The 141,983-nt window shown below is 39.5% G+C and overlaps 2 protein-coding genes across 2 annotated transcripts; both read left to right on the forward strand.

Annotated features, from left to right (window-relative positions):
- The first annotated feature begins 480 nt into the window (after positions 1-480).
- On the forward strand, positions 481-57,706 carry bcl10 (BCL10 immune signaling adaptor). The gene is made up of 3 exons (XM_028811524.2): positions 481-854; positions 50,168-50,456; positions 54,049-57,706. Exons 1-3 carry the CDS (start codon positions 804-806, stop codon positions 54,426-54,428), a joined length of 720 nt encoding a protein of 239 aa, XP_028667357.1. The 5' UTR covers positions 481-803; the 3' UTR covers positions 54,429-57,706.
- Positions 57,707-91,725: 34,019 nt separating this feature from the next.
- On the forward strand, positions 91,726-97,109 carry c10h1orf52 (chromosome 10 C1orf52 homolog). The gene is made up of 3 exons (XM_028811525.2): positions 91,726-92,166; positions 96,289-96,493; positions 96,888-97,109. The coding sequence occupies exons 1-3, from the start codon at positions 91,894-91,896 to the stop codon at positions 96,974-96,976; spliced, it is 567 nt and encodes a 188-aa protein (XP_028667358.1). The 5' UTR covers positions 91,726-91,893; the 3' UTR covers positions 96,977-97,109.
- Positions 97,110-141,983: the final 44,874 nt, after the last annotated feature.

A 141,983-nucleotide genomic window follows, 5' to 3' on the forward strand; every position in this document is an offset into this window, starting at 1 on the left:
CTGCTGGAGCCAATCCCAGCCAGCACAGGGCACAAGGCAGGACCCAATCCCGGGCAGGGTGCCATAAATCAATAGAGTTAAATCTTACAGTATTTTTGTACTGATTTCAAATATTTATAATCATACAAGAACTTTACGTCACACGTTATTAAAGGTCACGGTCTAGGCTGGGTTTGCATGCTCTCCCCGTGTCTTTCTCCCGCTTGTGTTGCTTCGCTGTGGACTCTAAACTGAAATGGCGAAGGTATACGAGCCGCTAAATCCATCAATCCATCCACCTTCTAAACTAGCTTGAGCAGGGTCACGTGGAAAAGTTTAAACTTTTTTTTTAATAACTCTTTAAGGTCACTGAAATCATTGAACGTGTTTTGTTATTCAAATGTCAATTAGCAGTAAGACAACGTGTGCTAACGTTAAATAAAATGAAACACCATTAGAAAAGAAGCAGAATGACGCGCCAGGTGAGCACAGAAAGGGGAAACCGTTTGCGCGGTTCTGTCACTTCTCTTTTCACGTCATTCTTTGGAAACAGGAAGCCTTTTGTGATTTTCTCGTCGGGCACAACGCCGAGTGTACTAACTTGTGGCGCTTCTCGGGCTACGGCTGGCCGGCATTTGAGCATGTTCAGGAGCTGGCGACCCTTGGGCCTCGCGACGTCTAACATTTGTGGTCTACCCTACGTGGACAGCGGCCTGTAGGAAAAGGCGACTTTGGTGCTCTCGGGGCGAGTCGAGTTTTATAAACGGGGACGGTGCTGGCGTCCTGTTTGAACCCGGAAGACTCGTAAACACGAAGCAGCCACAATGGATCTCCCCCAGCTAACCGAAGATGAAATGGCTGATATTAAAAAAGAAGTAAGTGTCTGGACTTTTGATCGTGTCTCGGGACACGCGCGTAGTCTCGTTCGGCTAAGCCGCTCGGTTATTCTGCTGTGGGCCGCCGTGTACAGACAGCCGCGAAGAGGAGCGGCGCAGCGCGGGCGCACGAGGAAGTCGCCAGAGCGGCGCGCTCTTTCTAATCGACTGCTTGCGGGCTGCTGCAGGGTTTTGTCACCAAGGTGGCGCGCACCTCCTACGGGGGTGGAGAGCAGGTGCAGCAGGGGATACGCGTGGGCAGTTTCGCGTTTCGCTTGGCTGGTCGCTTCAGTCGGGCATCAGTTTAAAAAGCCGTACGAGTCATTGCAGGAAGTTTCTAATTTGGTAAGATCGAAAGCTAAGTATTTCATGCAGTGTGAGCTGGAGCGACGAAAACGTCTGTTTGAATTTTTAACCGAGAAGCTTCAGTTTTTTCGCTGACCAGTTTCACGAACACCGAGAGTCGTTCGTGTGGCGTAGCGCCGTTGGTTGCCGTCCAGAAATGCGACACAGAGGCGACCACCGTGAACTACAAGGGATAACTGGTTCTGCATGCCTGATCGTTTTAACAGTTTCTTCAGATACTGAAAACACAGTTTTGTCAAGGTGGCAACTAATCGTCTTTAAAGCTTGCATCGTTAAGTACCATCTGAAGCTCCCTCATCCCCTGAAGCTTTGCCCTGGAAACAAGAACTTGATTATCTATCCATGTTCATTTAATCCTTTACATTTTATTTTAATTAGCTGAAAATATGCTCAAGTGATTTTCATTTTATGCAATTAAAACATCTAGAGGAAAAAACAATCTGTGCATAAATGTTTGAGCATTCGTCCATTTTCTGATTCTGCTTGATCAAGATTTCAGGGAGCTGGAATAAGTTCCTACAGAATGGGGTGTAAAGCAGGTACTAACCGTAGAGGAGGCATCAGTCCATTGTAATGCACACTCATCACCCACATTGTGCCAGTTTAGTGTTGCCATTTAATCAAAAATATTTTTGAACTATTAGTGGAAACTAGAAAAACCATACAGGTATGTTGAGAATAAGTAGATTTCATATGTACCAGGACTTAATCCCAGCATCTTGGATTTATAAGGCAGCCCTGCTGACCACTGTGAGGTCCTGCAAGACTGGTTCTTGCTACCAATTTCTCAGTGTCAATAATTCCAGCTTTGAGGCAGTTTGGTTTGTTGTGGCCCCTTTCCCCACATACTGTCCGCGCACTGACCAAAAAAAGTAATTCAGATCCCTGTGTTCAACACAGAATAAAGTAATATTCTGCATGGAGAAAAGCAGGTTCGTAAAATTGGTGAAGGGTAATATTTATGAAAGCAAGGAATAGTTTAACCAAGTGAAGTTAGAGAGTTTTTTTTTTTTTTCTCTTAAAAAGTTCTCTTTGGTGGATTGCAATTGTTAGACTTACTGAATTAAAACATTACAACATAAAATTCTCACATCCATTTAATCCAGGGGTGGGCAAAGTCGTTCCTGGAGGGCTGCAGGGATTGCAGGTTTTTGTTCCAAAAGCACTTATTGCTCATGTAACACTTCTGCTTCATTTTACTTGTCTCGCTTGTTAAGATTTTGAACCCTTACTGTTTAATTTAGTATTAAACAACTATATTCTTGGTTTTTAATTGCTCCTTATTAGCAATAAGATGCAAATGACAACAGAAACCAACATTTCTCCATTTAACTTGTTTCCATTTACACCAGTGTGTATTTATCGTGTACTGTTTGGTTTAATTAAACACTTGGAAATAAAGTGAAGAAAAAAGTAAGGGGCTGAGAAGTATTCATCCGTTTTAGACTTCAAACTAGGGGGCTCCGCCCCCTGCTCGCTTCGCTCGCCAACCCCTGGTGTTGGGAATGACAAAGAGCGTGATGTATGAATAAGATATAGAATAGTGTGACGGTGTAGATGATGCAAATAGAAAGCAAACAATAAAGTGTGTGGCACAGTGTAAAGGTTTATTTGAAAATTTCTTTATACACGCCGTTTAAGTGTAAAAGGTAATTCCAGCTCAGAACTTGTAAGGTCATTTAAGATGGTTATTGTTGTGATCAGAGTCAAGTTTGTCAGAGCTTAGAAAGAGTTGTGTCTCTCCAGGAAGTAATGGAATGACTTGAGTATTAATGTTTTCCACATTAATATTTTTTGGACATAATATAGTGCGTTGTGTTAAAAGGGGCATTTGGTCTAATGAGATTGCTGTTCCAAATGTCTCTGTAACTAAGTCGTCGCAGATAAAGGCTTGAGGAACTGTAATAATATGTGGCTGAAGTCCATCTGTATTGGTGAGTGTACCATCTCTCAGTTGTAATAAGCAATTGTTATGATCTGGTTCTGGACATCGTATCTTTTTTACTAACTGTATCTTTTGAAAGCAATGCCAATTGTCTGCGTATTTTAAGGTGCACTGAACAATAGCTGAGTGCATGGCATCTGGAAGAATAGCTAATCACTGTCTAAAATCTCCTCCTCATAAAAGTACCTTTCCTCCAAATCGAATATTATTATTCATAAACGTTTGTAGAAGTTTATGAATGGTGTTGAGTAAGTGACTTCATGCCATTGAACATTCATCAATAAACAACATTTTTTCAAGACGGATGTCACGTGCAGTGCCACCGTTAATGTTCATAGTGGATACCGATTTGTAGGATCTAATGTAGTTGATAAAGATTTCACTTTCAGGTACATCGTCAGTTATAAGCTTCTGTAGATATTCAGTATATGAATGTAAAGAAGGCAGTCTAATTTGACCCTTTTGACAACAACGTGTAAATGTATTACTTGTATTGCCAGTTGTTTCTTCAGGGAAGTGAACTGAATGACAATGATTGCAAATGACATTCATTAATCCGAATGAATTTTCCTGGTGTATGTTTTCCTTGTGCCGTTTGAGAGGCGCGTTGTTGCATGTGTAGTATTTGGGACGTGTTGTTTTGGAGCTTTAATCGATTTGCCTGTGCTGTGTGAGAAGCCCGTTGTAGCCTTCGCTGCCATTAACGTATGTCTGAGACGGGAGGTGTTTCGTTTTGAATCCGTGCCTGTTGCGATGCAGCACTTTGATTGATAGATTGCGTCATCTGGATCTAGGATGTAGATTTGTACATATTTGCGTTGTTGATTTGTTTCAGGGTGCACTGTTCCAATGCGATGCAGTATTTGTGCACATATGCGAAAGCAGTATGGGCCATTGCCTTTTGGTGGCCTAATATTTACTCCGGTATATGCAAAAGCAAATGAACTATTGTAGGATCTAATGCAGTTCATAAAGTTTTTACTTTTAGGTACATCGTTAGTTAGAAGCTTTAGTTGAGCTTTGCGTTTTTGGAGTCGAGACATTTTTTCTTTTAGAAATATGGATAAGTAATAAGGAGTATTGCACTCACTGTTAATATGGAGCCTTTTCTGCGGTTGAACGGTTAATAGTGCCTTATTGTAATGAGATCCACCTATGCCGCATAGCCGTCTATTTTGTTGTTTCTTTCGTGTTCGTGTGTTTGTTCCTGTTATCATTTCCTTTTCGTTTTTGTACCCGTGACCGTGTATTCATGACTTGTTTCTTTCTCAGCATGCGAAATATGGATAAGTAATAAGGAGGATCGCAGTCACTGTTAATATGTTTCCTTTTCTGCAGTTGAACGGTTAATAGTGCTTTATTGTAAGGAGATCCACCAATGCTGACACCTATGCTGTCTAGTGTGAAGGTGTTGATGTTCACTTTAGAATATGTGGCTTTGGGTGTCACTTCTTATGGATGTGTGTGTGTGGGGGGGGGGGTTTGGGGGGGTTGAGGATTGTTGTCGCGCGAGCGTCTTCTTTCTTTTTGTGTTCCTGTGTCTTGTTGAATCACCCTCTTTGTGTGTGTCCCGTCCCTTGCTTGTAGGGTCTGTGGGGTGGTTTTGTGTTCTTTTTTTTGTGTTCCATGGGCTTGTTGAATCCCCCTCTTGGTGTGTGTCCCGTCCGGTGCCTGTAGGGGGGGGGGGGGGTGGGGGGGGGTGCCTTGCTGTTGTGCGCGAGCCTCTTTTTTTTTTTTTTTTTTTTTTTGTTTTTTTTTTTTTTTTTGGGTCTAGTTTCGTGTGCAATGTGTTTCGTGCTTTGCTTGCGTTTGAATACTTTTTTATGTGCCTTTTCCTTTTTTCGGTGCTCTTTGCGCCTCATTTCTCCATTTTTCCTGTGCTCACTCCATTTTTCTGTGGTCTTGTCCGCCTCTCGCGGCCCCTCATCCGCCTCTCTCGCCCTCTTTTGTCCGCCTTTCTCGGCTCCTCAGCCGACTCTCGCGGACTCTTTTTGCGCCTGCGCAGTACGTCTTTTTGCAGCTACGGCCCATTGCCGGATGTGCCTGCGTCCATCATCCGGTTTAGCATTCTCGGTTAGTAATATGGATCATTTGGATGACATCCTTAGAAAGGAACAAAAATCTAGGATACGAGTATGACTTGATATGGTAGAGTTAAAGCACTAACATGCCATGAAATTAAATTATTGGCAGGGATTGATTTCTGATTAAGCAACTTGTTGGAACAAAACTTGCAGCCCTCCAGGAATGACTTTGCCCACCCCTGATTTAATCCAATTTTTGGTTGTGGGAAGACTATCCTGGCAGCACTTGACAGGGCACCAATGTCATCAAAGGGGCCTAATTACGCATGCATTGGCACTCACACAGGGCTGATTCAGTTTCACCAGTCATCCTAACCAGCACCAGCAGAAATTCCTGTAGAAGTGGCAGTACTACCCACTAAGGCACAGTGCAACCCCACTTTATTAAAACAATGCAATTTTCAATTGTGGCTTACTCAGATGGATGTTGGTTAAAGGTAAATTTCACAATATTTCCTCACAAAGAAAACTATAAATGCATGAAATAAATTTCTACATGGCACAGTTTAAAGCAGTACCTGGAAGACCCTCTTATCTCTCCATAACAACTTAAGGGACCCAAGGCTATGTCCACACTACTACATTTTCATTTAAAAATTTCATTTAATTTTTAAATGAAAAAGACGTCCATCCTTTCTAGTCACGTTGTTTCTGAAAGTATCTCTGTCCACACTAAAATGACCAGAAACACGTATGATGTAGCCATTCACCTACACTGGGCATGCCGCATCAGCATAAAAATACTTGGAGGGATGTTAATGCTGCCGGCCACAGGATTTAATGCAAAGATGTAGCAACCTGTAAATTGTTTGCCTTTTGCACATGTATGCAACAGATAAGCAACAAAACAGTGCCATGGAAGGCAACTCTTCTGTGTCCGCTATGTTAGAATGTGTTCTTCTTTTGTGAAGGGTGGTCGATTAGGGAATGAGAGTTTGTAATGAACAGAATCCAGTCAAGGAATGGCAATGTAATAAAGCACAAACAAATAAGCTCTGTTAGAGTCTGTGTTTTCACCCATCCACATTACAATGCTGAGGCTGTGTTTTCAGAAGTATGCAGTTCTGGAGAGCGTTTTCAAAAGTCTCCATTTTTAGCAGTTTAAAATGCCTGGTCTGTGTGGACAAATGTCAAAAAATGGAGATTAAAATCTACATTTATAAATGAAAATGTAGTAGTATGGGCAGAGCGTAAGCTTGATTTGTGGTCAGGTCAGTGTTAATTAATGCTGATTTTCAACATTCTTCTCTAAATTGGAGTGGTGTGTATGGTTGGAAGACTGGCTTCTCATCCTAAATGGCCCATTGCCTTGTGACCAGTGCTTACATTAGTGTCTCCGGGTTTTTTTTACTCTCCTTTGATGCAAAAAGTGGGATGAAACAACTGATGTTGTTTTCAAGAAAATACCAAATTGCTGAGTATAATAAAAATAGAAAATCTAAATTTGTGATATAAAAATAAGATGATTATCATAAAAGTATTGTAACTTATTCAGTTGTGTTACTGCTGTCAAATGCAAGACAGGAGCCAAGAAAGCACATCAGCCCATTCTACAGTCTCCCACTACTTTCATGAGTACTTTATATAAAACAAGTAAGCCCGCGATTTGCTAGCGAATCGGAAATCCAAGAATGGCAATCAGTTTCTGTTCCATCAGATATTTGGATGGATGACATATCATGGAGGGTGGGCGCGTCTGGGGAAATGTCATTTAATTCAATAAGCATATCTGTACTAAAGCGGTTTTGTTTTGTGGAGACGTGATTCTGTTGCCTTTGGTGACACCGATTGCTGGCAGAGTGGAGCACAGCAAGTTTAGTTTACAGGTTGTGGTGTTCGTGTGCCAGCCACTGAGTCGGGGAAGCCGCTGGGTTTGAGTCTGTAACCGTTATGTGATCTATATTACTGGCACAGTGGATTAGAGCAAGTGCAGTGTACAGGTTGTGTTGTTTGGGCGTCACCTACTGACTCTGGGAAGCCACTGCGTTTGACTCTGGGGCGTGCGCCACGGCGCAATATGCGCCTCGGTGGGAAGCCGCTGCGTGATGAAATATCATGGAGGGTATATGCGGTGGTGTGGGCGGTCGCATCCGGGCGGCTGTACTACCTGGCGTGCACGCTTTACCTCAGGTGTAGTTCACAGGTCGTAGGCATGGTAAAGTTTCCATTTAATTCAATAACCCTATTTGAACTAAAGCGGTTTCTTTGTGTGGGCGCCTTCGTTCATTGATTGTATCCATGACTGTACAGGTTGTGCTGTTTGGGCGCTCACGGGTTGTGTTGTCTGAGCAACACCTACTGACTCTGGGAAGCCACCGCGTTTTGGGAAGCCGCTGCGTTTGACTCTGGGGCGGGTGCCGCCGCGTTTTGGGAAGCCGTTGCGTTTGACTCTGGGGCGGGCGCCAAGGCCGCAGTGCGCATGCGTGCGTTTGACTCTGGACTCTGGGGCGGGCGCCAAGGCCGCAGTGCGCATGCGCCTTGGTGCGTCCGCCGTGCATAAATTAACTGGTTTAGTAAGATAGATTGTTGCATTAGCCCCTTGTGTCAGCTCAAGAAATGGTTGGCAGAACATATTTGGTCAGTGCACATATGTGCTTCTTTTTTCTTTTTCTTTTTTTTTTTGAATAAACAAACTTCACATGTAGAGCACTTCAGTAATGCAGGGATAGGCAGTTGCAATTCATTCGAGGAACACAAGAAGGAAAACTGCAAACCTGAAAAAGTTAATAAAAATACAAAACATATACAATATGTATTACACATAGGCTTGATATATTTCTTTAAATCATTGTTTTTTTAATAATTGTATCTTACATTTATTTACCTCAAAATCTTGTGTTTAAATCTTGTGTTTTAATGAAGCATTATTTATAAAGTAGAAAAAGCCTCTTCCAAAATTGTTAATTTGGCGAGCTGTGGGGTACCAGAATAAAAGTGAAATAACAGTCACAAATCTTGCTGAATATTGTAACAAAATTGACTCCAGACAGTCACAAAGGTTTGGGGCAGCCACCCATATAATATGATCCTGGCCGCAAAATGTTGAGTTGTTTACAAGACAGAGTCCAAAATATAACTGATCAAGTGGAGGTAAGATGGTGGTTTTTAAAGGTTGGGAGAGGAAATGAGGTCATCCAAGCCAGAACCAGAAGTGTCATCATCCGTGCCACCGGAAGTGACGTCAAAAGTGGCACCGGGACCCGATGGGATTTCCCGAGAATGGTCTGCAAGAGACTGAGAGAGACAGTCAGCACACTGCCACCCCCTGGTCTGGCATAGTATTACCATTACTTAAGCCCTTTCGCTGCCTCCTAATCGCACGTGTGTGACAATATGTTCACCTAGGAGCAAATAATCTTCCCATGTATTGAACTACATCTTGAGATGCCACACATACTGAAAAAGTGCAAGTCTACAGTATATAGTTTTTTGCAAAAATATTTTTTTCTGGAATTATACCATATTTGAAGAAGTCCAACTGTCCTATTCATTTCTTATCCTGTCTATCTACATGACAACCTTTCTCCTCCAGTGGCATGGATACCGATTACTTGCTTTATGAATGCTGCAGGTACAATTGTATTTTAATAGAAATTCAATCACACAGGTAGTACTATTTGGTGAAATTGTACATTTTTATAAGGATTTGGGCAAATAAGCTGTCATTTTTTATCAACAATATATCCAGTTATAAAGATGAGGAGACATTTATCCCTAATTGCTGAACCTATTCAGCATAAGCTAGAATACACAGATGAGAGCCTGCTGTTGAGCAAAGAAGATGGAAAAACAACAGGAAAATATACTGCCTGAGGCTAGTAGTGTGGTGATGGAAATTGTAAAATAATGCTTACTGAGGATGAATGTCTTTGCTGAAGAGAGTGGTACTTGATGCTACCACCTCTGGAAAACATAAATAGGTCCAGGGATGAGCCCACTTTATTTGGTTAGGCTGCTCTTTGTGTTACTGATGGATAATGACAATTTTTCAACCATCGTCAATATAGTGATCTAGAGAAATGTTTTTATTTTCTGAATCTAAAGAACAAGAGGCAATCAAAGGAGAAATGGGCAGCTTTTGTGAGAGTAAATTTATTGATCTTTTTAGCTGCAGCACCACATTGCTTAGTGCTAATGCCCCAAAGTTCCAGGTGACAATGTGGGGTTTCTGGATAGTTGTTTCAGTTTTCCAGAAGTATAAATTTTGGGCGTATAAATCTAATCTAACGCATACAGCATGAGGATTGTTGGACACAAGGTCTTGGGTTTGTGTATTTTCAAATCATTTAGGTGAAAGGCAATATCACTTGCTTTACTTTGTTGTGTTCTACTCCAGCACTTCTGATTTGAACTATGGCTTCTGTCATACCGTCTGTTGTTTACACAAAAACAACCTCAACAAAAGTCTTTGTGAACTAAGAAGCGAGTGTGTACATTTTGTCCTGTTTCGGGCAGAGTGTGCCCATGGCTTATATTTATATTCCTTTTCTGACATCTTCTTTGTTTGTTATAAAGTATGCATTTTTGTTACTATTATTCTGTTTATGTATTGTTTACTATCTATGAATCACAAGTTCTTCTGTTTATCATTATTTTGTGGGTAGATCTCTAAAAGAAGAGACTACACTCAGCCTATAAATTTGGAGGCTGAAGAGGAGGTTCTTCAATGATTCACTGTTATTGGAATAGTGCATAATTCTGAGTACAGTAATCCCTCCTCCATCGTGGGGGTTGCGTTCCAGAGCCACCCGCGAAATAAGAAATTCCGCGAAGTAGAAACTATATGTTTATATGGTTATTTTTATATATTTTAAGCCCTTATAAACTCTCCCACACTATTATAAACATTTCACGCACAATTATACAGCATAAACCCTTTGTATTCTCTTAGATATTAGGTAAGATTCGTTGAAATTATGTATGTAAACACAGTTTACATACAGTAAAACCTAAATATTATTTTAAAGACATCGAGCGTCTCCGATATCACATATGTTACAGCCATTACGACAGACAGGCCACCAGCAATAAATACGTACAATGCAAGAAAAATTGTATACAGTAAAATGTGTGTACAGTGACACTAAACTATGTACATGTAATAAGTACTGTACGTAGATAATTAATTATGGTTACTCACCAACAATGACACGACGACTTGTCTGATAATGATAAGTTTAATATTACTGCACAACAAAGGATAGCGTTACAGCTCTTCTAAAGGAGCCTCTTCAGGCGACTGTTTAGCACCATCGTTGTTCTTCTTCCAGCACTCTTCAATCCAAATCCCTAAAGCAGATTCCATCCAGACTACTGCCTTATCACGTCCACTTGCAACTCGTTTTGCGCCCTGGTTAAAGGACACTGCGGCCGTAGATCTTATATGCTTTTCCTCCTTTTTAAATAAAAAGAATCGTGGACTCATTGATGCTGTAATGGTGTCCTGCAGCGGCGTAGCTGTTTCCTTCCTTCAACATATCCAAAACTTTTACCTTTTCTGCAATCATTTGCATCTTCTGTTGGCGCTTGGACACGGCTCCTGAAGCAGTAGCAGGGGCACGTTAATGCTGAATGAGTGAGATTAGACTTCCTGGTTAATGCAGCACTCCGTCGCTGAGCCAATCAGCAGCACACAGGAACTTAACTGCGTGCTCTGATTGGGTAGCTTCTCAGCCATCCGCCAATAGCATCTCTTGTATGAAATCAACAGGGCAAACCAACTGAGGAAGCAAGTACCAGAAGTAAAAAGACCCATTGTCTGGAGAAATCCGCGAAGCAGCGAAAAATCCGCATTATATATTTAGATATGCTTACATATAAAATCCGCGATAGAGTGAAGCCGCGAAAGACGAAGTGCGATATAGCGAGGGATTACTGTATCTAGTTTCTGTATTTTCCTTGCTTCTGTATTTGGTTCTCAAGTACTGAATTTCATTTAAAATTTGTTTGTTTTGGGCAGCTTCTTAGGGATCCCTTTTTGCCATTTCTATTTTTTCTTATTTAAAATACATTTATTTAAAGATTCCTTTTTGGATTTGTCTCTCTAGCCACATTTTTGGTATCCAATCCCTAAACAGGCTTTTCTTTATTTATATATATATATATATATATATATATATAATAATAAAAGGCAAAGCCCTCACTGACTGACTCACTCATCACTAATTCTCCAACTTCCCGTGTAGGTGGAAGGCTGAAATTTGGCAGGCTCATTCCTTACAGCTTACTTACAAAAGTTAGGCAGGTTTCATTTCGAAATTCAAAGCGTAATGGTCATAACTGGAACATATTTTTTGTCCATACACTGTAATGGAGGAGGCGGAGTCACGTATCGCGTCATCACGCCTCCTACGTAATCACGTGAACTAAAAACAAGGAAGAGATTTACAGCACGAGTCGCACGCGGGAACAAAGGTAAATGACGTTAATTTTTGACTGTCTTTTAATACTGTGTAAGCATACATATTAACACATGTGCAATTAAACGTGTGCATTTACGGGGTGATTTGTGAGGCTTAAAAGCTGACCTTTTATCAAACGCGGGAACAAAGGTAACTGACGTTGTTCACTGTCTTTTAATACTGTGTAACCATACATATTAACACATGTCCAATTAAACGTGTGCATTTACGGGGTGATTTCTCAGGCTTAAAAGCTCGCCTTTTACTAAAAAGGTAAATGCAAAACTATTTTCAATCAGTTTATTGAAACGCTCCCGTTAAGGATTGCAATAACATATTCGCGAGATAAAAGAACGAAGTAGGGGGAAATGGAGGAACAGCCGCAAACAGCGAAGAGCAAAAAATTAATTAAACAATTGAGAACGGAGCGAGTTAAGCATACAAGCATGTTCATAAGGGAAACAAACCACGGTGTAAAACGTAAGTTTAAATAAAGTTTATAGAAACGCTCCCGCTGCGGATTGCAATAACATATTCGCGAGATAAAAGTTTAATGAGAAGACACGAGGTATAAACGAACCACACGCCGTGGCGCAACGTTAGGGGCAACAGTTTCAAGCATTCTATGATCTGCTTCTCGCAACTGAAAGACGGCACATGGCGGATGTTAGCCGACTTGCTGACCGCAACGTTAGGGGCTTCAAGTATGGCGCTGATGCCACATCTCAGTGCCAACACTTTGCAGACTGTACTTAAAAGACACGCCCTCCTCACTGGACAGTTAAAAACACCAATCAAACTAACGATGACATCAAGTATTACCCAATCAAAAGTAGGAAAGGAGGCATCTTCATAAAATGCGTGTGGGATGATTTGCATGAGACGCTGCTTTAAAAAAAAAATGATTACAAAAATACGGGATAAATCCCGTCCACTATTGATTCAAAACGGGACGCGCAATTTCATTGTCAAACGCGGCACGATTCCGTATTTTAAAGGACGGGTGGCAACCCTACAGTGCCAGGTAACCACCCATACAATCAGATTGTGATTCACACTAGGAATGCAATGAATGTAATTACCCCGATCTACATACAAGGCGAAAGTCTTGCAACATTCAAAGATGATGGATTGGGATAATTAGTACTTATTAAGTACACCATGGAACATAAAAGAGCTTATGAAGCCTTGAACCGAAAAAAGCAACATCTCAGAGATCGTACAAAAAAAAAAGGAGGTAATGTCGTTTTACTCGCTGTACATTTTAGTGAAACATTACCAGTTATTCCACGAGGGAGACCAGCAGATGAACTCAACGCTTCTTTAAAATCCATGCTTCTCCCACGGTCGGCTATATGTCGCGTGTTCTCGGGTAGGTACACCAAAAAATGTATACATTTAAGCATGTAATGGGCAAAGAAAAAATGAGGTATACCCGAAGGCACTGCAGTAGTACTCAATGTAACTTTACTTCTTAAATGTTAATGTTTTACTGTTTAATAATTTATACGCTTCTTATATATTGTTCAAATTCTTTTATCAAAATACCAGTGACAGCGCAATGCACGATAACATGGAGTGAATACACCATACGCATCTGCCCACGGCCGCCCTGGTGTGCGCAGATAGGAGTTGATTCTAAAATAAAATAAACATAAAAAGAGTAATACAATCATCACCCATAAAGCGGATAGCAGACGTGACGTATTATATGTGTACCACATTTCAAGTCAATAGGTGAAACAGTTTGCAAGCTACAGGTGATTTAAATATCCTGGACAGACCAACGAAAAGCCACGGTAGCAAATTATACAAGAAGATTTTACTGTTTATTTATATTTATATGAAATGTGCTTTTTATATATTACTTCATATTCTCATATGATAATTATGTTAATGTTGTTTATATTGATTTCTATGTTATTGTGAGTGCATCTATGTGTGTATATGTATGTATGTATGTATGTATGTGTATGTGTGTGTGTATATATATATATATATATATATATATATATATATATATATATATATATATATATATATATATATATATATATATATATATATATATATTATATAAAAAATATATGTGTATATGTATATATAATATATCTGTGTATGTGTGTATATGTGTGTGTATGTGTGTATATGTATATATATATGACAGCAACACTCATAACAATGACAACACAATTACATTGACAATCATGTTACGTTATTTTTAAAATGTTTCCTTTACTTTTTCATAACCTCTTTAACACACTACTTCTCCGCTGCGAAGCGCGGGTATTTTGCTAGTATATATATATATATATATATATATATATATATGGGGGCATTTAATAAGTTTTTGAGCCTTTGAAGCCAAACGCCTGTTTGAGCCTCTTTCAGCACAAGCCTATTGGGGTGTTTGGGGTAAGGCTACCTGGGGTGAGGCATGGTTTATGGGTCTTTCGCCAGGCCTCACACCCTTTTGCTATTTTTTGTGCACATAGAGACAAGAATCTTATGATTAAAATGGATTATTTCCATCTTTGTTTCATTATCATTAAATAGCTCAAAATGGTGGAAGGCATATTTTATGAAATAAGAGCCTTTGGTTGTTCAAATAAGACATACAGTATTTAAGTTTTAAGGCTTTTGTTTCACGTTTCCCAAAAGACAGCCAATGTCAGGTAACGTGGGAGATACTTTTTTATTTTTTATTTTATAAACAATGTTTCAATTAGCATTACAGGTTTGTAGGGTACATTAGAATTTGACACAATTGGGATAAATAAATTTATCTTCCAAAATACCAAACTAATCTTTTAAATGTTTCATTAGCAGGAGCTATTTTAGTACTGCAAGCAAGTGAGCTCCACGTTTATCAGCCAATCAGGATTGTAAATGCTCAGTCTATGCAAATCAAGATCAATGTGTAGCCACGATTTGAAATTGAATTTGCTGTGGAAACAGATTTATAATATTGGTATCTTTTCTTTTTAACTAGCTAAGATAAAAGTAGAATGACAACATTCTTTGTAAAAATTAAGTAAGTACTGAGTCCAGTTGCTGGTATCTTAAGTAAATATGTCATAATGTGTTTTGTGCTGGTGATACACAGCAAGTCTTATGTAATGATGAGTGGCTGAGGTTAAATATTTGCCCTTTGTACTTTCTTAAAATAAAATCCCTTTATAGGATAAGTTTATAATTTGTTGAAGGGCTGTGAGCAGCAGCAATTTTATAGCCACTTTGAATGGTCAGATATGCAATTCCTCAACAGGAAGCATTCTAGTAGAGACCTACACTGAACTGGTTTCATCTTACATCCTTGTTTACAAAACTAAATGTTTCTCTATCAGCAACATAAGTGATTACACTTTGGAATATGGGCTTATGGCCAGAAGTGTTCTTTTCTACTTCTGCTTAGTTTTCCCGATTGTGTGTTGTGCCGCATTGTATTTAGGAAATGAAAGGTGAAGGCTTAATTAAATTACATCAACAGACATTTCCCTTCCCTTTATTGTCAGAGGAGCTTATTTTTTTGTAGTGTTTATACCTAGAAAGTGCTATCAAATTGGCTTTCATGTTTTTAATAATTATTACATTTTCATGCTCCCTTTTTTTGAAGGATAGCATTAGTATTTTTCAAGTAAAGTTATTTCTATACAATTATTAACCCCATCGTCTCAATTTTAAAATACAGTAACGAGCTAGGTATTTTTTTTTTTATTAAAAAAAATGCTTCACTTAAGAACACCATTTTCATGGCAAATTAATACAGTATATACATTGTAAAGAAAAAAAATTGAGTTGAAAAATACCAAACTAATCCTTTAACACTGGACTAAATACAGAGCTGCACAGAGCCACTGTGTTAGCTTTTGGAGCCAGTCAGTTCTTTTTAACCTGGCATCACTGGTTGCAGGTAGTAAACAAACAGAAGACAGATCTGAATGGTCATCCGCAGATGAAATACCATTGTGACTTCCATGGAAGAAATAAGAATAAAGTAAAAGCAAAGAGCATTGACAGTTTGGCGGATAGAGTTTTTCAGTTTTGCATCACACACACACACACACACAACTAGAGGATCGGGGCAAGACATGCCTTGCAGGTTGGAGAGTTACAGGTGATACAGAAAGATTAAGCATCAAGTACAATAAGTAATACCCCATTTCATGTGAAATTCAGCTTCACCTCTATCTCCAAACTATCTGGAGAGCCGAGAAATTGAATAGCTGAATATGTATTTGTTACTCGGAGATATTGAAGAATCTGAAAGATTAACAAAGGACAACATTAGTCAATTCTTGCCAAGTTCTAAGGAAGTGTTAGAATTTTTTTCAAATTAAAAAAAAAAAAAACATTTCTGCAAGATAGTAAAGTGACTGCTACTGATATTGTAGGAGATTAGAGGAGCCTGGCCAGTATCTGTTTAATTTTATTTCTGACTTCCACACAATGGAAGAAATGGGTTGCTGGAAGATTAAGTTTGAGACATGAACAACTGAAGAATTCTGATTTTCTATATTATCATTATAGAAATCTTTAAAGGTTAAAAAATTAAGCAGTGTTGATAATAGCATCTGAGTCTTAAAGGTCGTATATGCTGGTACCTTATTCTGGGCAAGTCCTGAACCACTTAATTCCTTCTAAACCTATTATTCAAAGTGATTTTTCAGATCAGTTGTTGGCATGTCTTAGCAATTGGCATCATCCCAGCTGACTGGAAATTGGAACTTGTTGGGGCATGACACTACTCTCAGTGCCAGGTAAGGTCCTTGCTAGGGTGGTCCTCAATAGGATCCGTGATCACTTGCTTACCTACCAGCGACCAGAACAGTCTGGTTTACGCCTATGAAGTCTACCATCGACTGCATCCTGGCACTGAGGGTTCTCATGGAACGCAAACGCAAATAATTGGCAGAATTTCTTTGCAGCCTTTGTCAGTTTTCATAAAGCATTCAACTCAGTTGATTGAGCTGCCCTGTGGGACATCTTGAGGGTTCGTGAGATTCCCTCGAGGTTGCTGGATATCATAAGCAGCCTGTACACTGGTACTGTGAGTGCTGTGCAGAGTGGGGGCAGAACCTCTGTGTTTTTCCCAGTTGATTCTGGGGTTCTTCAGGGGTGTGTTTCTGCTCCTACTCTGTTCAGTGCTTGTATGGACTGGGTGTTGGGCAAGGTCGTGGGGTCCAGCGGCTGTGGGGCATCTGTTGATGAAGAAAGATTCACGGATCTTGACTTTGCTGACGATGCTGTGATCTTCGCGGAGTCAATGGAGGCTCTGATTGGGTCGCTCGAGAGATTAAGAGAGGAGTCTGAGTGTCTGGGCTTGCGAGTGCCCTGGATAAAAACTAAGGTCCAGGCCTTTAATGACCTCTTGGGCACAGCCATCAGCAGTGTGTCTGTCTGAGGACAGAGTGTCAACCTTGTCGAGAGGTTTACTTACCTTGGCAGTGACATTCATGTCTCTGGTGACTCTTCCTATGAAGTCGGTAGACGGATTGGGAGAACATGGGGGGTCATGAGGTCGCTGGAAAGGAGTGTGTGGTGCTCCCGATATCTATGCAAAAGGACGAAGGTCCAAGTCTTTAGAGTCCTGGTGCTTCCTGTCTTGCTATATGGTTGCGAGACATGGACGCTATCCAGTGACCTGAGATGAAGATTGGACTCCTTTGGTACTGTGTCTCTCCAGAAAATCCTTGGGTACCATTGGTTTGACTTTGTGTTGAAAGAGCGGTTGCTCATGGAGTCCCAAATGAGGCACATTACCTGCACCATGAGGGAGCGTCAGTTACGGCACTATGGGTATGTGACGCGTTTCCCAGAGGGTGAACCAGCTCGTAACATCCTCATTGTTGGGGACCCGTGTGGCTGGACCAGACCAAGGGTTTGCCCACATAACACCTGGCTGCGGCAGATAGAGGGTCATTTCCGGACGGTGGGACTGGTCCATGTGTCTGCCTGGGGGGTTGCCAACTGGGATCCCAAACTGTTTCATCATGTAGTGGGTGCGGCAACACACTGTACCAGTGCATGCTCCCCAACTTGACGTGACTTGATGGTCCATCGCGTTGTGCCTTTCATTATGTCTTGATCAAAAGGGGACTCCAGAATGTATCCCCACTGAGACCCAGGTGTCTGTGGGGAGGGTGTTCCACTTTGACATAATGAAGGGAAAGGAACACGCATACCTCTTTATTGAAACACAAACATATTATAAAATTATACCCCTTTACAACAGAGTGTTGTACCGTGTTAGCCATAGATTGATACAGGAAAAAGTAGGGTGAAATGACACTTTTTATTGGCTAACTAAATAGATTACAAATGCAAGCTTTCGAGGCAGCTAAGGCCCCTTCATTGGGCAAGGTGCATTTGTAATCTATTTAGTTAGCCAATAAAATGTGTCATTTCACCCTACTTTTTCCTGTACCCCTTTACAACAGAATTGTTAATCCAGACTTTTTTGTGTGAACAATGTATATGTGTATATACAGTAGTTACTGATGAATGTCCCCTCTGGTTAATCGAGAAGAATAATGAGGTCTTTAATTTGGATTAGGATGCAGCTAGAAATATTGTGAAACTGTCCTCAAGGAAGGATACAGGAGGTCCTTCACTGAACTACCAACCATATAATATAAATGCAAGCTCATGAAAGTTTGAAAATATAGTTTTGCATGGGCCTCTTTTGGGAAGAGAAATGCAGATGGAAACAGATGTCCCTGGATAGAGACAGAGTTCTAAAAGGGGACTAGAAAGTTATTCTCTAAAAATACAAAACATGCTCTACCAGTGCAGTTATTAGTAGATCTCTAGGGTGTGATAGTGTTTGCTAATATTAGTAGTACCCTAGAAGGCTTTTAAACAGGAGTACTATTGAGGAAAGAATGATGCTGTTTAATGTCAACACATCATTCTACTATGGGTGGGAAACAAGGGTAAAGGAGGCGATACTAAATGTAGTAAGATTTCTAGGTGTGTACGATTACATGAACCTATCCCTTAGATACAGTAATATAAGCAGTTGCAGAATTGCCTTGGACACATAACTCTTTAAGAGCTAAGGGTGCAGGGAAGTTCAGATTGATTATTTTTATTTTTTATGTTGAGCTCATAGAAAAGTCTTCATGTATTTTGATGTTGTGGTAGGTTGTTTCATAAGCTATGCAAGAAATAAATCGTTGATGTTGTTGCTGTATAGTAAAGACAGCAATAGGAACAAATAAATTAAATAGTGTGGAAAATGGATGGCTGCAGTGGTAGCTTGCAGCTAACAAACACAGACAACCCAAAAATAACTTTTAAATCAAGTGAAAGGCAAACTATCTTAGATTTTCCATATAAGCAGCAATAGAAAGTACAGTAGATGGGATATTATTATGGATGTCCTCTAATATTAACAAGAAAAACGTGACAGCATTTCCAGAAAAGTGTAGGAGCACAAAGTAGCAAATTTAACCACCAGTTCCAAATGTGGTTGCATTTCTACATTGATTGAAGTATAAATCAATGAAAAAAATAAAAACAAAACTATGTGTTTTATCAGATGGTTAATTAATGTACAACTTTAATCCTTTTTCAGGATAAAACTATTTAATGTGTTTAGCTTATTTAAAGTCAGTTCAACCTAAAAATTATATGAAGGTTTAATAAGTACCTTAAGGGTGATAACGGCTTCATATTGCTATTTCATCTGAAGTTGTATTAAAATATCCATCCATCCATCCATTTTTCAACCTGCTGAATCCAAACATAGGGTCACAGGGGTCTGCTGGAGCCAATCCCAGCCAACACAGGGTTCAAGGCAGGAAACAAACACCAGGCAGGGCGCCAATCCACCGCAGGTATTAAAATATGTTGAATATTAAATAATTAAAGGAAAGTGGCGTCAAAAATCAGAAAATCATATGCACAATTACATTGAAACATACATATTTTTTATTTATTTACAAAGTGCATTTCACAAACAGAGTCACAAAGTGCTGTACACCATAGAAAACAATTAACATACACAGTTACAAACAATAAAAAATAAAATGAAACTAACATTTCAACAAATGTACATAAAACAGAAAAGCCAAAAACAGCTGCCCATAAGCTAGCCTGAAAAGGCAGCTCCTCAACTGTTTTTTAAATATATCTGTTGTATCAGCAGCCCGTAAAACACAGTCTTTAGCGGAGGACATGGAAAAATAAGAAGGCCCTGGTTAAATAACCTAAGTGGGTGACTGGTAGTATAATATAGTAAAAATTCTGAAATGTATTGTGCTGTTTGATCATATAAAGCTGTATAGTTGATTATTAAACTTTTAATGCAGATTCTATATTCCACTGGAAGCCAGTAAAGTGAAGATAAAATCGGAATACAGTGATCCCTCGCTATATCGCGCTTCGCCTTTCGCGGCTTCACTCTATCGCGGATTTTATATGTAAGCATATTTAAATATATATCGCGGACTTTTTGCTGGTTTGCGGATTTCTGAGGACAATGGGTCTTTTAAGTTCTGGTACATGCTTCCTCAGTTGGTTTGCCCAGTTGATTTCATACAAGGGACGCTATTGGCAGATGGCTGAGAAGCTACCCAACTTACTTTTCTCTCTTTCTTTCTCTTACGCTGACTTTCTCTGATCCTGACGTAGGGGGTGTGAGCAGGGGGGCTGTTCGCACACCTAGACAATACGGACGCTCGTCTAAAAATGCTGAAAGATTATCTTCACGTTGCTACCTTCTGTGTGCAGCTGCTTCCTGAAACGACATGCTGCACGGTGCTTCGCATACTTAAAAGCTCAAAGGGCACGTATTGATTTTTCACTGTTTGTTTTTCTCTGTCTCTCTCTCTCTCTCCCTGCTCCTGACGGAGGGGGTGTGAGCTGCCGCCTTCAACAGCTTTGTACCGGCGGTGCTTCGCATACTTAAAAGCCAAACAGCCCTATTGATTTGTTTGCTTTCCTCTCTGTTTCTGACAGTCTGTGCTCCTGACGTGCACTCCTTTGAAGAGGAAGATATGTTTGCATTCTTTTAATTGTGAGACAGAACTGTCATCTCTGTCTTGTCATGGAGCACAGTTTAAACTTTTGAATAAGAGACAAATGTTTGTTTGCAGTGTTTGAATACGTTCCTGTCTCTCTACAACCTCCTGTGTTTCTGCGCAAATCTGTGACCCAAGCATGACAATATAAAAATAACCATATAAACATATGGTTTCTACTTCGCAGATTTTCTTATTTCGCGGGTGGCTCTGGAACGCAACCCCCGCAATGGAGGAGGGATTACTGTAATGTGAGACAACTTACTGGAGCTGGTTAACAATCTAGCAGCAGCATTCTGAATAGTCTGAAGACACAGCAGTGACATCTTGGTGAAACATGTAAATAAAGAATTAAAATAATCCAGACGTGAAAAAATAAAAGCAAGTATTAGCGTCTCCATTTGAGCCTTTGTTACTGTTGTTCCTAGCTTAAATATAATCCACAAATGATAAAAACAAGAGTGAGATAAGGACCTAGCATGAGCATCAAGGTTTAAAGACTCCGATTTAAAGATCGGTGAAAGAACCGATAACCTAAAACTGATCTCAAAAAAATTTAATGGGGCAATAATTAAAACCTTAGTTTTTTTTAGAATTGAGCTATAAAATATTAACAGCCATTTATTTATTTCGCTCAGGCATTTAACAAGGGCAGATAAGTTATGGAGGTGTTATGGTTTAAAAGAGCATGAAAGCTGAATATCATCAGCATAAATGTGATATGAAATATCTTTAAAAGAACTTAAAATTCAAGCTAAAGGAAGACTGCACAAGGAAAATAACCTCTGTAATAGGTACATTATAAAATATGCAATATTGATATATTTCTACCTTCTTATTAAAAACGTTCAAATAAACTCCAGGATTACAATTTGTAAACAAAGTGGCTTTCATTTTTGATGGGCCACTTTGTTTCATTGCAACTAGTCTCTTAAAAAGAGAGTGTAGTTAAGTAAAATGTACATAATAAATGTATTTTATATCTAAATGCAACGTGTAAAAAAATAGGTAAGGTAAAGAGGGTTTCAATAAAAGACTAAAACTTATTTGTATTTAGAGATTACTTGCAGGTTAATTCTAACCACAGCTTTCCAATGAAAGTGTGTGTTATTAGCTCCATGGTCAAGGCTGAAAAGCAGTATATTACTTATTGCCTCAGTGTGCCACCTTAAGTAATTAAATCAGACAGTGGCTCATTTCTGCATTATTAAAACCATATACTGTATGTGTGAGTATGGGTAGAAAGACAGAGAGACCAATAAATACATTAAACCCCAGTGACTGAATTAATTCATATTCATTTTAATAAAGTAAATTGAATATGCTATATTAACGTTTATTCAATGAGCAGGAAGGACTTTAATTTATTTTGTTTTTAAAAGGGGGACATCGTAGAATGATTGATAGTGAAAGTACCTTGTAAGAGACATTTGAATAATATGATTTTATAAACAGACAGTGAATTAGTTATCTCTGTGACAGTATGTTGTAACTGTAATATAATTTCGAAATAAATATCCTATCTGCGATCTGTGCACTTAGTGTTCACAACTTTTTTTTTAGTGTGTTTTTGAGGTATGTTTGTTAACATACAGACATGCATATGCAACCAAGGGCTAGGTGCTTGGGTGAGTTAGTGTAAATGCTGATGCTGAAAAGTGTCTTTTTTTTTTGTGCCATACTAGTTTAAATTAAGTGAACAAATGAACCAAAAATATTACATATATCTGACCAATCTGTAAAGATCATATGGGAGTACTTAACATAGATGTCCCTTACTGAAGCAGCCCCATTTGCTGTCTGAAACAAAAAGATGCAATTGACAGAATTGCTGTCCTGAAATAAAGTTAATCTTTTAAGATTTTATGCCAAGGTTTCATAGACAAACTACTAAATGGATAGATTCATTGTTAATTTATATCATAATTCAGTAGTTTTTAATGTGTAGAGATGGCCATAAATTGTGATACTTTCTATCAACATTTACAAAATATTCATATTCTACATAACTGTAGTGTTTTTTTGAATAATCCGTCTCAATAAACATAGTGTGGTGGAGAAGGTAGCACAGATAGATAGATATTACTTTATTTTTCCCAAGGTTGACTTTTTTCTTTTACTTAAGTTCAATCTTGTTCTTCTTTCGGCTGCTCCCGTTAGGGGTTGCTACAGCGGATCCTCTTTTTCTATATTTTTTTGTCCTCTCCATCTTGCTCTTTTAACACCCACCACCTGCATGTCCTCTCTCACCACATCCATTATAATAATGTTATAACAAATAACAACAAGCCCCCTCATATACACAGAATTACAAAGAAGAAAGCAAAACTTCAAACTTGGCTAATAATAAGACAGGAATCATAGTGGTGGGTGTTGGCTGTTAGTATGTCCAGTTAATCTACCTCCAGAACAGGGATATTGGGTGACTACCTGGTGGTTGCACTCAGTCAACCATGTTGATCTTCTGGAGTACTGTTATGGAGACTAGGGCTTACAAACGAACATCATATTCAGTAGAAGTAATATGGACTTTGTGCTAGCTATGGACCAGCTTTTTGTTCTTGAATATTTGCATGGTTGTGGAAGTTTGACAAGCCTAACTAAATTTTTTGTGGAGATGCAAAAGTGCAGGATCCCAGGCCTATTACTGGCCATTCACTCATTATATTTACACCAGAAGGAACGTTTTTACCTGCTTGGCATTAAGCCATGATAACAATTAATAATAATAATACGAGTACATTGGGCTTAGAATTTCATTAAGGGTGTTTTTGTCTTCTTTCCTGTTAGTCAATTTCATGGATAGGATCTTGAGAAGTTGCTGAGACTCAAGAGTATACATGTTGTGTCCATGTGGGATTCATCTAACTAAATTGGCCCTGATGTGTGTTTCTGTGTGCACGTGTGTGTTCACATTTACCCTGCAATTGACTAGCACTCTATCCAGGTGTTGTTCCTGCCTTGCGTCTAATGCTTGCTGGGATAGGCTTCAGCAACCCGTGACCCTGTCCTGGATATACAGGTTAGAATGATGGTTGGATGAATGGATGGGAACAGAGGGTTGCATTTCTGCTGTTTAACAATGATGTTGTTTTTCTGGCTTCGCTTGACTGAACTCAGGCATAAAGGACTTGTTCACAACCAAGTATGGCATACGTGGGATGTAAATCATTACCTCCAAATCTTAACTTGTAGTACACTACCACTTTCTTCAGAAGAAGGATGAACTGCTGCCTTCAGTGAAGTTTAAGTACATCAGGGTCATGTTCAAAAGTGAGGATAAAGGTGATCATCCATCCATCCATTTTCCAACCCGCTGAATCCGAACACAGGGTCACGGGGGTCTGCCGGAGCCAATCCCAGCCAACACAGGGCACAAGGCAGGAACCAATCCCGGGCAGGGTGCCAACCCACCGCAGAAAGGTGATCATGAGATTGAATAACACATTGGTTCAGTAGGGCAGTACTGAAAACATTAAACATTGATATCACACTGGGAGCTCAGTCACCAAATAAAGCAAAGTTTTCAGTTAACTTCAGTTATGCCCTCATGCACATCTGCAGTCACAAGCTTAGGGTAATGAGATTCCTGTGTAGGTTCATGGCCTGCTGTTTCTAACTGTATGGGAAGCACAGAAATCCTGGAGAACCTCATAGTAAGGCCACTTTTCTTCTAAAAATCAAAACAGTAAGCTAAGGTGATTTGCCATTTAGTTAAAGCAACTCCAATAAATTTATATGATGGAGGTATCAGGCATGGCTGATTGGGAAAAGACCCCGGGGGTAAAATTAGGGCACATTGAATAGTTATTTGTTAATAGGTCTAAAAAGAATTGTCACTTTCCCCAAAGGAGCTGGAGAAAATTACTAGGGACAGAGTGGTCTTGTTGGTCAAACTCAAGTCATTTGTCACCACATCCCACTACCAGGAAAACCTAACAGAAAATGAGATCACAATACCATTTAATTTCAATAATGTCTGTTTACCATGTTGTTTTTCAGAGCATAAGGTGTAATAAAGAATTACACACTACATAGGTTAAGGAATTAGAGAATTCATAAGACAAGTTAAATTTGTTTACATACATACTAGGGGGGTGTGCCCCCCTCAATAGTTCACTTTGCTCACTATCAGTCCATGGGTATATTTCAACTCAGTCAAAACTGTGGCCCTGAGATTTACTTATATTTATAGCAAATGCCAAAACTATTGGAAATTATCGTCTATGCAAGATTAATGGTAATCTACTTGCTGAAATATACCCAGTATCCAACTTAATTCGTGAAAGAAATACAACTTCTCCTACATGATCACCAGTCATGATTTTATTGGCAATTGAATGTTTATGCAGTTTTACAATTTGTAATCTTTTGCCATTACTTAAGCTTTATTTGCCAACTGGTAACACACAACTGAACTACTGTATTATCTTTCTTAGTGGAGTAGGTGTATATAAAGTATTTTTGTTTGATGTGTATGCGTTAAATAGTGTAAGAAAAGGCGCTATATTGCGCCCGACCTGACACAGACTGGACCCGGAGGCACGTATAAAAACAAAGAAACTTTTATTTTTCTTCAGCTGGAGGGCACGTCTTCCCTGTAATCCTTCCAGCCACAACACAGTCCCAAGTACAGTAAGCACCACACTAACACTCCTTTTCTGTCTCTTCCACCACCACTCCTCCACAAGCTTTGTCCTCCAACTCTGGACGCTGAGTGGTGGTCGCTGGCTCCCTTTTATTGGGTACCCGGAAGTGCTCCAGGTGTTTGATTGCCGACATCCGGTGCACTTCCAGGTAAGGCGAAACCAGTGTCCAAAAGGGGCCAGCAGCGCCTGAGAAACCCCATAGAGCTACACAAAACTCCAACCCCCAAGAAGCCCTCGGGGAGTCCGAGGCTCAGCTGCAACCCAGGGAGGCTGCCATCTAGCGTCCAGGGGGTGATACTGGGCTTCCCACCCTTGTCCCCTTGGCAGCTGTGGTGAAGGGGTGTCCCGGCCAGGAAAGCAGCCCCGGCCATCCGTCACAATAGATTATACTATATGACACTGCATGATAACATTGCACAAGTTCAGTTATCTTTTTATTTTATATATGTGTATGTGTATGTATATATATACAGGAGGCTGGGGGTTGTACAAAGCCGGGACGCCCAGGAGGACCGGAGGAGTGCTTACGCCTCCCCCAGACCACGTGGGAGCGACCGCCCTGATGGCTTTTGGGACCATGGGAACAGAGTTTGGAAGCTCAACCCTATAGGGGCCCGTGGTCACCGCCAGGGGGCGCCCCAATGCCTATGGAGCCCTGGCCCTCAGTACTTCCGCCACACCCGGAAGTGCTGGGGGGAAAAAGACCAGGGACACCCGGAGTGCTTCTGGGTGCGCAGCCGGTACTTCCGCCACACAGGGGAGTGCTGGCAGAAGCTAATCGGGAGGTACCTGGAGCACATCCAGGTGTGTATAAAAGGGGCCACCTCCTTCCGTTCGATGGCTGAAGTCGGGAGAACGAGAGACAGTCTTGGAGGAGAGGAGTAGAAGCAGACCTGAGAGAGAAGGGCATCATTGAGAAGGCCTGGACTTTGGAGGAGTTTTGGGGTTGTGTGCACCTGTGTAAATATTAATTTGTATAATAAACGTGTTGTGGGTGATTATACGATGTCTGCCTGTCTGTGTCCAGGCCAGTCTCCACTATATATATATATATATATATATATATATATATATATATATATATATATATATATATATATATATATATATATATATATATATAATATATTGTAGCAGATAGAGGCTTTGTCCACCTCTTGAACCCTCAGGTACCACTCTGAACACGAGGTAAAAGTATAAATACTCTTTATTTTATAATTATACTGTGCACAAAGCACCCTCCACTCCACACTCATATAAACAATAATTCTCACAATAATAAACCAATCCTCCTCGCCCAGACACTTCGCCACCCTACCTCCCAGCTCAGCTCAGTGTCTGGGCTTTCCCATAGTCCTTTTATATCCCCTGACCCAGACGTGGTTCCTGGCCAAACCCACAAGTCCATTTCCTTCCGGGTCGGGGTAAACAGTCCTTTTCTTCACCCCGGGAGCACGTTGTTCCTTCTGGTCACGTGATGATGACGCACTCCCAGGTTATAGTGCACACAAGAGCCCACTAGCCCCCCTACAGCGACTCCCTGTGGCCCCCAAGGTATCCAGCAGGGCTGTGTGTATAAACTACAAAGTCCATGAGGCCCTGCTGGAACTCGGGGCACCATCATGCTGTCCGGAGGGCTCCTCCTAGCGGCCTGGGGGTGGCGACCGGAGTCTGTAGCCAGTCGTCCATCACAATATATATATATATGGAAGAGAAGGTCTGTGATACGGTTTGCATATTTGCAGCTGGAGATCCACAAAGGGAGAAAAAATGAATCACGTATCATAAAGTAGTTTTTATTCCTGAGCTCGGTTCCTTGGAACACATCTTAGTAACCGAAAAAATACCGACAGAACATGCACAAGAAATAAGATGCAACGTCGCCAGCCAGCTACACACAGGACAACCGACCACACATATTCTGCAAGTGAACAGAAAGCGCTAAGATCGTTACGGAATGACAACAACATCATTATTACAGCAGCCGACAAAGGAGGCGCAACTGTCATCCTAGACAAAGAATAATACACCACAGCTATGGAAGAAATGCTTTCCGACACTAACACTTATCAACAGCTGAATAATGACCCAACAAAAACTACACAGAATAAAATAAACTATACTCTGACCAAACTCCGAAATTGTAACCGCCTGGATGCACACAACTTTCACAAAATGAAATCCAACGATGCTAACTGCCCTGAATTTTATGGACTCCCAAAAATACATAAAACACCACTAAAATACAGACCAGTTGTTAGCCTAATAGGCGGACCATCATACAACTTATCAAATAAACTTTTCCAACTACTCAAACATTTAACTTACGACTCGGATTATTCTGTTAACAGCGCGGAGTCGGCATTACAGCGCTTGAAAGACGTATCCATCGCCGAGGACGAGATCATGGTCTCGTTTGACGTTGTATCGCTATATACCATGATTCCAATTCACCTGGCCACAGAAACACTATTAATGAGACTGGATAGCGACCCCACCATAGAGACAAGAACCAAACTGTCCATCAAAGACATAATGCACCTAATATCACTTTGCCAAAAAACTCACTTTCATTTCAACGGCAAGTATTACACTCAGAAAGAAGGCATGCCAATGGGATCACCGTTATCAGGACTCCTAGCGGAACTGGTAATTCAGCGATTTGAAAACATGGCTTTATCCCAGATCACACCCAAAATTTGGATACGCTATGTAGACGACACATTTGTCATACTAAAAAAGGACCAGCTGAACGAGTTCTACAATCATATCAACACAATATTCCCCGCAATCCAGTTCACAATGGAAAAAGAAATGAACCGACACATCAGCTTCCTGGACATCTACATCAAAAGAAATAATGATGCGACCCTGACCGCAAGTGTTTACCGCATAGAATGCTACGCAGACAACATTTTACACTTCACCAGCAACCACCCGGTATCTCATAAACGGAGCTGTGTGAAAACCCTATTCAGACAAGTCCACACTCATTGTAATACTAAGGAAACAAAAATTAATGAGAGACGCTATCTCTTCCACCTTTTCACCTCAAACGGATACTCAAAAACATTCATTAATCGGAGCTTACACAGGAGACGCCAAATAACTCGGCAAACAATCGACTTAAATCAGAACCCCCACCCCACCTGGCACTCACTCCCTTATCACCACAAGGCACAGTCCTCTTTAATGCCAAAAACAAGAAATCGACAGCAGAAACATGAAACACAGTTTATAGTATCCCATGCAATTCTTGCTCAGCGGTATACATAGGACAAACTTCAAAAAGAATCTCAACACGTGTACAGGAACATCGCAACGCCGTCAGAAGAAAGGACGCACTATCATTGATCTATGCACATACGAAATCAACAGGACATACATTCAACTGGGACAATGTAAAAGTAAAATTTAAGGCCAGTACTAAAAGTGCCAGAGAGTTGGCCGAGTCTTGGCTATCAAATGAAAACGCCATCAACAGACACTTGGACATAAATCCAGCATATGCTAACTTAAGAACATCCATCCATCCATTTTCCAACCCACTGAATCCGAACACAGGGTCACGGGGGTCAGCTGGAGCCAATCCCAGCCAACACAGGGCACAAGGCAGGGAACCAATCCCGGGCAGGGTGCCAACCCACCGCAGGACACACACAAACACACCAAGCACTCACTAGGGACAATTTAGAATCGCCAATCCACCTAACCTGCATGTCTTTGGACTGTGGGAGGAAACCGGAGCACCCGGAGGAAACCCACGCAGACACGGGGGGAACATGCAAACTCCACGCAGGGAGGACCTGGGAAGCGAACCCAGGTCTCCCAACTGCGAGGCAGCAGCGCTACCCACTGCGCCACCGTGCCGCCCAACTTAAGAACATGTACAAAATAAACTATACAACCCCCCCCCCCCTTGATCATACTGACTTAGTCACCTCCCCCCACTTAATGTGTTGCTATATATTGCCTTTGATTAAAAAAAAACTACTTTATGATACGTGATTCATTTTTTCTCCCTTTGTGGATCTCCAGCTGCAAATATACTGTGTATGTATATATGTGTATATATATATATATATATATATATATATATATATATATATATATATATATATATATACTAAGTCAGTATGATCAAGTGGGGGGGGTTGTATAGTTTAATTATTGTGTACTTTTTATGTATATATATATATATATATATATATATATATGTATATATATATATATATATATATATGAGAGAGAGTAGATAAGCCATTGAAATATGCAGTAAAAGCTATCCTAACATATATTAAATATAAATTACAGATTTCTCAAGATTTCAGATTTACTCAAACAAACACATAAAAACATGCTTTGTTAAAAATCACATTGTGCTGCTTATTATTATATTGTATGACCCTAAGGCAGGACTTAAATAAATGCAGTGCATGTTTATAAATAAAGAAGAAGGAGTAACATTAGGAACAAGCTGCAATCTTGCACTTTCATCTTAAAAGATGTGCTAACAGCATTCAGTTCTTTATTATTAGTAATAACTCTACCACTTCGCAGACATTGCATGATTCAGGCTAAACGTATGCAGGATTGGACAGGTCATTGCTAGCAGCATTACAGTAAACATCACAATGTACAATATTTAACTTGATCTTCAGACATAATTCAAAACCTTGCAGACATCATATTCGTGAGAAAAGTGTTTGATAATTTGGTAGTGTTTTAGTTTGACTTGATACAGTAAAGTTGTATAGTAAGTATAGATTTCCATGCTGCAGCATGTGACTCAGTGACTGTTAATTAAAGTGTGAACTTTGCGCTAGTTCTATTGTATTTCTGTATGTTGTAGTGTGCTGCTCATTTCAAGCGTGATGATTACAGTACTGGGTCTGTAGTGCTTTCTGTATATGTAAATCTGTGCTACAAGTGAGGCAATACTTCATTTATGTGAACTAATGCAATGCTTTTAACTTTTTGTACACATTTGTAGTGTTAAGGTGTGGAAATTGTTGTGTAGAACACTTTTTCCTTTGGAAGTTTAAGAGTGGAGCAGAGATACGTGGCAATTTAGCCAACTGAAAGAAAAAGAATTGTTCATGCAGCAAATGTAAAGCACTTTTGATTATCATTTTTAAGAAGAATTTGGTCCCTGGGTTCAAGTTTCCAGGATGTGGGGTTAAATAGCTGACAAGGCACTTCTAGGACTAATAAAGGCAAAGGTGAATTGACATTGGAGACATAAGCGATTAAGGAGAAAAAAAAACACCCCACTAAACACAGATCATTTGTACAGTATATGCCGGTGATTATTGGAAGATACCAGAGTGAAAGAAGACATTAGATCAAATACAGGAAGACAGCACAACTCCAGCAGGCCTAAAGATCCAGGATAGTCTACCTGAGCAGGAAGTCTGGAAGTTGTTTTCAAGTTCAAGCCTTTTAAAGGCCACTATGCACTATACAGTACTATGTTTCCTTTTCATACTTCTAGACATCATTGTGAGCTGGCAGCCCGTGATTTGTACGTAGTATCTCTGACTCAACAGTTGGTTATGCTACTTGGCTCATTGGTTCATGGGATATGACTTGGGGTTTGAGGTTTACCTTCAGCCAGTATATATCGGCAAGTCTGAAGTTTTGGAGAAGAGGTGAGTCAAGTCTCATTGCTAAGGTGAAAGACAGAGAAGACAGATGTAGGCGGAGAAGGAGAGAGACTGGAAGTTAGGTAGTTTTTAATTTAATAATACCCTCAGAAGTGGGAAAGTGAAGAAGCCACACCACCAGACTGCCAAGAATAAAATGGTTATATCCTTTTGTTACTCTGTGTTCTCCTTATAGCCATCCATCCATCCATTTTCCAACCCACTGAATCAGAACACAGGGTCACGGGGGGGTCTGCTGGAGCCAATCCCAGCCAACACAGGGCACAAGGCAGGAACCAATCCTGGGCAGGGTGCCAACCCACCGCAGCTTATAGCCATCATTCCTTATATTTTTTAAGGTAAATAAACACCAAACATGGGGTAAATGATTACCTTTCACTGGAATTGTTATGAGTGGGGAGAAAAATCTAGGCAGATTTCACTGAGTCAGTATGTTTAAGATCAAGCATAGCTTCCATATTGAAACACATCTGACTGATTATTTTTAGGTTGAATATCTTGTTGATTTTCAAATTGAAACCTTATAGCTGCACTGTTTGAATAGATAGGTGAATAAACACCAAAAACATGGGGTAAATGAACTAAGTTCAGGTTGATTTCAACCTGAAAATCAATAAGGGTTGCTGATTAACCCTTGGGTTGTTTTGTGTGGTTTTCTCTCTTTGCATTTCTATTTTTTTTTACTTTGTTTTCTCTATTGATTTTGAAGTAAACTGCTGTATCTGTTATGGTATTATTTGTTAGAATGGTATTGTAATGTTATGCTATTTGAAAACAATGAATTAATTAATAAAAATAACTTTCATGCGACTGTGTTGCATGCTGTGAAGAGAATGCTTTTTGTGAAAGACCAGCTAACAATATCAGACTGCTGAAGCTGAACAGTTTCTCCAACAGTGTTCTTTGCTTAGGGGAGCAGTCCAACACAATTAAGTTAAATGAAGCTTCAGTGTCTGTGTAAGTAGTGATTCTTTATTACATGCATCTTGGTGAGACAGACACACAGGGTATTGTCTATGCCTATGCTGGCCCAAGAGCAGTTTTTTATACCATTCTAATGCAATTTAATAAGCTAAAAGAAAAAAAAGACTTATATGTGCTCAACTAATTGGGTACAGGAATACAGAACCAAGCAAAATTAAAAAGAAAATGATTGTATATGCATATTCATATGGTCCAACAGGGTTTTTTTATTTTGCAAAAACAATAAATTCTGTTCAGTTTCATTTCATGGTCACTGTTACACACTAACAACCAGTTTAAAAGATAATTTATTGTATGAGGAAATTATATGTTTTTCAGTAATTTCATTAACACTCATAGTTGGAACCATTCCTACAGTTCCAGAGTCTGGGGTTTGAATCGTGGTTCAGACATTGTTAGAATGGAGTTCACACCACCTACACGTCTCTGTGGCTTTTCTCTGAGTACAGTTTTGCCTTCCTACATGCAGACATGCCTTCAGTGTAAATTGTCAGCTATCAATCGGCCTTGTGTAAGAGGTAGTGAGGGTGTGTGTCTGTGTGTGTGTGTGTAAAGAAATCCAGAAATGGGATGGTACCTTATGTAGTGTTTATTTTTTGCCATAGTCACATTATTGCCAAGAAAAAAAACAAGCTCTAATCCCCTAAATGGTGACACTTTTGCCATGTCTCATCTGACCAATTATATGAATATTCATCACATATAATATTTTTTACCCAGATATATAAAACATGCGTAACTAGACTATGATTGGAAAAAACAGATATCCACATTCATGTATAGGACGCTTGATGAAGTCTTCAGGATTATAGCATTAACTTTTGTCCTCCAGGTGACAGCATGCATACCCTGAACACTTTATATGCAGATGTGGTTTTCAGTGTCACTTAGTCATAGTTTACTTTCATTTGTGGGATATTCCTTCCCTTCTTTAGGCAAAAGCAGGCAGTCTGATACTTCATTGCTAAACTTTGTTATTTTCCAATTCCTTATTAAACAGATAGATCTAACTATGCAATAATTAAAGAAATTTTTTGACAGATAATAGACCTGTCCAAAAAATAGTAATAATAATATTTGGGGCTTGCATTTGCAGTGTGTGAAGATGCATTACTACAGTACTTTTTCTTTTAAGTATTGGACTTACTAATGTCAAAAAAGACATATATATATATATAATGCCCACATGCATAAGGGTATATTGTATAAGGTAAACTATATGTGTTTAGTATTTTATAATGTGCATTGTAGGCTGCTGAAGCTTGAATGTTTGAGTGTGGTTATGGTAACTTTCAGTCAGGTTAGTTGAAAGACATACAGTACATGGTTATCGGCTGCATATAATTTACCAGTCGATTTGTTAAAGAGGTAGAATTCACATAACAACATTCCCAGACTAGGATAATTTAGTTCAAGATCATAGGGGACAGGAGCACATTTTACAAGATTGGAAACAGCCCTTTAAATAGTGGCTGTCCATAGTATAAGGTGGAAATGGAAATCACAATATAATTTATATATTACTATCTCTACAAGACATTAATATTTTATACAGTATGTGTGAGTGGGTGATTGTACCCTAAGGTGGATTGACGTTGTGGTGAGTAGTTTTTACTATTGATCCCCAAATTTCAAACATAAATGCACAGAGACAGTCCCGGGCTCACAACGTATTCTTTTACAGGCTTCTCTTCTGTGAACACAATATATAATTGAATTCTTGCTCCTTACACACTTCACCTCTCCCATGCAGCCTTGTCCACCTCATTCCGACTCTGATTGACTTCCTGGTGGAGCGAATTTTTTTATGGTGAATCCGAAAGTACTTCTGGTGCCACAGTGTTAGATGACAGAAGGACTTCTGGTTCAGGAGTAAGTGCCACAAAACTGGGAGATTGTCCTCTGGCACCACCATCTGATGGCACCCATGGACCCCAAATGGGCTGTCCTTCTAGACTACAGTACCCAGCATGTCCTGCAGGTGTCCATATTGGGATTATGCCAGAGGAACACTGTTATCCATCATATTGGGGGAGGAACTGCTCTTGCCAGACTCTCCTCCACTGACCATCCATTTTTCTTTTACCCTGATTGGAATAGTAACCAAGGACCAATCTGGCAAGGTTATACCACCATGTATAATGTTCATCCATTATGGCCTCCCAGCCAGGCCAGGATTCATCCATCCCAGTTGAGGTGCCAGTCAATCCAACACAGCATCTACAATGTATTTTTAAAGGCCGGTTCCTGCTTTGCACACAGTGTTGTCAGGACAGGTTCTAACTCCCTATGATCCTGACATGGAATTAGTAGGACAGTAAAATTGGTGGATGAGTAGAAAGCCAGAACTTTTTAAATGCGCAGCGAGTTGCACATAAATTATCTTTAGTATTGTTGAAACTATATATTTAGGCCTTGTCCTTATTAAATTGCTTCTTGCCTTTGTGTGTGCTACAGAATTGAGTTGACTCATTTCTAACTAAGATGGGACTCTCATTTTTATTGATCAAAGACTAAGTGTTGGATCATATTTTTTTTTATTTCCTTCCTATGACTCAAGGCAGTCTTTGAAATGAACAGAAATGTAGTTCTGATTCTTTGTATGTCATTGTTTTTTTAACTTGAATCGCTCCTGGAGAAACTTGCAATTTTTAGTTCTGTATGGTCCAGTCTCATATTTGGTCTTGTCCACTTAATTATATTTTGCTTTACTGTGCTGCCTGAATATATGCATTTCTTGATATTTAACATATAATCAGTTTCAGCATTGTTTTTTGATTTGTAGTATGTACTTAAGTAATTTGCTATGTAAAATAAAGTTAGAAGGCATATTTAACATTCACTTTATTATATTCACTTCATTGTCTAGCTCCAGGTAGAACTCCCTTCTTTTTTCTTCAGAATAGCCAACATTCTTTGTAGCATGTGCTCCAATTAGAGTGGTGCTAGAAACAGTCCAGATTTTGGTGTCATTCTGACTTGATAGCATCACATACTGAGCAAACCTCCCATGCCTCCCCATCCCAAGTGTGTGCTGTAGGATCTGGTAATGGTATGGGACAATAGAGTAAACAAAAGTCCTTTTCATCTCTATGGGGATGAGATGAGATGAGGCATGTTTTGTAACATGGTGTGTTATCCTGCTGCAGGCATCCATTTGAAGATGGGTAGACTATGACCATAATGAGATGCACATAGTCAGCAACTGGGCTAGGTATGCAGTGCTATTAAAAGGCCTAAGGCAGGACTATTCAATTACAAATTGATTTGGGCCAGATTTACAAACCAAGAAATTTAGCTGGGCCAGACATTTCAGCAGGTAATGACAAATTTTAAATTGACACAAATGAATGTATTGAAAAGCAAGTAATGTTTAGTCATTGTTTCCATTTTAAATTTGGTCACGTCTGACACAGGCACATCAACAACTGTATAAAAAACAGTAAAAAGCTATAACTGAACAGAATCTGAGGTAGTAGCAATACTTTTTTCCACTTTGGAAATAAGAAAAATAAACAATGTTCACATCTGACCCCAGCACAACTCAAAGTGCATAAAAATCAAAAAAGTGCACAGTATTAGCAGTAACATTTGTTTCCCTTTTGAAACAGGAGATCCTCCCCCAATTTAAAGAAGTGGTCGTGACAGGGAAGGGATTTTTTTTTTCATAAAACTTGAAACTATTTTATTCACACAGTTTTTAATCACTCATATTACAGAGATTAAATTTGAGTTCCTCAACAATGCCTTTCCCGTGGATTTTTTTTTTCTTCAGAAAAACACTACTCGAGTAAATGTTTAAGAGCAAGGCTGCACGTATGGCATGAAAGTGGGTTAGTACATTTATTATAAAATGTCTTTGTACATAGTCCTTGTGTGTCAAGTAGAGAATTATTAATTATAAGTATTACTATTATTATTTTTTACTAAATCTTATTTTTCATGTTTCTTTATTGATGAGCTATCATTGAAGAATTATTGGTAACAGAACATATTGTGCGCACGCCAAAACGACTGGAGTAACAACTAACCAAGTGGCAATTTTCAATACCATTTTAACAAAGTTTACTGTCTGCTGTCAATCACAAAGCAGCCCAGTAAAGCGACAGTAATACACCTGCAGCCTTAAAACACAGACTTCTTCACATCGCTGTGACTGCTCGTACATGTTTACTGACGGAGAGGCCGGCATTTTGCATGGAGTATACGTTAAATCAAAAGAGAAATGGTATGCAGAGATGCAAGGACAGACAGAGATTGGTGACAATCACACCTTAGTGTGCCTGCGTGAAATCAGAAGGGACAACTGAATTCATAACAGGGGACCTATATGATGGGCAGAGGAATTTCAAATGTTTTGCATGCCTACCTTTTGTTTTGATGACTGGTTGCATCATATTCAACCCCTCGTTCATTATTCTGGCACAAACGTAACCAGCCTCTCGTTGAAATTCACAGCTGTCCCCTCAGCAGCGCCGTGTGCTTAGAAATATTTTCCTGTGCGTGTCTCCAAGTCTGACATCACACCCAGCATAGTATATAAACCGGCCTTTATGCGGCTCAGTGATATGCAAGAGGTAGCCCATACCGACACATATGTTAATGGCACATACGCTCAACAATAAAAAAATGGCTTTTTGCATTTGTTACAATATAATGGTTTAAAGTTTCAATGATTTCATTCGCCACTAGCGAACTATGTAGGAATGATAACTGCCAAACCTATTTTTGGTCACATTTCCAATAATTTTAGTTGCAGTCTGGAGCCCTGGTCCAGGACCATGGGCTGGGCCATTTGGAGGTTGCTTTTGGGCTGCATGTGGCCTGCGGGCCACAATTTGAATAGGCCAAGCCTAAGGTGTGTCAAGAAAACATTCCCAGCATCATGACATGACCACCACAAGCCTGTACCATTGACATAGGATAGGTTCATGAATTCATGTCATTTATACCAAATTGCGCATGTTGCAGCAGAAGCTGAGATTTGTTAGACTAGTTGATATTTTTTCAAATATTCAGTTGTCTATTTTTTGTGATCATATGCCTACTGCATCTTCCTTTTCATAGCTAGCAGGAGTGAAACCTGTCAAGGTCTTGTGCTGCTGTAGACTAACTGACCCTTGGCGAGTCCCAAGTTGTGCTTGTGCTGCTGCAGCAGCTACTTCAGCTGTCTAGCTGATGTGCCAAAACTGCAAGAGCTGACCTTGTCAAGCAGGTTCTTGTGCCATGCTGTCTGACTTGCTGTGACTTGGTAAAGCTCCCTCATTCTCTCGGCATTTGGAAGATGGCACTTAAAAACAAAACACTAGAATAAGTTTTAGTTTCTTAGCTGGATCTTTTCTCTCATTACCTAAACTTTGGACTTTGAGATGATATGTCAGGACCCCAATCTACCCTCTACTTTGATTAATCGTAGTAAGGTGTATATACAACAAAATACAGACAGACAGATAGATAGATGGACACAACTCTCTGCTGTGCACTGTAATTGTGAACCTTTGTATGGCTCCCTTTGTCCTGTTAATGCTAAGCCTTTCAGACCCTTCCAAGTAATAAATGACTGTTAGTTGCTGTTAAATCAGTTTGCAAAAGGTTTACAATATTGCTTTTGTGCGAAGTAAAGAAGTAACTACATCTCTTATATTCTGCTTTCACAGGCATAATAAGCTAGTCTTTTGACAAACAACACCTTCCATTTGAAATAAGAAATACCCATTATAGAGGGTACTGCACAAACGGATATAAAAAAGCAAATTACATATAACTCATTTAATGTAGTTTGTTTGTCAACAAGTTACTACAGAATATAAACACTGTGCTGCATTTATAGTGAGGGACACAGGGAAAGGTAAAAACCCAAATCTAAGTTTGGTTCAGTACCTTTACTGTATTAAACTGTGCTATAGTAAATGTGGTTGACAAAATGAAACCGTGTTAAAGAGGTAAATGTAGTAATGTAGTTTTTGGTCAGCATTCTCGGGGTTTTTTTTGTTGTTTTTTTTTTTAACTGAAGGCGCTAGTTATCAACAAGCTAAGTGCCCCACACAATAAAAAATCATCACATTTTCTTGAAAAGTATACCAAATGTTAAGTATACCCATAAAATAGAACCTTCAGGAAATGTTTACCAGGTAATGATTTCAGTATTTGCTTAAAAATACCAATGAGGAACTGCACTGAACAAAGAGAAAGTATCTTTATATATAATACGCTACCATGGCTGTTTGTTTGTCTGTCCAGGATTTTAAATCACCTGTAGCTCGCAAACCGTTTCACCTATTGACCTGACATTTGGTACACATATACTATGTGATGTCTACTACCCGCTTTCGGGATGATGTTTTTTATTACTTTTTTTTTTTTATTTTATTTTATTGTAGAATCAACTCTCAGCAGTGCGCACCAAGGCGGCCGTGCGGCACATGCGTATGTGCATCGTTCTCATTCCCTACCAACTTCACGGTCACTTCCCCTACCTCTTCATATCTTAAATCATTGCTGAGGCAGATTGAACACTTAAGTGCCAGCTTAAGTGAAAAATTAAGAAAAACGTAACTTAATCAGTTTTAACGCAAAAAGATGCCGACGAAAGAAGAGAAGCAGCAGGCCGCAAGGGTGGAGAAAAGAAGAGCTGCTCAGTAGGGAATCCATTCCCATTCCCGAGAATTAAACTGCTGGAATTCCCAGCTGAACGGGAACAGCAAAGCTTGCATATATAGCGTGTAAAAGTGTAAAAATCGATCAAGAAATAACAGTTATAGTTGAAAATAATTAAGTAGCACGGTTTTTTGGCCCACAGTGTAGTGTGTTGCTCATTAATTCAGTCAACAACAGACCAGCAGCAGTCAGTCTCCCGGCTCCCACTAAGACAGACTGGGAGGTGTCTGCACCTCCCACAGTGGACTGGGAAGTGTCTGCACTCTGCAGCTCACGAATGCCGAGACGGGGCAGAGCTCATTGACGTCTGTGCTGTTGACAGGTTTGAACAGCAACTTGAAATTGCAATGCGTCAGTCTGTTGCATCCGCATTATCTGTGCCAAGAAACTTGCCATCACAGAATGATGACAAGAAACTGGATGCATCAGTAAAAGCTGAAACGGCTGTGTTTCAGAGCAATGGCAAGCGCGGGCGTTGTTTAGAACAAGTGTATCAGTATCTGATGACTGTGCCGCCTACTTCAGTGGAGGCAGAGCGTGCTTTCTCAGCGGCTGGCGTACTCTGCACGAAGGTGCACTCTTGCCTGGATGCTCACGTCAAGTGTATTCACTCCACATTATCGTGCAGTACGCCGTTACTGTTACATTATAATTACATAAGAACATAAGAAATTTGATAAACAAGGGGAGACCATTCAGTCCATCAAGCTCGTTCAGTAGTTTGTTCTAATTTCCCACAACTCTTAGCATAGAGAAGTACTTTCTGGTTTCAGTCCTAAATGCAAATGTCCTTGAGTGCATGATTCAGTGTTAGGTTTTTGAAAGACTTCTGTTGAATCTGCTGCTCAATTTTGAAACTCTGGACTAGGTCCCCATGCAATCTGCTCTGCTCGAGTCTAAACAGGTTTATTTCTCCAAGTCTGTCAGAGTACAACATGAGATGCACTTGGTTGCTGACTTTTGCTGCTTAGCTTCAAGTGCTGTTATGTCTTTCTTGAAGTGTGGCGACTAGAATTGCACACAATACTCCACATGTGGAGTCACTAGTGCATTATAAAGTCTTAGCATAACATTCCTTAGTTTATATTCAGCTGTTTTTACATTACACCTAACATTTTATTTGATTTTTAATCACTTCTGCTTAGATGATGAAAGTATCAACATAAAACCCTAATCTTTTTTCAGAGTTTTCCTTAAGAGACAGTGTCTCTTACCTTGTATTTATAACTGATGTGTAGCACTTTGCACTTTTCTACATTTAAAGTGCATTTTCTGTGTGTTTGCTCAGGTCTGAAGTTTGTTCAAGTCTTTCTGATTTGTTTTTGCTGCCTCCTCATTGTTGCTGATCCTACTATGTTTCTATAATCTGCAAGTTTACTAATTATTCCAGAATCAATGTCATTAATAATAATCAGAAAAAGTAGCATTCCAAAGACAGACCCCTGAGGGACTCCACTGATAACCTCATCTCACATGGAGCATTCTCCTCTTATCTGTATTCTTTGTATGCTGCCGGTAAACCAAATTGAATTGAGTTTTGTAGGTTTTTGAAGAACAAAAGCAACCTGCTCCAAGTCTGTTTGTTTCACAAATAATTAATTTAACCTCCACAATTTAACAGCTTTTTAAGTTAAGCAAATTACATTTTCATAAATATCAAATGTTTATTTTATTGAGTTTTCTGATGAGGAAATTAATTCTTTCTAGTCAAGAGACAGAGTAGTGCAAGCACAACAAAGTTGAGACTGCAGATTCCTCTGTAAGATGTGTCCAAAACCATGACCTATTTTGGCACATTACAGAGAAAGTGCACCCCATGGGTTGACTATACCAGTGTTAGCTGCAACTCAATGATATTGATATACCTTAAAGTTCCTATGCATGCAGCTCACCTCATCTTTTACATACTGTATCTCTACTGCCTCTTGATTGCTTTCGCCCCTCCTCTTTTGTGTCGCAAACCAGTAACCCCCTCCATCCCCAACCTACTTCAAGTTATCTTCTGTTCGTATTTTCTGGTAACAGTGTGTTAGTGTTAGGGATGAGTACACAATTACAAGTACTCACGAGGCAGTGTAAAATGTTCTAATAAACTGATTTGACAGCCTTTACATATAATGCAGGCATCCCAGCATGATGTATGTGATGTTGTATTACGTAATGGAGTGGCATGTGACCAGTTGGCCTACATCAGACAGACTTTTACTTTGAATATTCCAAAAAGCTATGGTCTTTATAAGCTATACTTTTCACTTTCCCATGTTGCCATGAATTGTTCTGTTTGTCAGTCCGTGTGTGTTTGTATATTTTAAGTTTATTATTCTGCAAGTATTACTGTTCATTTAAATGTATAATTTTGCATGTAAATACATGTATAGTATTTGCTTTTTCATTACAGTCTTGTGTTTGTAAATTTGCAAGAGGGCTGAGTCAGTTTCAATAACAGTAAATTAATAAAACAAAGACAGTATTTAAGCGAGTGTTTTATTTATATATATATATATATACATATATATATATATATATATATATAAATATATATATATATATATAAATAAAATATAAGAGAGAGAGAGAGAGTAAAGTGTAGCTACTAAATGAAAATCACCAGTTACTAAAGCCTCCCTGGATCACTGTGACTTCAGGAAGAGAACAGGTTCTGTAATGCTCATTAAATCTGAGAGAGCCTATGGGCAAAGTTGATGCTTCACCATATCAAGAAGAACCCAAATGAAGTGGAAGAGAGGAGATCTCGTAGACAATTTAGAGGATGCTGGATGTGTTAGATATGGCATGTAACCTGGGATCACATGGGGAAAAGTGGAAGTTTGCTGCTAGATAAATGGAAGTCTCCCAGTGCTCTTCAATATGAACAACTGATGGATTTGTGGAGAGGTGGCTTACCTTCTGTTAGTTGTAATCAGTTTACTCACTCAAATTTCTGAGTATTGACTTTCAAGTTAATATATGCTATTTTATTATGTAATACACTATCGGACAAATTTTTTAGAACTCTTCCATTTTTCCAGTTTTCCTTCAAATTTAATCATTTGAAATGCAACGAATTACTTAATATGGTGAAAAGATAAGCAGTAAACTGCAAGAAGTTTAAATTTGAAGTTAAACAACTAATAGATTACAACCTTCAGATATTCTGCAGCAATTAAAGTAAATTAAGCCTTGCAATTTGCACAGGTGTCCCATCTTATGATGATTAATTAAAAACCCTCCGTTTGTCTTAAAGCAGAGTTGGAACAGAGTGTGTTACTGCACCCTCTGAAGTACTACTTGGACAATATTCCAGAGATAATGGCAAGAAAAATGCAATTAACAAATGAAATGAGACAAAGCATTATTACCCTTGGAAGTGGAAGCCTTTTATTTAGGGAAATTGCCACAAAAAACAAATTGTCAATGAGTACAGTGGTGTCCTACCCAATCCAAAAGCAATTGCAAACTGGAAGAAACTCTGATAGGAAGAGATCTGGCAGATCCAAAGTCATGACCCAATCAGAAGACACATTTCTAAGGGTGACCAGCTTGTGTGATAGGCACCTCACTACACAACAGCTTTAAGCAGAGCTTAAAAAAGAAGTCTCAGTTTTTACGCTGAATAGGAGACTTTGTGCTACAGGTTTGACATGGTAAGTGGCAATAAGAAAGCCATTCGTTAAAAGACCTAATAGGGCCTTGAAATACTGGTGTGATCTACTGCAGACTGGAAGAAAGTCTTATGGACCAATGAATCAAAATTTGAAATCTTTGGTTCATTATGCAGGGTGTTTTGTATGCCATTGAGTTGGTGAAGGGATTGTTCCTCAGTGTGTGACACCAATTGTCAAACATGGAGAAGAAAGTGTGATGGTCTGGGGTTCTTTTGCTAGAGGCAGAGTTGGTGACCTGCACAGAGTGACTGGCATTTTGAATCAAAAGGGTTACCACAGCATTTTGCAGCACCACACAATACATTCTGGTCTACGTCTAGCAAGTCAGGGGTTCATCCTACAGCAAGACAATGACCAAAAAAATACCTCCAGGCTACGTCAGAATTACATTAAAAGAAAAGAAGAAGGTACACTTCAAAACATGGACTGGTCAGCACAGGCTCCAAACTTCAATTCCATTGAGTTCGTTTGGAATGAACTGGACAGAAGGGTGAAAGGAAAGCGACCTACAAGTTCAACATATTTGTGGAACTTCTGCAACAGTGTTGGAAAGATCTTTCTGACCAATATTTGATCTCCTTTATAGAAAGAATGCCAAGTGTTTGTTTGGCTGTTATATCAGCAAAATGTGGCTACTTTGATGAGTCAAAAGTATGAATAAAATTTTGTACACTTAATGATTTCTTGACTGATTTTTTTAATTTGTCATGGTTTATTTGTTCTATGCCTTGATTTCATGAAACATTAACACATTAAACTGCCTTAATTTCCATAAAAAACTGAACAAACTGAGGTGTTCTAAAAGTTTTGACATGTTGTGTATATCCAGTTAAGTTCACTGTGTTAAAACAAATCCACCAAAACAGTCTCATTAAAGTCTTTCTCCTGTGCAGGATGGCTGATTACAGAAAGGCATTGTTTACTGTATTCGTAATGAACATATTTTGTGAAGATTGCCTTATATTCATCATGGTCTATTCCCTTTAATCAGGTTTTCATTTAATAATACTGACCACACTTTATTATTCCCATGCTAAAACTGTCATGACAAACAAACATTTTCCTCACTGACTTCCTGGTAACTGAATTTCTGAGAAGGGGAAGAGCTTTCAGTTAGCCTGAGGCTTGAATACCCATGTAATGTTTTCTACACATTGTTTTAATTAAACTCTTCCCTCATTTGTTTAGTGTAATCTTGTTACACATTTGCACTTCTACAAATGTAATGTCATTTTCATAGTGTATTTAAGTATTTTATAATAACTAAAAATCGCTTTACATTGTTCATTTCCTAACTACCCTGTTCTTAAAAGTTTGTTTTTAAATTTAGCATACCAAGAAGAATCAAGATACAAATTGCCAATGGTGCAAGAGATAGCCGATAAATAATATCATTTTAAAAAAGTCAAAACACAGATTTTTATATTAAAGTTGAGTGTTTCAAAAAAAAAGAAAATAAAAGAAAACTTACAAGAGCTAGAAAGTTGTACGTGGATTTGACTAGAGAACTAGCAGACTGAAATCACATTTTTTTTACATATGTTGATAATTAACGATATGTTAAAGGGAAATAATACATGTAAAGAAAAATACTGAAAACAAAAAACTTGTAATTAAGACAAATTATGAATAATGGCAAGTGAGAGCAAGTAGAAAATAAAATCTTTACACTTTTATTGTAAAATTGATGAAAGTGACTTGCTAAATGTGTGATGGCAGCTTGGGGTCAAAATGAGTGGAATAAAATTCTGCTGTGTGATCAGATTGAGGAGGTAGTATAGCGGTTGACACACTGGCCTTTCAACCAGAGGATCTGGAATTCATTTCCGTCTGTTACATTTAACTTTTTGTTTAATCAATAATGTTGCCTCACTGTTTTGTCAAGGTCCCATGCCAGAGATGGGCCTATATTGTCTGCAGACTTGTTTGTTGCAATTTGGGGTTGCCATAGCAACCTGCCTGTTTGTTTCTCTGTAGTGTTTTGAAGTATTTGTATTCTGCTAGCTGCTTCACATAGTTGTAATGCCATAACTAAGTTAAATCTCATCACAAATTGAGATCAGTGATCATATTTAGTCCAAACACAGTTTGTTCCACTTCAAATTTACAGTAGACATTTGAAATAATATGCGAGCAAAGCCGAGAAAAACAGCAATATCAATATAAATAAGGCCGACTTGGTATCTGTTTGTATGTGAGTATTAAAATGCTGGGAGCTGGTCCTCCTATCGGGCAGAACATCATTCCCTTATAGTGTTATAGTTGAAGTTCATTTAGGCTATAGTGGATGTTTTGGCATTACCTTTTATGTCAGTAAATGTTGGGCTGCCCACTGCCACACAAAGGTGTGGCATTAAGCACATGCCCAGATGACACAGGCTACAGAAAGCTGCAGTTTTATTGTGAATGCTGCTAGGGAAGGCATATACATTGGGTAGCTGTCAATGCAAGTGTTCATACAGGCACTCATTAATATTTTCATTTAAATTGAGCATAATAGTCCAACTTGGAATGTAGTCTATGTGGCTATCTTGGTGAATCTGATATCATCAGCTTTTTGTTGTCGACCATTAAGTTCCTCCTTTACAATATCAGAGGCTACCATTGACTCTGATTAAAAGTGAATGACAGTCTGACCGGGCTGGTGTAGGGGCAGAATGAATGGTCACCATCTTATCAGGATGTGATCAATCTATTTATACCACAGATTCCTTTCACCCTGTCAAATTACCCTTTTCATTTCAATTCTTTGGGAGGCAATATTTTATAAGCATAGATATCTGCTCAAACTGCTTCTCTCACAGCTAGTGTATGGCACTTAGTCAGATTATCCATCCATCCATCCATCCTCTTCCGCTTATCCAAGATCGGGTCTTGGGGGCAGCAGCCTGAGCAGAGATGCCCAGACTTCCCTCTCCCCGGCCACTTCTTCTAGCTCTTCCAGGGGAATCCTGAGGCGTTCCCAGGTCAGCCGAGAGACACAGTCCCTCCAGCGTGTCCTGGGTCTTCCCAGGGGCCTCCTCCCGGTTAGACATGCCCGGAACACCTCATCAGGGAGGCGTCCAGGAGGCATCCTAATCAGATACCCAAGCCATCTCATCTGACTCCTCTCGATGCGGAGGAGCAGCGGCTCTACTCTGAGCTCTTCCCGGATGGCTGAGCTTCTCATCCTATCTTTAAGGGAAAGCCCAGACACCCTGCGGAGGAAACTCATTTCAGCTGCTTGTATTTGCGATCTTGTTCTTTCGGTCACTACCCACAGCTCATGACCATAGGTGAGGGTAGGAACGTAGATCGACTGGTAAATCCTTTTTCACCACGACAGACCGATGCAGAGCCCGCATCACTGCGGATGCTGCACCGATCCGCCTGTTGATCTCCCGCTCCATTCTTCCCTCACTCGTGAACAAGACCCCGAGATACTTGAACTCCTCCACTTGGGGCAGGATCTCGCTCCCAACCCTGAGAGGGCACTCCACCCTTTTCCAGCTGAGGACCATGGTCTCGGATTTGGAGGTGCCGACTTCCATCCCAGCCGCTTCACACCCAGCTGCGAACTGATCCAGTGAGAGCTGAAGATCATGGCCTGATGAAGCAAACAGGACAACATCATCTGCAAAAAGCAGTGACCCAATCCTGAGTCCACCAAACCGGAGCCCCTCAACGTCCTGGCTGCGCCAAGAAATTCTGTCCATAAAAGTTATGAACAGAATTGGTGACAAAGGGCAGCCCTGGTGGAGTCCAGCTCTCACCGGAAATTGGTTCGACTTACTGCCGGCAATGCGGACCAAGCTCTGACACCGGTTGTACAGGGACGGAACAGCCCTTATCAGGGGGTCCGGTACCCCATATTCTTGGAGCACCCCCCACAGGATTCCCCAAGGGACGCAGTCGAATGCCTTTTCTAAGTCCACAAAACACATGTAGACTGGTTGGGCAAACTCCCATGCACCTTCCAGGACCCTGCTAAGGGTGTAGAGCTGGTCCATTGTTTCGCAACTAGGATGAAAACCACACTGTTCCTCCTGAATCTGAGGTTCGACTATCTGACAAACCCTCCTCTCCAGGACCCCCAAATAGACTTTTCCAGGGAGGCTAAGGAATGTGATCCCTCTGTAGTTGGAACACACCCTCTGGTCCCCTTTCTTAAAGAGAGGGACCACCACCCCGGTCTGCCAATCCAGAGGCACTGTCCCTGATGTCCATGCGATGTTGCAGAGGCGTGTCAACCAAGACAGCCCTACAACATCCAGAGCCTTGAGGAACTCCGGGCATATCTCATCCACCCCCGGGGCCCTGCCACCAAGGAGTTTTTTGACCACCTTGGTGACCTCAGTCCCAGAGATGGGAGAGCCCACCTCCTAGTCCCCAGGCTCTGCTTCCTCATTGGAAGGCATGTTAGTGAGATTGAGGAGGTCTTCAAAGTACTCCCCCCACCTACCTACAATATCCCGAGTCAAGGTCAGCAGCACACTGTACCGTTTTCCCCTCCTGAAACGCCGGATGGTGGACCAGAATCTCCTCAAAGCCATCCAGAAGTCGTTCTCCATGGCCTCCCCAAACTCCTCCCATGCCCGAGTTTTTGCTTCAGCAACCACCAAAGCCGCATTCCGCTTCGCCTGCCAGTACCTGTTAGCTGCCTCCAGCATAAGGACTCCTTCTTCAGCTTGACAGCATCCCTCACCGCCGGTGTCCACCAATGGGTTCAGGGATTGCCGCCATGACAGGCACCGACCACCTTATGGCCACAGCTCTGGTTAGCCGCCTCAACAATAGAGGCATGGAACATGGCCCATTCGGACTCAATGTCCTCCACCTCCCTCGGGACGTGGTCAAAGTTCTTCCAAAGGTGGGAGTTGAAGCTACTTCTGACAGGGTACTCTGCCAGACCTTCCCAGCAGACCCTCACAATACGTTTGGGCCTACCAGGCTTGACTGGCATCCTCCACCACTATCAAAGCCAACTCACCACCAGGTGGTGATCAGCTGACAGCTCTGCCCCTCTCTTCACCCGAGTGTCCAAGATATGTGGCCGCAAGTCCGACGACACGACCACAAAGTCCATCATCGAACTGAGGCCTAGGGTGTCTTGGTGCCAAGTACACATATGGACATCCCTATGCTTGAACATGGTGTTCGTTATGGACAATCCGTGACGAGCACAGAAGTCCAATAACAAAACACCACTCAGATTCAGATCGGGGGGCCATTCCTCCCAATCACGCCTTTCCAGGTCTCACTGTCATTGCCCACGTGAGCATTGAAGTCTCCTAGCAGAACGAGGGAGTCCCCAGAAGGTATGCCCTCTAGCACCCCCTCCAGGGACTCCAAAGGGTGGGTACTCCAAACTGCTGTTCGGTGCATACGCACAAACAACAGTTAGGACCTGTCCCCCCACCCGAAGGCTACCCTCTCGTCTACTGGGGTGAACCCCAATGAACAGGCTTCAAGTTGGGGGCCAATAAGTATGCCCACACCTGCTCAGAGCCTCTCACCGGGGGCAACTCCAGAGTGGTAGTCAGATTAGTGTAAAGTAAAATTTACTACATCATTTTAAAATAATATCCGGGCAAGAGTGGGAAACACAGCTACTGTATCATTTATATTTTTTAGATCAGGGTGCAGTTACATTTTGAAGCTGTTTTGTCATATTTTAGCCACAGGTGGATCAAAAGTTATTCTACAAATCAGAACCACAAGTTAGGTTTCCTTAAAATCCAGTTTGAGATTTTTACAATGTATTCAAAAAATACATAGTTGTGCTATAGTAATTCAGTGTAAGAAATGCACCTGGCAGTTCAGCTGATGGACTTTCTGCTTTTCTTACTAAAAGAATGAGTCAAAATGGACGCCTGCAGATGCTCTGATGCTTTTTACTTGAAAGTCACTTATGTTATATATTCAGTTTAGTTAAAGAGGTGTTGTCTTTATCACCAGTTGTAACATCATGAGCTGGAGATAATTTTATCATATTAATGTAAACACTTGGTAAATATAATCTTAATTTTCAAGTTTAAACCATGCTTTCAGATTTTTTTACAGTTAACAGGTGTAGCTTTCACTCAGTCACTCAGACTCAAAAATAACTGATAACAGAATGCAATTCCATACGTTAGCAGACTACATTAAATACACGGTTTCAGTTCTTTAGAATGTCATGTACTGTACTTAAAAATTCAGTGCAAATCGGCTCATAGTAGCTTAATAGTTTTCATAGACAGAAGATGCCAATTCGAGTGATATAAAAATAGCATCAGTTGATGTCCTCTTGTTAGCTGTTAGTTGTGGAGCATGTCTGACTAATTGTACATTAGTTCAAATCTTTTCAATGTAAAATTTTTGAAAGAACTGCTGATGGAAAGAAGGAAGTTTGGGACCATGCACTGATAGTTTGTTGCCGCACCCACCACACAACGAAACTGTTGATGGAGAGTGAAACTCAGTTAAACAAAATCTCAAAAGTCAAACTGTTGACCAATACATTATAGTGTCAGGGAAATATGGGATCATTATAAAGTGCAGATACTGGAGCCATGAGGTTTTTTTAGGGCGCTGTTAATATTGAGTACATGTTTGATCACTCTATGCTTGCAGAGTGATAAGTACACAGTTCCTTTGCTCTTACTGCAGAAGAAGAAGTGAGCGGCTATACCAGCAGCTTGTGCACACGCACCACTCCTAGCATTTCACTAACTTGTATTGGGAATCTGTTTTGCCATCACATGTGGCTGTCGGACATACTGTATAAAAGATGTAAATATACAAGGTGAAGTGACCTCTGTCAAGGTAAATTTGAAATGGCAAACTAATCTGTAATTGAAGTCTCTGTTTTAAGATATACAGTTTCACAAATTCACCAGTGCTTTTCAGTGAGAGGTTTGAAAATGTCAAAACTTTGTACAGTGTGCTGCATTCAGGTTATCTCAATAAAAACTGAACTTTTCTGAAACATTCCCTTGACAACTAAGTGTGCCAGTTTTAAAAACAGACAGACTTATAGGCAGACAGACAATGGCAACTACAGCTGGTGCTTTTCGTGTTGTATGCAAACGCATCTAAAAATGAGACTGATCTTTGCCATAGGTTTTTTATCTTAGCCCTGCCGCAAAGAGTAGAAGAATCTTCATCAGGTAGAAGGGCTGACCAGTACATTGAAGTGACGAAGTGTCTACGAAAGTGGGGTACCTTTGATCACATTCTAGTTGAAGAGCTGCACTTTGTTAAGGGGTCCAGGTAAACACGAAGGTGATGCAATTTGGAAACCTTCACCATTATCCTAGATTTTGCACCCAGTTCAATTTAAGTTGTAGATGTGTCCTGCTTTGCAACAATACTCTTACTTTTTGTTAATCTTCAGTAAAGACATTATACTTAAATTGTATACTTAAATTGTAATAATTACCGCTAGTGCTATGTTTCACATATTATTTTCATTAAGGGAAATAACCCAGTACTTTCTTTGCACAGGCTCAAGAAATGTATGCACTGAAGATACTAAAATCAGGCAGTGCTTAGGAGTATTGGAGCAGAAAATTCCTTTAAAAAATGGTGGACATTTTATCATTATGTCCTTGCATAACAGATATGTAAAGTACCCTATTAAAGTTATATGGAGTTTAGGTGTGTACATTATGTCATTTGTAGTTTACCTATAAGCTTGTTACCGGGTTTTGAGCCTGCACCCGTTGAATGAAATAATTAGGTAGGGTGAGAAAGGAAAACAGGTCTATAAAACACTTATCTCACTGTTTTAAAACAAAGTACATGCCAGCTTTTAATCTTAATTGTGCTACTCAGATGACTTTGCAGTTTGTGTAAGTAATGGTCTTGTTACTTGCGTGTGTGTAATAATTACATGTTTCATTTATAGGCTGTGGAACGGTTGAGGCCCTATCTGTGTGACAAAATCATAGCTGAAAGGCATTTTGATTATTTACGTGCCAAGAGGATCCTAACTAGAGAAGACACAGAAGAAATAAGCTGCAGAACATCGAACAAAAAGAAAACTGGGAAAATGCTAGATTACCTGGCAGAGAATCCAAGGGGTCTGGACGTACTAATTGAATCCATTCAACATGGAAAGATCCAGAGATTCATTATTGAAAAGATAACCGATGAAGTGCAGAAAGTTCGCAATGAAAGGCTGGAAGCACTAAAAGGTACGGTACTCCTTGCTAGGTCCCTCATGTGGACTGTTTTCAGTTCTACATTAGTATAATATTCATGATATTCATCTACAGACAGAATTATTTGTGTCTATACAGACTGTACTTGCTTGTGCACATATTTCAGTAATGTGGTTGTGAATAATCAGGAATTTTGTAAAACATTAGTTATCATTACACTGTCTGTGAATTATTTCTCGTCCAGATAAATTGTATGTTTTCTGATTGTCATTGCTGTCTTTTTTACTTTAAGATTCCTTAAACAGTTGAGCAAGTAAAACAGCAAGCTGCTTAGGTTTTTTTTTTTGATTCAGTCTTCAAAAGTTGTCCAAATATGTTATAGAATGTCGCATAACCACATTTCTTACTGAAAGAACAAATTAAAACAACTGTCCTGGCAAACATTTTGCTTCATATTTTAAGTCAAGCTGTACTCCATCTATCAGTGTTTAGTTTTTTTTGTGTGGCAGACAATTACATTTCTAGCAAACTATTCATTTGGATTCTGGCTGTTTTTGAAAAACTGCCTAATTTGCCATTTCTCCAGATAATTTTATGTTCATTATAAATGATGGAGGGCGGCACTGTGGCGCAGTGGTAGCGCTGCTGCCTCGCAGTTAGGAGACCTGGGTTCACTTCTCAGGTCCTTCCTGCATGGAGTTTGCATGTTCTCCCCATGTCTGTGTGGGTTTCCTCCTACAGTCCTAAAACATGCAGGTTAGGTGCATTGGCGATTCTAAATTGTCCCTAGTGTGTGCTTGGTGTGCGTGTGCCCTGTGGGGGGCTGGCACCCTGCCCATGGCTTGTTTCCTGCCTTACTCCCTGTGTTGGCTGGGATTGGCTCCAGCAGACCCCTGTAGTTAGGATATAGCAGGTTGGATAATGGATGATGGATAAATGATGGATTCTCGTGCATATACCACAACAATTTTACAAAGGCAAAACTTTTTCTAGCAGCAGAATGTTCATGAATTTAACACTTGATGGTAAAACACTAATTACAAAATGGTATTTCTATTCCTTATCAGCAATGTTATTAGAGTATGTCTAAGAATGTACAGCTTTTTTGACTTAAAATCTTTTTACTAGCAAGTTCATAATCACATGCAGTCAAAATATTTTTGACAGGCAAGTAGATACAAAAGTTGACCTGGTAAAAGAAAAAATAATAACAGTTTAACAAAATATTTATTTCCAAGTCAAATTATATAGGCTGGAACAAATTTATAATGGATATACCATAAACGATATTATACATTGCCAGACTATAGCTGACATACAATATATATGTAAGCTCTTAGAAACTTTTTTTTTCTCTCAGAATGACCACTTTATTCTTCAAATCTCATTTCCCATATTCAATGCTAAATCCGCGGTTACTAAATCTTGCTGTTTTTTAACACATATTTTCACTTTTCTAAATGTGCCAGGAGGTTTTGTTATTTCAGTATAGGATATCATTCAGAGTATGACAATCTTTCAGAGTAAAACATTTACCCACTTTTATATAATTTTATTTCTTGCACTAATATTGCATACGTACAGAGGAAAACATTTTATGTAATTTTTTATGCTATTTATTATGTTATTGAAAATAAATATCAGTGTTCAAAGGCATGTTTTAGGCCAATTGGCAAACCTAATTTAAGCTGCTAAGAGGTAGTGAGGGTGAATTAATGTGTGTGCCCTGTAGTAGGCTGGCAGTGGCACCCAATGCGCAGTTGGTTCTTGTCTTGTGCCTGATTCTATGACCCTTAACTGAAATAGGGAGCTATAAAATAGAAGAAAAGGGGGTGAAATCATTTTAGAAATGCCCATTGCTATTCTCCATCCATCTTTGCATCTTTTCTCTTTCCAAAATACACCTAATGCTGGCCAACACCATTACCTTGTTGCCATCTTTTACTTTGCCTTTCACCCACCAAGCAAAGATTCTGAACCACTCATTGGTACACTAGTTGCATGAAGAAAGAGATGCATGTACTCGAGATTTATTGACCAAGCCCTGCTGATGGTGGTCAAATAAAAAAATCTGTTTTTATACAGTAAATATACTTAAAATCTTTTTTTATTCCAATTTTGTCAGTCAAAACTTACATTTTTAACATTTAGTACTGAAAAATATTTTAAATAGTGTTTGGATTTTACACATTATGAGTTGCCTTGATAAGACGAGGGTTGCAGGACAGATGGGCTTTTGCCAGTGGCTAGAATAGCAAGAGCTTTGGCCACTCATGGAGATGGACTATGGCAGCCAAGTAGGTTGGGCTAAGTAGGCTTCCTGCTTATGGAGGTCTCATGGTGTTGAGCTTCAGCTGAAGTCTGCATCTGAGACTTGACAGAAAAAGGGGAAAGCAATTAGATTGCCAGCAGTTCCTTAGAGTGAAGCAAACGTGTTGGATTAAGGTGCCATTATTCTCCAAATGAGAACAATGCAGTTCAGCAGGCAAGCTAACCTAATACCAGACATGCATATGAAAATAACTCCCATTTTACATTTCTTTTGTATTCTGTGATACACTGAGTTACACAGATTACATTTTTGATCTATGGTTTAGCTATGCTGTGTTATCAAAATTTAGGATGAATTTTATGCACCCTTAGGTCCATGATCTTCTGCCAAAAGCTACTGTTCTATACCTTCAATTAGGCTTCTAGCACTTGGTGGCCCCCTTCATTTCTCTGTCATGTATTGAGCAAAGATTAACCAAGGTGAGAATGAATACAAATTTAGAAGGCAGGCTATTAACCTCTGAAAAGCAAAGATGTGGTCTGGAAAAAGCATGGGTCAAAACAATGAACTTGTGGGCACAGATCAACATAAAGTCTAGAGATATATTATAAAAGGTAACCGTCTGGGAAAAGCAACAACTGTACCAGTGTTTCCACTGAAGAATGAGAGCAATCACAGTTTTGGGGAATTGTATATTTTAGAGTCTTAAAAAATATCAACACTGAGTGAGGTCGAACTAAAGAGCATATCTTTATGTAGCACTTCAGTAGGATGTCATGAAGCTGAAAGCCATTGTAGCCTCACTTGGCGATCAACCCCAATACGAGCAAAAAGAGTCTGCATTAAGTAGTTAATGTGACTCACTCTACCCAATGACGATGAGAGAAAACCTGTGGGGTCACTAAACAATTACTGGTGCCAGGCACGAAGCAAGGAAATGGGGGGGGGGGGGGGGACAGGGGACATGTTTGCTTAATGATATATCTAAGACACAATCTACCGGTACTTGGCGTTGCCGATGCTGTAGGCATGCCATACCAAAACTGTCTTGGCTCTTACAAGGTGCTGGTGCCTTGCCTTTTGAAAATCAAATCTTACTTGAGAATACTTCAGATTCTTAATCTAGTTATTCTTTCTGATATAACTGATGTCATTACATCTGCAGTAGGTCTTTCTAGATTTTTTTTTTCTTTCTGATTTCTTGCCACCGTACCGGACATCTTATGGTCCAAGCTAAGATAAGAATTTGCAGACTACATGTGTTTCGTCTATATATAATGTAGAATGGCTGTATGTGTTTGTTTGTTTGTTTCTTACACTTGTGCTAACTGTATTGCTATTTTATTTTTTCAGCTGGAGCGTCCTGTAGCAGTTATACACCTCCTCGGTACACAGGTGCCATCAATGATTTATCCAGAACACTGTCTGATGCGCCCTTCTTTGACACTGGCATAGACTCTACATCACTATACCACCCAGAAGGAGAGAGGAGTCCAGGCACATCCACGGTGGTTTGCTTGATGAATTTACCATCTAATCCAGCACAGGAAATGAAAAGCAGTACATTAAGCAGCAACTGTCTTTCATCTTCTACTGCCCTTCCAAAGCCCGGAGACCCTGGGGCTCCGGCACTTCCCGATGAACTGCAGCCAGAACCAGAGGGAGCCTCTGGGAGCAGTACTAGCGATGCCCAATTTCAGCCTCTCCGGTCACGATCGCTGTCCCCTCCTTAAAGAATTTGACCCACTGTGTCCTTTACGTAAAACTTGATTCCACGTTTTATTCCTATTGTTAACCGAGTGGTGTTTGCTCATTTTAATCTGCTTCTTTTGACAGACATGGAGCTTCTGCAATTTTAATGAAAGATGGGATGTAAAGAATGCATTTATTCACTCTCAAAAAGTAGAATAATTGCATTTATTCTTTGAAAGCCTAAACGATACTTACAGTATTTTACATCCTAGTCCCCTGCTCACCTCCACTGTTCTAAGGTGTTTGATATTTGGGAGGTGCAACTTAGGCCTGTAGTTTATTTTTCTCTTCTTTTCAATGGTTTTAGGATAACATGAAAGAGGCTGGAGCTATTTACAAAGGCACATCTAGTGTCTAATGAAAATCGAATTATCGTTGCTACAGACTTTAAACATTGATACATTACACTTTTAAATAATAATGGAAACTTTAAGTGAGGGGTTTACACTGTGTGATTTGTAGTATTTTTAATAATGTATTTTGTCAAACTAGCTATTTTTGCTCTGACAACAATGTAAATGGCTGTTATCCCAAATAGCATATCCTGGGACTTTCAGCCTCTCTTTTCTCCAAGTCAGTGCAGTTTATGTTACCAAAGTTGCAGACCAAGGGAGCTGATTGGGGTCCCAGAAACAGCCCGGCAGGACCAAACTAAAAATGTGTAACGCTCTGAGCTGCTCGGTGTACTTGGAAGGGTGTCCTGTAACATACTAACAATAGCACCATCTGCTGTAAACCTTTTCATAAACAGAAATATTTTGTTTGTTGCTAAATGGTATTATAGACTTGGGGTATGTCGAAAGAATGGAGCGCATTTTATACTTTACCTACAGTTTTAAACATTTTTAGAGGTTTAAAAGATTAGAAATTCTATTGAGTGTTCTCTTTAAGAAGACTGAACAAAGGACTCTTTAATAACATAATGCGTTCCAGAGACACACGACAATTTCTATTTTATTATTTTGAGACAAAATATTAAAGTGGTTTATAGCAAAACTTAAAACCTGCAATTTTCTTCTCAAAAATACCTTAAATTGAAGCCCAATAACAGACCTAATAAACCCCACTCCCATAATTTGAGATTAAACAGTCCTAACTGAATTTCTGTCCTGTTCACTTGACAGTTTCATGAGATGTCATTAACGCCGTTGTGACAGCATTAGGAAGGACACTCTCCTGACGTGAAGACAGCGGGTTTCTCTTCTTTCACTGTGACAAAGGTTTGTTCTGCTTTACCCTTTTGCCTGATGCCTGTCCTAAGTGCGGTTCACTCTCGGCATCTGCACTGCATTTGAAATGCTTTTATAATCTTAAAAACTTGGAGGAAAGCTGCTGTTGAAGGCAGGCAAAGCCTGACTGCTATAGAGAGGACATAAACGTTCTGTCATCCTATTGATGGTATACTAAGAGACAAAAAAGACAAATAAATGTAAAATGATCTCGCATGTAAATAAAAGTGAGAGTATTATTTAATAAAGATTAAGGCACTAACACTGTAAACATCAGCATAGGTCTCACGTTTTAAGATTTATTTATTATGAATCACAGCCCAGAGCATTATCCAGAGATGGTAATACCCATAGATAGATGTTTACGGTGTTTCAGAAGATGGACAAGACCAAACGTCAATTTTGGCCAAAACCGAAACTCAGCCAGTTTAATTAAATGTAGCCATTTTTTGTCACAAAACCAAACTTCAGTTGGTTTCTAATCTTGAAATTCTAAAATTTGATCAGAGATAATTATTGCTAGATAGATATATATACACTGAAAAAAGATCTGTTGACAGCTGATACAGAAGCAAATTCTGTCGTAATGATTTTGAGTATAACACACTGAGCAGTGAGTGTTTGAAACCAAAATGCATAAAAGTTTAATTTTGTAAGCTCAGTTTCCTGAACACACATCATCTGCTGTTGGTTTGGACCCACTGATGCCAGTCCAGCTTAGCATCTTCTGTTAAGCAGTTGTGGTGCGACTCCTTAAAGTTAACAGCCCAAGCAGAAATTGAGGTGGGCTCTGCTTTACAGAATGTTAGCACTGCCACCTTGTCCTCTTTCGTAACTTAAATAAAGGAGAAACATAAATTAAATTTGACTTTGCAAAACCAGTTTTCATTTGAAGACAGACTGTATGCTCTTTTAGCAAATGGCACTGCACAATAATTGGAAAAATCAACATGTTAGCGACTTTAAAAAGCTCACTTCATTTCTGACAGGAGGCAGGAGGTTTGCTAGTATAAGTATACAGTAATTAGATCGTCTACCATAGATTTGACATCATGTGCATTGTTTTCAGTGATGCCAGTAAATGGTAATATCAAGAAGCTGCAATTTGCCACAATACCTAAGAAAACGGATGACTTCTATTATCGGCCCTCTTATGTGCTACTATATTCTTTGTTTGTTAACAGAATTAGACAGATGTTGTACACGATTTCTCTGATGTGTCTCTTTATACATTATTGCCTTCGTTTTTACTGTTGTACATGCTTCCTTACATTTGTGTTCAAAGATATTTTACATTTTCTAAAATTAAAATAGTGTAGGAAAAAAAATAATGCAAAGAGCACCATACATTAAAGTGAATTATGTTGTTTTTCCAGTGTGTACGTTTTAGATAATTATGTTGTCTTAGAGTACATTGTGCTCTGTGAAATGATTGAACTTTGTGCATCACTTACATACAATAACTAAAGGTTGTCGCATAGCCAGTATATTTTTATTCCTGGAAATTCGGTACCCTTCTCAGTGACGGATGTTTGCTGCTGTTATACAGCTGTCAGCTTCACTTCCTTTTCATACATGCAGAACTCGGTGGGTCTGTATCATACACTTAGTAGAAAATGGATTCTAGGTTGCTGATATTTTGTTGCCCTTCCTATTGATGTGTAAAGTCATTTTACTAAAAAGGTTGACAGCATATGACAATAACACTTGTACAATGGCCCTTCTGATCTGCAAGGTACTAATTGTCTGTATTACTTTCTGTGACATAGAGTATATTTTTAAACAAAAAAAAATCACTACTTTTTATTTTATGTTTGTGCCATACAGCTAACATATACAGTGTAAAGAAATGGCATGTCTTACGTTAGCTGAAGCTCTGAAAAGCTAAAAAGGTGAAACTTCGACAACTGAGATTACTGATGAATGTATTATTAAAATATATTATTAAATAGTTTGTATTTCTTAATGATGGTGGAATGTCATTTGCCACTTTTGATATCCTTTTACTAAAATAAAACGTTTTTTCACCTGCGGTGCACTTTTTGGCCATTTTACTAGTTATTGTTCACTGAATGAGCACTTAAATTTTATTTTTGTACCTTAAGGCAGTTTAAATGCTTGGAGCACTCTGAGTGACGCTTTTTATTTAGCAAGAGAAATATATCAGAAGAGAACACAAATGTGTGTCAGTAAGGGCCCATAACGCTCAACATAACTGATCCGTTGCTGTCGATCTGAAGGAGACCCCCATTGATGGTTTGTCACTACTTGGAGTATCCACAGACATCGGTCTGCAGAAACATTTACTAGCATTTCTGTAAAATAAACTGCTAGGCATCCACTGTCTGTGCCCCATCCCCTTACTGTACGACGTATTTGTTTATTTATTTTGATTATTACCCATGTGATGTTAAAGATTTCTACCTGTGTTTAGTCTCCATTTTTTTTTATCTTTTCTGTTTTTTTCTTCAAGCATATACAAATAATAAATAACACATCTAAGTACATTTTCTTCAATGCATTTTTTGATTATAATGTGAAAACCAAAATTGCACGTGTTTCAGATGGGTGGCATGGTGGCTCAGCAGTTAGGACAGCTCTTTCTCAACTTTGAATCTTTTAATCCTGGCCTTGACTCTGTTCTCACGCTCTCCTTTTTTTCTGGGTACTACAATCTCCTTCCACATCTTTTGGATTTCTGTTAGCGTAACAAGAAACTCCAAAGTAGTATGGTATGAATAAGTGTGTCCAGCAAATGAAGTGTGGCCCCCGCCTTGAGCCTGGGGTCCCTGAGATTCTGAATTGGAATAAGCAGATTCAGAAAAATCAAGAGATTTTGATTCATTATTTCTCAGTCAAATGTTGCAGTGTAAGACTACTCTGGCTTGTTAATACGTGGCCAAAGCTGCAATTAGCCAAGTCATCAGTGTTATTCTTTATTACAGCAGACATGTTTCATCTGGCAATGTTTTGAAAAACTGACTTAATGGCTACCAATTCTTCATGTATAAAGACAAATACTGAACTGGGAATGCAACCAAAGGATTAACACGTGGGGAAGAAAGTGAGAAGTGAAAGATCTTGCAGTGGTCAAGCCAACCACACCATCTCTTCAGTCGTAAAGTTTTTAAATAATTTCCAAGAAGACCACTTCATCATGTCTTCCCTGATATCAGTCACTGGTCACAGTCCACGAGCAGAGGAATCCATCTAAAACGGGGGTCCTCAGTCAGTCCTGGAGGGCCACAGTGGCTGCAGGTTTTTGTTTTAACCCGGTTGCTTAATTAGAAAGCAATTCTTGCCAATAATTTGATTTCATGGCTTGTTGGTGCTTTACCTCCGCCATGTCACGAAATTCTCATATCCGGGAATTTCTTCCCCTTTCCATCCAAATGATCTGAAGGCTAAAATGGAGGAGTAATTCTCAGTCCTTCACTTTACTTCTCCTTCCAAGTATGTAATCAAACCCAATAGTGCATGATAAATACACACAGGGGTGTAAATGGTAACAAGCTAAATAGAGACATGCTGATCTCTTTTGTCATTTGCATGTTACTGCTAATTAGGAGCCATTAAAAACCAAGACTACGGTTGTTTAAGCCTAAAATAAGCAATAAGGGTAAAAAATCTTAATGAGTGAGACAACTAAAGTGAAGCAGAAGTGTTACTTGAGCAATAAGGGCTTCTTATTAAGCAATTGGGTTGGAGCAAAAACCTGCAGCCACTGCGGCCCTCCAGGACTGTTATTGAGAACCCCTGATCTAAAATACGCACAGAATTACTTGGGCCGACTGTCAAGACCTTTATCTGTGGGACTGAGGTCTTATAACGATTGGAATAAGGTACGGGAAGAAGAGGAGCTGTTGAAGAAATATCTACACGACACCCACTAGAGGGCCCCATTGGGCTATGCTGAAACATGCTGATGGGCCACGGCTTCTGCGGAAAGAAAAGACTAGAATGTGTTTCCTCTTCTGAACAGAAACAGAAAATAATGTTTCCTCAAGCATGCATTTTCTGTGGTCTTTGTCTGTTGCTCCACATATCAAAAAGAGAGAAGTTACAAAGACGTAAAAAGTTTAAAGTTTTTGCTGAGTGGTTCCAAAAGAGTGCTGAATTCCATTGCTGTCTGGCAATCCACATTTTTGAATTGTCTGCAGTCTTACTTTTGAAGCAATCTGTTCAGCCTTAGGGTTGTTGCCATAACAAGTGCACACAATCCTACCAATGGCGTGGGCCTTTGGGAGCTGGCAGGGTGAATGCTTGCCATGTGCAGAGCAGCTGGTAGACCGCCAGGGGCACAATAAATACACAGGTGCCAGAGGAATCCGAGTGGGTCAGTGGTGTGCTGCAAGCAGAGGCAAGTGGCATGTACGCCAAACAGAAGCTCAGGAACAAAACATCAAAATAATGCAAACTATCAATGAGAGCAGCTGCCGTACAATACGGCTCATAAAATGAAACAAAACCTTCTTTATTTCACTCCGTTTAATTCTGGGAAACATGTAAGGCCCTGAACAAGGCGCATTCAACCTGTGTGAGGAAAACAAAAGTACTCAAAGATAACCTAAGCAAGTACAGGGAGAATATTAACATCATAAAGTATGGACAAGATAAATGACTTCAGTGACTTGCTCAGGGCTACACGCTGGTTCGGCAGCAGAGACTGAGCTGGCAACACTGTGGTGTCCACCTCCCTCTGGATTTAAACCTGCAACTGAAGAATGTCAGAATTTGAGGATAACCCCGCTGCGATCCTTTGGCTCCTTTTATATCTCATGTCAAATATATAACACAATAGTGAATTTGTTATGGTTCATCAGCATCTCATCTTCCTATCCTTGGATTTGGTTGTAGAGGAAATGAACCTGCAAGATTTTGCTGTTCCAGGTTAGATGTATTCTAGAGTTCCCTGACAGCACATCCACTGGGATTGAGAGTTACTGCTGTCACGGCTGCTAAATGTCTGGCTGTGCAAAGCTTTGTGATCTGATATGGAAGCCTTTTTTAGGACCCTGCTCACTCGACACTGCCCCGAGTGTAATGGACAGCACGTTTTTTCATACAGTAAATAATGCTGACATACGGCATTGCGATAATTTCTTTTGTACTCCGCATCTGATGCTTCTCCTTTCTGTGTCCAACACTAGTCGGCCAGCGTTCCACCTGGCCTCATACCACTCTCCTACTGTTGCAGCTTCCTGGTGAATCCTATCATCGTGTTCGCCGCTGACTACACCAAGATGAGCTGACAAGAAGTCCAAGTGAGAATGCCGAAGATGAATCTTTAGCATCGCGTTGTAATTCACGGTTTTTTGTGTGTGACTCATGTTGTCCACCAGCTGAACAACATCCCTGAATGCCTTCGCTGTGATTGCCTCTGGTCCCACTTGCAGATCTTTGACTCACTTGTCATTGACAATGCGCCTTATTTGTGGATCAGCAAAAATGCTTTCTTTAATCTTAGCATCAGTTATTCATGGAGACCACTGTCTCAGTCATTGAAATCCATGTGTGTTGCATTGTGTGCCAATACAGGCAGCGGATGGACAAACCCAAAAATCTGCGCACGTTGGCTAGTTGACAAGGAAGAGATCTATTTTCATTTGCTGCCCAAATCAAGCGTCTGGCACAACACACCATTGCCAGACTTACCAAAGATAACATCGATGGTGAAAGCATTAATGGAAGAAGAAATTGGCAAAATGCCACCCGTGTCATAAATGGAGTAGATTACTGTACATCAGACGAATCGAGTACTGCGGAAAGTGTGACAGAGAAGACTTCTTCTGCTTGCCCTCCTTGCCCACCTCCTTCCACTGCAAATGACCACAAGCTTCTTGACAATAATGTGCTGAGCAACCTGATGGCTTTAGAGCCAGGTAGAAACAAGGATGTGCAGTATTTGAATGGAAAAAAGTAATAACATTGGGGTCTCAAAATGTTTCACTATTAGATGTTAACACCACAGTGGTTTTCCTCCACACTGCATTAAATGGGTCAGGTAGAGTGTGGCTTTAATTCAGACTCTAAACATTTGTTTGACTAATTTCTGACTTCAGAGGTGAGGCAAACGAGTTTGAAACACAGGAGGATGCATAACGTTGTCTGACTCTTCTGTGTAGATGTGATAAGTGGTCCGTGGGGTCCGGCAAGTTTTAAATAAATAATCGTGCGTTGGGCTTCAATTGGGTGTGAGTGTGCATGAGCTCGCTCTGCTCCGTGGCTACTTGAGGTGCTTGGCCGATCACGCCACATACACGTGCGGAGGCGGGCACATCAGTCGGCTGCCACGGCAGAAGAGTTAAAAGGAGCCGGCAAGGAAGGAGGAAGAAAATTACAATGGCCAAAGAGAGAAAACAGAAAGATGGATAGAAGAATGAGAGAATGGAGAACGGAGGTTAAAATGAGAGAAAGGGGTTAGGGTGACCATGATTGAAGGATGCAGGTGGGTGGTTGGGTGAGACCCTCAGAGCTGCAGGAGCCAGAGGCTGTGGAAAGGGGGCTCCTACTAAACGCTTTCCTGGGAACAGGAGAGGCCCGAAATGCAGTGTCACCCAATTGGGAGCCGGGCCTGTGAATGATGGCTGACTGCCATCCCGTCAGTCCACTAGGGGAAGCATTGGAGCTCGTGACTTTTAACGGAACGGTCTCTTAGATTTTAACCTCGTTTGTAAGTGATTATTTACTTGGTTTGTTTTTAACCTCCATGATCGTAGTTTTAATGGATTATTTATTTAACAAGAAGAATCTGGAACACTGGTTTGGTTTATGGTTGTTTTAAATAAAAGCACTTGAACCCTTTTTGCACCTACCCCTTGCTTCATGTATGTGTCCACATTTGCCCGGCTCATCTCAGTTATGACTATCAATGGCTGCAGGTTCAAGAGGCTCCTTAGAAACTACAAGCGATTGTGGTGCCCACCTGCACTGTCACAGTACAACCTGCCATTTGATATTTGAAACCAAAAAGGGCTACATTCTCACCACGGCTACAGTCCCATTTTTTCACTCCTATGTGCAGTCCAAGTTTATATGAAGGGCAGGCAAAAATCTCTTTCTTATCTTGACCAATGATTTACAGTATGTAACACACTTTTCTGTTTATCCAGAGGGAATTTCTTTTGAAAGTAACGAGACTCTTTAGTTGACAAATCTAACCACAGTACTTCTACCTATCCGAGCTACATTGTTAGTAGCAGGGCCACTACCCTTAGGTCACCACAGATGTGCCAGTTGTAGATGTTGTGTTACATAAGAGAGGAAATCACAAAAACTGTACATGACAGGAACATTTAAAGGTGATCTTTATAAATGGCAGGCCAGAATCCATGAGATGCACCCCAAACGTTTTTGTTGTCCTGTGATATCAGTGAATGAACGAACTTAATCTGGACCTCGTGTGTCTTGGTGGTTGACTGCTTTGCCTTCCTTTTGTTTTTGTTTTTGTTTGTTCTTTATTTCGCCTTATACAATTTCTTGTATTAGGAATTTGTTAGTTTTCGCATACCCCTTGGGATCAGCCATTGTACAGCACCCCTGGAGCAAATACAGGTTAAGGGTCTTGCTCAAGGGCCCAGCAGAGCAGGATCTCTTTTTGGCAGTGACGGGGATTCGAAACGGCAACCTTCTGGATACCAGCACAGATCCTTAGCCTCAGAGCCACCACTCCGCCCCACAGAGGTCATCTAGAGTCACCAAAGCTGGCCAGGCGCGGGGGCCCGGGTGGGTTTTTGGTCTGATAAATGCACGCATCCCCCCGGAGCAGGAGTCAGCGCTCAAATTTATTATTAGATAGATAGATACTTTATTAATCCCATGGGGAAATTCACATACTCCAGCAGCAGCACACCGATACAAAAAACAATATTAAAATTAAAGAGTAATAAAAATGCAGGTAAAAACAGACAATAACTTTGAATAATGTTAACGTTTACCTCCCCCCCAACCCGGGGGTGGAACTGAAGAGTCGCATAGTTTGGGGTATTATTTATTTATAGATTTCTCGGTACTCAGACTCGCAGGCAATTCAAGGGTTGTGTTATTCTATGAAAATACTGTATTATCAAAACATGTGTGATAAAAAGAACTACAAGTGTGTTTTGTAAAGGTGCAAGTACAATGGACAAAAGTAAGTTAGCTGTTAGCAATGAGGCAGTGCTGATCACAGTTCTACATAAATGCTGAACACAACAACTAAGCAGATGACAACTTTAGCTCCTAATGTAGTTGAAATTATGTGACAGTCAGAAACAATTTTACTGTACAATTTAGAGAATACTTTGAGCTGGATATCAATAAGACTATATGGTCAAAGTTTGAATCCCTGCTAGATGAAGCAAACTGAAATAAAATTAAGAGATACTTTCTGATCAAACCATTAGTATACCTTTGCTACACAGAAAACGCCAAAGGTCAAGATCACAATGGAGCACACTATTAATACTCTGAGAAGACAGAAGTGACTGGAAGTTCAGGCAAAAATGACAACCGTTAGTGAAAGTGTGGCCAAGGTGCGTATTTATGAAAAGGCAGATCAATGATCCATTATCCAATGATTTTCTGATTCTACTTATTCTGTAATACATGACTACAAACGTAATAAATTCCAAAATGAGGTTGCTTAAGGCCAAGGCCTATTGTGGCAGCATTGGTCACAAGGCAGGAAGCATCCCAGAATGAATGAAGGGTACATTTCTCTCACTCACACCACAGCAACTAACTTGACACACGTGGTTGTTGGATATGCAAGGAAATTGTAGTACCAGGAGGAAAACAACACAGACTCCACAGACACAGTAATGACGCATTACACCTCCACTTGCTCAAGTGTGCAGGCTTCTTACCGTCTATTAACTCTTTAAGGGCTGATGTCGACTTTTGTCAAAAGGAGGAGTTGACGATGGTAATCAAATGTAAACTGTGACTAAACCAACCGTTACGTTGGACTCACGTTGCTAGAAGGAAAGTTAGATTCATTGGTTTGACCGAGATTCCCTGCACTCACATGAGTAGCACGGCGCACACAACGGCAAAAATAGCACTGAGATCTGGCAAGAGATCAAAGCGAATGTGAAAAGCAAAATGCTTTTGCTTTCAGTTTCGCCCATTCCTTGTTGGACTCAGATTTTGATACAAGTGATCGAAAATGAATGTTAGGTTCCAGCTTCAGCTGATTGGTTCCCAGCTAGTAGGGTTACTGACAATGTTCGTCAGGGAGGACTGCCACTTAAAAATGACAAGAGGTAGAATCCAGATTGTAATGCACTGTGACCGTGACTGCCTCCGTTGCTGTCCCAGCCATGTGAAGACAGCCTGGCAGCAAGCCTGCCGCTCATTCTTAGCAAACTGGTTGTATTGGGGGCCACGGGTACAGGGCTTGGAAGCTCTACCCTGTAGGGGGCCGTGGCCACCACCAGAGGGTGCCCCGATGCCTTGAGGACCCTGGACCCCAGCACTTCCGCCACACCAGGAAGTGCTGGGGGGAAGAAAAGAGGGGACACCCGGAGTGCTTCCGGGTACGCAGCCGACACTTCACCACACTGGGGAGTGCCGGTGGAAGATTGCTGGGGAGCACCTGGAGCACATCCGGGTGTGTATAAAAGGGGCCGCCTCCCTTCAGACGGAGACAAGAGTCGGGTAGAAGGTAGATGATGTCGGGAGGAAGGCAAGGAGGCGGCCTGAAGAGAGAGAAGGCATTGTTGTGTGGCCAGGACTTTGGGGTTTGTGGGTACTTGGACTTTGTAAATAGCAGTGTAAATAAACGTGTGTTGGGTGACATGAGTGTGTCTGCCTGTCTGTGTCCAAGCCTGTCTCCACAATGTATATAAACAAAGTTCAAATTAGATGGTCACCAAGTGTGTGTGCATTGAAAGGTAGCATACATTATGACTGCTCCTACCATCTCAAGATGTCAGTGGCATCCAATCACAAAGTATGGTACAACAAAAACACAAAGATACTTAATTTTAGACGTAGTCTTGCAGAAAAATCAACATGATCAAAACCTGAAACTGCGATGGCCTAATCCTAACAAAACAGCACTACATCTGCCATCCTGACAACTATCGAGTAGCTTGAGTCTTGGCTGACAAAGGTAGATCTGAATCCCAGATTGATTAGCACAGCATCCTACCCTGAATTCCCTGGCCTGTTTTGGTGTACAAGGTACCAATTACAACCGCTGAAATTTTGGAGTGGAAGATTATCAGCATCCTCCACAGGTGGTTAGGTTTGTCACAGAGCCTGAGCAATGTGGCCCTTTATGGGAAGAACAACATGCTTCAGCGTCCAGTCAGTAGCATGTCTGAGGAGTTTAACATATCTTACAAAAGGGAAGAAGTGCAGTACAGAGAATCCAGAGACCCAAAGGTTTCAAAAGCAGACACAAAGGTTCAAATTGGCAGGAAGAGGAAGGCCCACAACAAGCTGGAATTGGCAAAGTCTCAGCAGAGATACAGGGCACTGCTGGGAACACTGACCCTGGGGGAGTATTGTTTGGCAGCTACTTTAAACCCTGGTAATGCAAGACTCAGGGTAAAGAAAGGCGCCACCTCATCCAGGAGGAAGTGCAATCAAGTATGGGCAAGGCATGCATACGCAGGATGGTAGGGGTGAGGCAGCAGGGAGCCTGTACTATGTGGGTGAGGGCACTGGAACGGAAGACTGGCAGGCAGAATCCCAGCAAATAATATTCTACGGTATCTTACTCAGCCCAGCAAACATCCACATCTGGGGCAAGAATGAGACACCATCTTGCCCTTTTTGCTCAGGAAGAGAAAGGAGAGAACAAATCTTGTGCAACTGCCCAAAGGCCCTGAGAAAACATTGCTATTGCTGGCAACAAGACCAGATATTAAAGGCAGGGGCATACAGTATAATACGCCATCCTTGCCAACAAGCACCATCACACCCCCTAGCAAGAACATTACCTTTGTAAGGGCAGGAGAAATTGCAGGTAAGTCTACTTCTAACTGTACAAGACTGGCAGCTAACAGCAGATCTAGGCAATGTTCCTAGCACATATTTAGTAACATCATACCATCCAGATATAGCTGTTCTGTCAAAATCTACAAAACAAGTAGTCATGATAGGATTCACTGTGCCCTGGGAGGAAACACATGGAGTATGGTCAGTATAAGAAGTGTATAAGATGAAGTAAGTCAAGAATCAGGAGCTTTAGGAGCAGTGCTGAGGACAAGGATGGCAAGCTCATTGCCTGCCTATAGAAGTGAGTTGCAGGGGCTTCACTAGCTGCTCGCTCTGTTGAACATTCACTCCGTTTGGCATTGCAGGGTCGCAATGAGTCAAGACACTAGATACAGCATGGAAGCCATAGAAACAGCCTTGAGATGGCTCTGGATAAAGAGAGATGATTCTTGGGCCACCGCCACTGGGACACTCCTCAGCTCGGTAGCCTGAACAAGGGAATCTGATAGTGTAAGACCCGAAACACTCAATGTCCCCATAATATATCACTGAAGATGTGTCCCAGTGCATCCTTCTGACATATCTGCTCATCTTACTGATAATTAACTTTAGTTGAAAACTGGATTAGCTTGATGTGATTGATGTAACACGATTAAATACAATTCACTGCATGCTTGCATTGGAGACAACACCTGCTATCAGAAGTAAATGGATGACACATTTACTCACTAAAATATTAAGAGCAAGAACAGGTAAGGGAAAAAAAATATTATGAATAATGAACATTACAATATCCATATGCAAGGCATCCAATTTATTCACTTCTTTATGCCCATATGGTTCACATGGTGCCCTTTACTCAACAGAGACTACCAATCACAGATGACAGCTTTGATGATAACAATTTCAAAGTATGAGTGACATTCATTTAAAATTTAGTACAATTCTGAAGTATTCTGACTTTTCCCTGTCCCAGACTACACCTCTGCCTTCAGTCCTTATGTCTACCGGTACCTACCTGTTTATATTATCCATGGTGCCACATCCTCAAAAGAACATACTACACACAGCTGGGCTAAAATACTTACATGGCGTTAAGTACTGGGTGTCATAGTGGGGCAAAAAACTAGCCAATATAGGCTGCAAATGCTTCACCTCATTTACTGTATATGGAGAATCTCAGTACTGTAGTTACAACTGTACAGAGGTGGAGAATCTTAATCAACAAATTGCAACAAACATTTCTCTGAACTTTTTTAATTAATTTGTGTACGAAGGTTTATGGATGTGGTGCGAGAAGACATGCAGATGATGGGTGTAACAGAGCAAGATGCAGAGGACAGAAAGATATGGAAGAAGATGATCTGCTGTAGCAACCTCTAATGGGCGCAGCCGAAAGAAGAAGAAAAAGATGAGAAAAGCAGAAAAGAAGAGGATGTTGAATCATGGTCAGTGAGATCAAAGGTTTGTAGCCCTGGGCAATGATATACAGTATACAGTACATAAAGATGTGCCTATAAAAGGTGGTATTTCAAATACACAAAAGCAAAAGCTCTTCTGGACACTTTCAGAGTCAGCTTTACTAAAGGAACACCAGGCTATAAATCTATTTAATACCTGTCAGTATCAGTGTGGAAGCCAATAGGTTTCACTTCCTCTAGCGTGGCATAGTTTGCTGTCACCTAGTGGGCTGGAGGTTTTTACCTGGCCCCCTGTGTGTCTTCTGTAGTCTTACTCTTTATGGTGACAGAGGACAAGCAGTCCTGAACCTACTGCGTCTCCGGCCTTCTAATGTCCACCCAGTGACCTCTCCTACTGTCAGTCTGGTACGCAGCAATTCCTGGGGTGAAAGGACTTTAGATTTTCCGGTTATACCTACACACTGCCAGGGCAATATCTTTTTGGTTGGTATCTCCTTTTACACAGGCTTTATTTAGTTCAATATGTGCTCAGAAAATACTTAAGAACAGTACTGATAATTGCATATCTCAAAAACAGAAAAATGTGGTTTGGCTACAAATTATTTGGATCTACATCTTTGAAATATTTTGAAATCTTGAACAGATCACTCTTATGAAATAGGACCCCTATCAGGGTTCATCCTGCCTTGTTGCTAATGCTGCAGGGATAGACTCTGACCATCCATGAAGATGACTTGGATTAAGCTGGTTTAGAAAATGGCTGGAGGGAAGGAGTGTAAATGATGTAAACATTTCCAGTCATCGGCTGCACATTGCATAATGTAAAATGTCATGAATGCCAAGAAGCATTATACAAAGTCTTCTAAGGAACCATGAGCTGTTTAAAAAAACACATTTCAGAATAATGTAAAATTACACACTTGGCAAACTGTTACTAAAATAAAATACAGGTATTAGCAAATTGATAACTCACATTTACCAGCACTTTGTTTTCTTAGACTTTGCCCAACGACTGTAGAAGTGTGATTAGGCGCCGCAATAAATGTCTCTGGGATCTGAAAGCAGAGAAAAATAAAAGGCTGCATTCTCACCATTTTGACTTTTTTCCCAAATTTACATGAGAAGTGTTTGTACACAGCTACTGTAGTTCTGTTCAAGAAACTACAATAAAGATAGAACTAAAATGCAGAATGGAAAAAGACAATGTGCCGGTGTTAAAGGCTCCATCAAGTACATCACTTTCAAAAGGAAACCTCTGCAGCCCTGCTTGTCAACATACTCGTATTTCACCCAGGATGCAACATGCAATAATTTTGTAAACAGCTATATATCCTCAAAAGAAAAAATTTATAGCACTTATGCGCTTAACACCTAGTCAACCTGAAAACCTTCATGTTAGCTTAGAGATCCAACAGTGTAAAGTAACTTCATAAAGAATAAGGAAACCACATGACCTGCTGAATGGGGATGAAAGATGATGTAAGTGACTTTGAACATGGCATATTTGTTGGTGCCAATTGGGCTGGTCTGAGTATTTCAAAAGCTGCAAATCTACTGGAATTTTCAAGCATAACCATCTCTAGAGTTTTCAGAGAAAGGTTCAAAAAAAGGAGAATATCCAGTGAGTGACGGTTCTCTGGGAGAAAATGCCTTGCTGATGCCAGAGGTCAGAGGAGAATGGCCAGACTGGTTTGAGCTGATAGAAAGGCAACAGTAATTCAAATAACCACTCGTTACAACCGAAATATGCAGAAGAGCATCTCTGAACACACAACACATCGAACCTTGAAGTAGATGGGCTACAGCAGCAGGAGACCCCATTGGGTGCCACTCCGGTCAGCTAAGAACCGGCAACTGAGGCTCACCAAATTGAAAAACGTTGCCTGGTCTGATGAGTCTCGATTTCAGCTGAAACATTTAGATGGTAGGATCAGAATTTGGTGTCAACAACATGAAAGAATGGATCCATCCTGCCTTGTATCAACAGTGCAGGCTGCTGCTGGTGGTGTAATGGTGTTTGGGGTCCAAAGTGTGTCAAGAAAATATCCCCTAGTACCAGCTTAGCATTGCTTAAATGCCACAGCCTATCAGAGTATTGTTGCTGACCACATCCATCCCTCTATGACTGCAGTGTACCAAATCTGACATATCAGAATGGATATTTTCAAATATTTCAACATTAGCCATCACTTTAAACCATATTACTTTAAATATCAGTGCAGATTATATATCACTTTTAGGACACACAGAAATTCTGAGGATGATATACTAAAAAAAGGATGTCATACTAAAAAAATGGATACTCAATCTTTCAAAAGATATCTTACAAATTATTCAACTTGCCAGCAAGCCTTTCATCTGCTTTCAAAGTTTCATCATACCCCAAAATTTAGAATGAATTTAAGGGTCCACCATAGTTTGAGGATAAGTGGACCAAAACGTGAGCTGCACAGCAAACTATGCAGAAAAATTGAAAATCACGTCAAGGTTGAAATGTATTTATATGGGTTATTCTTGCTGTGGGATTTTATTGTTCATTGCCATTTGGAGCAGAGACCCAAAAGTGGAAAGCAGCTCTGCCTGACTGTGCCTTACAATGAACTGTCCGAGGTGGGCACCCATCTTGCCCTCTGATCTTGTAAGGTGGTTTCATTAAATAGATAATTAGATTTATTATCGTGTGCGGCTTCATTTCAGTATTTTTCATATAAACATGGAGTACGACTGCCAAATACTTATACTGTACATTGTTTCTTTGAGGTCTCAGTCTACTCACTAAAATTGTTAGCACATATCTCACATATCTCCATTGGTAGCATGTAGTCTGCAAGGTTACACCCATTTCTAATTTTCTAAAGGCAACTAACCAATTAAGATTAATGGCCACCTCGCAATTTGGTTTTCATTTATTGCTAGATAATGAGAAGGTTTATGTTTCAAGAGGCATGCTGGTAAATTGGTACTATTCTAATCTAACTGGAAGCTTTAATAATTTCCTGACCTCAATATTATGCCTTATCCAGGGTTTGTTCCTGCCTTGTACCTTCTGCTAGCTGGGATAGGCTCCAGCACCCCAGATGACCCTGTTCAGGAATAAGCAGGTTAGAAAATTACCTACTGACCTTAATATTACACAGTTTTACTATATGTTCAAATATCCACATTTTTCAGTTTTGATTGAAAGTTAGATTGCTGATATATATTTTTGATAACATTCTGTGACTCTTTAAAAGGGTAGATCTGAGAAATGCTGACAACTCATTAGCAACATATTACAAGGGGCATGGAAAGATTATCTGAGCTGAGTGTACTGGAAAACATTTTTTTGCCATGAAGATTGGCAAGAATTAATTAACTACAATTTGTGGCAAGAATGCAAGAAATATTTAGACAATCAGCCTAAATTAGCCAATCTATGTCTATACAGTTAACTATTTAAAAAAACAACTTCCAAGTAAAGATTCAAAGGTCCACAACGTTCCACTATCCACAACACTGCGTTATAAATTATTCCATGTATCTCCTGTCCTCTGTTGTTATTCTGTTATTGTGAAACATTAACTAACTACCTTCTGTGTCCCATTTTAAAGTAACAAATGCCATCCACCCTGTTAACTACCTTTATAAATGTAAACACTTATGCCATGCCATCTCTTTGCTTGGTTAAGCAGAAAACCCTAATCTCCTTCAGCCCCCCTCGGGCTTCATGCTCCACAACCCTTTAAAAAGTCTATTCACTCATCTCTAGTAGCTCATGTAATCAAAAGTGAGTACACTAGTACAAGTTAAATCAGGGTTTGAATTCATCCTGTTGTACTTTTTATCCTCCATAAAAAAACATCAAATATGTAATTATTTGCTTAAAATATTTTAGAAGTACAATAGGTGACATGTGAGTTACAGTGGTTAATTATGCTGCCATTGCCCATCAGGTCCTTCATGAACAGGCATCCCATCCAGGGTTGGTTCCTGCCCTTGATGATGTTAGGATAGCCACATTCCTAAAATGGGCTTCAGGGCGATAAGTTATTAAAGAGCAATCGATGTCATCTCTTTTAATCATCTTTCAACATTCTGGTTTGCTTTATTAGTGTGCAATGAGTACTGTATATTGTTTATAGTATTATTTGATGTGAACTTTTAAGAAAATAAAATAAAAGCTAATTATTATCTATATATATAATTCACTAAGCCAGAAGACAAGTAGCCAACCATGGAAAGCACGGCGGAAGGGGCGTGGATTCACTAAGCCGCTGACAAGTAAGACACCCATGGCGCACGCAGGAAGGAGCCACGCCCACCAGCTCTAAGACCATTGGATGCGACGACAACTCGCAGAGCCACGCCCACCAACTCGGACGCGACGCCTCGGAAAACATGCCGTCATTTCTGTTTGTCTGTGCCACAGTCCACATGCAGCTCTGAGCCACGTTAACTTTTCATTAGTCAACCTCAGTGGAACCTTGGTTCACACAGAGGCAGCGCCAGAGAGAGACAGAGGCACACATAGGCAGTGCGAGAGAGAGACAGAGGCACACACAGAGGCAGCGCCAGAGAGACAGAGGCACACACACACAGAGGCAACGCCAGAGAGAGACAGAGGCACACACACAGGCAGCGCCACAGAGAGAGACGCGCAATCCTTTAAAACTGAAGTTAAAACACAATGAAGGAAGCAGTCTTTAAAAACCAATAAGCCCTGTGCCTCTTTTTCATTAGCGTCTCACCTGCTTCACCGCCCTGCAACAGTCGAGACGCTTTCTCAGCAGCTGACCTTCTCTGTGCCTGACTCCACTACTGTCAGTCGCATGATTAAAAATGGTGAACTCCTGCAATGTTACTATCTTGGTTGGCTTTTAAATAAAGTTCGGATTTGTTCAAATGTTCCTTTTTTTCCTCCCTGTGCTTAAAACTCATTTAAAAAAAAAGTGTTTATACAACTGCTGCAATGTTACAGAGAGAGAGAGAGGGCTCGTGTGCTTCTGAGAGAGGGGGGGGGGAGGCTCGGGTGCTGCTGAGAGAGAGAGAGAGCATGCAGCTGAGCAGGGAGCCTGGGTGTTTGTGTCAGTGTTATTCAATGTTTTTACTATTACACTGTGCATTCTATGGTGTAATGATTAACTATATTTGTGCTTAAAAATCTTTAAAAAAATATATTTACATACAGTTCGTATGGTCTGGAATGGATTAATTGTATTTACATACAATCCTATGGGGGAAATTGCTTCGGTTCACGACCAAATCGGTTTCCGACCAGAGGTTTGGAACGAATTATGGTTGTGAACCGAGGTTCCACTGTATATTGACTCTAGAAAACATGATCAGCAAGTCTTTGATAGGCTGCAACAAAATGATGAAAGAACGGGCACATTTTTTTCTCACAAGCTGGGTGGGTGGGTGTTAGTTAGTTAATTAGTTACTTGAAGGATTTCAAGATTTAATATGCACAAGCGGTAACCCTGCAAAAGCAGCCCAAACTAGAAAAGATAGCTGGCAAAAAGTGGCTGACAAATTAAACGCGTGTGCATTGTACTTACTGAAAGCGGCGTTACGGATTTTGCAAATGTTAATTTTTTCCCTCTGCTTAAAAAACATGATTATGCGGCGTATACTACGCCGCGGGTTGGCATGCAGCGTGCAAAACAGTTTGTTTGTCGCGGATAATTTGCCTTTTACTTTAACACGAAGACAATTTCCTGTTAGATTTGCCTTTGCGATGACAATTTATAAGGCACAGGGCCAAACTTTCAAAAAGATGTGCACGTATCTGCCAAAACCAGTTTTCAGTCACGGACAGTTGTATGTTGCTCTCTCCAGAGTTCCATCTTTTCATTCACTTACTGGTATGCCTGCAGGAACACGTGCAGCGAGCGAGCGAGAGCGAGCGACACACACACGCATACAGGCGCGCAAGAGAGAGAGAGCGCTGGACACATAAGAATAATAATACTTCATTACATTGATATACCGGTGTTTTCAGTATTCAAAGCGCTATCCATACAGGGAGAAACCGGGAAGCGAACCCAAAATCTTCCACAGTCTCCTTACTGCAAAACAGCAGCACTACCATTGCGCTACAAGGCAGTTAAAGAATGCACCGGTCTCGATTTTGTTTTCACTTCTGTTTACAGCGATCGGATCGTAGCGTGCATTGTTGCAATGTTACTTTTTTTGGTGGCTTATTACATTACGGATGTTTCACATGTTAATTTTTTTCCCTGTGCTTAAAAGACATTAAAAAAGTGTTTCTCAACTGTGACTCCGGAACAACTCAGTACGCAAGCTATATTAAGCGTCAACAACGAAGACTCGCTACACCTTAATGAACAAGTGCTGAAACTTATCCCTACCGATGAAGTAACTTTCACCAGCGTGGCCTCCATCGTCACAGACGATCCTGCTTTCAGTCACGGACAATTGTATGTTGCTCTCTCCAGAGGTCCATCTTTTCATTCATTCACAGTGGTATCCACAAACCCACCCCATTTGGACAACTGTGTCGTTCAGCAAGTGTTCACCCATCAATACATAATTATGCGGCGTATGTTACGCCGCGGGTTGGCTAGTTATTATTATTATTATTCTTTCTCTTTTTTTCTTGCATGTCCAGTACTGTGCTTAAATGTGCTACATGTAGTTCAACTACTATGGTAAAGAAAAAGCTAGAGCACCTCGGAGCTGCAGTAATGTCTGCTTCTCCCGAGTTTTTCAGGGTCTCTGTGTAACTGCAGTAAATCTTTTCAAAACCTCTGTTGTCAAAGCATTGACTATTCATAGAACAAGGCTGATTAGACAACAACTGCAATTGAGGTTTTGAGTCTTGCAAACAAACTCGCAAAAATGGTTACAATGCGAATGAAGGGAATACGCTGTATTGTATGTTGACATTAATTAAGTGTTTCTTGCCTATTGGAATTTGTTCAGTTCATGTTTAATGCAATGGTAATAAAATTAACTCATTCTCAGAAAACCGCTTATGTGTTGCACAGAGTGAGCAAAGTATTCTTCTGTGGGCCATGCTCATTTTGGTTACCACACTTGCTTTACACACATGTCAACATTAAATCAACAGCAGATGCAACACATTTTCTCAACAACAAATATTAGCTTACTTCTTGTTTTATTCACATATGCTGCACACTTTTTAGCACTACTTAACTTTGAAATGCAAGAATAAATTTTGATTTGGATTTTGTGTCAGTTGAAGCTCCTTTCAAAAACTTTGATTGCCTCTAAGGCCTTATCTCTCTTCACCAACTTCTTTCTGTTTTCATAAGTATGTAAAACAACAGTTTACACTATACATTTTTTCTGAGGAGCACCATTGTGGCTTACCACAGCTTCCCTCTTAGAAGGAGAAACTGGCTGACACAATACGCAGCTTTCTAAACATGCCCACAGTCTCTGGTTGCAGTTGAAAAGCAAAGAGGGCCAGGATTGATTGACTGTCGACGTGAAGGCCTGTGTGCCCTCAAACATGACATGCTGTGTGAACGGAGGCTCTAACTTGTGGTGACTGGCTTATAGCTGGTGGATGAGGGTTTCTGTCGTGACTGGAATATATTGATTTTTAGTAACAATTGCTGTTTATAAGGTGTCAGCACATTTGCTTTGCAAAGTGTGCATTATGTTATGTAGGGAAATACCACACATACCCACCAAAACTGTTAGGAGAAAACATTAGCAGTGATAACTTAATTTCAGATATTTTGTACTAAACTGAAATTGGTGTGATTTTCCTGAAGACATATCAGAATGGGGCAATGTAGCTGTCAGCTGAAATCTGGAGTAGTTCCACTTATGTATGAATATATGTACATTTGCACACCTGATTGTACAGTATATATATCGCTTGATGTTTTCCTACCTTTATTTAAACATGAGCATTATGTTTTACAGTATATTTGTGCTGCACGCCACTTAAGAACACTGCATTTATAATTACTGTATAGGCTCTAAATTGAAGCAATAATACATGAAACTAATCAAAGGAAGTCTTCTGAATTTATTCACCTTCTGGACTTGTAAAAAACACTAATTGGCATGGGCAGACACATCACAATGCTAGAAATATGAATAGAAAGATAAAGACATTTATCTGAGCACCTTCAGAAAGTATTCTATTGATTTTTTTACAAGAATTGTTTAAGATCTATTTATGCAAATCTGCATTACCTGAGAAATGTATAAATGTATTAATTAAAAACAACACAGGAGTGCCACAGGGGACTGTACTTTCTCCGGTCCTGTTCGGCCTATATACATCGGACTTCCAGTACAACTCAGAGTCCTGCCACGTGCAAAAGTTCGCTGACGACACTGCTATTGTGGGCTGCATCAGGAGTGGGCAGGAGGAGGAGGACCTAATTAAGGACTTTGTTAAATGGTGCAGCTCAAACCACCTACACCTGAACACCAGCAAAACCAAGGAGCTGGTGGTGGATTTTAGGAGGACCAGGCCCCTCATGGACCCCGTGATCATCAGAGGTGACTGTGAGCAGAGGTTGCAGACCTATAAATACCTGGGAGTGCAGCTGGATGATAAATTGGACTGGACTGCCAATACTGATGGTCTGTGTAAGAAAGGACAGAGCTGACTATACTTCCTTAGAAGGCTGGCGTCCTTCAACATCTGCAATAAGATGCTACAGATATTCTATCAGACGGTTGTGGCGAGCGCCCTCTTCTATGCGATGGTGTACTGGGGAGGCAGCATAAAGAACAGGGACGCCTCAAGCCTAACAAACTGGTGAGGAATGCAGGCTCTATTGTAGGGATGGAGCTGGACAGTTTGACATCTGTGGTAGACTGACGGGCGCTGAGCAGGCTCCTGTCAATAATGGAGAATCCACTGCATCCACTGAACAATATCATCTCCAGACAGAGGAGCAGCTTCAGCGACAGACTGCTGTCACTGTCCTGCTCCACTAACAGACTGAGGAGGTCGTTCCTCCCCCACACTATGCGACTCTTCAATACCACCGGGGGGGTAAACGTTAACATTATTCAAAGATATTGTCTGTCTGTATACCTGCATTGTTATCACTCTTTAATTTAATGTTTTCTTTATCAGTATGCTGCTGCTGGAGTATGTGAATTTCCCCTTGGGATTAATAAAGTATCTATCTATCTATCTATCTATCTAATGTAAGTATACAGTAAATTAATGGTGGCATTTCTCAAGTTTTAGGCAGGGACCATTCTGACTTTATAACAAGGGAAACTGCATATGCATTAGAGGAGCAGCCTATGTTAGACATTTGCTCGCTCTAAGGCTGAGCTGATAAAGAACAGTGTGAGAGGTTTGAGTCCAGAAGTGGATAAGTCTATGGTGGGTATGGCTTAAGCCTGTTATGATAATTATATGAATGATCTAAACTAAAAACATTTTTGTTTGACTGAAGCACTCATAAATGTTGCTTTCAAAGTGTATTTTTTGTCTTTCCATTTGTGTGCTTGAATATTTCTGTCTACACTAAGCTAACACCCACCATATGTGCCCATTTTTCAAAAAAGAAAAGATGGAAATGAGAGCGTACAGTATAATCATTGTGCTTGTATACTGCAGTGACACTACCCAAGTGTGTATATTTTCAGAACAGCTGTACTTCAGTGAAGCTTTTCAACCACAACAAAACAGCATGATGAAAGGGCTCTCACACTGAGCTTACTACATAATGAGATGCTGTGTTTTTTTAAACGGCATTGACAAGTGCTTTTCAAGTAGAAGCTCAAGTACTGCATCTTCTGCTTTTCAGTTCAGACAAGTCCCTAACTGCATTATTAATTTAACAGATCTGATGTTGGCTGTGTCTGAGATGAAAACAGTTACTAGGTCAGACAAAACAAATAAGCATTTATGAGTACAGTTATCATTTATAATGAATAATAAGTACACACTGGGCTAGTGCCCTTTTACCACTGTTCCTGGGCTAAGGTAACTCCCACCTTCCACTTAGATTCAGTGACAGTAAAAAATATGCAGGGGTCTCTTGGTAGAAGAATTTTGTTTTGACTGATGATTACCTTGCCAAACATAAACATATTTTTAAAAGGAGTGGGAAAGGGCCCTGTAATGACTGCTGCCCAATTTGGAGTTTGTTCCTGCCTTGAACCTAACAGGTTCTTGCTCCACCTAAGCCAGAACTGGACAAGTTAGCTTAAAAAATGGATAAAGTATATGTATTTCTTATATTATCTAATTACAAATCTGAAGTAGACAATGTATGTTAATGACATGAATAATACTAAAATATTTTTAAAATAATATTAATAAAAAATAATATAAAAAAAATGTAGTCATCCATTATTAAAATGGATTGCTAATCCGTCTAAGGTTTATTCCCCACTTGTGACCAGTTCTGCTTTCTTGGGGTAGACTCTGTTCCCCCGTGACCTTAATTTAGATTAAGTTTGTTTGAGCCATGTATGAATGTCTGTCCATACATCCATCCATTATCTAACCCGCTATATCCTAACTACAGGGTCACGGGGATCCGGTGGAGCCAATCCCAGCCAACACAGGGCGCAAGGCAGGAAACAAACCCCGGGAAGGGCTCCAGTACACCGCAGGGCGTGCACACACACACACCAAGCACACACTAGGGACAATTTAGAATCGCCAATGCACCTAACCTGCATGTCTTTGGACTGTGGGAGGAAACCGGCGCATCCGGAGGAAACCCACGTAGACACGGGGAGAACATGCAAACTCCATGCAGCGAACCCAGGTCTCCTAACTGCGAGACAGCAGCACTACCCACTGCGCCACCCATGTATGAATGTATGTATTATTATTAAAATAAGTAATATTATTAATAAATCATTTCCAGATAAACGTATAAAGCAGAAATTTAAGAAAATTGCTAATGTAATTTAATTTGACTTTAAATATTTAATATTGTGTTTCCTGCTTCATCCAAAAGATGTACTTTATAATTAACAACTCCATCTTGACCCGGTATGAATGAGTGAAGCTGTGCCTTATCATTCATTGGCTTTCCATCTTGAGACATTTTCTGTCTAACACCCATCTTTGCTGGAATAAGCTCTTAATAGCTGTGGCACTGCAATAGAAAACAAAGGTACTCAAACAATGATGTTCAATATTGTCTGACAAGAATTACAAAAATGGCGTTTTTTTTTTTTTATCCCTATAGAAGCGTAACTGCATTGTGTTAAGGCTGTGCATGCTTATGAATGCAAGGACATTTAACATTTTTCTTGAAAGATTTGCTTATGTTACCATCATGTCTGTCCATTCCTTTGGCATCTGAGAGAGAAGGGTGAAGGTGTGCACCCCCATATATTGTTTTGTTCAAAGACAAAGTAAAATTGCTTTCATGGGGACCATGTTATGCATTGGAACTATAAAAAAAAAAAATCCCTTCTAAGACCACCTTTTAGCCCATAGCATTGGTGACATACGAGGGGCGTTCAATAATTTATCTACCTCAGTAGGAAAGAAAAGTGTTTTCAAAAAATGTTTGCTTTATTTTTCAATATATTCCCCTGATAGCTCCATACACTTCATCCACTTTTCCTGCAATGACTTTAACCCCTTTGAGAAAAAAAAAAACTTCTGTTTGACCTTCAAAACAGGACATCGTGGCTGCCTTGACATCTTCATCACTTGAAAACCGCTGTCCAAGGAGAGACTTCTTCAAAACTCAGAACAGGAAATAATCTAAGGGAGCCAGGTTAGGACTGTAGGGTGGATGGTTCAGCTGCTGGAACCCACATTCTCAGATGGCAGCCTGTGATTGCTGTGACATGTGAGCTAGCACATTGTCGTGAAGAAGCTTACTTGATTCACACAAGGACTCGCCTGACCTCCCATCTCTTGGAATATTAGACTCGCACTGAGCCACAACTGTGCATGAGTAACCTTGAGACATGTCACAATGCTACACTGGCAATCTCAGTGCCTTTTATTAAGTAGACTGAAGTTTTTCACTTTAAGTTGTTTGCTGACAAATAGAAAAAAAAAACAAAGGAATTTTTTTGTTTTTGAGTATATCAATTGGGAACAACATACATAAATATACTGTATGTGGTACAGTAGGGTATTGTACGGTATTAGCCATAATGGATGCAATGAGAAGTCAAGCAAAATGCCACCTTTATTGGCTAGATGAACAATTACAATATGCAAGCTTTCATGGCAGCTTAGACCCCTTCTTCAAGGCAACAATTGATTACAAGTTGCCTGAAGAAGCTTGCATATTGTAATCTGTTCAGTCAGTCAATAAAAGGTGGCATTTTGCTTGACTTCTCATTGTACTGTATGTGGCACAGAAAAGCTTGAAAAGTGTTTAAAGGTGTCTAAACTCTTCAAAGACACTGGAAATGATATGATCACAGTTGCTACTGTAGCAATTTTGTCCCCAGCGTTTGCACTTTTTGGCTTTAAATAGTCTCCTAGGAACCGATTAATTAACTTCTACTGGTATATGGAACAACATGTGATTCAAAAAAGATGTAGGATATTGGTTTTCTCCCCAAAATTACAGCCCATGTACACAGTCAGTAGAGAAGGCAGTGACAATGACATACAATTCTGTACTTGGAGGAAGATGCACACAGGTAGATTACATCCTATGCATAAGAGTTGATCTGAAGGAGATTGAAGACTGCAAAGTGGCGGCAGTCGGAAAGTGTAGTTAAGTAGCATAGGATGGTGGTCTGTAGGATGATGTTGGAGATCAAGAAGAGGAAGAGAGTGAGGAAAAGAATTAAGGTCAGTAGGAACAAGACAGAATACGTGTGTGTAAATGAGAGGGAGGTCAGTGGAATGGTGAGGATGCAGGAAGTAGAGTTGGTGAAGGTGGATGAGTTTAAATACTTAGGATCAACAGTACAGAGCAATGGGGACTGTGGAAGAGAGGTGAAAAACAGAGTGCAGCAGGGTGTAAAAGAGTGTCAGGAGTAATTTGTGACAGACAGGTATCAGCAAGAGTGAAATGGAAGGTCTACAGGACGGTAGTGAGACCAGCTATGTTATCTGGGTTGGAGACGGTGGCACTGACCAGAAAGCAGGAGACAGAGCTGGAGGTGGCAGAGTTAAAGATGCTAAGATTTGCACTGGGTGTGACGAGGATGGATAGGATTAGAAATGAGTACATTAGAGGGTCAGCTCAAGTTGGACGGTTGGGAGACAAAGTCAGAGAGGCGAGATTGTGTTGGTTTGAACATGCACAGAGGAGAGATGCTGGGTATATTGGGAGAAGAATGTTACAGATAGAGCTGCCAGGCAAGAGGAAAAGAGGAAGGCCTAAGCGAAGGTTTATGGATGTGGTGAGAGAGAACATGCAGGTGATGGGTGTAACAGAGCAAGATGCAGAGGACAGAAAGATATGGAAGAAGATGATCTGCTGTGGCAACCCCTAACAGAAGCAGCCGAAAGAAGAAGAAGAAGAAGATAATGGTATCTTCTCCTGTGAAAAATGCAGAATTAACAAAAATAAAAGAGTACTATCAGTATGAATAATCCTAAAGCTGAGTGTCATTTTGTTGTATCGGTTTAGTAACATTATAACTGACTGTTCATTAAGATTTTAAAAAACATCCTTTTTAAAAGAGCTAAGCTGAAACTCTTTGAATCTAAAGTCATGGTCTCCCCTGTTCTGTTTCAGTATTAACTTAGACATTCAAGGCCTACTCTTTCCAAACATCCACTATACAAGTAGATGTAAATGCAGGATAGTTTTCAGTGGTCAGGATATGGCTACATCCATAATGAATGTCTAGAGCAGGGGTTCCCAAACTCGGTCCTGGGGACCCACTGTGGCTGCAGGTTTTTGTTCCAACCAACTTCTGTTTTTCATTGAACTCTTAGCCTAATTAAGTGAGTCAGTATTTCCCAGTTTCTGTGCTTTGGAGTCAATGTAGAAATTACAAACTAAGTTTGGTAGATTTTTATTAAAATGTAATAAGCATTTACATAGGGAATATGTAGGTTTTTTTTTTTAAGTCGTAAACAGTATTTTCAACCTAATTTTCATTCTGCTTTTCCAGGTGTTCTGGTTATTTAATGGATTATTTACTAATTAGTGAATCTGACACTAAAGTCATTGCAGCTTTCATCATCCTGGGTGTCTGCTATGCTGGATGCTAAATGTCACTATTAGGGTTAAATGAAGGAAGCAAACTACACAGGAAAAGGGGGAATAGGAAAACAACAAAAGAGAATTAAGCAGTTATAGCTTTAGAAAAAAAATTGAAGTATCTCTAAATGTCTTATAATTGTAAAAACCATACTGTTGTGTTTTATCTGAATGCAGAATAAGAGAAGAGTAAAAAAGACCAGCTAATTAAATTAGATCAGTTGTTATCAATTATCACCGATTGTGGGAACCACTGGTCTATTAGTAACTCTACTTGTAGAGTGTGGACTCTTTTCTGGTGTCTGTTTTTATAACACAAAACTTGTCACAGTATTAAATTATCTTGTATATACAAATGACTGAATAAAACGATCAAAATGCATTATTAGTACAATTACTAGTACTGTTATTTACATTCCTAATTACAGTGCATCCGGAAAGTATTCACAGCACATCATTTTTCCACATTTTGTTATGTTACAGCCTTATTCCAAAATGGATTAAATTCATTTTTTTACTCAGAATTCTACACACAACAGCCCATAATGACAACATGAAAAAAGTTTACTTGAGGTTTTTGCAAATTTATTAAAAATAAAAAAAACAGAAATCACGTGTACATAAGTAGTCGCAGCCTTTGCTCAATACTTTGTTGATGCACCTTTGGCAGCAATTACAGCCTCAAGTCTTTTTGAATATGATGCCACAAGCTTGGCACACCTATCCTTGGCCAGTTTAGCCCATTCCTCTTTGCAGCACCTCTCAAGCTCCATCAGGGTGGATGGGAAGCGTCGGTGCACAGCCATTTTAAGATCTCTCCAGAGATGTTCAATCGGATTCAAGTCTGGGCTCTGGCTGGGCCACTCAAGGACATTCACAGAGTTGTCCTGAAGCCATTCCTTTGATATCTTGGCTGTGTGCTTAGGGTCATTGTCCTGTTGAAAGATGAACCATCGGCCCAGTCTGAGGTCAAGAGCGCTCTGGAGCAGGTTTTCATCCAGGATGTCTCTGTACATTGCTGCAGTCATCTTTTCCTTTATCCTGACTAGTCTCCCAGTTCCTGCTGCTGAAAAACATCCCCACAGCATGATGCTGCCACCACCATGCTTCACTGTAGAGATGGTATTGGCCTGGTGATGAGCGGTGCCTGGTTTCCTCCAAACGTGACACCTGACATTCACACCAAAGAGTTCAATCTTTGTCTCATCAGACCAGAGAATTTTCTTTCTCATGGTCTGACAGTCCTTCAGGAGCCTTTTGGCAAACTCCAGGCGGGCTGCCATGTGACTTTTACTAAGGAGTGGCTTCTGTCTGGCCACTCTACCATACAGGCCTGATTGGTGGATTACTGCAGAGATAGTTGTCCTTCTGGAAGATTCTCCTCTCTCCACAGAGGACCTCTGCAGCTCTGACAGAGTGACCATCGGGTTCTTGGTCACCTCCCTGACTAAGGCCCTTCTCCCCCGATCGCTCAGTTTAGATGGCCGGCCAGCTCTAGGAAGAGTCCTGGTGGTTTCGAACTTCTTCCACTTACAGATGATGGATGCCACTGTGCTCATTGGGACCTTCAAAGCAGCAGAAATTTTTCTGTAACCTTCCCCAGATTTGTACCTCGAGACAATCCTGTCTCGGAGGTCTACAGACAATTCCTTTGACTTCATGCTTGGTTTGTGCTCTGACATGAACTGTCAACTGTGGGACCTTATATAGACAGGTGTGTGCCTTTCCATATCATGTCCAATCAACTGAATTTACCACAGGTGGACTTCAATTAAGCCGCAGAAACATCTCAAGGATGATCAGGGGAAACAGGATGCACCTGAGCTCAATTTTGAGCTTCATGGCAAAGGCTGTGAATACTTATGTACATGTGCTTTCTCAATTTTTTTATTTTTAATAAATTTGCAAAAATCTCAAGTAAACGTTTTTCACGTTGTCATTATGAGGTGTTGTGTGTAGAATTCTGAGGGAAAAAATGAATTTAATCCATTTTGGAATAAGGCTGTAACATAACAAAATGTGGAAAAAGTGATGCGTTGGGAATACTTTCCGGATGCACTGTATATTACTTCTCTTCACTACATTAAATATATGGTTATCATGACACAGGTACCAAATTAAAAGAGTTTTTGGGTTCAACAAGTCATAAACTTCTGTTTCCATTTGCAACATGGTTTACATTTTGCAGATCTCTTGCTTCTTTTGAGCACATTGTTGAAGCTCACATATATCAAAACATGCATTTTTATTTGCCGAAGGGGTAAGCAAAAATGACAAATTTCCACAATTGAATTGACATTTGGTTGAAAAAAATGCACATACATGAATTGTACCCAAGGATTTTGATTTATGATCTTTGTCTAGCTTTCAGCATGGTGGTACAGTGGTAGCCCTGCTGCGTCACTGATAAGAAGAACAGGGTTCGCATCCCAATGCTCCTGTTTACATCCTACTGTCCAGAGACACGCAGATTAGGTGAAACGGCAATGTTAAATTGTCCCTAGTTGCACGTTTGGTGCATGTGTGTGTTGGGGGGGGGGTTGTATGTTTTTGCCTTGCAATGGACTGGTGCGCTATCCAGGGTTTGTTCCTGCTTTGAGCCCCATGCTAGCTGGGATGGACTCCAGCCAAGGGCCCTGGTCTCCATTAAGTGGTTCAGAAAAGGACATGTCATGTCTAGCTAGCTCTTTGATATTTCACTAAACATTTATTGGGGTCATGCACTGCATCTTTATTTTCAGCCTGGCATCTCACATCCTTCTGCCATCTTTAAGTCACATCTCAATCTGAAATTTGGGAAGAAAAATCAAATATGTAGACGTTCAAATAAATTTACATTTCATTTTTATTTCACAGCATTCTCAAAAATATTTTTGCTGGAGGTTATATTAAAAAACATTGACAATGTGCAATTACATTGCATTTTTGAAACATCTGCTCATAAATTGAAATTCTGATTAAACAAATTAGGCAAATGTATTTGCTACATCTGTGCAGGCAGCATCAAAATACTCACAGTTGTTGATGATCATGTCTGACTTGAACATGTCCTTCCAGAACAGATCATACCGATGATGATTTTGATTTTTGCTCAAATTGGCATGTACGTTTTTCCCAGACACACTAATAAAATGATGTCTGCAGCCCTAAATTTCTCTTATTGATATGTAAATGCAAAAAAATAAATAAATAAACAAATAAGAAGAAGTGTTTGAAAGTGTCAACAGCAGCAAGTCAATAATATCATCAATGTAATCTTGACGAAATGCAGCAAATACACTGACATACAAATATGGCTGACTGTATGAAAAGTTTTCACATTGCGAGGACCCGAGGTTCTACCTCCGTGTTTGAAGAACTGCCTTGAAATCTACAGAACTGAGACAATATATGCCGGCTTGTAGTTTTCTTTTTCATTGCAAACTGTGTGTTTTAAAATTCCAAACCTGTTTATTTCCAAATAAAATTTTTCATTGTATTTAAAGGCTGCTTACAGGTGTGCATAAAGATCCTTGGGCAACAGAAATGTGTATCTTTAGTTTACATTTCTTTACAAACCATTACATTGCATGAGAAGCAAAATTAAGTATGAAAAATGGACAATATTTAAAAAACAGCCTCATAACTCCACTGCTGTGTGGGTTTTCTATCCACAGCCCAAAGATTTGCATGTTAGACTAAGTAATCCCATATCAATGAGTGCCTATCTGATATGGTGCCCAGGATGGCAGCCGTGGTAGTTTGGTGCTCCATCTTTTATCTGTCTTTTTTTTATCTATATTCTTGTGGGTGAATGTGCAAGTATACCATGCAATGGACTAGCACCCTATCCAGTACTGACTCCTGCTTTATCCTGCGACAGGGACCAGCTGTTTGCAATTTTTAACTATAAAAGTGGAAAATGGGTGGCAGGATTTCTTGATCCTGCTTACTTCACATGAAATCACTAAGATAGGAGCATATATTGAAAACATCAGATGCATGGCTGAAACCTATCTTGGATAACATAGCAGCCCATAGCAGGCCCACTCACGTACACAATCCAAATCATTCAAACAGAGACAATTTAAAAATCATCAAATGACCTTATATAAAAGTTTTTGAGATGTGCTAAAAAACCAGATTACTTAAAAAAAAAAAAACATGGACTAGGAGGACTGTATGCTTGAACCCAGTACTTAGGAGCTGAAAAGTAAAAAAAAAATTACCACTGCATCACTGTGCCATCCAATATTATCCTTAAGCATCATCATCATAGTCATTTTTTTGGTTCACCCAGGTTAGCCAAATGCTCGGCAAGTTTTTTTCTTCCACTCTCTGCAGTCCTGGGCATCCTTTTGGGTTAAGGCCAATTTGTTATCATCTACTGTATCACCCCCTTCAATCACATTTTCTTTAGCCTCCCTTTTCAGCGAAGATTGTGGGTTCGCTTCCCGTTTCCTCCCTGTGTGGATTGTGCTTTGAGTACTTGAGAATAGCGCTATATAAATGTAATGAATAAATAATATCCTCCACCTCCATCATGATGCACCTCTAAACCTAATCATCCTGTGCCTTTACCTCCACATGTCTATCCCTCCTTAGCCTGTTTCTCCTCCACACAACGCCTATTAATTCCACACCAAGACTTTCTCTTATTTCAGCATTGATCATCCTTTCACTCCCAAACACATCACACATCCATCACGTCAATCCCTCCTCTTTAATATTACATCATCAAAATATAGGTGTATTGTGTAAGTAGAACAAAACAAACTAGTTTGTAATTATATTTAGAATTTATTTTTGTTGAGTATCCAGGAAAGACTGGAGGATGAAAACAGTCAGGCAGGTTCAAGCAGAGCAGTTGGGAGAGATCAGAGAGGCGGTAGAGAACAAAGAGTCAGGAAAAGGACATCACACTGCAAAGCCCCTGCCAAATCTACTTACAGTTTTCTAGTGTACACAGTGACATTTCTGTTTTTACAACCTTTGCCTATATCATATTTAACGTTATTTTGGGCATTAATTTAAATACTATATTTGATTCCAGTTTTAACTTTAACTTTTTAATTATAATATTCAGTTATTTGTTTTCAACCTGGGCAGAGGTAAAAATAGTTACAGTATCAGGACTCAACAGCTCCTCTGTGATGCTTGCATGTTTTCTCTCCATTTATCATAAGGACTACAGATTCCTTCTACATACTGTACATTGTTTAATTTTAGGTTGCTATTATCTCCCCCATCTCTGGGACTGAGGTCACCGAGGTGGTCAAAAAACTCCTTGGTGGCAGGGCCCCGGGGGTGGATGAGATACGCCCGGAGTTCCTTAAGGCTCTGGATGTTGTAGGGCTGTCTTAATAATAATAATAATAATAATAATAATTCATTACATTTATATAGCACTTTTCTCAGTACTTAAAGCGCTATCCACACAAGGAGGAACCGGGAAGCGAACCCACAATCTTCCACAGTCTCCTTACTGCAAAGCAGCAGCACTACCACTGCGCAACTGGTTGACACGTCTCTGCAACATCGCATGGACATCAGGGACAGTGCCTCTGGATTGGCAGACCGGGGTGGTGGTCCCTCTCTTTAAGAAGGGGGACCAGAGGGTGTGTTCCAACTACAGAGGGATCACACTCCTCAGCCTCCCTGGAAAAGTCTATTCGGGGGTTCTGGAGAGGAGGATCCGTCGGATAGTCGAACCTCAGATTCAGGAGGAACAGTGTGGTTTTCAGAGTTGGACTCCGCCAGGGCTGCCCTTTGTCACCGATTCTGTTCATAACTTTTATGGACAGAATTTCTAGGTGCAGCCAGGGTGTTGAGGGGGTCCGGTTTGGTGGACTCAGGATTGGGTCACTGCTTTTTGCAGATGATGTTGTCCTGTTTGCTTCATCAGGCCGTGATCTTCAGCTCTCTCTGGATCGGTTCGCAGCGGAGTGTGAAGCGGCTGGGATGGGAATCAGCACCTCCAAATCCGAGACCATGGTCCTCAGCCGGAAAAGGGTGGAGTGCCCTCTCAGGGTTGGGAGCGAGATCCTGCCCCAAGTGGAGGAGTTCAAGTATCTTGGGGTCTTGTTCACGAGTGAGGGAAGAATGGAGCATGAGATCGACAGGCAGATCGGTGCGGCATCCGCAGTGATGCGGGCTCTGCACCTGTCTGTCGTGGTGAAAAAGGAGCTGAACCATAAGGCAAAGCTCTCAATTTACCAGTCGATCTATGTTCCTCCCCTCACCTATGGTCATGAGCTATGGGTAGTGACCGAAAGAACGAGATTGCGAATACAAGCGGCTGAAATGAGTTTCCTCCGCAGGGTATCTGGGCTCTCCCTTAAAGATAGGGTGAGAAGCTCAGTCATCCGGGAGGGGCTCAGAGTAGAGCCGCTGCTCCTCCGCATCGAGAGGAGTCAGATGAGGTGGCTCGGGCATCTGATCAGGATGCCTCCTGGACGCCTCCCTGGTGAGGTGTTCTGGGCACATCCAACCGGGAGGAGGCCCCGGGGAAGACCCAGGACACGCTGGAGGGACTATGTCTCCCGGCTGGCCTGGGAACGCCTTGGGATTCTCCCGGAAGAGCTAGAAGAAGTGGCTGGAGAGAGGGAAGTCTGGGCATCTCTGCTCAAGCTGCTGCCCCCGCGACCTGACCTTGGATAAGCGGAAGAGGATGGATGGATGGATGGATAGATGGATGAGGTTGCTATTACAAATGTTTAAACTACTTACATTTTTTAAAGTAAATTTAGTAAGAAAGTACTAAATGTACGTATTAAATGTGTGCCATCATCTAATATATAAAGCAGAGTCTATGTATGTTTGTTTGTATGTTTGTTTGTCCGCCATACAAATCTGCACCGCGTGTCCGATTGGCACCAAACTGGACATGGGGCTGCTTTGTGACCAGGAGGAGGTCATGGGGTATGTTCGGTTGGGAAAGATGTCCTTGGTCAAGCGCAGGACACCTTTTGACCGACACAACGTTCGCAAAAAGTCCCCGTACTTATCATCGACAAGATGGCCGCACGTTGCAACAGACGTTAACGCTGGCGTCATCTAGCGGCACGTTTGGTCTCTGTGCATCCCTCTTTAACAATGTTTCTTTAAATTGCCAAGACATTGCAGAAATGTCCAAGTATGAGAAAGGCGACTGCTTTCATCGCATGAAGGGGAACTGCCGTATGGATGTAAAACGTGAACAACCCAGTGCGCATGACTGTCTTTCCGTATTTGTGGTGCTATTTACTCGCTTTACGACTCAAAGTAAGATTTCAGTCTTGGTCTTTCTGACTGACTGGTGCTATTTGTTCACTTTCCGTCGTGATTTATCCTTTGATTTCAAACGTCTACAATTTCCTGTTTAAAAAAGTCTATTTCAAAGCCGTCTCAAACCTTGCGCAAGACGTCTTTCATACAAAGAATTCCGGTGATTCAGAATGATTTACCCTTTGATTTCAAAAGCCTAGAATTTCCTATTCGTTTGGATTTTGCTATGTGAATTACTAAGGCTGAAGGGCAATCACTCTAAGTTAAAGGCATCAATTTGGAAAATCCATGCTTTTCACTCAGACAAGTCTACGTAACATGTTCTACAGTGGGCAATCCTCACAATTTGTTCATTTTCGGAACAAAAAATATACTGCATCCAAAGCCTCTAAAATGACCACTTATATGACCTATTACAATAAAATGTCAATCAGAAATATGTTTGTTCGATTTCTATGTTCTGTTTCTTTCATTTGGGAAATTCACCAGTTATAGATTCCCGGGCAACGCCGGGTACTCCTTCTAGTTCTTATTAAAGGAAACATCACATTCAATAAGGCAGAAAGATGGATCCTGAGTGTGAATCTTGCTCCATGTCGAGTTTTCCAACCACATAGCCAAACATGATAAAGTAAGGTTAATATTAATTTTGGTGCGTATATGGACAGGTACCCATCCAGTGCAGTGTCCTGCATTGTGTCCGTCTGGTGCGGTTGAAATCGACTTCAGCACTATGTGACCTTAAATTGGAATAACTGGGAAGGTTATGCAATGACTAGGCTTATTTTTGTTTAATAAAAATGTGTATGTAATCAAAATGATAAAAGTATCCACATTCAAACATTTCATGCTGATTAATAATTTGTAATGTGTAAAAATAAAAGTACATTAAGTTAAGCAATTTAACATCTGGAAGGATATGTGAGAGGAAGCAAGATTGTTACTGTTTTTGTTTGGCCTTACAATATGTTAAGCAGCTAGAATACATATCTTTTCAAAATAAAATTTACCTCAAAACAAGTTTTCTTTATAAATGGGGTTCCATTAACCTTAGAAAAGAACTCACCTTACAAATGCATAATTAGGAGTTTAATGTCAGGAAATACAACAGTGCGAGTTTCATTATGAGGTAGTAATAAGTGTCATAAGGAGAAGATGAACCTTGGCGCTTGGAGGTCACGTTCAGTCGCACTTAGAAAGTCTTGATTGACCTCCTCAGGATTATTTTCCTGTTTGCAAGGCCGTTAACCTGCAACTGCTCCATCCTGGGTATGACGTTAATCTGCATCCAGCCGTGCAAACAGGTCCTCCAATTCATAGGGAAAACTGGGGGGTTGGTGGCACGCCTGGCACTCCATATCACCGTAAAAAAATACCTTACAATGTTCCAGTGTGGCGGCACGGTGGCGCAGTGGGTAGCGCTGCTGCCTTGCAGTTGGGACACCTGGGGACCTGGGTTCGATTCCCGGGTCCTCCCTGCGTGGAGTTTGCATGTTCTCCCCGTGTCTGCGTGGGTTTCCTCCGGGCGCTCCGGTTTCCTCCCACATTCCAAAGACATGCAGGTTAGGTGGATTGGCGATTCTAACTTGGCCCTAGTGTGTGCTTGGTGTGTGGGTGTGTTTGTGTGTGTCCTGCGGTGGGTTGGCACCCTGCCCGGGATTGTTTCCTGCCTTGTGCCCTGTGTTGGCTGGGATTGGCTCCAGCAGACCCCCGTGACCCTGTGTTCGGATTCAGCGGGTTGGAAAATGGATGGATGGATGGATGTTCCAGTGTGGTACTGACGTGTCACCCGATGTACTCGGGTCCCAATCCAGGTGGCTCATGGTGTTGTGGGTGTGGCAATGCACTATCCGCGCATGCTCCAATCCTATCTTATCCTATGAAAGCAATTTAATTAAAACCTATGGTTGAAGTATAAGAACGGATGGTCTAATTTCGTAACCATCCATTCCATCCATCTTCCAATCCCGGTTATTAAACTCAGGGTTGAGTGATAGTTTCTAAGAAATATTTAAAAATACAGGAGTTGAAATAGCGCTAGGCAACGCTTCTGAAGTTCATCGAGGCCACTTTGTGTTCATTTGTTTTCTTTACGAGTTCGGCAGATAGTTATGCAAATAACGAAAAGCTATTCTTTGAGTAAAAGAAGGAAACGCTTTGTGACTCGTCTGATCGGAAAAACGGATACCCTTTAGTTACACGGTTACAAATATGTCAACACCAAATAAAATGCAACTTGTAATACCTGATTTAGGAACATAAAGCTTGTGCACAACTTAGCGGAGCCTTGCAGCACGCCTCTCAAGTTCTTCGCTCAGCTCGAAACGCGCTCCCCTGGGGGCAGTTTGGTCTGTTCGAGTCGCCGTAGAGCTTCTGCTCGCCTACTTTACTTTGTTTTTCCCTGTAAAGCGCCGCGGTTTTATTTTCAGAATGAAAACCGAGGCAACGTAAACAAAGTCGTGGGCCACTGCAGCCCATTACTAATCTTCATTATTTAAAGGTTTCTTACCCTTCCAGATGGCGGAGAAGAACGCCGACCCACTGAGTTACTTTGCCGCATATGGTAGCGGATCGGATTCCGACAGCAGTGAGCCCGATGACAACGCAACGGAGAGTGGAGCCGCAAGCAAATCGAACTTGGTGCTCGGAAAAAGGCCTGCTCCGGGAACCAGCTCGGCGCTGCCCAGACCCGACGAGCTCTTCAAATCCGTCTCCAAACCAGCCTTCTTATATAACCCCTTAAACAAGCAAATAGACTGGGAAAGCCGCACGGTAAAGGCACCAGAAGAAGTAAGGAGAACTACGACTGATAAAAACATCAGTTCTGCCACATGGTCCCAGAGAAGCCTATGTTGATGCTGGTTTTCGTTTCATTAATACATTTTTCCAAATCCCTTTACGTCGACTTATTTACAAGCTTATGGGTTTAAGTGGTCGCGGAGAACCAAACGTATATGGTGTTACTCCTCAATGAGTCCCATTTTGCTATAGTTTTAAAGTTTAATTTAATCAGACTGATTGGCAAGTTGCACACAAAGCATAGGAACAAACAGTTTAACCTCCGAGAAATTTGGCACAAATGTACGCACTGAAGACAAACATAAGCTTCATCACACATTGTTTTCTTTCTTCTTTTCTTTTCTCTTCTCTTTCTTAAGACTTCTTGCCACTTTACAGTTAACACATTGCTTCAAACAGTTCCACTTGATAATTGTCTTTAATGACATACTTGCTGGTTAAAAACACGTCGTGAAATAAAGTTACGGAATCTTAATAGAAATTTTTTTCTCTGTGTGCAAAACAGAACTATAAAAAGTCAATACAATGAATTAACAGTTCAGAATATTAAAGAACGAAAAAAAGTCTAAGAGATTCCTGTGACATAAAGAGAAATAAAATAGACAGTATTGCGAAATTCTAAGAATAACAGCTGAAAGTAGGAATAGGTGGTTTTCTCAACTTGCTTACTGACTTAGCAGTTGGCAGTGCTGCCTGGTGGGTTTAGCGGCCAGTCCGGTCCGTGTTAGCAAGTTTTCAAGTTCTTGTGTTTCAGCAGTGTGTCCGCCTGTGGAGAGGATGATGACTTAGTGACAGATTGGGAGAGCATGGGGGGCCATGAGGTTGGTGAAAAGGGGTGGGTGGCTCTCCCAATATCTATGCAAAAAGACAAAGATCCAAGTCTTTAGAGTCCTCGTGCTGTCTGTTTTGTTATATGGATGCTCTCTAATGACCTGAGACACTCTTTGGAGAGTCCTTGGGTACCGCTGCTTTGACTTTGTGTTGAAGGAGCGGTTGCTCAGAGTCCAGAATGAGACACATTACCTGCATTGTGAGGGAGCGTCAGTTACAGCAGTATGGCCATGTGGTGTGATTTCCCAGGGGTGATCCAGCTTGCAGGATCCTCATTGTTGCAGATCCGAGTGGCTGGACCAGGCCAAAGGGACGCACACGTAACACCAGGCTATGGTAGATAAATGGTCATTTCTGGAGGTTGGGACTTGACCACGTGTCTGCCTGGGGGGTTGCCATCTGGGATCCCGAGTTGTTTCGTAGTGTGGTGGATGTGGCAACGCGCTGTACCAGTGCATGCTCCCCAAACTGACCTCATGTTTCTATGATATTTCTCTGGGTGCTCTTCTATTTTGATAGGTAGATTGGCAGCTTTTGTCTAAATTGGGCCCAGTTTGAGTGAGTTTTGATGTGCGCCAAGTAGTTGACTGGTACCCTGTCCGGGGTGTTTCTTGCCTTGGGCCTGGTACTCCTGGAGTAGGCTTTCCTCACTCATCACTGTATTAACTGATTAATTTGAGTAGGCTGGCTATTGATTTATGCAACTCAAATGATATCTGTTCAAGTTAGCTGCTCTTGACAAACATAGCAATTCTGAGCACAATGGTCAAAAGGATGTTTGATGCCATCTGTGTTCTTTCTGGATGGCTTGCGTGTCTGTCTGAGTTCATTGTTCCTCTCTTTTGCTCAGGCAAATGTTGAAACAGAATAAATGTAGAAACCTTCATGCTCATTTAGACCAATGCTTCTCTGACTGTTGGCCTGTGGAATAGGTTGTGGGATTTGAAAATTCCAGGAGCTGAATGTGATAGTCTTGAAGGATATGAGGACCTCAAGTTCCTAGAAAGTTCAAGCAAGCTACCCTTTAATCTTATTTCCCAGTAGTGTCCCCTCTTTGCCTCTCTGTGGTTCCATCACATTTCCATGGAAAAACGTTCCCTTTATTTTTCCAGTTCACTAAAAGTAGAGCTTAGTCTCAGTACAAAAGTGAATCAGTGTGTTTAAAGCCCTATGCAGATGGGATTAGTTTTACACCAGGAAGTGGAGTAAAGTAGTTGTGGATCTGCTGCGTAAAAATGTTTGGGCTCTTCCATCACATTGTGTTTAGTTTTGGAAGTAGTTATTTACATTTTTCTTTATTTTGTATGTTTTATTATTTTGTGAAAATACCGTATCATTTTAAGCCCACTTAATGCTGAGCAGGTTTGTGGGGGGCTGGAGCTTATCCCAGCAGGCACTGGGTGGCAGTCTTTCAAGGGGATTTTTGTGAAAGTAATAAATTGCTTTTTTATGGAGCTGCTCATATGTTTGTGGGTCAGAGTACCCAAGGCTGATTGCCAATCCCAAAGAATTTTTGTTTTATTTTATTGTAATCATTCCATACAAAAAGATCAATTTTTACAAAAATTAGGATTGAAAACAAATCAACCCCCACCCCTGAGAAAGAGAGCATTGCCAATGGAGTAAAGCTTAAAGCTAGTAAAAAATAAAATTGATGAGTTTAATAGGTGGATAAAGATAAATGGAGAAGAAAAAGAAATGGGAAGAGAATCTGCTTCCTCAGTGCTTTAAGAGCTCATTCTAAAATATTGATTAGATCCTGACAGGTTTTAAAAAAGTACTGCACAGATCCTCTAAGTGAGAATTTGATTTTTTCCAATTTCAAATGATATAAAAGATCAGTTACCCACTGACTTAACTGAGGAGAGTTAGGATTCTTCGAGTTTAGCAAAATAAATCTGTGTGCCAATAGTGTAGTGAATGCAATCACAGTTTGTTTGTCCTTCTCCACTTTGAACCCATCTGGAAGAACGCCAAACACAGCTGTTAATGGATTAGGAGGGATTGTGACACCAAGACTGTCTGAAAGGCACTTAAAAATTCTGGTCCAGAATGATGTTAATTTGGTGCAGGCCCAAAACATGTGACCCAGTGAGACTGGGACTTGATTGCAGCGTTCGCAGGTTGGATCTTGCCCTGGAAACATTTTAGACAGTTTTAAGCGAGACAGATGTGCTCAATATATAATTTTGAGTTTAATAATTGTATGCTTTGCGCATATGGAGCTCAAATTTTTATTAGAATTTTGTTTCTGTTAAGTTTAATTTATTGGGAGGGGAATAGGGCTGAGAGTATCTTTGTTTTTGTTTAGGGAGCTTTGAAAAAAATACTTTGAGAACCACTGACTTAGACATTACGATTAGCATGTAAGTGCTTAAATATTTTAGAAAAAAAAAACAACTCTAGTAGATCTCTGGCATAATTGGAGCCTGGGTGGGCTGATGGAACAACTAATGAATCAACAGAGTAGTAAGTGAGTGGACATGAAAAGGGAAACCTTATTTTATGTACCTTAATCATGCCCTTCTCTTGACCTAGGTTCAAGTAGATGTGACAGACTCATGCTAGTGAGAAGGTTTTTTTCTGGAAATGTAATACCAATATTAAATATACTGCTATTTTCTTATTAGATCCACATTTAAGGCACTTCAAAATGAGTATTTTGGATGAAAAATACAAATGATTAAAAATCCAGTTAACAGATAAGATAAAACACATTACACATTTGAGGTATATAGGAGTAAACTTTGGTGTGTGTTAATGAGCCCCTTCTTCAAAAAGTTCATCTGATATAAAAGCCCATTAATTGTGAAACAGCTTTAAAAATATGTTAACATGTTTTTTAAGTAAACCAGAGATTTATTGCACATTTGCCCCACATTTCAGCATTTAGAGCTTAAATTATATCCTTTAAGTTGCACGCTGTGTTATCAATCAATCTAAGATATGAAACAAGTGTATATTATTCCAGTATTTGGTGATTGACTGCAATGAATACTTGTGGCATTGAAAATTAAAATTTGCATGTGTCTCCTGTGTTAAGAAATTAGTTTGAAGGGGTGGTTTGGAACGTTTGATGTGGAAAAATCAAACAGAGGTATAATTATATTCAGCCTTTCAGTGTAGCATGAATATACTTGTCTTAATGGATTATTCAGAGAACGAACACTTGGTACAGTACAGTATAAAATTGTCTTAAATCTGCATTATGGAAATATACATGGAATTTTTGGACAGTTTTTTGACTTAATTTATAAAATCTTTTGTCCACATTTTGAACAGCCAGCAAGGGAGTTTAAAGCATGGAAGAATAATGCTGTCCCTCCTCCTGAGATGTATGTTACGCAACCAAAAAAGACTGCACCTCCAGGGATGGATATGGCAATAAAATGGTCCAACATCTATGAGGATAATGGTGATGATGCCCCACAAAATGCTGCAAACTATGCCCGTATTCTCCCTGAAGATGAAGAGACTGCTATATCCGGTAACATTTTAGTTGTTGAAAAGTATAATTCAATGTAATCTTGAAGAATATGAAATAATTATTCATCATACACCTCACTACTGTACAAATGCATTTTATGCATTTGAATTTCCTAACATATCTGTCAGAGTTAAGAATATTTATGGGTATTTTAGTTATTTAAGTTGACTATTGGTCTTTTATCACTATTGACCCTTTAATTGGCCATACTTGCTTTTTTAGTATGATTAAATTACTTATAAACAATGTCAAAATATAAAACAACAATCAAATTATATTATGTATAATATATTGAGATCATTTCAGACTGCATCACCATTTTAAAAATTGTTTCTTATTTAATTGTTTTTATTCAAATATAGATTTTCATTTTGTATTTTTTTTTTTAATGAAGATGATGAAAGGGAAGAACCACCTTCTATCAAAAAACAAAAAATGAACAATCTTACCAAAAAAGAAAAGAAAAATTTTAGTGAAGACTAGACAAGACCAGCAAAGTAGACTATGAAGGTGGACTGAATTTTCTTCAACATTAATTTGTGGAATTTAAGAGCTAAAGGACTTTCAACAACAGCATCACCCAATGACCTGAAACTAAAGTATATTTGTAATTTTAGTTTGTGTTTGTTGTTTCATTCATTTTTTAATGTGTTTGTTTATGAGAAATACAAGTACCATCTTGTGTGTTAGACTGCCATCCTTCAGTACAGAAGGGTTTGTAAGGATTGTCATAATTATTAACAAAGTGTTCTGTAATTAAAAGGGAATGCGAGTAATGTTATTGCTGTATAAAATGGTAACTTAAGCCATTTCGGTGTCAGAGAGAGTTTGGTCCTTTGCGTAATGTTTGCAGAAATTAGAAGAAATTAAAGCAAGTTGAATTAGAGGTGATGTCATACCTAGACATCACATGCACATGTCTGGAATTTCAAAATTAGCTAACTGTTGTATATAAAATTGAGCAAAAGTCACAGCTCATGGGCTTTGATATCATTAAGGTCAAAGTTCAGAAGCCTGCATATACTTTATTATGTATCATTTTAATTTAAATTATGAAATTGTTTTACAGTCCTGTCTGTAAACATAAAAGCTTTATCAATGTCGGTGTTATCAGTGGTAATAAACATATTTTAGATTAGAATTGTAAGGCCTAAAGTGTCTCAGCTTTGAATATCTTTGCCTGAGAGATGAGTGGCCTGTCATTCATATTCAATCACAGTGTAGATACTACTCCCATACTCTGTGCTAGAAATTGATATTTTTTAGTTTTATGTGGCAAGATCAGAATGGAGTTTTTATTAACTTCATATAAAATTGCCATAATAAAAACCTGTTTGGGTTTATGATAATAATTTCAGTTTAAATCACTTTTTACATTCATGCCAGGCCCTTACAGTCATGTCACGTTGATAGTATGTATCAAATTTCAAGACCTTGCTAGTACCAGGTTGAACCCTCTTTTGCCTTCACAACTGCCGTAATCCTTCATGGCATAGATTCAACAAGGTGCTGGAAACATCAGGAATTTTGGTCCATATTGACGTGATAGCATCACAGTTGCTGCAGATTTGTCGGCTGCACATCCATGATGTGAATCTCTCATTCCACCACTTCCTAAAGATACTCTATTGGATTGAGATCTGGTGACTGTGGAGGCCATTTGAGTACAGCAAACTCATTGTCATGTTCAAGATACAGTACTAGTGTGAGATGATTTAAGCTTTGTGATGTGGTGCTCAATCCTGCTGGAAGTAGAAAATGATTACCTTGCAGTCATAAATGGATGGACATGGTCAGCAGCAATACTCAGGTAGGCTGTAGCAATTATACAATGCTCAACTGGTACTAAGGGGTCCAAAGTATGCCAAGAAAATATACCCCATGCCATTACACCACCACCAGCAGCCTGACCTATTGATTCAAGGCAGGATGGTTTCCTTCTGCTGTAGCCCATCTGCTTCAAGGTTTGATGTGTTGTACATTCAGAGATGCTCTTCTGCATACCTCAGTTGTAACAAGTGGTTATTTGAGTTACTGTTAACTTTATTTCAGCCAGTCTGGCCATTGTCCTCTGAAATCAACAAAGCATTTTATCCCAGAGAACTGCCACTCACTGGATATTTTCCCTTTTTTGGACAATTCTCTGTAAACCCTAAAGATGATTATGTGTGAACATCCCAGTAGATCAACAGTTTCTAAAATACTCAGACCAGCCTGTCTGTCACCAACAACCATACCATGTTCAAGGTCACTTAAATCTCCTTTCTTCCCCATTCTAATGCTCAGTTTGAACTTTGGATATTTTTGTATAAGCACAGACATTAAAAACGGTATCAACATTGGCCATGACTCCATGTGTATTTCATCTGGTTATACTTCTGACAAATACTCTGAAGTTCAGTCTCCCATTTATCATAGCAGGAGAGGCCTATAGATGCCTGAATATAATCATGGTATACTTTGAGATTTTTAAGAGCGTTACATGATTTGATCTTAAAAAGAATGTGGTTTGAGTCTTTTCAGGCTGGCCACAAACCTGACTTCTTTCCATTTGTAGACTAACTTTCCATTGTGTTTAGGGTATCAAAGTATCCAAGAGTTACATTCTGAATACACCTGTTTAGGTGGAAGTCATCTATAAAATTAAGTCATACAACATATTGTAAAAATTTGCAAAAAAAATATGGAAACAATTACAATAATAAGAAGGAATAAGTACAAGCCAATGTATACAAAAATGCATTCTTATAAGTCATGAAACATTTCTGTACATTAAATGTACTGTGGTATTTATAAATTAAGGAGGAATGGTCGGACAGTAGTTATCTCTGTTGTCTCACACCTCCAGTGGACCCAATTTGAATCCCAGCCCAGACAGCGTCTGTGTGGATTTTCCATGTTCTTCCAGTGTCTGTAAGGATTTTTCCTTTGGACGCTTTACCCCTCCACGATCTAAGTAAAATGCATTTTAACTGGTGACCATGTACCCCATAGTATCTTTTGGAAGGCGCTTCAGAAGTATGGTGTTCCAGGGATGCTGGTCTCTATATTTGTACAGCAAATGTAGTATTAAATATGTGAATGTGGATGTAGGTCTGTCAAGGATGTGTAATGCCTGCTCTCCTGTTCATGATATTTATACAATCAAGGTGCCTCAGGTTCTTGTCCACAAAAGTGAGGGTAGATGTGAGTGTACCAGATTGTGGTTGTAAAGAGGGAAAGTATTCAGTCTGGGACCCTATGACTTACATTTCTGTTGTTTACAGATGATGTCCTCATACTGTAAACTATAGTGTAAATTCTTTGAACCTTTACAACTGTAGAACTCCACTGGAAAACAGAATGTGATGCAGTTAGAGTGACCTTCAGCACCTCTAGATCCGAGGTAATGAGAGTCTCCTGGAAATGACTTGTTCCCTGCAGGTAAGATGTGGCCAGACTTCCAGTACCTCAGGTTCTTGTCTGCAAGTGAATGTACTAGATTGTGGTTGTAAAGTGGAAGACACGTCCTTGGACAAGTCTTTCATCTTGCAGGTCAATCTACCCTCATATATAGTCACAAGCTATGGGTGGTGATCAAAAAAGTGAGATTGTGAGCGCAAGTGGCTTAAATGAGGCTCCTGTGCCGAGTTAATAGGTTCAGTCTCTGTGGCAGGGTGAGAAGCTTGGTGATGTGTGACCATGACGTAGAAAACTGTCAAGATGAGCCAGATGAGATGTTTTGAATATGCAGTTAGGATGTCTCCTGGGTGTACCCCTTGAGAGGTGTACATGGCCAAGCCCTCAAGAAAAAGACCCACTGGCAGATGCTGGTTGGATTTTACTCTTTTACTGGCCTGACAGCAACTAGAAATTTCCCTGGAAAAGTTGGAGGAAGTTGCTGAGGATAAGGTGACCTGGTCTGTTCATTTTAACATGTTGCCACCTCATTCCTCACCATGATAAGGGGAGAGATGGTGAGGTGTCATTAACTTTAAATTACATTCATGTCCTGTAGGTAAATGTACCCTAAAGTGGACTGGTGTCTGTCCAGGGTCAGTCCTAACGTGTCTGATATTGATGTAATGTAATCAGTGGATTTTGAGAAGAAATAAAATTCTGTCCCTGTACGGCCAGTATTATTTACATTTTAAGAAAAAGCTGGTAAAATTGTAAAGTGTGCACTCATTGTATTTGTGGCATTGTAGCAAGGATAGTTGGAAGTAATTAATCCAGTTAAGCTGCAAACATCCTCAAATTTGCCTCAAAACCATTTCCAAGCACTTCAGAGTAATATTATAAAACAAACAGGCCAGCACGTCTCTCTCTTTTGCCAATCCACTGAAGTTGGTCTTCTGATTGTCCCTAAGGCAGCAAATCCAAAGCAAAGACTCGCATCATATCTTGCATGTGGCTTTAGCCTTATTGTTTTAAAACTATTCTCTTGACTTTCATGTCTGTTTCTCTGCGGTGTACTTGGATGACAATTGCTTTACAAAGTTCTCTTTGTTGATTAACTAATTGAAGTCTTTCCATTGGATTAAACCTAATGTTAGATTCAAATTTATTCAGTAGGCAATAACAGTTCTACTTCTAGTGACACTGCAAAAGCATACCAAGTTATTTGTATTTCATATTGTCTAACAGAGGATTGGATAAAGAGCTTTTATCTTATGTCATTAAAGAAATGAAAACAAAAAGTATCTCCACATCTAAAAATTTACAAATGCCGCATATGGGATGGAATGAATGCCAGTCCACTTCAAGGCCCACTCACACCAGGCTAATTTAGGATCCCTAAAATACCAAACACATGGACAGAAACCGAACTCCCAGGTAACACCTACATGGCCATGGGGACAACATGCCGACTTGGGCTGAGAATTGAACTCAGATCCCCAGAGCTGCCAGGTAAGAATGTGTACCTGAACTGCCTGTAATTTAATTTTCTTTGGAAGTCTTTGCCCATACTGTGAAGCAGAAACCACTTAAACACTGCAGTTTTAAATGGTTAAAAACAGTAAAAGATCCTGTGTGATAATGTCTGACAGCCTTTCCTTCTTCTAACCTTTAAAAGTCCCCTAATCTGGTTACCTTTAAAGACAAAGAATTTCATGTTTGCACACCATTCTTAAGCTCACGGTTATACTTTCAGGCCCACGCAATTTCTGTGCCGCAATATTTTCCTATTTCTTCTATGAATGTTTCCCATAATACAGGGAATTGCCATTTCCATTATTCAGAGCTTTCTGCCCACCCATGGGTTCAGCATTTACGTCAGTGTTGTTGTGGAGGAGAGTACTGAGAACAAGATGCAGGGCTCATTCCACTGCCTGTCTCAACTCGATGAAGAGATGCTGAAAACCGTGCACCTCCCCCGCGATATACTAGGTGTTTTTTTTTTTGCTCTCCAAAGGGCCTTTTTAACTCCAAGGAGGCACTGCAACTTAAAAACACACTACGGACAACATGTCACATCCAAGGCTCTGGTCTTCTAAGCATCATGCTGCTGATTAACCTCCCTACTTGATTCACTGTGTGACTCCAAGCAAGTCAGTTAACCTGCCTGAGCTCTACTTTGTACAAGGTATATAAAAATGAATTATTTGTTAAGATGTAGGACAGATTTACACATGGCCTCCATTCATTTTTGTCCAGTTCAGATTTGCAGAAGGTCAGTGCCCACCCTGGTGTCATCTGGTGGAATGTGGGAAACAAGCATGGAGATGATCGCACACTACTGTGGAGCACACTCATGCATACACCCAAAGTCTCTCACCAGTTTGGTGGCACCAATCAACCTCAAACACATCTTTGGGGTGTAGGATTAAAGTAACCCACACAAAGACGGCGAGAAGCTGTAAACTCCACACCCGAGTCTCTGCTGCTGTCATGACTTGCCACCCACTTATATTGTAACATGCCACACAGTTCAAGTCGGAGACCAGTCGGTGTGTTGGTGGCACTGTGAGATATTAATGAGGGAGAGCTGTAGTTACTGTTATATATTAATGTGAAAGGATGTTTGGCAAGGCCTGCCTGTTGCAAAAAAATATTTACTTGTTTAATCATGGTGTCTGGGACATCCTTTTAGCACTTGTCATATTTTCTTTCTTGGAATTCGCTTCCTTGTAGCTAATAATACGGCATGGCTGCCCCCTCCCCTCCCCAGAACTACCTGTCATGTTTAAACAGGTTATACATCAGATTTGCGCAGTCAATTGGTAGATAAACACATTCCTGCTGCCAAAAATATGTCGGCATAGCCAGTGAATCTATAGCAATCTAATCCATCTCCTCAGCACTGTTTTATTATGAACTGAAGAAAGGTATAGCCGTGATGGCAACCGATTGAAATGCATAATCCCATTTTATTGAAGCGATCGCATTACCTTTCAAAGTCTCAGCCAACAAATCTAAATGAGGGGTCCCGCGGGAGACATTATTCAACTTTGTATGAACTGGGCTATAAATGACAGAGCCCTTATTTCAAGCTGAATTTTACAGATATGATAAAGAAAATTATTTCAAATAAGTTAAAAACATGTAAAAAATATATTTAATTCCGCTTCAGATTTTTCTGTGGAATGTGTCAAGTTGCTTGATGCGTTTTCACTGAAAACAAGGCGAACCCATAGCTGCCATAGAAGTTAAGTCCTGGGTTAAGAAATACAGTATACAGTATTGTACACATCCTGCACTTCCAAAAATCACCAAAGGGTGGGGCTAAAGATCCTTGAGGAACATAAGACCCAGCATATTTTCCTAGTCTACAGTAAATTATGCAGTTTTCTTTCTACATCCTAAAATGTGTGTGTTGATTTAATTAGGGTCTTGAAACTGCTATCACATGAAAGTTTCTCTGTGTGTGTGTGTGTGTGTTTTGGCAAGACTGTTTTACAATGGATTGGCATCCCATCCAGGCTGATCCTGCCTTGTTTCTAATGTTTCCCAGCACAGGCTATGCCTCCACTGGTACCCTGGCTTGGATTAGCCCGGTCGGATTTACAATTTATTATTAATTTGTTTTCCTCCAACATGCCCAAAGTAGTGTGTGATAAGTTAATCGGTGGCTCCAAATTGGCCCTATGTATGTTTTTTTGGGGGGTTTGGCCCTGCAATGGACTAGCGTCCCATTCAGGGTTTGTCCTGCCTTGCACCCACTGCTGCCAGTATAGACCCCAGCTCTCCATAACTCTGACTTGGATTGAGCCCAGTTTGCAAATATCATGTTATATTGTGTTGTTGTTAAGCAGTTTTGCTTCTCCATCTCCCAAGACTTGTCTATTTTTAAGAAAATTGGAGACTCCAAACTGGGCCCATATAATAATAATAGTTTGGAGGTGAGAGGGAAGGTTGTGCCCACTCAGAAAGATAGCTTCAGCTTATTTTTGCATTTACTTGCTCTCCCTATATACTCAAAAGTCCACCCCAGGATGACATCCTAGTAACGCCACTGTTGTGTGGGTGTGAGTGTACCCTGTAATGGACTGGAGCCCCATCCTGCTTTGCACCTGATGTTCCCTGGATAGGCTTCAGTCTTCCCACAGTCCTGACTTGGATTCAGTTCAACTTCAACATGTTTATCTGCTCTCTGAATGCTGTTCCTTTACATACTTGCACCTTATTAAAATTCTATGCTTGGAATTTACTCCTTTCTACTTTTGCTTGTCCATCCTGTGATTGGGGTGGATCTCCTTTCTAATCCTGCCATTTATCTGTTCTCAGACATACCTTATTTTAATGTCAAATGTTTGGCAGTGCGACATTTAAACGATATGAAGCACGCTCAAGGCTGAAAAGTGTTAACTACTGAATTGTGGCCTGGCCTACTGCAGAACCTCCGGAACTAATCGCAGATGAGTGGATTTATTTTTTTGCTATCCAGAATGAATCAGTTCCTCTGTTCCTCTCTTAGGATTGCCTCGGCATACTGTGAAGCCATTTCCCCTTCTGAGCATACCACTTGACACAGTCGCCGATTAAGTGGCTTCATTCAGGCAGCATGCTGTTTTCATTTGGCCACAATATCCTTAATGGACCCCACTGTGTTATGTGGCATCATGTGAGTGAGAAGGCAGTTGTTTCCATTTATTATATCTTTGTGTAGAAAAGTATTTTCTGACATTTGCGTGCAGTCTGTTTTTGACAAGCTCACAAAGGGCTGCATTGTTCATGAAGCGTGTGCTTGGGAGAAGCAGCTGGCATCAGCTTGGTATACTTCATAATTCAGTCAGATTTCCTTGAGGACTTATTTAACCAACACTGAAAACATTCAGCACCCTCAGTCATTTCACCTAACTTAGAAGGTTAAACCCAAATAGCAATTGTGTGATAGAGTCCTACAATGCTGTCTGTTTGATATCGTAGTTAAACATTCAGGCTCCACTAGCAAACTCTGAATGAGGTGCCAGTCCATTGCAGGGCGCACATACACAAACAAACAGACTATGCCATGTTAGAGTTACAAATCAATCTAACCACCTCGACTTTGGGGAGTGTAAGGAATTGGAGTGCCTGTAGAACATCACACTGGACATACAGAGAACCTGCCAGCTCCACACTGACACACTGAATCTGCTGCCACCCCAGTTCAATGGAGTTTATGTTTATACAAAGCTGTGCAGATTTCTAACTGCACAGCAGCACAGACATTACCAGTTAAGTAATAATACAATATTGTACAAAGCTCAGTTAAAGGGCAAACTATACTGGGGTTTTTTTCAGGGCTTTTTCCAAAAGATTTCAGAAACTGGGGTTATAATTGGAGTGATATGGCAACAAATATAAGGAATACATCAGGTAAGCTCCTGTGTGGTTTTTATTAACTAATATGCAGTTTTGTATTTTAACAAATTTTGGTTTATCAGTGTACAAGAGGAATAGCAATGTGTTACATGTTGGTTACACTTGAAAGCAAGAAATACAGTATACTGTAATAAGAGCTTTATTTGTCTCCGGGGAAATTTTGCGTTTTATTGAAGCTCATTAATTATATTAATAATAATAAAATATATTTATACTGTATACACACACACACACGTACACAAGAATGACTAGAAAGAAAGAAGGAAAACTTCTGACTTGGCTGTCACAGTCACAGTGAGATATTATGTAGGCGTACTGCCATTGGTATGAAGGAGCCAGTGTAGCATTTATTGACACACTTCTGCTGAAAAATTTGTTAGCAGAAAGTCCTCAGTGTTAATGAGTCAGAGAGAGGATGTGCAGCATTGTTCATAAAGGCATTAGGTTTTGTTTTCATGTTCTTTTTTGCTACCTCCAGGGTGTCAAGAGTGCGCCCATTAACTGAGCCTGCACTTTTAATTAGCATATTGATTCCATGGGCAGAGGAAGAAATATAAACATTACTAAGGATAATGTCATTTATCTTCCTGGGCACATAAAATGGACGGATTCCAACAGCCAGGATTCCAATGTCTGAATTACAAACTGTAGTTTTAACTGTCATATGCTCCCTTTTATATCATTTCTCTTTCACATACAGTCATGGGCGAAATTATCGGCACCCCTGGAATTTTCCTTGAAAATGCACCATTTCTCCCAGAAAATTGTTGCAATTACAAATGTTTTGGTATACATACGTTTATTTCCTTTATGTGCATTGGAACAACACAAAAAACAGAGAAAAAAAGGCAAATCTGACATCATTTCAGACAAAACTCAAAAACCAGGCTGGACAAAATTATTGGCACCCTCAACTTAATATTTGGTTGCACGCCCTTTGGAAAAAATAACTGAAATCAAGCGCTTCCTATAACCATCAACAAGCTTGTTACAGCTCTCAACTGAAATCTCCGACCACTCTTCTTTTGCAAACTGCTCAAGGTCTCTCAGATTTAAAGGACGCCTTCTCCCAAAAGCAATTTTGAGATCTCTCCATAAGTGTTCAATTGGATTTAGATCCGGACTCATTGCTGGCCACCAGAACTCTCCAGCACTTTGTCTTCAACCATTTCTGGGTGCTTTTAGAGGTATGTTTGGGGTCATTGTCCTGCTGGAACACCCATGACCTCTGATGCAGACCCAGCTTTCTGACACTGAGCCCTACATTGCGCCCCATTATCTTTTGGTAGTCTTCAGATTTCATGATGCCTTGCACACAGTCAAGGCATCCAGTGCCAGGGGCAGCAAAACATCCCCAAAACATCTAGGAACCTCCACCATGTTTGACTGTAGGTACTGTGTTCTTTTCTTCGTAGGCCTCATTCCGTTTTCTGTAAACAGTAGAATGATGAGCTTTACCAAAAAACTCTACCTTGGTCTCATCTGTCCACAAGACGTTCACCCAGAAGGATTTTGGCTTCCTCAAGTACATTTTGGCAAACTCCAGTCTGGCTTTTTTATGTTTCTGTGTCAGCAGTGAGGTCCTCCTGGCTCTCCTGCCATAGCGTTTCATTTCATTCAGATGTCGATGGATAGTTCGAGCTGACACTGTTGCACCCTGAGTCTGCAGAACAGCTTGAATATGTTTTGAAGTTGATTGGGGTTGTTTATCCACCATTCGGACTAACCTTCGTTGCAGTCTTTTATTAATTTTTCTCTTCCGTCCACGTCCAGGGAGATTAACTACAGTGCCATGTGTTGTGAACTTCTTGATTATGTTGCGCACAGTGGACAAAGGAACATGAAGATCTCTGGAGATGGACTTGTAGCCTTGAGATTGTTGATATTTTTCTACAATTTTTGTTCTCAAGTCCTCAGACAATTCTCTGCTCTTCTTTCTGTTCTCCATGCTTAGTGTGACACACTCAGACACACAACAGAAAGGTTGAGTCAACTTTTCTCCATTTTAACTGGCTTCAGGTGTGATTGCTATATTGCCAGCACCTGTTTCTTGCCACAGGCAAGTTCAAGCGAGCATCATATGCTTGAAATAAAACGGTTTACCCACCATTTTGAAAGGGCACCAATAATTTTGTCCGGCCCATTTTTGGAGTTCTGTGTGACATGATGTCAGATTTGGCTTTTTTTCTCTGTTTTTTTGTGTTGTTCCAATGCACTTAAAGAAAATAAACATGTATATACAAAAACATTTGTAATTGCAACAATTTTCTGGGAGAAATGGTGCATTTTCAAGGAAAATTCCAGGGGTGCCGATAATTTCGGCCATGACTGTAGATGACCAGTTCCCCATCTGTCTTTTTTTCCACACCACACTATTGCAATATGCAAAGTGGAAATATGATGACTACTACTACTGCTGCTACATCATGGATGTCACATGTTTAATATACTAAGTGCCGGGTAGTCCCACAGAAGAAGGAAAACTCAAAGTTTAGTGCTATGCAGAAGCTAAAATAAACCTCTGTAGTTTTGCTTGCTGTCTTCCCCAGCCTGTGTGCACTTTGTATTTTTCCTTGTATTTTCTTTATGATACTCCAGTTTTTCCAGTTTTCTTCACACATTGCAAAGAATTGCATGTTAGAGTAGATTCATTGACCATCTTAAATTGCCATGGTATTAGTGAGTATGGCAGCATATGCGTGCGTGGGCCCTGTTCAGGACTTGGTCCTGCCTTGCATCTGATACTGGCGGAAATAGCTTGAGACCCCATGATTCAGAATGGGAATTGTTTGTGTTGAAAATGAGTGTAAGGAACTGCAGTCCTTGTCTGCCGGACACAGCTGTGGTAGGCCTGATATGTAACAGCAATGAGCTGGCTTACCTAGATGAAGCACAGAGTCTGTCTCACTGGTGTCAGGAAAGTAGTCTACTCCTGAATGTCAGAAAGTCAAATGAGCTGATTGTGGAATTTGTAAGAGAACAGCAGAGAGACTATCACTCACTCAGTATTAACAGCACACATGTAGAGAGGGTGGACAGTGTCAGATACCTAGGTGTCTACATCTCAGTGACCCAACAATGAGACATGAACTTGCCTACTTGTGTTTTCTACTAGGCCACGCTATGTCTTGTACAACACCACATAGTTCACTGGAGAAAGGACATTTTCTGTAACTCCATCCATCGTTTCTCCAATGCCACATTTCCATTATAGGGCCACAGAGAACAGCAGCATATCCTAAGGATATTAATAGTACTAGGGTGTTGTACCGTGTTAGCCATTATGAATGTAGAGAAAAGCCAAGCAAAATGACGCCTTTTATTGGCTAATCTTTTTAGTTAGCCAATAAAAGGTGTCATTTTGCTTGGCTTTTCTCTAAGGATATTAAGGATATTAAGGATATTAAGAATGCAAGGCAGGAACCAATTCTGGAAAGGATGTCATTTTAGGAGAACTTGCTAATTATGAAGGCTGCTTTGCCTATTTTATAGCTTAAAGATACTTGTGGGCATTCTATACCCTTTCCACACAGATACTGTTGTCTAAGCGCTGATAGCACCACTTTCACATTGATTAACATCCACCCATCTGTTTTCTTTATCTACTTCTTTCAGTTCAGATAGCAGCAAGCACATGGCAGATGCCATTACTAGAGGGCGCATAAGTCCATTAGCCTGCTCAGACAATTTGGAGTCACCTGTCAGCCTAGCAGCATGTCTGTGGATTGTGGGAGGAACACAGCTCAGTCACTAAGTAGCATTGTTTATGTTGCCTCTCATTAGTAAGCTGAACAAAGCCAGGCATCCACGCCTGGTGCCAGAATACAACGACTATCTGTTATTACCAGTTGAAGGCGGCCACAGGACACCACCCGCCCCACATAAAGCAGATGTCTGTAGCCACCAGGGGCTGACATGTCTGCACTGTAGCAGATGGAGCTGATGGACAGCATTCCGATCATCTGCATTCCATTGACCTCCTGGTGGCGAAGTGACACATCTGTAGAAGAGGCGAGAGAATGTAAATTCAAGTCTCAAAGACGAGGCACATGATGAACACAGATGGGGTGCTTTTACTACCACCGCCACAAGTTTAAGGTTAAATGCAGGTGCTGGCCTATAATCAAGGCCTTCCATTTGTGTTTCTGGCTTCTGCCTTTAGTCAGTTTCAAATACCTTACAAGGTAAATTGTATGATCACAAAGTGTGCTCTTTAAATCTACCCTATATATACCATACACTGTAAAATTTGTCCTTGTAATTTTACAGTAAAATACTGGCAGCAGAGTTGCCAGCCACTTATTGTACATTTACAGTGAAGCTACTGTAATTAACATTTACAGTATTACACTAATTTAATAATACAGTATGATACAGTATGATGCTGTAATATTATTGTACAATAGTTAAATGAGTTTGGAACTCGTGTACTTTGTGCAAATCCACTCTGTCCATATATGTAAAATGATAGAGCACTGTAACATCTACGTTATTTTATAATGCCTGGATGTCTAGCTGACATTTTACTTTAGAATGAACGTATCCGGTCTAATGACACACTGAGCAAAAACGTATATGTAGGGTACTTTGTGCTAAGTTAAAAATAAAGAAATTGTTTAAATATTAACTGGACAAAAGGCATTTCCATTACAAGCAGGGCAAAATAGTTGTGTGGGCTATACAGGCTATTCGATACTTTTAAGTACAAACTAACTAATAAAGTTACGCAATTATACACACATACAAACAAGAATGCAGAGGATGTGAAACGATTGACAAATGAATAACTAACGAACTCACTCATGTAGACAAAAACCAATTTATTTAAAAAAAAATGCACAAAAAATAAAAGAGACAGAAACTCACCAAGTCAAAACGGCAATGAATTGTTTCTGGAACTTTCAATTCTCCCGCCTCACACACTGTTCGCCGTCACGCCCAATAATGGAAAGTGCAAAATGAATAATAGTAAAAATAAATGAACTGAATAGGCTGAGTGATAAAAAGATAACTAATTATAAGCTATAACATAATTAACAGGAAGTTAAGACAAGTTCCAAAAGTTCTAATGTGGTTTTCTGAACTAAAACCTCTGCTCAACTTGCACCGCTCTTACTTCTTCATCACAAACCAATCCCAGAATGCCTTGCTTGCCCAGTATGTTACTGTATCTTAACAAGTTTACAGTATGTTACTGTATTTTCGATATGCTGCTGTATTAAGTGTTGAAACAGCTCTTTGCTGTAGATGTACATCCATTCTTTAAAATATTACAGCATGTTACTATGTAAACAAGATACAGGAAAATACTGTAGGAAACTGTAAATTTACAGCAATTCTTTACAGTGTAGATACAGTATACATTACATATTGAGAATGTATTGAGATGGAGTTAAAAGTTCAAGTGTTCAATGGATTAACACATTTTTGACATCTCTGAACAAGATTTGACTACTTTTGAAGTAATGTCTGTCTATATTCCTGTATGTCAGGATGCAAATCCATGGACGTGATAACTCAGCAATGAATCACTCAATCTGAATGTAGCTTGGCACAATTATTAGCACTGGAAAATGGCAGAAGCTTATTACATTTGAGCAAAATTGCTCCAGGGGTTTTTGCCCTATAGAGATGATTTTGTTTTTTGCACATATTTGCCTGCTAAAATTACAGATGTGTGCTGGAAAAGTCACATGCGGATTACAAATTTTGCATAGTGTGACATGCTTTTATCTTTATTATTTCTGATTTGAGGGTGACATGATGGCACAGTGGTTAGTGCTGCGACTTTGCCGCTCCAGCAGACTCAGTTCAAGTGAAAACACTCTCTGTACAGTTTGAACATTTACCTGTGTCTAGATGGATTGTTCTCTACTTTTTCTAATTTTCAACCACATCCAACAAGACATTTTGAGTTAATTAAACACTTTAAAGTGGCCCTGTGTGAGTGCACATGAGATTGCTCTGCAACTGACTGTCTAGAAAGGCTCCTATGAAGCTATAGCTGAATTGAATAAGATTAGAAAATGGGTGGATGAACAGAATCACTCATAATTTCCATCCATCCATCCATTTTCCAACCCGCTGAATCCAAACACAGGGTCACGGGGGTCTGCTGGAGCCAATCCCAGCCAACACAGGGCACAAGGCAGGAACCAATCCCGGGCAGGATGCCAACCCACCGCAGGACACTCATAATTTCATTTTCTTTTAAGTACAGCGGCACAATTGTTGACACTGCTGCCTCATGAATCTCACATTATAAGGTTGAATCCTGTGCCTAGATGCTATCATTGTGGAATCTAAATGTTTTTCCCACCAGTACATAGGTTTTTATCCCACATCCATAAAATTGTATGGCTATAGAATTGCGCCTCTAATTGTCCTTAGTGTGTGATGGACATGCCTTCTCTTCAGAGTGCTTTCCTGTCTTAGGCTCAAGCTCTTGGTGACCCTGATTCGGATTTAGCAGGTGTAAGAGTGTTTGCATTTATTTATATTAATTAAGCAGCTTCATGATGCAGTTAATAGCATTTGAACCCTGTTTTTTTTGTGTTGCATTTGTTTATATTTTTGTGAGATTGCTACAGAAACCCTGATTTCCACTCACCCCAAATATAAAGTTGTGTAATTTTCCATCTTTATAACAGCCTGGCATGTATAGTATGTGGCTGTATTTGTATGTGCCACATGGTAAAACTTCCATCTCATCAACTTGAATTCAATTCTGCTATGAAAAGTCTCCAGCTGCAGCTGGTACTCACTTTGATGAGAAGGTTTTAAAATGGATTCAAGGGTGGAGGGCTGCAAATAAACCACAACCTTCACCCACAGCCCACTTCCACATCAAACACTTCAACATATGTGGAAGGGAAGGGCAAGAAAAAGCTGCTTGATTGGTACAATACAAGTGCTGCTACTGACAACATCCACAGCAGATGTGATTATAAGCAAAGTGACACAATGACACAGCACTTGGAGCTACTGTCTCACAGCTTAGTGGATGTGGGCTTAGTTCTTGGATCAGTCATTTTCTGTGCAGACTACGGCTCTTTCCAGCGTCTGATAAACTTTCTCTGATACTGTGGTTTCCTCTTGCAGAGATGTGTATAGACTAATCTGAGTCTCTATACCTTGCAAAAGACTAGCATCCTGTCCAGAATTGATTTCTCAATTTCTCTTGATGCAGCCACATTAGACTCCAGCATTGACTACTGTAAACCAGAATAAATGTGTTGAATGATAAATGGAAGGATGAAGTGTGTATGCATACTGTAATGAATTGGCACTCAGGTCTGGTTCTTATTTTGTGGCTAGTAAGAATCTCCTCCAGTCCTGTAAAATGAGTGGGTAGAACTATAAGGACATCTAGATAGGCCTCTAAACTTCCCATGCCACCTTTATTTTTCTTCACCTGCTTTTTTTTCTTTTAATCACTCCCAGGCATTCCTTTTCAAAGGATATCTGGGTCCAGTCTGACTGGCCCATGTCTACAACGAGAGGTAAGTTACAGTACATTCGCAGTGACTTTCTCTTTGTTGCCACCTGCCATCAGTGCATTTTAATAAAACAATCTTCCAGTAGCACAGATATGAACAGAGACAGGTATTGCATTGTTCTTTTTAACCTTATGTGCAGCAAAATGTTTTCCGTCTTTGAGGTGGATGTGTTAAATGTTTTGTAGACGCCTCTGAGGAATTTTTTTTAAAGTAACACTAAAGACCAGAGTATATTCAAGGCTTATTGGTTTTTTTTTGTTCCAAACTCTTAACTTTTCTAAATAACAGAAAGAGACAGAAAGTACTGTATAAGCTAAATGACAGATTGTTTTGTAGCTTTTGGAATTTTTCCAAGTGTTTGACGTGCCTTTGCACACGATGACTTACTGTTAACCAAGGTGTCTTTTTCTCATGTATTCCTAAATGGTTATTTTTGGTGAGGGTGTTGTCACAAATAGTGATCATCTAAAATCAGAGTGCATAGCAGCCCAGCAGTGGGGGAGCTCATCCTAGAGCATTTTGAGGGTGAGGCATGCTGGGGATACAACTACAGATAAAATAAGATCAGTAAGGCTGTCGAGGTGGAGGACAGGGCTAAAGGCCTTCTTCAGGTAAACTGATGTTAAAATTCAAGTTCTTTTGACAGTAGCAGTTTGTTTTGCTTTGCTTCTAGGATCTCAATGGTACTTTCATGTGATGGACCATTACAGTCCTTATAGAACAGGGGTGTCCAACTCTGGTCCTGGTGGGCCGCAGTGACTGCAGGTTTTCATTCTAATCATCTTCTTAATTAGTGAGATGTTTTTGCTGCTGATTAACTTGTTTTGTCTTTGTTTTAACTGACGTGACTCAGACCCCTTAGTTGTTCCTTTTTCCTTAATGTGCAGCCACAAGTCATGTTATTCAATAATAGCTTTAATTAACAGCAAGAATTGGCTTCTCATGAAGAAACTGGTTGGAGTGAAATTGGCTGGAGTTTGATGTTCCAATTTAGCTGGTCACCTGTTGGCTCGTTTCACATCTCATTTCTGTTTGGCTGCCATTTAATGATGAAATGAATCAATTCAAAGGACTGAATCCATAAAACCAGGGCTATTAAAATGAAGGAAAAAGGAGTTAATTAGCAGTGAAAACTGCTTGCTGGTTAGGAAAAGGGTTAGAGTAAAAACCTGCAGCCACTTTGGCCCACAAGAACTGGAGATGTACACCCCTGTTATAAAGTTGTCTGTGTAACATTTTCTGCTTATGGCTATTTATTTTTCCCTACTAACCCTGGCACGTGCTTTGCACTTTACACTGCTAGAAGTAACCCATTGAAATATTTGATGTAGTCTTACTCTCAAAGGAGCTGAAACCAAGACTTGGTATTGCTATGGGTGGAAATTTATGTTAATTAAGAAGAACAAAAATGGATTTTTGTGTTGCACTCAAGGTTTGCTTGATTAACCAGACCATATGTTGTGAACCCCTGCTTTGGAGTTCATATTGGGTATACTTTTTAGCCTGCTACAGACATAGAAAAGAAAAAGAAAAATCAAAGTTGTTATCTCTCTCACACTCTCACTCATCCTTTGATGAAGATTGCTTGTAAAATACCAAAAATAAGACAAAGAAGACATGGTGAACATAGCACAGCTAGCTGGTGACACATTAGCCCCAAGTTTGTTCTCTGGATCTGCAGTGCTATTAATATGAACATGTGCTCCTGGTGAAAACACAACGATCATTTGGAGAGTCCAAAAAGTTCCGCTTGGCTTCTTAGCAACAGTATACTGATCAGAGGAATTCCTTTTCTATCAGCCATCAGCCTTCCAGATGCAATGCAGGTAAATATGCATTTGATAACATTCTTGAGAGAGATTATCTGCCTGGCCATGTCCAAATTGCATTAATGTACCAGCAGGAAAAAATGGAGACAGATTCTTATCAGTGCCCTTTATCTGCCAGTAAATCAAATGCTAGTGTTCAAGTGCTCTGCACAAATGTCTTGTTTTTGTTAGATTCCCAGATACTTTTTCTTTCTTTTACTAGCAGTGACGTTGGCTTTTTAGAGCAGGGATGAGTGTTCAGATGTTTTAAAAAATAGTTTTGACTTGAGTAGTCTATATCCACAGTGTAGGGCTTCTATGACTCATCCTCGCAGAGATCCAAGTACTCCACCATTTTTTACTCCAATAAACGTCTTAAGTAAAAAGCTGTTGTTAACTCAACATACTAACCATGGCTTAGTATTACTGTAGGAGCAGATATTACTGCTTTCTGAAATGTATAAAGCTGTTTTTCTTGGTGTATATGTATGGAATCAATTCATCATCGTTTTTCTTTTATTTAAATCATTTTGTTCTTAACGCTTTCTGTCTTTTCATTTTTAATTGCTTTCTGTTCCACTCTCCATTGAACAGGGTGACCTACCCAAGCATAGTATTTTGAACCAAAAGAGGAGTGAAGTCTAGAGATGGGGATGAAGGGTTTTCCATGTATGAAAGTCAAACTTCAAGTAAGTGGTCTGAATAAAGAAGTGTTACTAGAAGGTGTGCTATGTGTTGGAGTGCCTGTTGTATCAATATCTTGTCTGAGCCTACTGCTGCTTGTGCTATCAGGCTAACCCCAAGAAGCAAGTTAATCAAGCAAGAAAAATATAAAAATGTTAAGTGAAAATGAACAATACTTTATATCTGTCAGGCTGGGGTCTAGTTCTTTTGCTTGCATTTTGTCCCAACCGTTATATCAGTATCAATTTCTAGGCAATGCTATTTGCACTTCAGTCATGTGATGGGGTGGACTAGATGAGTAAAAGAGGGGGTTTGGCTGAAGTCTTTCCTGCATTATTGCAAAAACCTTTAGTCAAATTCTTACTTTAGTCTAAAGTTATTTTATCTTGTTGTTTGCCTCTTGTATTTTTAGAGTTTGCCTAGCATTTTGGATCCCATGGCTTGTCATGTGTGATCTGAGCTCTGTCTAAGTTTGTTTTTTTGATTACTGACTTCACTAAAATACTTATTTTTTCACCTGCTATTTCTGTGTTCTTCTTGGTCTGTTTGTCTTGATCTTGCATTCTCCAACAGCTCAGCTATTTAGTGTTACAGAATTTTTTTTTTTACTCTCTGTTCAATGACTCAGCTTTCTTGCTTTGGAAGTTACTGTTGGAGTTAGTTGTGCTACACAGGTACCGATAATTGCTTCTGAAGGTACATTTAAGCTGTGTGTACCTGCCATGTGCTTAAAATAAATGTATGCAAGCAATACATTTTCCTTTATTTCTAATGGTCAAGAAGAAAATATCATTTGTCTGATACCAATTGAACAATAGCTATTGTTTAGCAGTAAAGGCTGTCTTCAAAATAAGCAACTGTCTCAGAAGTGATGTGCATAGACCTTTTGGTGGGCGGTGGCTCAAAAGGGGAGAAGGGGTACTTTATTGGACAGGATTTGATACCTGAACACAAATAAATCCATTCATCCATCCATTTTCCAACCCACTGAATCCGAACATAGGGTCACGTTGGTCTGCTGGAGCCAATCCCAGGGCACAAGGCAGGAACCAATCCCGGGCAGGGTGCCAACCCACCGCAGGACACACACAAACACACCAAGCACACACACACCAAGCACATTTTTTAGAATTGCCAATCCACCTAACCTGCATGTCTTTGGACTGTGGGAGGAAACCGGAGTGCCCGGAGGAAACCCACACAGACACGGGGAGAACATGCAAAGTCCACGCAGGGAGGACCCAGGAAGAGAACCCGGGTCTCCTAACTGCGAGGCAGCAGCGCTACCCACTGCGCCACCGTGCCGTGTGGGTGTGTTTGTGTGTGTCCTGCGGTGGGTTGGCACCCTGCCCAGGATTTATTCCTGCCTTGTGCCCTGTGTTGGCTGGGATTGGCTCCGGCAGACCCCCATGACCCTGTGTTCGGATTCAGCGGGTTGGAAAATGGATGGATGGATGGATATATATATATATATATATATATATATATATATATATATATATATATATATATATAGATACACACACCGTATGTACCTTTCACAGGTATGATATGTACTTCTCCCATCTTAGACTATTTGACATCATCTTATTGCATTACAGTGAACATTTTTCAAAAGTTCTATGGTCTCTTCCAATGTGTTCTAATAATAATTGCTAAATTCTGTATTATAAAATCATTTTAATGCAACAAGACATGTCCTAGTTTGAGGACATTTCTGTTGTTACCAGACGGCTGTTCTGTTTGTCTTACTGAGGTATAAAAAGTGTGGACAGAATGGGATTTTGACACAAACCATACATTTCTCAACTGGCACTGATGTGGGTTAACTTGGAAATGAAATCAGCTATTTATTTTTTCATGCAGGATTTGCTGTGTATGCTACTGCCCATACAGTAAATGGCCATAGTTACAGCAACAATTTAATGATTTAAATTCATTGAGAATCTGGTACTGCAACAGTCAGCCTTTTGTTTCTGTGACAATTATACCTTTGGAAGCAAATTATGTGTTTTCCTAGTTCTTTGAAATATCCAGCATGTAGCCCCTGGTATGAGAAAGGCATTCAAATCCTGATGTACTTTTTTTTTAAAGAATATACTATGGGTCATTATAATATCTCTATGATAAATATAATTTACTGCTGAAAATAACCCCAAACTACCCCTTTAAATAGAGACTCTGCGAATAAACAACCCTATAGATAAACTACATCAACACCTATTGAGAATGGTGCTATATGAATAAAATGTATTATTTTTATTATAACTACTACCACAAAACACCTCACCTGTTTAGATTTCATATAAAAAAATTAGGAAAAAAATGTAGTTTCATAATTACAGATACAGAACACCTTCAATTTTTTCTTGAAATGAGCACATTTATTTTACAATTGTACTTCTCTAATCTTAGGCTATCTAGCATATAAGCATTGCTAGAGAAGCCAACAAGCACCAGTTGTCCTTGACTCGGACCCTGCTGTTTCTAATTTTAATAGATCCTCATTCTCTAACTGCCCTCTTTTACATCCTGGATATATCAAGCTAGACCTTGAAGATTATTTAGTGTACTTGCCTTTGCCTCTTTGCTTGCTCACTGAATACCTCTATTAAACTAAAAGAACCCTCCTGTTTCACAATGACTAAGGGACAAATAATATCTGAAACTGGAAAAAATAAAGTTCATGCAACAGAGATCTAGGGTTGCCAGCCTTTTCAAAAGGACAAAACTAGATACCCCTTTCCTCAAAATCACAATGAAAGTCATTCAAACTAACCCTAATGTTTCTTCTAATTACACTTCTTAATGTATTTTCCTCTTGTCACCAGTGGTTTGTTCTTCAGCCACATAAGTTATAGCAGAATAGTTAACCTTAGCTGAGTTGTCTGAAGTCCTTAATAGGACATGACTATACATAATTTGTCAAATTAGTTATTTCTCTGTCTACATAGCACAACTAGTCTACTGCTACCAGCAGCTCACAAAACAAAACTTTTAACCTGCTAGTGGTAACATCACTAACCTACCCACTCTGTTTGTAAGCAGAAAAAAGTTAGTTAATTCATGCAGGGAAACAAAATAAGTGATAAATGGCTGTGAAAATTGCCATATTTCAAATCTATGGCTGCATTTGTATGATATAAGGCTTAAAGACATGATACACAAATGTTAATTTGGCAGCAGTGATGCAATCATGTTTGGCAGTGTCCTTTTTAGGCAAGAATTTGGATAGATATTGCTTTGTTTTGTTTTGCTTTGAATTGCTCCGATGTTTAATGGGCTGTTAAAATAGAAATGCTGCTGTGTTTAGCTGTGAAAAGAAAATTACATATTCTTGCTTTTACAAATGTTGAATCATTTGGATTTTTGGAGATCTATGTCAGGAATTCTCCATTTTGTAGGCATTACTATTGAAATTATCAGCAATTCTATATTATTAGAATTTCAGCCATTTTTTTCTACTTATCTGTTCCGTTAATGATTGGCCATTTCATTAAAAGTCACCAAATTACTGAATGTTATTGGTAGAAAAGTACTAGAGGTTGGTTCCCAAATGCCACAATTGGCCTAAAATAGTCAATTTTAAGGGAAATTAGTGAAGCATGATAAAACAACCACTATAAGATATAACACAATTTACTTCAGGTTGTTTTTTTTTTTAAAATTTCAGTAGATATTTGCAAAAAAGTAAAAACATGACATTTAAAATCAAACACTGCAACACAGAGGCTGATAAATGGGCTGTCTGGATCAAAACCAGACTGGTGGCAACCTTAGATAAAGGCAGCTATTTCACAGAAAATGGCAGTATATTTTGGACTTATCTCTTCTTTTTCACTTTTAAAGGCAATTAATTATAGAGGTGAAATATAAAGCCTTTTCAACTGATATTTAAAATTTATTGATGGGATAGATTAAACTTATCAAAAGGGGAAAATAATATTGTATATCATATTTAAGAAGTAATATTGTAATATTTTGTTATTTGAAAACATCAACCAACCCCATAGATGTATTTTGTGAAGTAGAATACTCATACCACTTTTAAAGGATTTTTCAGTAATACTTTATAATATCTTTCATTACTGACAAACCCTTATAAACCTTTAGAACTGATGAATAGTTTCATCTTCAGATTAGGTGCTACAGAAAGGTCTACAACAGACAATTTGTAAAGATGTGAAGAAGAATTATTTAATGTTTGTTTATAACTTACTAATGAATGTTTTTTCAAAATGTTACCAATATGTGAACTATTATTTAATGACATTTACAGTATAACTATATGAATGTGCATGACCTAATAGTCCATTAGCATTATCTAATAATTGCTAACAACTTATTAGTGAGTTTTTTGTTAAAAGTTACCAATTTTTAAAATTTAATCTGGTGCAGTTTGCATATTTTACCAGTTTACTAACAACTTCTTTAAGTTAGCATAGATAAAATAAGGTTAATTCAAGCCTCCAGAATCTTTTACATTCAACTGAGAGTTTACTGCTGCTGTTTAATTCTTCATTAGCAAAGCAGAGCACATGAATAGACACAGCAAGAGATGACTCGTGTAAGATTAGGTAAATAATGCTAAAGTGAACTGCAGCACAAGTGTCATTACCTACAATGAAGCATGCAATCAGATTCAGATCATGCAATCAAGGTTAGTAGTAAAAGGGCTGCAATTTTATTCAGGGTATAAATGTAAAATATAGATCTGTTTAAAATCATACAGATGAAAAAATATTTTTGAGCATATGTCATGAAGATATACAGTATATTAATATATGTAAGTAATATAATGTTTTTTGCAACCTTTCTTTATGGTTGGACATGTTTTTACAACATCTCACTGACAGCAGCCTTTGTTTCCAAATGTACATCATTTAGCTTCTTCATTACATACAGTACCTTATATACAGTGCACAATCATTCATGACACATGCACCACATAAAGAAAAGAAATATCTACCCCCTGACAATTTGGAGTATCTGTTTGCTTTTGCAAAGATGTATCCTTTGTGTGGGCATGCATTTCATCAGAGTGCCAAGATCCTGTGCTGCAGATGAATGCTTTATCATCGACTATTTTTTTTTCTATAATCAACATCCAGTCTTCTGTTTATAGGACACCTCTGCTAGAAACTAGTTTTCAAAACTTTTAGGAGGAAACAAAATTAAATTAAATAGATTTACTAATTTTAAAACAAATGATTAAAAATGAACAAGTGTATGGAATTAAACAGTCAGTTTAGCCATAAAGTTGAGGGCCTGAGTGTAACAAAGAGGGCTATGATATATTCCCAAATGCTAGATAGCAACAGGAAACTCCAGTAAGAAAGAGCTGAGGGTCCTGCTTTGTACTGCCAATGGAAGCCAGTCCTAAACTGTGTATACTGTAAAGGGCAGAGAGACTGGGGACCACTAAAGGGTGCTATAGCCTAGGGGCTCTAGGATCTATTGGGGATGACCCTTTAAATAATTACGGGGTAGCCCAATTATAAGACGAAAATATCGGTATAAATGAACACCCAGCCAAAGTATGCATAAAATTGACCATAAAAGTGAGCATAAAATTGGAATCACAGCTACAAATGAGTCATTGGCAGGAAGAGAGTGGGGTTGGATGCTTAAAATGAGAAGCTGATGAAGAAGAAAATGCTAGAATTAGTTGAGTACTGAACGTGAGATATTTGTGGAGGGCTAATAGAATAGAATACTAGTACCTGATAGCAGATCTCCAGAGACCTGAGAGCTTTTTGAGGTTTAATATTGTGTTTGTGTTAGTCCATGATTTGCTCCATCTTTGTTTATTCGATACAATGCCTACAGTTCCAGATGAGTTGTTAAATCGATAACACCCAAATAAATACAAGCAGATACGAGATCAAAGAACAAGGAGGTCAACAGCATATCACTTAATTCAGTGCCACTTGGACTTGTGTGTCATTTGCAAACAAAATATTAACAAATAAGCAAGAAGAAAAGATGGCAAATACTTATTGTCGTGTTTTTTAAATATTATTTTAAGCTATTATACTTAAATTACATTTAGCATTAATTAAAATGCTATTTTTTTACCATTCTTATGTGTATGTTTTGCTTGCAAGTAAGTGCCCCTATGACACTACTTTTCGTTTAACTCTGGCAGTAGTCGCAGGGCATGCAGTTGCTATTGTTAGGAATTGTGTGCATGCAGGCTTCTAGGGGTGGCCATATTTATAAAAAGATGAGTGCTGTATACATCACTAGTATGTGCTATGTTTGAAGGGCAGGAAGAATAAACTTGTAGAGAATCTCTAGGCACTCAAATAAGAATTTTAGGATTCTGATTTAAAAATGGTTATTCACTTTCATCCTGTTTTGCCTTTTCAGTTTAAACAAATGATTCTAGCTTTCATATTACTGAAGTTTCATGCCCTTTGATAATGTCTCTTTTCAGCGTTATAGTGCTATCTCTGCCATTTTTATAAATGTTAGATCATTTATATTTTTATCATATATAAACAGTTACAACACAAGAAAGTTTTCTTCATTTTTCAGTGAAGGAAAATAAACACTTTGGGAAACTGATAGGCGCCACACAGCATAACAGCTTCAAGCACAGCTTAACCCTTTGCAGTCGTATTTAATTTTCAACGTCACGCTACATTAGTCGTAATTAATTATTGAAAAAACGCCAATAATTACAGCAGTTATTTTTTTCAAGCACGTAGGAATAACACAGGCCACTTTTCTCGACCAGGCGACTGTGCAAATCGGTCAGAAACTTGCAGGGCCACCAGCGGTGGCTTGACGACCTATAGCGTACTTTTTACTAAGGCCAGTTTTCTGGCCTAACGACCGCAAAGGGTTTTAACAGTGGTCAAAAAAGCAAATCTCAGTTTCTACTGTGAAGAGGAGACATATATACATACAGTAAAATTTAAAGAAAAGTCCTAGTTTAGTCACCATTTTTGAGGAGCTTGCATGTTTTCCCTGTGTTCCTCAGGATTGTCTCTGTGAAATCTGGCTTACTCTGACATTTAAAAGATTGTAAGAGAAAACATGGACCAGCAAGCATGTTTGTGTTCATGAGAGTTGTGGTTGAAATGTAACATCTTATTAAAGACAGAAACATCCTCTAACAGGACAATTCAGTAATCAGGCAGGAGAAAAGCTATTCATTGTATCTTTTAATTACTCCTCAGCAAAATGCCTTGGAGGGAGCATTTTTCAAAAGCAGTCCGTTACAGCATGGCCAGAATGATCAGAATGGTCAGAGAAACAAAGGATAGAGGTTCATTTTATAAACTGTTGAATTTACAGTGTCAATCAATGCATACATTTTACTCTGGTTGGTTCATTGGTTTACACCCAAATTATTTATATAAAATAAAAGTCTATTATATTATATTCTGATTCTTCTTATACCTTTTGAGATGAGCCAGCACCCTTGAAATTTCTGTGCATTTAACAACCGTCCATTCTAGTTTATGGGACATCTGCTGATTTCATCTCTTAGTTATCCTTCAGTGCATTTTGTATATTACATCAACCTTTCTTCTGGTACATTCTTTGTTTAATTGACCATCTCAGTATTTTTCCTAAACCAATTCTTATATTTCAATGCATTTTGTTGTTCACTTGACCTTTATTTGGTTGCCCACATTTATTAACCCTTTGTGCTATCTCTTTAAGATGAATGCTATGTTACCCTAAAATTATTCTTCCACAGTGTACACTGTCCTCTCATTCAGAATTGGTTCCTGAATGCTACACATGCTCCCTGTAAAAGAAATTGGGATAAAAAGGATGGATAATTTTACATACCATATATGAAATCTTCACTTTTTAAACAAAGGAGAGAATGAATTTCAATTGGACATCAAACAGTGATAGAGGCTGTGGCGTCACATTTTTGAAAAACATTAAAATTTTTTAAAGAATTCTAAACATTTTTTTAGTTTTCAATACATCTTTCATTCAACAAGCTAACAAAATTTAAGTTATCTTGATTCTGTGAATGATTCTCAGCAACAAACTTGTACTTTAGGAGGCAAACAAAGAACTCCTGCCGTGTTTACATTTCAGTGGTTGTCAAGAGTCTGGTGTGGACATGCTGTCAAGTGTGTGCCATGGAATGCAGTCGTCAGAGAGGCTCCAGGTTGGGGCAGGGCGCTGGGCTCACAGACAAGCTAGCCGCACAACAGCTGCTCAGTGGTAGCACACAATATCAAAAGCATTTTCCAGATGGGCTATGAAATCAGCCCTCACTACATGAAGCTGGACCCCAATGCTATAAACTAGGCTTTATCATTTGGTTTCTTGCATATGCATTAATTGTATGGATGGGAACAGTTTTTCTATGCACTGAAAGCAACACATTTAATGTTTCAGTGATCAATGGAGGAAAATTCAGCATAACCCACACCGCACCTATATATTGTTCTCAAATTAAACAGCTGAGTGTCAGCTAAGAGCTTGCAAATCATGTCAACAAAATAACATCAAATAAAAGGTACTTTCATTCCTTTGAATATATACTTATCAATTTATTTGTTCTCACTTATTTATCTCTCTCTCCTCACGTCCTCATGTCCAAAAACAGAGCTACTGTGAAGGTATCATTGGGCACATTTCTCTGTATCAGAGTTGCCAATCCTGAAATAAAGGAAAGGACTACACTGCAACAGGAAGAACAATCTTTTAATTATATTTACAGCTGTTTCAATGTTGATTTTTTTTTCGGGAATGCTAATAATGGTCAAGTGCATCCCTAATTAGAATAAAATAAATGGAATCATGGGTTAATTATTTATTTATAATACTAGGTCACTTTTATGTAGTCCTGATGCTGTGCATTCTGTTTTACCCATCCATCAATCCATTCATTTTTCAACCTGCTCAATCTGAACACAGGGTCACTGGGGTCTGCTGGAGCCAATCCCAGCCAACACAGGGTGCAAGGCAAGAACCAATCCAGGGCAGGGCAGCAACCTACCACAGGACACACACACACACACACACTAGGGACAATTGGGAATCGCCAATGCACCTAACCTGCACGTCTTTGGACAGTGGGAGGAAACCCATGCAGACACAGGGAGAACATGCAAACTCCATGCAGGGAGGACCCGGGAAGCGAACCCAGGTCTCCTTACTGTGAGGCAGCAGCGCTGCCACTGCACCATCCTCTCTTTTACCCAGTCTGGTTAAATAAAGTTTTATTTTGTTACTCTTATGATCCTAAAATGACATTAAATGAACTCAGAAGATGAATAAATATGTGGAACTTTTTGTCAATACATTGTGTATGTATTTCCATGTAGGTTCCATGACTAATGACTCAATATTAGAATTATTCCTTTCTTATGTTTGATCCAGCCCTTTTACTCTATTGCAGCTACTGTACAATCTAACTTTTATTATTATTAGAATATCTGAATGCACTTTGGTCCTAGTATATAACATAGTTATATTTGCACTCAGTTTTTTTTCCTTCAGCTCAATTATTCCATATTTGAGAAGGTGTGGCTTGTTTTAATTACAGATATGCTACAAATTTCCATCCACTGTGTTGTGTTAAAGTATCATTGTGCTACTTTGTATTTAATTGCTACTGAACTATATTCTGAGTCTTTTCTGTTGTATAGGACTTTCTTGAAGAAAACGTTTGGGAAACTCGATAGGATTGTTCAAGTATTTATTTTCTGAACTCAGTTATTTCAGTTAAATCACACATAGCCATAGCCTGTTCTGGCATTATAGGATGTATGACAGAAACCAGTCCTGAACAGGGTGCAAGTCCATTATAGATACATACACTCACTTATAGAGAATTAGTTACATTAGTTACGCCAATCAAATTAATCATATATAATGATCATAATAATTCTTGTCTTTAGAATGTAAGAGGAAACAGTAGGGGTCCATGTGGAAATGGGGAGAAAATACAAAATTCACATGTACATTGAGAGATATGGTTAAGCACTGTACTAGCATGCTACGTATTCTTATCATCCATCCACACATTCTATTTGTAATACACTTATCCAGTTTCTATGCCAGCAGCACTGCTTGAAGAGTAAAAACTAAACCTGGCCATAGTGACTGACTCGATTTACTGATAAATTCAATTCTAAAAACTTCCTTAGAGCCTATTAAAACGAGGAATATTGGTAATGTAACCTCACTCCGCTCTACCCACATTTCACATACTGTACCTCATCACCCTATATCAGTGCCTGAATATTGCTGTTTAATCTTTTACAGTTGGACTGGTTTTACAAGTAGCTCTACTGAAGACTTGTATCTAAATTAGTAGGCCTAACTGTATTTTTCTTTGCCTTGGTAATATTGTAAGCCTTAATTTATTTATTTATATAGTTATTTTGGTCATTACGATTTTTGCTTTTGCTTCAACCAACTTACGAAATCTCAGTGGGGTCCGATTAAGTGCCTTATTTTCTTTCTGTCCCGCATTATTTTTTGTATTGTTACCTTTCTCGATTCTTTTTGCGTGCTGAGCGCCGACAAAAAAGGGGTGTTACGCTATGCTAATTTAATTACTTTGCATTAAAAGGGGCACGGAATTGCTTTTTATAAGTAAAAAAGACGCGTTCTGTCCGATCTTTTTTAAGCAGCCCATGAGCTAACGGTAGCTTATCATTCAACTATACCAAAGTGAAAGGTCAACAGTAGAGTTCACTTTGGCGCCACTACCCTCGGATCAGAACGAGGTCGTACGGATACGGCGCCTGCGCATATGAAAGTGCCGCGTCTCGTGTGTGTATCCAGGGAAGGAGACTTGCTGTAGGGCGATTTATGCGTGTCTCAGCAGAACAGGAGTCTGAAAGGCCAGGCTTTACTATTTATAAAGTGGTCAATTGCAGACAAGACGGTAATTATATTGTATCAAATGTGTCTTCAATTATAATCGTAAAACGCGTTTAACATGGCCAACATTTTTGTTTGTAAATGTACAATTAGACGGTGTTGAGATTTATTTATGACGCGTCAAAAGTAAATGGCAGGTTATATTTAAACATGTGCAAATACTCTTCAGATATCGTAAAATGAATTTCACAGATCCATAGGTGAATTAAATAATATTTTAAAAGATATCATGCAGTGTCTATATGATGTCTTCAAATTATTGTATTTATTATTATTATTATTACGTTGTTTTAACACAGCATAACATTCTCAAATTAATCTGTTAATCCAGAGAAAAGACAAGCAAAATGACACCTTTTATTGGCTAACTAAAAAGATTACAATATGCAAGCTTTCGAGGTGTCATTTTGCTTGGCTTTTCTCTACATTCATAATGGCTAACACGGTACAACACCCTAGTACTTCTGTTAATCCATTAATATTCAACTTTTGATAGTTGTACCGTGTTTTCTAAAATTAATTTACAGACATCTTTAAATTAATTGCTTTTTGTTCTACTTATACCTATTAAATGATTTCTTTAGAAATGCCACAGTGTACATTTGAAAAACGTCCGAGTTAATTAAGTAACGTTCCATGCTGCGGCTTTATGCTGCGGAAGAATACCATTTGCTGACTGCATGGGCATCTTCAGCCTCCAAAAAAAACTATGGAAAATGGCAATTAATTTGTGGATGTAAAAAATCATGGAAGATGTTGTAATAAGAAAAAAAACAACAGAAAAGACACTTAAAAATAGCGGGCACTCCAGACAAAGTAAACCCTGTCCCACATTCACTCTTTAATCCCTTTGCTGCCTTATAAACATGTTTTCATTAATTTTATTGTTCTTATAAATCACATTACATTAAGACGTACAATTAAGTGAAAAGTATCAGCAAAACTGTATTCCAGATATTTATGTTTGTAGTCCTAGGGTGTTGTATGTACCCTGTTAGCCATGATAGATGATGCAGTGAGAAGTCAAGCAAAAGGACACCTTTTATTGGCTAACTAAAAAGATTACAATATGCAAGCTTTCGAGGAAACTCGGGCCCCTTCTTCAGGCAAGACGTAATCATATATTTATGTTCAAATTTAAATTAAGTCAAACCTAACACCTCTGCCCTATCAAATAGAAATTTTTATCTAATCCCCACTCCTGATTCACAGGTCTGCAAAATTAAACTGACAAAAAATGTTTCAATAGTGAATTATTATTTTTATTTGCATTGGTGAATTCAATAAAAGATATGATTAGAATATTTTCATTATATCACATTTAAGTACAAAATTGAAAGGAAAGTTAATTAAAATGTAACAAATTACAGAATGTGTTCAATGTTTACAGTATATCTCTGTCAGTTTAACCTGAAAATATTCAGCTAATTATTTTAAACGTACTGTATGTTTAAAAATTTCAGATTGTTTGTGCACTTTTTTTTTTAGAACATTCCTTTGAACATCATGAGCATTCCACCTCTACAGCCCTTCCAACATTCAGCATTCCACTTCTACAGCTCAACATCCCCTGTATCGTCATTCCATCTCCATGATATCCTGATGGAATCTTTCACCGTGCTCTTTATTCACCGCTCCAAGATTTTTAGTGAAAATTTGCAAATTCAAAAAGTGAACTTTGAGACTCATGTTGCAACCCAATTCCTAAAACTTAACTAATATTTTTTTTCACATTTTTTTTTTATAGTTTGGATCTTTATTTTACCGAAAAATCTAGTAGTTATTCATTTGAATGCCACCCAAGCTGCTCGTTCCAGTTTTTCATTGCACTATTAAATTCTGCAGCAGAATTCAGTTTTCCAGTTTTCTAATACCAGGTCTGGCAAAAATTCACTTTTAATATAGCCCCAGACAAACCTGGAAACTATAACCACAAATTCATAAAACAGGCTTCATATTTTAATAGGGCTTTGATGAACTACTTTATTAAATCAAGCTTAATATGAAGTGGTGGTAGTAGCACTTTTTCTGGATCCACCAAGCTAGGTCTGATGACAATTTAAACATTTAGGTGTAGCTGTTTTCTAGAGGGCCATAACTTCTGAGCCCAGTGTAAATTCTTGGCTCTTCTAACCCACACATAGTGAAAACTTGGATTATGCCCTGACTGCTGAACCAGTAAGATACACAGAACTTTCCAGTGCCCCCATATAAGCAAATGGTGACACTGACATTAGTTTTCTCAAGAAGATTTTAAAAGTTCTCCTAGGTTTCTTTCAAATATTCAGAATGGGCAACAGGTATTACATATTTATGACCATTATGAAGAAGTACTTCTTTTAGGCTTATTTTAGATAGTCTCCATTCTTTTGTATTTTAATCTCTACCAAGTTTCTGTACTAGGCCACTTACAATATTACAGTAACCCAAGGATCCATCTTTCTTGAGCTATGCTGTAGAGAAAAGCCAAGCAAAATGACACCTTTTATTGGCTAACTAAAAAGATTACAATATGCAAGCTTTCGAGGCATCTCAGGCCCCTTCTTCAGGCAAGATGGGCCTGAGTTGCCTCAAAAGCTTGCATATTGTAATCTTTTTAGTTAGCCAATAAAGGGTGTCATTTTGCTTGGCTTTTCTCTACATTCATAATGACTAACACGGTACAACACCCTAGTACTACTGAGGTATGCTGGAAAGTCTTCTTCTCTACCCTAGTACTACTGAGGTATGCTGGAAAGTCGTCTTCTCTATTTCAGTGCAAAAAGAAAGGTGTGTCTGGATGAAATACATTTTTTTTTCTTTTAATCGGGTCCCAGGAGCTCTGCAGAATGTATTGTTTGTCTCACTCTTATTGTTTTGTTAGTTTAAGCTCGCATTTTACTGCTTGGCACTTTTATTTTGAGTGAGGTTGTTACATTACAGTTTCTTATTTTGTATACACCTTTCATTCAAGTCTGTATATATGTCATAGGGTCAAAAATGGTGAAATACAGTATTTATTTAAATTTACTTTGCCATGGGCTCATTTCCACATTGATGGCACATAATCTAAATACCCTAAGAAAACAGTACAATATTACTTTTTTTCAGAGAAATTTCATGCATCTGACATATCTATGGCAGAGAAATATAATCAGCACCACCTGGAGAGACATATCACTCACACTATATTAATTAAATTGCTATTTCTTAATTCCATGTCTAAATTAATAATCAAAATATTATTTGTTAGGAATGTATTTTTGTCTGGTGCAGCAGTGGTTAACTCCATGGTCCATGTTTGATTATCAATGTAACCTATGTTTATTTGAAGTGTGTATGTTCTTTGTGTGTGTGTGTGTGTGTGAGCAAGCATGAAATTTCTCTTTGTACTGATGTTTTCTCCCACATCCCAAAGATATGTATTTTATGTGAATTGCCAAGTCTAAATTAGTATTAAGTGTGATTGATTGTGGCTTTATGTGCAAATGTGACCTAAGATTAACTAGTGTACCCTTCCAGCATTGATTCCTTCTTTGTTTCTGGTGCTGTCAGAATAGCTCATAACTCCTTGACATTATATTGGAATAGATGGGTTTTGTGAATGGATGGAAGAATGGATATGTATTTCAGTATGCTAAACCTGATCTGTTTTAAGAGTCCTATGCCTGGCAGTATTTACATAAGTAAGATTCATGCTCAGTGGAGTCACTAGGGTTGTTTATCTAATACAGTTTAATGTTTTGTAGTAATTCCCATAATTAATTAATGCCTGACACTCAATTGTTTTATTGTGGGGGGGGGGGGGGAATGAGGTCCCCCTTGGTGATTTCAACCTATGGACACTCAGTCGTTTCATCGAGCAGATGGGGGGGATCAACTCCCCGTTGGGGATTTCAGCCCTTGGATACTCAATTGTTTTGTCGAGTAAAGTGGAGGTGGTACCTCTTGGTTATTTCACCTGAAAAAGTGCACAACAATTTTATACACAGTCATTTGTGTGTTACTCCCTCCGAGGGTGTCACCTGGTACATTCCACACTCGCCTAGTGGCATCACTGTTCATGCTAAAATAGTATGTTTTATCAAGCTGATTGTGAAGCAGTTTGAGCATGGAAAGGGAGTTATATAAGTAAAATTAATTATTAGTATTGTTGTTAAGCTTACAGTCAGAAGTTGCTATTTGTGTTAGAATAACATTTTTTATTCAGTTTCAATTCATTTTCACAAGTGTAAATTCAGCTGTTGATAACTGATGTCTTTAAAGTTTTTTTTAGTGTTTGGTGAACAAAGGAGAGGGAGAGAGAATCATAACCTTGATGGGTATGTAGGACAATAAAGGGCAGTTGTACACAATTCTTCTAAGGGACTAGAGGGCAGAAGACAGAGATGCCTGGCCCTCTTTAGAGAGAAATAGTGAGATCACAAAAGTTGGACAGGAGAGTAGAGTAACTCCTGACAAACTAAGGGCCAAATGTGTTTCCTACTTGAGAGTTGATTATGTTAGACTTTTAAACGTGAGGTATAGCTTTTTCCTTTTTTAACTACATTTTTATAAAACATGTTCAATAGAGGGCGGCACGGTGGTGCAGTGGTAGCATTGCTGCCTCGCAGTTAGTAGACCCGGGTTCACTTCCCAGGTCCTCCCTGCATGGAGTTTGCATGTTCTCCCCGTGTCTGCATGGGTTTCCTCTGGGCGCTTTGGTTTCCTTCCACAGTCCAAAGACATGCAGGTTAGGTGGATTGGCAATTCTAAATTGGCCCTAGTGTGTGCTTGGTGTGTGGGTGTGTGTGTGTGTCCTGCGGTGGGTTGGCACCCTGCCTGGGATTGGTTCCTGCCTTGTGCCCAGTGTTGGCTGGGATTGGCTCCAGCAGACCCCTGTGACCCTGTGTTCGGATTCAGCGGGTTGGAAAATGGATGGATGGATGTTCAATAGATATCAAACATCATTGTACAGGAAGTAAGATCATGAGACCATACAGTCAGAGCTGGATTAGCTTTTTTTGATGAAAAGCAGTGGAAGAAGGAAAAAATCAGGAACTTGGTTTCAAAGATCACCCTAAGCCACCCCCTCTGAACACCTACGTCTGTTATAGTTAACAAAATGCTGCCCCCTAAAAACTTTGCCACCCTAGGTGATTGCTTGGTTCGCACATAAGCTAGAGATGTTTCTGGCCTATTTACATGAAGCAGCCTAGAGTTCCAGAGTGATAACGGTTTATTTTAGTGGCTAATACAGTTGTAAGGGTAGAATGGTTTCAGAACCTGACAAAGGATACTTGTAGTTTGGTGACCTCATGTATTTAGAAATTTTGTGTATCCCTTTTCTGTGTTTATTAGCTATTAAACATTGTTATCAGTTTTTTTACTTGACATTATTCACTAGTTGACTCAGGCGCCGCCGAGAGTGGCAGCCTTTTCAGCAGCTCCGTGTCTTTTTTTATTTTTTATATTTTGTGAATTTCCCCTTGGGATTAATAAAGTATCTATCTATCTATCTATCTATCTATCTATCTATCTATCTATCTATCTATCTATCTATCTATCTATCTATCTATCTATCTATCTATCTATCTATCTATCTATCTATCTATCCATCCATCCTGGGCGGGTAGGGCTGCCATGAGTTCTTCCGCTCATATTACAAGATTTAATGTTTAAATTAAACAGTATAAATAAATGAGAATATCAAAACCTATGTGAAGTGTTGCATATAAAAGGAAGTACAGTAAAAGTTTTTAAAATGTTGGGATATTGCAGTTGTATTTGAAATTTCTTTTTTACATGTATTGCTTTGTATTATATTCTAATTTAACCCATTTTGGAAGAAGAATAAGATAAAAAAAAGTTTCACAAAATTCACATTCAAATGAAAATATCAGCTGTCAGGTGTCTGAGAAAATTAAAATATTTCTATTAACTAATACAAGACTTAATTTGTTGGGTGTAACACAGTGGTAGCCTTGCTGCTTCATGGATCTGGGCTTCATGTATAAATGGTGCATCCACAATCACATTTATATACAGTACTGTGCAAAGGTTTTAGGCAGGTGTGAAAAAATGCTGTAAACAAAGAATGCTTTCAGAAATATAAATGATTGTTTATTGTTATCAATTTACAAAATGCAAAGTGAGCGAACAAAAGAAAAATCTAAATCAAATCAATATTTAGTGTTACTACCTTTTGCCTTCAAACCAGCATCAATTCTTATAGGTACACTTGCACAAAGTCAGGGATTTTGTAGGATTATAGTCAGGTGTATGATCAACCAACTACAGTCGACCCTTGATATACGACTGGCCTTACATGCGAACAACTTGATTTACGACCAAAATTTTTGTTTTGATTTACGACCAATATCTTGCGTTACGACCCGAATGCGGTCACGTGTATCCGCTTGCGCGATTGTAAACAAACAACCGAGAGCGTTAGTAAGCGTCAGTCGGAGCCCAGATACATGTGTTTGTGGACGTAATTTCGGTCATTGCAGTGATTTAATAATAATAATAATAATTCTTTGCATTTATATCGCGCTTTTCTCACTACTCAAAGCGCTCAGCAATTGCAGGTTAAGGGCCTTGCTGAAGGGCCCAACAGAGCAGAGTCCCTTTTGGCATTTACGGGATTCGAACTGGCAACCTTCCAATTGCCAGTGCATATCCCTAGCCTCAGAGCCACCACTATATATAACTATATATATAATTCACTAAGACCATGCAAGCAAGACACATAATTGCTAAGGAAGGAAGAGAAGGTAATGAAGGTAAAGAAAGTGATCACAATCGAAACGAAGAAGGAAATTGTGTGGAAATATGAGAGTGCTGTTCGTGTGACCGATCTCGCTAATATGTACAGCATGTCGAAATCCACCATCTCGACAATTTTACAAAGAAAAGATTTGCATAAGGAGGCTCCTTCTAAACAGCCACCTTCCTTTTCATTCTCCTCCTCCTCCTTTCCTGCAGCCCAAAGATGTCAAACTAAATGGTGAGTACAGTATGAAATTGTTGTTTCTAGAATAGAATGCCTTTTATTGTCACTATACACATGTACAATGAGATTAAAAGCAGCTCCTTCAGTGCAGACATATGTGTAGAACACAACAAGTAAATAAACAAATAAACAAATGGTGCGAAAAGATGCAAAGAAGTTGCAAAAAAAAAGTTCTGCATAGGGCTTGTATGGTTGTTTCTTTAGCCTTAGCATAATGCCGAATCTGCGGCCCCGCTTCTGCTTCCTTTCCCTCCTCCATCTGCGTCATCTCCTAGACCCGACAACAATCCACGGAGAGCCCGCTGGGATGTTGTGCATGTGATGAAAAACACTCGAAACAGATGTCTATAAGGTTCTGACGGGTGTAGCGGATGTTCGCCGAACTGATCGTGCACAAACAAGCAAGAAAAAAAAGTACAAAAACAACAAAAAAGTGCACTGCAAAGGAGAGCCCTGAGCCGCTGCGACCATGCGCGCCTCCATGCTCCTAGCTTAATCTAGCCTACTTCTGGTAGTCTAGGCACTTTTTATAACTTTTTGGTTAGTACATTAGAAAAATTATTGGTGTTTTGGTAAATTATGCACATTATACAACCCTTTTTTATTATGAAAAGGTTAAGTAAGTGTTGCAGTGGGAGGTTAGGAACGCATTATGGGTATTTCCATTATTTCTTATGGGAAAAATAGTCTTGACTTACAACCAACTTGAGTTACAACCAGCCCTCGCGAACGAATTAAGTTCGTAAGTCAAGGGTCCACTGTATACCAAACAGGTGCTAATGATCATCAATGTCACACGTAGGTTGAAACACAGTCATTAACTGAAACAGAAACAGCAGTGTAGGAGGCATAAAACTGGGTGGGGAACAGCCAAACTCTGCTACCAAGGTGAGGTTGTGGAAGACAGTTTCATGTCATGGCAAGATTGAGCACAGCAACAAGACACAAGGTAGTTATACTGCATCAGCAAGGTCTCTCCCAAACAAAGATTTCGAAGCAGACTGGGGTTTCAAGATGTGCTGTTCAAGCTCTTTTGAAGAAGCACAAAGAAATGGGCAACGTTGAGGATTGTAGACGCAGTGGTCGGCCAAGGAAACTTAGTGCAGCAGATGAAAGACACATCAAGCTTATTAGCTTTTGAAATTGGAAGATGTCCAGCAGTGCCATCAGCTCAGAACTGGCAGAAACCAGTGGGACCCAGGTACACCCATCTACTGTCCAGAGAAGTCTGGCCAGAAGTGGTCTTCATGGAAGAGTTGCAGCCAAAAAGCCATACCTCCAACGTGGAAACAAGGCCAAGCGACTCAAGTATGCACGAAAACATAGGAACTGGGGTGCAGAAAAATGGCAGCAGGTGCTCTGGACTGATGAGTCAAAATTTGAAATATTTGGCTGCAGCAAAAGGCAGTTTGTTCGTCGAAGGGCTGGAGAGCGGTACAATAATGAGTGTCTGCAGGCAACAGTGAAGCATGGTGGAGGTTCCTTGAATGTTTGGGGCTGCATTTCTGCAAATAGAGTTGGAGATTTGGTCAGGATTAATGGTGTTCTCAATGCTGAGAAGTATAGGCAGATACTTAACCATCATGCAATTCCATCAGGGAGGCGTATGATTGGCCCCAAATTTATTCTGCAGTAGGACAATGACCCCAAACATACAGCCAAAGTCATTAAGAACTATCTTCAGCGTAAAGAAGAACAAGAAGTCCTGGAAGTGATGGTATGGCCCCCACAGAGCCCTGATCTCAACATCATCGAGTGTGTCTGGGATTACATGAAGAGACAGAAGGATGTTGTCACGCTTGGATCACAGATTTGCACAGAGACACAGGAGGTTGTAGAAAAAAGGGAACTTTATTCAAAGCACTGCAAACAAACATTTGTCTCTTTTCAAAAGTTTAAGGGTGCTCCATGACAAGTCAGAGATGACAGTTCCGCCAGGAGCAGAGAATGTCAGAGAGAGAGAGAAGGAGAAGCAAGCAAACAATTTAACAAACTGAAAGAAGCCCGTGCAGGCTTTTTAAGAAGGCGGAGCACCGCGTGAGAGGTATATTACACGACAGAGCCGGCCAGAAGGGAAAGGAGGAATGTGAGGGTAGTCTGTCTGTCTGTTTCTTAGGGGTTTTCCCAGGGGCGTCTGTATTTTCTGGGGGTGCGATCAGCTTCGCAGCTCACAATGTGAGGAAGCCTACATCCACAGAAGATCTGTGGTTAGTTCTCCAACCTACCAGCCGAGTTCCTTCAAAAACTGTGTGCAAGTGTACCTAGAAGAATTGATGCTGTTTTGAAGGCAAAGGGTGGTCACACCAAATATTGATTTGATTTAGATTTCTCTTTTGTTCATTCACTGCATTTTGTTGATTGATTGAAAATAAATGATTAACACTTCCATTTTTGAAAGCATTCTTTGTTTACAGCATTTTGTCACACCTGCCTAAAACTTTTACACAGTACTATATATAAAAACTAAACTTGGCATAAAGCAACGCACATTTCACAGCAGTCTCAGACCATGCATACACATGTTTCTGCTTGGTTTTGTAAACGGGCGACACCCAATGTCAAAGCAGTGCTACTGTTTCTATGCGGTTTCTTTCTTTTTCATATTTGCATCCATTAATTGAATATTATTTATAAATTTATGGCACTTTATTGTAATCAATCTGTAATAATAGAATGGTGCTTGGAATGGCCAAACTATTTCAACTACCATGGATGCTTCAGCGTTGTTATAAGACTGCTGTAAGCTTAAGACACAGATTCTTCAAAACTTTTAAGGAATGCTGAAAAATCTTCGTTATACATGTTTAATTATTACATCCATCCATCCAGGATCGCTGCTGTCCTAGCAAGCATCGTGCGCGAGGTAGGAACAATTGCTGGATGGGGCACAAGCTCATCTCAAGGTGAATATAAGCACACACATACACTATTAGCATTAATTTAGCATCACCAAATTCCCTAATCTACATGCCTTTTGAAGGAAACTGAAACACATAGAGGAAACCAGAAGGTTGCCGGTTCAAACCCCCATTGCTGCCAAAAGAGATCCTCCTCTGCTGGGCCGCTGAGCAAGACCCTTAACCTGTAATTGCTCCAGGGGTGCTGTACAATGAATGACCCTGCGCTCTGACCCCAATGGGTATGCAAAAACTAACAAATTCCTAATACAAGAAATTGTATAATGTGAAATAAAGAACAAGGAAAAAAAAATCCAGGCCACTGTACCTCCACATGTTTAAGACATGCTTTAATGCATTTCATCATGAAAATGATATCCGGTATACAAGTCTGTATTCTAAAATGTTCAGAGAGCTGTAATATCATGAATGTAATGAATTTTGTGTGGTGATCACTGCCTGTGTGCTCCTGTCTGCGCAAGAGAAAGCCAGTTCAAGAAGCACATAGCAATTAACGACTGGGTTGGAATATAGTAGAATATAAAGCATTTATTATCATAGTAACATATTGGGTATTACTGTGTCTTGGGGTTGGGGCTTAGTGGTGCCTCATTGTGGTCACAATGTAATTACAAGTATTAGTAGACTACATCAAAAAAATGTTTTTTAACAGAACCTTGCAAATTAATGCAGTTGAAAACATAATTCAGATAGGCATGTGGTGGCTTCATAGTTTTCAGAGAGAGCAAATTCCAGTTTAAGTGATGAAATGATATTGATTGACTTTGTATTGTTAATTATTGGTTTTGGAGGGTCTATAACTAACTAATGCTGGAGAAGAAAAAGAAAATCTGCAGGGTTTCCAGGCCAAAGGACTGTCCACTCCCCACTTAATACCTGCTGTATGTAGTGAAAGCTGTGCCAGAATGCAGTATTGATTTAATTGTGATTTTATAATCTAGAAACTCAAAAAGCTTTTTTTTTTTTACTTAAACATTTTATATAGCAGCACTTTTTATTTTACTGTGTAATAAAATGTTCAGTTCTATCATGATTGATAGTGTGTATCCTTTTATTTGGGTCCCTCTTGTATTTGCTACAAAAGTTTCGTAAGGGTAGTGCAAAGCATCCAACCCTTCCATTCTTGTTTGAAGTACTATTGCATATTTCTCTAAACTGCTTTGCTGTAAGTAGTGCCTCAGCTAAGAAGGGATTAAGCAGATTAGCAGAGAACACTGGGGACATTCTGGATTGGACTTGCATTTATCGTAATTCACAGACAAGATGAAGTTTCGACACACATTACAACAGACATGTTTTTTGGACAAAAAGGTTGTATTTAACATAGAAAAAACATTTATCCTACGTACAAAATAATCCACACAAAACAAACCAAAGTCTAAGAAGTGGAACAAAGCATTTGCCTTCCATGCATCTGTGATAACTCTTTCTGAAATTTCCTGTAAATATACTGTATTTAGAAACATGAAAATTCCCTTGAATGGAGCTATAATCTGTCACAATTAATACCTAGTGTAAATTATGTCACTGGGCACTCACAGAAAAACATTCATTTACACAGTATTTTTGACTAAGCAAGAATTCTGTAAGAATAACCAAAAAACACATGATAAAAATGTAGACTGACCAATGCTGTCCTAACTCTGAATCTAACTTGTAGGGTCCTCTACAAAGCCATTTTTACACAGAATTCATTTAAACATGTATATCTACAAAACAGACATTTATCATATTTTTTGTAAATTAAATATACATGTTATATGACATTTTGTGTAAATATATACAAAATATGTAGAACTGGAAATTGCACCAGTGTAACACAGGACAGGGATAGCAGGGCCTGGAGAGAGTGAGTTCCATGGTGGTCTGACAAGTTCACAGTTTTACCTGTCAAACAGATACTAAAAAATAATGTTTTGAATGAATGGAACATTCATATATCATTATATTTTATGATAGACAAGGCAGTATAAAAGCTGCTTGGAGACCTGGAGTCTCATTTATAAAACGTACCATTGATTTAAGACTGAAAGTTTGCATATTCCAAAAAACAGAAAAATGCAAAGGCCAAAAAAATATCTGATTTGTAAAATCTGGTGTATGTATGTTTGTATGCAATTTACCCTTTATAAATCACAATCGTCATGTGAATGTGAGTACAGGAAAGTGTCTTGAACAACATCTGGTTATGAATATGAAACAACCATATATGGACTATGCTAATCAACCTCGTACATGTGGAATCATAATGTTTCAGACATTTTATGGCTGGTAGAGTGGGAGCCTATGTTTGAGGTGTGCTCCACAACTGAGCATTCCAAGAGCATGTGTGGCATTGTTGTACCTCTCCTCTGCATTCTGTTGTTCGAGGAAAGGCATAAGGCTCCAGAGTCTGATCAAATAGCCACTATTACCTGCATATGTTATGATGTAATTGCTGTTACAGTGAATAATATTGGCCAGATAAAACACTGAGTGTTCAGCTAGCTACCTTACCAACAAGCCAGCCATCACGTAGAGCATCACCAGCCAGTCATCTGCCAACTCTACTTTGCTTCAAAATTAATGAATTGGCCTTTGTCAGTCTCAACTTGGCATAACAAATTACTTTAATGGAATGTCATTGTTTATAGTTAACAAAAGCAAATTCATTCTTGCTAGGTGCTTGTATCACAATATGAGTGCAGTTAATTTCTCCAATTACATTAGCAAAACTGCTGCAAATTGCCTTTTTGTGTTGACTTATACACCTATATCATACGAAAATAATGTAACACCAATCAGTTTATGACTTCTAGCACAGTGGGCATGATCGAGCTGAATCTGTCAGCTAGTTTCCTCTGGTACATGCTGGTTGCCAGAAAGCCAATGAGTTGTTAAAACCTTGATATGAACAGGTGTAGCCCAGTTTTGGTCAGTGTGTTTGTCTAAAGCTGGGCTGAACTCAACACATAGTTCTAAGAGAATTGCTCTTAGGAGCCTAAATCCGTTTATAAGCCAGTCATCATCATGGGCAAACAAATCCCTAAAAGTGTGTTCATATATGACCATTTACTGTACATCGTCATCAAGCTGCAGAAAACGAGTTATGTTTTGTGAAACCATTAGGCTATGAATAGGCTATAGGGCATGGTATTTATAGCTTTCTGTACACAGGAAGTGAATAATACCTGTATTTTTACTTAATGCAAAAAATTACATGTGATTGTATTGGTTTTCAAATCCTTGGTACAATAGGCAGCCTATATAAACTGATGAAAAACCAGAAACGTTCTTCAGTACAAGTATGCACATTGACCCTCTCAAAAGGCAACTGAAATAGTGTTTATACATCATATTCATCACTTTTGAGGTTTAATATTTTTGTCAACAGACATTATAATAACAGCTCTGTGATAAGAATTATTATGCACCTTATTTGTTCATTAGCTGGTTCGGTTGCATTTCCTTGCTTTACTAAGGGCATCATCATTTCCCTTAGACATAATTTCTCCAAAGAATGGCCGCACTGACAGCATTTTTACAGCCCGAGTGATTCTCGGTTCTAATGCTTACCCCGAGTGACACTTGGGACTAACGCTTTTAGAATTGTTTTTGCAGCCTGAGTAACACTTTGGTCTAATGCTGAGGAGGGGACTGGCTACTTTTAAGTTTTTATTTTGGCTTACTGAATAGCTTCCTGGTCATTTTATTTATATATATATATATATATATATATATATATATATATATATATATATATATATATATATATTCATGGCATTCGTAGTCTGAATCACAATCTGATTGTATGGGTGGTTACCTATCAGGTAACGCTTGTGGTTGATCAGCAAGTCGGCTAACATCCGCCACGGTGCAGTGAGTGTGTACGCCTGATGAGCGAAACACGTGTTGCGTACTCTTTGCATTATTTGACAGTAAAACTATTTCAACCATATATATATATATATATATATATATATATATATATATATAATATTATTATATATATATATAATATTAATATATATATATATATAATATTATTATATATATATATAATATTAATATATATATATATATATAATATTATTATATATATATATAATATTAATATATATATATATATATATATATTAATATATATATATATATATATATATATATATATATATATATATATATATAATATAATATATATATAATATAATATATATATATATATATATATAATATATATATAATATATATATATATATATATATAATATATATAATATATATATATATATATATAATATGCGGGCGGCACGGTAGTGCAGTGGGTAGCACTGCTGCCTTGCAGTTGGGAGACCTGGGGACCTGGGTTCGCTCCCCGGGTCCTCCTTGCATGGAGTTTGCATGTTCTCCCCGTGTCTGCGTGGGTTTCCTCCGGGCGCTCCGGTTTCCTCCCAAAGTCCAAAGACATGCTGGTTAGGTGGATTGGCGATTCTAAATTGGCCCTAGTGTGTGTTTATGTGTGTCCTGTGGTGGGTTGGCACCCTGCCCGGGATTGGTTCCTGCCCTGTGTTGGCTGGGATTGGCTCCAGTAGACCCTCGTGACCCTGTGTTTAGATTCAGCGGGTTGGAAAATGGATGGATATATATATATATAATATGCACAAGCATGTATATAATATTTTTTATATATGTAGTGCCTGTCTCACTATCTTAACATTGCCTACTATAAGTTAAAATTTTCTTGTATCTGTACTGTTTATAAAACAATAAAAACACTGTGGATATATACTCATATGTGTGCAGCATTTTTTTTCTTGGTCTAAGTAGTCAATGTATAGCTATTTTCAAAAGGTGTTATGATTTATTTAATTATTTTATGCTCTGTATAACTTTTTAATTGTAGGCAAGAGTGTATCATATTTTTCTTTATTGTTAATAAAGTGACCTTTGCTTGCACATTCTGTTGATCTATATTTCTGGATGTCTGTTTATGCATTTAGTAAGTTGTGTCCTAACTGATACGTACTGTAGTAAGAATGTACTCCAGTGATATATTGTATTTATTTGACTGACATACATTATAACTGGTGTTTGGTGTTATACTCCAATAGTTTTCTGTTGTGTGCAATTTGTACCTGTGTTGCCTGATTACCACTTGCCAATAATCACAATCATCTTTGCAACATATTTTTGCATAATTCCTAGTTTGAAAGAAGCATCTGTTTAGTTTGAACGAAGGTTCTTTGGATTGATGGAACTACATAAAACAAACACAAAAAAAACATGTTTTCTTTACAGCAGTGTCTAGAAACTGAGAGAGTGCTTAATTTATGTGCGCATTGAAGAAGTGTGTCACAGTGGACACAAACTTTTCTTTTGACTGCAGTGAAAAGGGGGAGGGACACCAAATTCTTGCATTTAGTAAACAAAAGGCCTGACCAGGAGGCAAATGCAAACAGCTGCAAGGGAATTTACACAAAGGACAGCTAGGACCATATGAGCAAGAGTCAGGGAAACAGATGTTATTCCCTCAGCATTATAAACAGCAACTTAATGGCAAGGTTTAAAAAACCTGCTCCATGTATGTTTCCTGAGCAATCTGAAAGAGTTGGCTGTGTGGGCTTGCCTAAGCAGCCTACAATTTCAGCAGTTTCTAAACAACAGATGTAAAATTAATCTCTTTAAGCATGATCCTTTTTTTATTAATATATGTATAATGTAACATGAACTGCTTCGTTCTTCCCATTTAGTATCATTATGTTGTCATTTGATGTGTTTTTATAATTATTCTGATGTTCAGAATTTTTCAGTATTATAGCTATCTATTTGTCTTTCCACTCCCTCAGATTGCCTATTAAAATCTTAGGGCTTTTCCATCATAGGGCACTCTTATGCCAAAACATACATTTTCATGAACACTGAGCCAGTGTAGAGTCACTGATTAAACTGTAGTTGCATGTTTGTAATA

Source organism: Erpetoichthys calabaricus, chromosome 10, assembly GCF_900747795.2.
Source record: "Erpetoichthys calabaricus chromosome 10, fErpCal1.3, whole genome shotgun sequence".
Taxonomy (NCBI): domain Eukaryota; kingdom Metazoa; phylum Chordata; class Cladistia; order Polypteriformes; family Polypteridae; genus Erpetoichthys; species Erpetoichthys calabaricus.

Coding starts and splice junctions, on each gene's coding strand:
- c10h1orf52 (XM_028811525.2), top strand. CDS start 91,894: ATGGCGGAGAAGAACGCCGACCCACTGAGTTACTTTGCCGCATATGGT. Junction 92,167..96,288: donor CGGTAAAGGCACCAGAAGAA/GTAAGGAGAACT, acceptor CATTTTGAACAG/CCAGCAAGGGAGTTTAAAGC. Junction 96,494..96,887: donor TGAAGAGACTGCTATATCCG/GTAACATTTTAG, acceptor TTTTTAATGAAG/ATGATGAAAGGGAAGAACCA.
- bcl10 (XM_028811524.2), top strand. CDS start 804: ATGGATCTCCCCCAGCTAACCGAAGATGAAATGGCTGATATTAAAAAA. Junction 855..50,167: donor TGGCTGATATTAAAAAAGAA/GTAAGTGTCTGG, acceptor TTTCATTTATAG/GCTGTGGAACGGTTGAGGCC. Junction 50,457..54,048: donor AAGGCTGGAAGCACTAAAAG/GTACGGTACTCC, acceptor TTATTTTTTCAG/CTGGAGCGTCCTGTAGCAGT.